At 34.8% G+C, this 144,179-nt stretch overlaps 5 protein-coding genes and 1 pseudogene across 12 annotated transcripts in view; 3 read left to right on the top strand and 3 right to left on the bottom strand.

Moving 5' to 3' along the window:
* Positions 1-44,733: 44,733 nt before the first annotated feature.
* On the bottom strand, positions 44,734-77,197 carry MMUT (methylmalonyl-CoA mutase). Of its 5 annotated transcripts, XM_016137799.2 has the most exons (14): positions 77,047-77,197; positions 76,828-76,871; positions 73,462-73,886; positions 72,084-72,451; positions 69,069-69,226; positions 66,844-67,015; positions 65,349-65,597; positions 62,658-62,769; positions 61,485-61,600; positions 59,664-59,779; positions 58,059-58,190; positions 54,239-54,386; positions 49,449-49,616; positions 44,734-45,033 (listed from the first exon to the last, which is right to left on the bottom strand). In XM_016137799.2, the coding sequence occupies exons 3-14, from the start codon at positions 73,844-73,846 to the stop codon at positions 44,905-44,907; spliced, it is 2,253 nt and encodes a 750-aa protein (XP_015993285.2). In that variant the 5' UTR covers positions 73,847-73,886; positions 76,828-76,871; positions 77,047-77,197; the 3' UTR covers positions 44,734-44,904. The 5 variants fall into 5 exon arrangements, with proteins under 5 accessions (XP_015993285.2, XP_015993244.2, XP_015993267.2 ...); XM_016137758.2 differs by lacking the exon at positions 76,828-76,871 and having other exon boundaries at positions 77,047-77,196; XM_016137781.2 differs by having other exon boundaries at positions 76,828-77,195.
* On the bottom strand, positions 56,004-56,119 carry LOC118604372 (annotated as a pseudogene).
* Positions 77,198-77,304: 107 nt separating the features above from the next.
* CENPQ (centromere protein Q) lies at positions 77,305-97,698 on the top strand. 3 transcript variants are annotated; one of them, XM_016137742.2, is made up of 9 exons: positions 77,305-77,387; positions 79,474-79,619; positions 80,337-80,388; positions 81,432-81,558; positions 82,100-82,168; positions 84,751-84,880; positions 90,243-90,362; positions 90,503-90,577; positions 96,384-97,698. In XM_016137742.2, the coding sequence occupies exons 2-9, from the start codon at positions 79,518-79,520 to the stop codon at positions 96,432-96,434; spliced, it is 726 nt and encodes a 241-aa protein (XP_015993228.2). In that variant the 5' UTR covers positions 77,305-77,387; positions 79,474-79,517; the 3' UTR covers positions 96,435-97,698. The 3 variants fall into 3 exon arrangements, with proteins under 3 accessions (XP_015993228.2, XP_015993221.2, XP_015993226.2); XM_016137735.2 differs by lacking the exon at positions 96,384-97,698 and adding an exon at positions 91,612-92,602; XM_016137740.2 differs by lacking the exon at positions 96,384-97,698 and adding an exon at positions 91,612-92,602 and having other exon boundaries at positions 90,243-90,353.
* On the top strand, positions 96,424-112,002 carry GLYATL3 (glycine-N-acyltransferase like 3). Of its 2 annotated transcripts, XM_016137717.2 has the most exons (6): positions 96,424-96,532; positions 99,957-100,201; positions 104,073-104,180; positions 104,565-104,691; positions 107,265-107,415; positions 110,495-112,002. In XM_016137717.2, the coding sequence occupies exons 2-6, from the start codon at positions 100,079-100,081 to the stop codon at positions 110,919-110,921; spliced, it is 936 nt and encodes a 311-aa protein (XP_015993203.2). In that variant the 5' UTR covers positions 96,424-96,532; positions 99,957-100,078; the 3' UTR covers positions 110,922-112,002. The 2 variants fall into 2 exon arrangements, with proteins under 2 accessions (XP_015993203.2, XP_015993205.2); XM_016137719.2 differs by lacking the exon at positions 96,424-96,532 and having other exon boundaries at positions 97,825-100,201; positions 107,265-107,388.
* A 15,073-nt stretch (positions 112,003-127,075) lies between these two features.
* On the top strand, positions 127,076-129,919 carry CUNH6orf141 (chromosome unknown C6orf141 homolog). The gene is given in 2 exon segments (XM_036218654.1): positions 127,076-128,051; positions 128,278-129,919. A coding segment is annotated over 1 exon segment (774 nt). The 5' UTR covers positions 127,076-127,148; the 3' UTR covers positions 127,923-128,051; positions 128,278-129,919.
* A 9,831-nt stretch (positions 129,920-139,750) lies between these two features.
* LOC107506886 (cytochrome P450 2K6-like) overlaps positions 139,751-144,179 on the bottom strand; it is a 13,132-nt gene continuing 8,703 nt past the window's right edge. Inside the window, exons 7-8 of the mRNA XM_016137811.2 lie at positions 143,043-143,184; positions 139,751-139,938 (exon numbers count right to left, since the gene is read on the bottom strand). Coding sequence (XP_015993297.2) covers positions 139,751-139,938; positions 143,043-143,184 — 330 coding nt within the window. The remainder of the gene's footprint in view (positions 139,939-143,042; positions 143,185-144,179) is intronic.

Below are 144,179 nucleotides of genomic sequence, written 5' to 3' on the forward strand. Positions count from 1 at the left end.
ACCCGATATTGTACTCAATATCTTTAAAATATAGTCACACCTTCAATTCTTCTAAACTAACTGAATACTTTCACATATTTAGGGAACAGTTTTGCATTCTTGACAAAGAATGATAAAACAAATTAAATAAAATTCAAATTTCAATGTCTACCAATAAAGTTTTATTGAAACAGCCATGCTCATTATTTATGCTTTGTCTATGGGTGCATTTGTATTACGACAGCAGAGCTGAGTACATGCAACAGAGACCATATGCGGTATTACTCATTACTTTTCTCAGCTGTTCAATGCAGAAATCACAATAACATATTTATAACTTGGCAGCTCTTCAAATGCTGTTCATATTATCATGTTAGGACTTTTTTTTAAATTTCCACTGCACACCCATCATGTAAAAACAAGAAAAGTGGACTTTGTGCTTTAAAGGCACAGTGAAGTGTTTTGTCATTGAATTAGGTCACCAAGCATTGTATTTATCATGCAATGGCACTATAGCAGTGCTAAAAGATTACAATATATGTTGATGTTACCAGATTAAGTACTAATCGCAATAGTGATTGCAACAGAAATGTGTTAAGAGACTTGTTTACAACTGTTAGCCTTTCTATGAGAAAGAATTGAAGATATTAGGAGAAATTTCAAATAGTCAATTTCTTAAAAAGGAAAATGGTTCTGAGTGCTCTTCCTTAGCTCTTGACAAATTAAGAAATATTACCTTATACTACTCAGAGGTTTATTCTGAGTTTAAAGTGACTGAAAAATTAACCTCTGTGAATAAAGTGGTTGGAACAACTACAGATGAGAATATTTTGAAGAAATTAAGAAAACACTAATTGGCCACAAGCTAAAGTATTGCTGCAGTTGATAGTAGTAAAAATAGGTTTGGAGCAGAAAAGTGTTTAGTTTGACAAATTTACAAAGCTTATATAAATATAAGATGTTTAAAGCTTGTGGTTGTTCATTGTATTTTTTCATCAACAAGTGTTCCACAGAAATATTTTAATTTGCCATGTTACTGAACTAGCAGTGTCAACTGTGAACTTCATTCACTTCTGTGAACTGAACCATCATCCGTTCTGTGAATTTTTGTCAGAAATAGAAGCTGAATATTCTAACTTGCCCCATTATACAATAATCTGATGGCTTGAAGTCTTATTGCAATTTTTTTAAAATTCAGGCCAAGAATTATTTTTTTCTAAATGAAAAGAACTACCCTCAACCTTCAGTATTGAAAACTGAATGGATTTGGAAACCAGTGTTTGCTGTAGATTTCATCATTTTTCTTTATGAATTCAACCTAAAATTTCAAAGTAAACGACATTTATATACACAATTTATTCTATAACAAAATCATTACAATAACAACTAAGGAATCACATGTAATGTCAAGTTACTTTATACATTTCCAATGTCGTAAAAATTTAAAACAGAAAGTGAGATCTCCGTTTCCATACAAAGTTGCAGTTGGCTTATTTTATGAGATCAAAATACAGTTCTAGCAATGTTTTAGGAACCTTTATGTAAGTGCAAAGAAAATATTCATATTTCAAAATATACTTTACTGTGCAATTGAGGAGCTTCCACCTAACCTTCAATTAGCAATGATTAATTTGCAATGAAATGGCATGCTAAAAGACAAATTCAAGAGAAGGATGTAATAGAAATACAAAAATGCCTTGCAAGCATTCAATGTACTCAATTAAAATCCCATGCTCATGTTTTTATATCAGTTTTCAGCAGTACCTATTTGTATAAAAAGACATTTTCAAAATGAAATATATAAAATCTTATTACAGTTCAGCATTAACAGATAAACATTTCCAATCAATTTTGATAACGAGGACTACTAACTTTGAACACCAATTAAGCAAAATGTTATCCGCCCAAAATAAAACAGTATGCTACTTTTCTCATTACTAGACCTATATTACAAAAAAAAATTATACTCAATTATTATATTTTTAATTTTGCTAATAAAAACAGTATGTAAAATTTTCTTTATTATTGTATAAATACTTATCTAATACCTTTGATTTAGCCTCTTGGCCTGCAAAGCCTAAAATATTTTACTATCTTGCCTTTTACAGAAAAAATTTGCCAACTCTTAGGCTAAATTAAAAAATTAACCAGTCCCTATATAGACTACATAGACTTTACTCATGCCTTCTTTTACACATTTGTTTAATCAATACACCTTGCTATGTCCTTCTTATCAGGGAGCTATCAACATGATGTCATCGATATATTTTATCATATGACAGAGGATGGGAAAGTTGCTCTAACCCTGAGGCAAGATGAAGGTATACTTCTATGCCAAAAAGGTGAAAGCAAACTGCTTATTAACTCTGATTAAAAATATATGTATATATATCCAGTAGATCAAGTTCCATAGACACCATTATAATATTTATTTGCTTCACCTAATATACCACAGCTGGACTACCATCTGCAATTACAGTCATCCCTTGATTAAGTTTATTATAATCCATTCTTCTCCTATAGGATCCATCTTCTGTCAATTTAGATAGGTGTGTAAAAGGATCTTCAGCCTTGTATACATCTTTTAAGACTTTGACATTTCTACTAATATCTCTAACTCCTCAAGAATTAGGTATTAACTTGGATTTATTATTTAGGTAATAATAAGAAATTTCCAGAGCTTCCATGTACCCTTTCTTACCATAAGACCCTTCACTAGTTGGTCATTTGGGGATTCAGTTCTGTCAGTTGCTGAATATATTTATTCCTCTTATTAATTCAAAAACTGGAAAAAAAAAAAGTTTTCCCAGACCTATAGGCTCACTGTGAGACATGGATTTGGGCCCAAACTCCTCTTGCCTAAATATTTTAATTTCCCCACTCTGACTGGTGGTACTCAATAACATCCTGAATCTGTTACTTCAGGAAAAACTGTTTTAAAATATCTTAAAAGGTCTTGGTATATCACTTTACTTAGTCTGCTACTACTTTAGTAAGTGAATGAAGGTTTATGGGAAGACAAGAGAAAGATTTGAAATACATATATGTAATGGGTCCTCCTTGAGGCATCTGGTCACTCTTCCATTAGAGAGATGAGGGTCTGTGAACTGGCTCTCATTTTAGTTTGAGGAGAGACCATAATTCAGTTGTGATGACTCATATCAGCTTAGAGTGCTTCTGTCTAGACAGATCAAGGTAGGAACTTTATGGACCATCCATCGTTTTCAGTTACAGATATTGCAAAATCAATTGACTATCTTGAAACGTCAGTGAAAGTCAAACCCTTCTGATTCCTTGGCTCATGCTCTTTTTGGTAACCACATCCTCCTAGTAATAATTAAGGGATCTTTTCTGTTTAAATAGTGGTGTTCATTTTATCGGCAGCATTTCATACTTTTTTCCCATTTTCAAGTTCAAGACAGCCACTAAAGAATTCTTCAGGAAAGGTAGTATTCTCCTTATCAATGTGGCTCTTGGTATTTTAGTTAAAGGGAAAGTCTTCTAAGTCTTCTCTTCCTAAACATTTGGATTTCTTCCTCTATGTTTCTGTAGGAACTTCGGACATCTCAAACTTCATTTAATACACGTCTCCCTTTAGTCCAGTTTTAGTTAACAAACCAAGCTTCCTTCATTTGCTCAAACTAGAGCAGTGTCTCTTTTAAGAGCCTCAGATTAATAAATCCAGCCTTATTTAAAATCTGTTCCCCTCTCCCTGTTATAGCATTCTCAGCATGCATTGCTTCATGAATCTTCCATATTTTAAAGTCTTAGAAATCTTTTCATGTGTAAATCTTTCCTCTAGAGTTTGAATTAACAATTGACCTTGTTCACTATAGGGCAATGTTGGAGGAGGTCATTAAGAGAACATGACTACTAGTTGACCCCTGAGCTGGACCCAAGCAATCAGAGGCTTCTCATCCCCGACCCTGTCCTTGGAATGTATATTCTGCCCACTTTTCCCACAGCCGAGCCATTTTCAAGATGCAGACGAGAGAGTAAATCACTTATTCAAATTATCTAGACTAAATTTGTGATTGAACCCAGTGAGGGCCTCTATATAAATTTTCAAGATTCTGGTGGGTGGGTGAGGAGACCTACATGTCCTGCAGCCACCCAAGACAAGCTTCACATGAAAGTTCTCATGCTTGCTTGTTAAAACTGCCACCTACCAGTCTGGAGCAGCTTGCCTCTCCTTCTGTCTCTCCTTGCCCTCCCAGGTGCAGTTTAATAACCAACAGACTCTAGTTATAGGAGGAGGCAATGAGGAGTGACAGGGATTGGAAATGAGAATTGGCATCTGCCTGCCAGATAACAAGCTCACATCAGTTTAATACACGGTCTTCAAGCAATGCAAACCAGGTCCTCAGACAGATGAAGGACAGCTTCTGCTGATATGGAAAGTTCTGTGAAATTTTAGAGTTTAAGGTACCCAGATATATCTGAGTCCTCCAAAATACCCCTTCCATATCTCAATGTCCCTTGCATCCAAAAAATCTTAACTTCCACGAGAGATAGGTTGAGACTAAAATTAATTTATGTTTAAATTAATCTATATTTAGGAAATGTTAAAAATCAGATTCTGCACCTGGAAATTACCTACGTAAACCCTATGGCAATAAGAGATGAGACTTTTTTATCGTCGCCATAGAAAATCTTTGATTATCATAATATTGCCTTGAGTAAAGAATTAAAATCCCTTTATAGCAATTTACAAAAGCTATCTTACTCCATAGTCTGTGTATAACATACCTATTATAATATGCTGTGGTAACCACCACTTGGTCTGTCTTTAATATTTTAAAGAAATTTATGTCATGCATTAATATATAATACTTTCATGGTAACCTGCTCCTCACTACCTTCAAATCCAACTAGATTAAACAATAAATTCCTAATAACCACCTTCAGGTCCGTTACTTATAATGTCCTCTGGTACCAGATTCTGTATTAGTTCACTCTAACAGTGAATACTCTGGGTGTTTTAAAAAGCAAAAAGTTCGATATAAGGAATTGAGTGTTTATAAAATTGTTGTGAGCATTAAAGAAGTTCTCTGTGGTATATTTTCAAAAATTCCTTCCAGGAAAATATCACAGAATCAGCTCCCTGAGGAGACACTTACTCTGTCACAATCAGGTAGCCTCTGACGCCAATTCTGCTTCAAGATTACACAATCTTGCTACAGTTGAACATTAGAAAACTACTTTTACAACCATTTATTCTCTGAATATTTTTGAAGTGTCTATGAAGGAAAGATGCTTCTGTGGAGGTCACTGAATAGCCAGAAAGCAAAAGAAATTATGAAATATGAAAATTATGAAATATGAAAAAAAGAATTATGAAATATGAGAATTATGAAATATGAAAATATGAAATCATGGTATGATAGGAACCAAAAACAATTTAGGAAATAGAAAATGAGAGAAGCCCTGAACACAAACTTTAGAAAATATTCTATTTTGTGAGGGAAAATTTTTATTCTGAGTATCTGGTTTACATGGCAGAAAATTGAGAATTGAGTGATAAACCATTAGGTGGGAATGCTTACACCTCTTAAATGAATATAATCACAGCAATTTACTTCATAGTTACATTTTACTTTTTCATAAACATTGCTAATAAAATTCTTAGATTAGATAAAATGGTAAGTAGAAAAAAAAACAGAAAATAGTGAAGACTTTTTATTTTGTTTGCCTCCTTCATAGGCATTTATCCAAGTTCTCAATTTTTTTCCACTAAGTAGAAAATAAATACATAGACAAATATTACACTTAAAACCTGGACTCTAAAACCAAAGTAAAAAATTAATGTAACTAAATAATTCCAATAAAAAACAAACAAACATAGTAGTCAGAAAGTTTTAAAAGTCAAATAACTGAGATCAAATGGTATATTATGTTTTAAGTGGGGTTCTCCCATGACCAGACCCCATGACAAGAGTTTGAGCACAAATGGTTTGCCTTGTGAGGTGATCTGAGGAAGCACCAGAAAGAGAGAGGGAAAGTGAAACTGGAAAGAGAAGAGAACTAATCAAGGGGGTACTAATGAACCAGTTAACTGCTCTTGGCAGCAGAGCTTCGATTCTCTTAGGGGCCTCTGAGAAACGGTATAAACTCACCTTGGAATTATCCCACCCAGGGAAGCTGGCATACTTATCCTCCAACTCCCATCATCACTGATGGAGACTGATTGTCGGGCCATGACTGCCCAGAATTCCCAGCGTAAGTAGGCCAAGCACAGAGAAAAAACGCCTGCTGTGGAGTCACAGGTGCTTTGAGTAAGGAGTCTAGGAACTGCCCTAGCACCTGTTACTCGTGCGCGCGCGTGCGTGCGTGTGTGTGTGTGTGTGTGTGTGTGTGTGTGAATTATCTCAAGAGCTAGTTCAATCATTTATTTTCTTTTGATAACAGAGACTGTACCTCCAGCAAAAACTCTTAATTGTCTAGTTTGATGCTCTTAATTAAAAAAGACACAAATAAATTAAATAGCTATTGAGGGAGAGAGTAAGTGGTTAATTTTATTTGATTCTCTGTTCCTTAGAAAATTTGATTTTCTATGTCATTACCTAGAAAAAAATTTTCCAGTGTAAAAAAAATGCTATCCTCAAATATCAGTCTTTTCCTTTAGTTAAATATACTGCTTCTCAATATCGAGAAATGATTGTGAAAAAAAAAAAAGAAAGAAAGCTGTGGATTTAGATTGCTTATTAAGCACAAAGTAAATCAAAATTAACCTAATATGTCTTTTTCTTCTGCCTTTATCTCCTGCTGCACTTTATGTCTACTATTCCATTGTACTTTTAAATACCACTTCGCTGAACAACAACAAAATAACTCTAATGACTTTGTTTAAAAATGACTATCAACATCGTAATCTACTGCTACAATGTCTGTCAGGGCACATATAAAATTTTTCCGCTTAATTAGTAATAAACAAATTTTAGAATTATTTCAGTTGAAACATTTGTCTCTAGATTTATTCGCAGTAGCAGTAGTAGTGTTAGTATTAGTATTAGTAAATAAGAATCAACAAAGCTGTCATTTTTGTATTAGAAAATGCCATGAAAAAAACTTCCATTTGACTTCTTTTATATTTTCATCTGTGGCAGAAGTAGATAATGGCAGCAAACAAATATTGAAGTTCTTTTCAAATTGGCTCCTTCCTAGAAAAGTCTTTTTTTTATGAAATTGATCAATCTGGAAAGATTGTCCTTTGTAGCTTTCCTCCAGGAAGAGCATGCCAGTGAAATTTAGCAAGGAATTAAGTCATAAAAAGCAAGTCATTTTATTTCTAGTGAAGCCAGAGATATCACTTTTGTGATTGAACTACAAGGGAATTACAATTGCCATTACCAACCTGAGTATTATGAGGTATGAAAAAAAAATACATTTCATCTGTTTTTAAAAACAGACATAAAATCATATATGGTAAAGATGATATCTCTGGTCCAATAAAAATTTCATTTACATGGCATTAATCATAAGGTGAGTTTTCAAAGTTAGTTAATACAATAATTTTCTTAGTAGTGAATTATTATTACATGTTCGGTTATTAATAAGGAAATAATTTGGCAACCTTGTCACTAAAAATGATTCCATTCATAAAAAACGAGTACCCAGAGAGATTTTTGTGCATACTCTAATTCCACATTATAAACAAAGAATTAATTACTCTAGAGAAATATATTACTCACTTTTTCATGTTTAAGTAGACAATGGCATAAGTCAACAAATCTAGCAATGGCAGGCATAGTTTGTGGAAGAAAATAAAATAGCAGTGAAAACCCATTTTATTAGAACCACTGTTGGCCTACCTAATATCCACCCTCCCCTTCATTCTTACTTAAACACTTTGTATGTACTGATAATTTGCCAGCTAAAAATCAATATTTTGCAGCCTTTCTTCGTGCAGTGATGGCCACATGACACATTTCTGGTCACTGAGATATAAGCTATATTCTGCTAGGAGTTTCTAGAAATGCTTTGCATTACTGAGATAAGCAATTCTCCTACTCTTTCTTTTTTCCTTTCTTTTTTATGCCTGGATGTGGTCTGGAACTGAAGCAGCCATCTTGAAACCATAAGTATGAGAACCATGTGCCAAGGATGATGGGTCATAAAGCTACAGGAAGACTGAGATTCGGGTGGTCTCATGGGGCTGCTCCCTCAGACCTGAACTACTTGTGTCAATAATTCTTATATGATGCAAAAAATAGCTAAGCCACTGTAGTCAGGTTTCTGTTATGTCATGCCAAATGCAACCTAGTCATTGATAACCATCCTCAGTGTAACTACTAAAAAAATTTTAGCAAATCTTTGAATGAGGACAGCTACTCATGTGGGCATTTATCATGGGTCTTCATTTATCATGGAAGAAAACTCTCTACATAAGAAAATTATGACCTTCTGAAATGGTCTTCTTTGATTTTTTTCAGAATGTTATAGAATCCATTATTCAATAAAGTGGGATAAGTTAATGTAAAATGAAAATGTCTCTCAGCAGATGCCTAAGGTTCATTTGCTACAGAACCAGAGAAAAGAGACATCCTGATGAAGCATCTTTAATGGTCATGGCTTACATTCCTTCCGTTTAACTTCATAAAATGCTTCTTCAGCAAATCATGTTCCTCTTTCTTCAGACACATGTGACTACCATCTCAGAAGCTCTGGAAGTCTATCTTAACATGAAAAATACACATGTTTCTCAGAAGTCCAAGGAATGCTGGCCATAGGCAATGGCGGCTAAAGGGCAAGTAGCTCAACTCTCAGATCGATCTGTTATGATCTCTATATCTCAGGCTGGTTGGAATCAATAATTTTTACTATTTTGCAACAACCTCCTTTAAGTGTCATTTAAAACTTCCCCTGTTTATTTTGCCAACTCTGCAAAATTGATGTTTACAAACAATATTATAATTCATAAGTAAAAAGCTAATATTTATAAGTAGGCACATCTCTTTTAAACAGTTTGACAAGCCTTACCAAAATCTGAGATTCATAGCCATAATCAATCTAATAATCAAACATATTTGTTATTTGTTAACTCGGCATAAAATAATTAATACAAATAAAATAATGAACATCTTAGGAAATATTTATTTTATCTATGGGACCTTTGCTTTGATCCTTCTAAAGGAAGAAACCATACAGTTTAAACAAAGTTCTCAGCCAGTTCCACAGGGAGCTTTGTATTTGGAGACCTTCGAAGTTTTCCTAAATTGAAGTGAGAAATGAGGCTTTACCACCACATCCACTGGTAACTGGATGTGGGCTGCTCCCCACCACCTCCTGCCCCGAAAGTGAAACTGTCCCTGAGTGTGTCAGTTCCCACCAATGAGGGTAGTTCTGAAAGAGGGAAGCAGTTGTGATCCGTCAGCAGCCAACACTACTGGTGGCTGGGGGAATGAGCATTTTAACTGAAGGAAGACAGCCCACCTCAGAAATCCTTCTCATCAACATTTATTGGAGACATAGCTTTTATCATATTCTGTGCCCATAATATATATGTTTCACACCCAAACATCCTTGTTGTCAATTTTCTAATTTTTTTCTTTCCATGTTCTTGGATCATTTGACCAACACTAGTCTCTACCCTTGAATCACTGCACATCTATAGCTCAGGTCCTCTTACTTAAAATGACCAAAGTCACAACCCAAAGTGTTAGCCATTGAAAGGATTATTTTCACTGCTTTTAGGACCAATCCTGCTAAGAGACTATATAGATATAAATAAACATTAGTCCTTACTTTTCCACAGTTATAGATGGAGGAAGAAATGGCAAAGCAGTAGAAAGTAGTACAATCTGTGAATCTGAATCACCTGCTTTTACTTCTCTACCTTTGGAATTTGCTCAGATCCAATTCCATTATATTATATCCATTTTACACTGGAATACTCCTGTGCATGTTGAGCCACATAGGTCTGTCAAACATAATCTCTAGTTCGATATGGACTTAATCATTTGACTATGTATCAAGTCAGGAGCTGCTTTTCAATTGGTGGGAGTGCATGAGAAAGAAAGAGAGGTTGAGAGTTACTTGAAACTTATAGGAGATGATAGTAATAATTGATATAAAACAACATAAATAGTGAAAGAAGACATTGGCTAAATAAGGCAAGTATTGTTTTGCAAGTTCGGGAATGAGGTTACTTTTAAAGGAGTCTTCATGAATCTTTGGCAGAAGACCAGGTCCTCTTTGGAAAGTCCCTACTTTTAAAAGGCCACACAGAGAATGAAGAAGGAGGGAGAGGCAGCTGTATAGGGAATCAGAACAATCACTCAACTGTGATTAGCCACAGAGCAGAGGCAAAAAGGGAAAAAGTAAAAAAAAAAAAAAAAAAAAAAAAAAAAGCCCTTTTCTATCTAATGTTTATTGAGTTATATGCTAGCCCAGTGTTGGGTGACCTAAATACTCTATATCATCTAATGAACACAACATACTAGTTTTACTTAATCGCCCAGCAATCACCAATAAATGACAGAAGAATTTGAAACACAGACCTGCTAACTCTGAAGTTTACTTTGCTCTTACCAGGTGGCTCACTCGATCAATTTGGCTGATTTCACAACTTCACTTGGGGCAGAAATGCATTCAATTATCAAAGACATTCTGTAAGAATTCTTATTATCATGCAGTTGCCTTGGCAAACTTGGACTGTCATAATTTTAAGAGAGACTTGGAGAGCTCGTTGAAGTAGGTACACTCTTAGTTAGAAAAAATTAAATAGTATTCTTTGCTTTCTCTAGTTGAAATTTGCAAGGCTCCTTGACTTGAAGAGCATAGAGGCATGAGCCAGAAAAATTGTTCACAGAGATTAGTAACTTCGGTTGTTCTTCTTCTCACTCATGGCCTTTAGATATGTCAACATAGGTCAACTATAAAGTTTGGATTAGGTTTGGAAACAATAGAGAGGAATTCTTCCAGGCCGAGGAAACATTTTTGTATTGAAAATATTTTCTTTCTAATTACTCTACAAAAACTATCCTACTTTTAAGTGTTAAGATGTCAGTCAAGTCATAAAGTAAACCACTGTCATTTGAAACTTATTGAATTACATTTCTGTAAAACAAAAAGGATTGGAATTATTTTTTGAAATGTCATCAGTTTCATAGAATTTTACTGAAAGGGTAATTAATTCTTTTTCACAATTAATATGTCGGATCTTATACAGAGTCCATAATAAATATCACTGAAGTGTTTAATTCATTATCATGCATGAAAATTAATGAAAATACAAGAAATCCCTTGCTACATGTTCTATTTTCCTTCTATTATATTGACTGATTGTGATGCACAGCTGACCCTCAAGAGTATTAAAAATTCACTGCCTCCTAAGGTGTCAGAGGACAAAATTCTGAACACCATACGATGCCATCTCAATCCTGAACAAGGAATTTTCATATTTATGGGTCTAGCAGCCTATTCAGAGACCAGGCTCACCTTCTACATATGTTAGGTTGGATAGACAGGCAACTGGAATGATTTGGAAAACCAAGAACATTGGGGCCAAATATCTTTCCTCTGGAGATCTTTACATTAGCGAGCTCAAACTGGTGTACTCGGGGTCAAATCTGTGTTTTTTTTGGCTGTCACAGTGTTTCAATTTGAATTTGAATCCCTTTATGTAGGCTGAGCCCCCTCCATTTTTATACATTACCTATCACTTCTTATTGTCTTATATATATCCTGATTTAAACAGTGGTACTACCTACTGCACTCTAAGAGCAATTAATTTTATGCAGAAGATACTTCAGATTTCAGGAACTCATTCTCAAAACTTCAAAGATTAATGATATCTAGTTTTGGCAAGTGTACAGAAAAACAGCTCCCTTTCTACATTTTAGCTAAGAGAAAATGTTTTGGGAGAGGAATGCAAATTTTTAAACTTTGCACCATAAATCCAAGGAATTTTTTTCTAATGAAATACATAGGTACAAAAACTTACGTGCAAGAATGTGTTTGGGTGCACTGTTCAAAGTAGCAAAATCTTGGAAACAATCTGGATGTGTATTTATAGGAGAATGTTTATAGAAATTATAATATAGTCATTATATATGTTTGTATATACCATACAACATATATGTCACATATATGAACATAATACATACATGAAATAGATGACTGTATGTACTATATGTGCTGGGAAGGAAAGCTGTCAAGGTACACTGTTAAGTAAAAAAAGCGAGTTGCAATTGAATGTGTATAGGAAGAACATATTTTGTAGAAAATAAAAGTAAAACTTTATGTACATATGTATAAAATTTATGAAAAAAAAATTCATAAAAATTTAACAATGATTACCTTTGGTAAGGTGATATAGTGATTTTCCAAATTTTAGTGTATATAATTCTAAATTGCTTGAATCGCTTATAATTAGAAAATTTTCATAAACCATTTGTATTATAACAATAAAGATAATTGAGGGGTCCTCAGTTAAAAGAAAGTCCTCGGAGGAATACATTACTCATTAACCACCAATTCTCAACATGCTTCTCAGCCCACTCTATTTGATCTCTCTATTTGAAACATTCTTGAATTGTTGCCCCATGCCTACCTCCCATCTAGTTATTATCTGCTAATTCTTCAGATTTCTCTCAAATAAAAATCTTTTCATGAAACACCTCTCTAGCCATCTCAGTCATATACTCCCAAAGAAATCATGTTCCCCCATAGTTGTTACCATGGTTTATAAATATATTTTCATTTGGGAAATTATGTTTTATAATTATCTCCTCAACTAGATCGTGAACTTCACCAGGTCAAAGACCTTTTCTACTTGGTTCATCATTATATCTCTAACACCAAGAACAATGTCAAGTATATGGTAGAAACAAAAAATACTTTTGAATAAATTAATCATGAATGAATTTATCATTTAGCTATTGTTATCTGAAAGCTTATAATAAATCTGATTTTAAAAGTCATTCATAAAATGAATGAGCAGAAAATCAGATTTTGAAAAAAAGGATAGAAAGATAGCCTAACAATTTCAACTAGTTTTAAATTTCACAGGCCTTGATAAACTAACCCTTACAGATATTTAAAATTATCTCTGTGTATAGAGATTTGGCATTAACTTATTGATTCAATTTATTCATTAATACCATTCGTTAAGCTTTCAGTCTTTTCAGACAGAGACAATTATTCAGGCAGTCTTAGATTCTTTGTAGTGTTTCCTCTTTAGTTCATAATCAACTATCTAAGAAGAAAAAAATTCTATTTTTGTTTTCTCAGCTTTTGAAACCACTAATTCCGATGCTTATAAGCCTTATTTACATTCTCATCTTGTTAGGTTTTTCCAATAATAACTCTATTCAATCCAAAGGTGTTTTAATCAGCACATCTCTGATTTTAATTTATTAATTTCATCCTTTTTAAAGCTGTTTATTTCAAGATTTTATTTATCTATTTTCAAACTGACATTTTATTGCTTTTTTCTTGGTCTCATTCTATTTGAGGTTTTAAAATGGTTGTGTCATTAGATAATAGCTAAATTCTTACTGATTGTTCTGTTTAATCTTAGAAAATCTAGTACCATTTTATAATAACTACATCTTATGTCACTCAGGGCAGGTCAATGCATTAATTTAAGGTAAGGTCCCCAGGTTCTTTTGAGGCAGAATCTCCTACTTACACCCACCTCCTAAGTAGGACTCGCCCATATATCTGAAATGTCGAATAGCTTTCTTTATTAAATATAATGTAGCTCAAGGGCCTTGTTTACAGAAAATTAGTTTATGCCCAATGCTCTGAGTTGCACCACTCTCTTTAATTTGTTAAGAACATGGAAAATGATAAATATTCATTTTCTATTATTATGTAGGTAAATTCTTTGCTAATAATAATCTTTTCTTTGACAGGCTGCTAAATTGATTATGATGGTAACTCATAATTGCAAAGCTCTTTATGATTGCAAAATACTTTTATATCTTACTTGTGTCATAACTTTTTACCTCTGATTCTAGTTTGGTAATTCAACTACATAAAATAATCAAGTAACGAGGGACTCCTATATTTAAGCTTTATACCAACTCTTCAGAGTTAGCAAGAATGAGATGTAGTCTCTTCCTCTTGTAAACCCTTAGAAACTTGATATTGATGCATTGGAAACAAAGAGAAATTGTTATTGAAATATAGGATACTACAACTTAGTGTAATGAAGCAAAACTGTAATATTAATATTCAGTGTCAAAAGTGATCAAGATGAACAGATTTACGTTTGGCTGGAATTAATGGTAAAGGTGAAAAAAAATTAAATTCTGACTGCCTTGTCTTATGGTTGCAATCTCAGCCATCTTCTTGAATTACGTTTGTGATTGCTATACTTAATTCTTGTCTAATATTCTGCTTCCACTTGAACGTACTCCCTAGCTCAGATCATGATATTAATTCTTAGTATTTACCTTTAATATCTAAATCCTAACTTTCTCATTTGTCTCTTAATGTTCGATGTGTGATGTATATAATGATATAGCACAAGGTTGAGAAGCCTCCAATATTTTTCCAGACAATAATCACTCATTTATCAACACTTTTGCTGGGCCAGTCCAATGTGCAATCCAGACACAGTCAATTAGAAATTGTTTTCATCTATTAAGAAATATATTAGAATCTTAAAATATATTCAAATTTCCTTGGTAAACTTTCTGTCAGTCTTTAGTATGTAAAGGAAACTAATATTATCCTCTATCAGGTCATAATCTATCAAAATATCAGATTAACCAGTTTACTAGATGTGTGGTAAATAAAAATCCAAATTAAAATATCTAACTTTGATGATGAAGGAAGAATGAATTTGAAGGTATAAAAAGGTAAAACTTTATGTGACAGAAAGATAAAATATACCATATACCAACATTGGAAATACACTAATAGAAAAATTATTGAGTGGCAGCCACAAGATTGTCAGAAGGTTGATAAAATTGCTTTTCTTATGGAACAACAGGAATTCTCACTCATTGCTGGTGGGACTGTAACATAAACTGTAATATTTCTACATGCACATTTCAATCCCAAGAACAGCCATAAAACAGGAGATAAATAGATAACAAGGTATAGTTAAAAAGTCAATGTAGAAATAAATAGAAAAATCATAAATATTCCACGATAATCCAGAATAAAAGAAGAAAGAAGTAAAAAACCAGATATGACAAAGAGAAAACAAATAGCAGTATGGTAAATTTAAAACCAGCTGTATAAGTAATTTCACTCAATTTAAAAGACATAAACTCTCCAAATAAAAGAGAGATATTATCAGACTGGAAAAAAAAAGCTAGAACAAATCAAATTTTGTTTAAAAGATATGTACTTTAAGTGTAAAGAAAGAAGTCAATTTAAAAAAAAAGGAGAAAAATGCATATCATATAAATATCAAACATAAAAATGCTGTAGGGTCTATATATCAGGCAATGTAGACTTTAAGAGAAGAAATATTATCAGATATAAAGGGTAATATTTCATAATAATAAAAAGTCATTTCATTGACGATACATAACTATTCTAAATCAATATATATCTAATAATGGAGGTTTAAAAACATAAAATAATAACTACAAAACTAAAGAAAGAAACAAAAAATACAAATTATAATTAGCAATTTTAACACCTCAATTTGTAATTGATAGAACAAGTAGATACAAAATAGGAAAGATTAAAAAACAATGTGACCAAATGATTCTAATTGAAATTTATAGAATGCCACATCTAATAACTGCAGAATGTATATTATTTTTAAGAGCTCATGAAACAGTCATCAGAATTATTATAAACTGGGCTTTAAAAAAACCAATAAATTTCAAAGTATTAAATTCATTACCTAATATGCTTTGTAACCACAATAAGTTCAAATTATATATTAATAATAAAAATATATCCATACAATTCTAAGTCACTATAAATGATTCAAAGAAAATAATCACGGTAGAAATTTTTAAATAATTCAAAATAAGTGATAATGAAAACACAACATATCAAATTTTCTGGGATACAGCTACAGAAGTACCTAGAGAGAAAGTAAGTCTTAAATGCTTATATTAGAAAAAAAATAATTAAAAATTAGTTTTATAACTTTTCATCTTATGAATGTAAACAAAGAGAAAATTAACACAAAGTTGAAGAAAAGTAATAATTGAAAAAATAATAGAGGAAAAAATAATAAAATTTAATTTGTTTCTTTGAAAAGACAATAAAATTTTTAGCCCCTCTGGCTTGAAATAAGAAAGACAAAGTATAACCTATCAATATTACGAATGAAAGAAGAAACATTGCTATACATGTATGTATGTATACACTACTATGTATGTGTATATATGTATATATATATGTGCGTGAGTGTATATGCGTGAGTATATATATATATATATATACACACACACATACACACACACACATATGCACTCACACATATATATCCTAGGAAAGGTAAAAAATAACAAGGAATTATTATTTAAAAACATGCCAAATTTAACAAACTACCAGTAATATTTATTCACTGAAAGATCCAAACTGACTAAGTGTATAGTATACAACAAATAGAAAAATGCTAACAATCCTCTGTCAGAGAAATTGAGTATGTAAATAAACACCTTCCCACAAAAACACTTCCAGCCCAGATATTTCACTGGTGAATTCTATCAAACATCTGGAAAAAACGATTTCAATCCTGAACAAGCACTTACAAAAATAGAGGAGAAAAAAATATTTCCAAACTCATTTTGTGAAGCCAGAATAATCCTGATACCAAACTTTAAGTGGATATTACAAGAAAAAAAAAAAAGAACAGCAATAGATCTCATAACAAAATATTAGTAGTAATCTCCAATAACATTTATTTAAATCATAACTAAATAGGGTTAACTTCAAGAAGTTAGAGCTGGTTTATATTTGAAAATCAATCTATGTAAATTATCATGTAACAGAACAAAGTATAAAATACTACTTTTATCTCAATAGATGTGAAAAAAAAGGTTTTTGGTCATATTCAAACCATTCATAATTGGAAAAAAATTTCAAAAAAACGGGAATAGAAAAGAGATTTCTCAACTTGACAAAAATAATCCTCAAATAACCTATAGCTAACATCATACTAAACGTAGAAATATTGAAGTAATTCTCTCTAGCATTAGGCATAAGACACGGATATCTATTTTCTTCACTTTTATTCAATAATATGTTGAAGACCCAATTTACATTTTTTTCTTTTATGTTTCTAAGTTTTTGTGTTCATTCTAATAATAAATGTTTCCTTAATGTATGATCACAGCTTTGTGTGCTTTCTTCTACAAGTTTGCTAATTTGGGATTTTACCTTAGGTTTATGATGTATTTGGGTAATTTTTTGTATGGTGTATGATATGGATTGAGTTAAGCTTTTCATTTGTTTGTTTTTATTCTATTTTATTTTATTTTTACATATGGATGTACAATTATTCCAGCATGATTTGTATGAATGGTTATTCTTTCTCCATTGAACTGTCTTGAATTTTTGTCAATAATTAATTGACCCTATATGTGTCAGTCTATTTCTTTATCCTGTTTTCCTGATGCATGGTAAAGAGATAATTTTGTTAACACCACTGATTTATGAAATCATTTTGCTAAAACCACATTTTATTAAATAACGTAGCATTATACTAAATCTTGAAATACAGAAATATGAGTCTTTTGAGTGTTTTCCCCCTGGAATTGTTTTGATTTTTCTAGGTCCTACACTTCTCATAATAAATTTTACAATCAGCTTAAAGATTTCTAGTAGAAATCCTTCTAGGATTTTTATTTCCAATTTTTATGTCTTTAATCTCTCTTTTGTCTTTTTTTTCTTATTGAATTAATTAAGACCTTTAACACATTATCGAATAAACGTGGTGAAAGTACTGGTCTTATTTCTGACTCTACAGAGAATTATTTCAATATTTTTACGTGGAGTATGACATTAGCTGTAAGTTATTTGCAGACTTAAAAAAAATCAGAGAAATCAACTTCTTTAATTAATGATATCATAAAAGTCAAACATAATACCCCAGAGACACTCCTAATGACATAACTTTTAATTATTAAGAAACTCCACAAAACCTGTGAGACTGCATTTGCATCCATGATGTTTGTTAATGCACTGCAACAAGGGGCCTCTCTCTTGTGATTCATTAGTTCTTTCACCACTGCTGAACCTCCTCTGATTGCTGTTTTATTCATGTACCACTGGGATGCAATGCTGCCAAGTGTAAGAGGATGTCAAAGGAAAGAAACAAGGCTCTGCCCCTAAAACTCGCCTGGGCCTTCATTAAAAAATGTGGAGACCAGCCCTAATAAATTATTATAGGAGCACCAAGTTGGACAGGCCCTGATGTCACCTAAGGGCATCTCTCACCGGGACAGTAATCTCTTCTACAACTTTCTCAAGTGCTAGTGGTTCAGCTCTCACCTGGATACAGTAATGAGGGAGAACATACTTGTTTGTGATCTACATATTTTCTAAACATATTTTAAATAATAGCTCATTATATATTTTATTTTATATTCCATTCATTTGCTTTACCTGCATGGAAATCGAAGAGGCTTCAAGTACTTTCCTTGTTCACTATTTCTGGTCTTCAAAGGCCCTTAGAGTTATGTACCATACAATAGAATATTCTCTTTGACATCAAAAGCTTTCATCTGTCAATCAGCATTTTCAACCAAAATATACTGAACCCCCTCTGTGTTAAGCACAGTCAGAGGAAAAAAAAAAGGAAATTAAAGGATCAGATTCTGGCTATCAAAGAAGCTCCTAATCCAAACACAGACAAGCCTAGAAGGCTCCTTCATCAATAAGATAATGGCAAGCAAAGGGAATCCCAAAAGAAAACAGATGGAATTGGAGAAAGGAAGATCCTCTATCTCTCACTATTAGATAGAGAAAGAATGGTTGCATTTACTAATAAAAATAAAAATGACGTGACAATAGGTTACTTAAGGAAAAAGGAATAACTTGAAGCAACAGTTTGTCAAATACTTGAACAGTTCTATAAAAATAATTGAGAAAATAAAAGATTAAAAAGTAAACTATTCGAATTTAGTGTCTGAAATGTCTGTTAATCAAAGCCAGAGAGGAGAATTATCTTCCCTTATCCCTTAATTCCACTTTCCCCAAGTCTTTTTTGTTTCCCTTCCTTCTCTCCCTCCTCCCTCCCTCTCTCTCTTCCTTCCTTCCTTCCTTCCTTCCTTCCTTCCTTCCTTCCTTCCTTCCTTCCTTCCTTCCTTCCTTCCTCCCTCCCTCCCTCCCTCCCTTCCTTTTTTTTTTTATTGTGGTAAGAACATTTAACATGAGATCCAACCACTTAACAAATACAGTATTGTTAACTACAGTCACTACATTATATAAAACATCTCTAGAATTTAATCATCTGCATAACTGAAACTTTATATCCATTGAACGACAGCCTGGGTCATATGAATAAACCTGGCATCTCAGATCTTGCTAGTGGGTTTCCTACCTATCATTTTTTAGCAGAATTTAAGCTAAACAGCAAAGAGAGAAGAGCCCCAATGGAAAAGGGAACCCTAATCCTTTGTCCCCACGGGCTCCATCTGCCTTGACCTTCAAGAGAAGCACTCCCTGAAGCTTCTAAGAAAGCAGCACCAGAAACATGCAGCTCCAGCAAAGACGTCTGCACAGAACTACGCACCCTCTCTCCAGTTCACTCTCAGCGGGAATCAGAGTGACTTTGCTGAAACTAGACACAAGAAGTGGGAACTGAGGTATCTAAAATGTAAATATATATAAATAATGCTTGTAACTAAATAATACACCCAAAAGATATGAAAATAATTTTCTTCACAGGAGTCTAAATTCTCAAGAATCCAAATTAGATTAGAGAATCTAATCTCTCTGGACATGTTATTATTATTAATTTTCTCTGTAAAAATCTTTTTTTGTGTGGACTATGAAAAAGAAAACTTCAGTCCTATTTCTGAGTGCATTAGTTTAGAATATAAGCCAGTGGAGTCAGTTAATGAGACTTTTTAAAACTGTAGGTTAAAAAGGTTACATGTCCTTTTCACCGTGTTTTGTTTTAAGGGCTGTAGTGCTAAAGAATGTAGGGGTTGGAGGGACAAAGAACAACTTTGTCCTATACTTAGTTTTTTTCTGGCAAGGGTCCAGCAACACAGCAGATGTTAAAAGTAACATTTAGAGTTCTGAGAACCAAACCCGATGACACACTGCTGCCACAATGTGCCACACAGAGATCCTGGCCAGAACTACCTCTGCAAGCAGAACACTGAATTCCCCCTGGAAGCCTTGAAAAAGGAAAGAATCGCTGAAGTAGGGGATGAAAATAACCAAAATTCAGCATTTAGGCCAAAAAAAAAAAGGTTATTTTAAAACTGTAAGGCCAGCGCACCGGAAAAAGTGGCGCCACACCGCTGCACCAATGACAGAGCCCCACGCTACGCTTTTGCCTTTTTTGGTCACCCTTCTGAATCACCCGCTGCCCCTTCCTGGACGCGACCCTTAAAACCCTGCCCGGAGCCCGCCCGGGCGCAACTCCTCTGGCCCCTTTCCTCAGGACCAGTGAACCTCGCCCGGACCGCTTGCCTTTCAATAAAGGACGCCTGTTATTCCTGTCAGACTCTGTCTGCTGGGCGGCCGAACCTTACAAAAACTAAAGCTCTGGAAAGCAAGTCATGGTCCATTGTTGAGGGAAAATCAAGGTGACAGATTGCAGTATTTAATTCTTTCTTTATTTATTTTTTTACAAATATATGATATATAGGTATGGATATAATATATTTATGTAAATATAGCACACAAAAGAAAAACACCTGAAAATAAATTTCACAAGATGTTGACAGTGCTTAGAGTGAAGTATGACTTTCTTTTGCCTCTTTTTAATACTTGTGGATAGTCCGATGACCCTTCACAAGTGTATAAAGGCTTGTGTTGTATATATAGCTCCGTTACACACTTAACATTATACTGCCATCTCTCTTCTTCAGTAATCTCTGAGTGACTTGAGGCTAGGAACAGGGTCTTATATTTCTGCATACCCAATTTCAAAACAGAGGAGGCGGGGAGAGAGAGATATATAATTAATTGTATATACTTATCAAACTTAATGATTATGACAACTCTGTAATCACTACCATCCCCATTTTTATAAATGAGAAATTGAAGCTTAGTGATATTAAACAGCTAATGATTAAGTGGTGCTAGGGCTAAGATTCAAGTGGATATTTATCTGAACCTTGACTAATGTTAGTGTTAAAATTTGATGTCTGTTAAATAGAAGAGAGGAAGGAAAAAGAGTAAGCCATGTAGACCTGGGAAAAGTTTAAAGCTATAATGTAAATGAAATGAATAGAATGTACAATAAAATATATAGTAGTAAGCTATCTTTTAAAATATGTTTAGAAAATATGTAGATCACAAACAAGTATGTTCTCCCTCATTGTTATATCCAGGTGAGAGCTGAACCACTAGCACTTGAGAAAGTTGTAGAAGAGATTACTGTCCTGGGGAGAGATGCCCTTAGGTGACATCAGGGCCTGTCCAACTTGGTGCTCCTATAATAATTTATTAGGGCTGGTCTCCACATTTTTTAATGAAGGCCCAGGCGAGTTTTAGGGGCAGAGCCTTGTTTCTTTCCTTTGACATCCTCTTACACTTGGCAGCATTGCATCCCAGTGGTACATGAATAAAACAGCAATCAGAGGAGGTTCAGCAGTGGTGAAAGAACTAATGAATCACAAGAGAGAGGCCCCTTGTTGCAGTGCATTAACAAACATCATGGATGCAAATGCAGTCTCACAGGTTTTGTGGAGTTTCTTAATAATTAAAAGTTATGTCATTAGGAATATCGCTAGGGCATTATACTTGACTTTTATGATGTTTCTAATTAAAGAAGATATACCATAGGTAAATGCTAGGGTAGACTAAGAAAAAGGCTCAGGTTATCCAACGTGCAGTAGGTATACTGATGGAGACACACATGTGTGCTATAGGTGCACTAGGAAATGGTCCCTAACTCAGGCTATTGAGTAATTAAAGGGCTTCCTGAATAGCTACTTGAGCTGAAATCAAGATATGAAGATGTTAATAAGACAAAAAGCCGGAGTCTGAGTGAAGTAGAATAGGAAAGGATATGCCAGACATATGTGGTAATACGAACAAAAGGTAAACAGTAAGAAAGTACAGTCAGGACCTATGAATAGTTCTAAGTTGCCAGATTGTAATTATGAAACAGATATAGGGCTATAGAGTTAATCCAGGGACAGATCATAGATGAGAATATTGGCACGTGAAAGAGGTTTTCCTTGAGGAGTTACTGAAGGATTTAAAGCACTCAAGTGGTATTATCTAACCTAAATTTTAAACGAATCCCTTTGGGGTCACATGGAGACTGCATGTATAGGCTAAGAGCTTCAGATAAAGTAGGAAGTTTGAGAATGAGAATTATTTTTAAAGAAATAACTCACAAAAAGAACTCGCAACGAGGGCCAAGGGAACAGGCTTAGAAATATCAAGAGAAACTACAGTGTTATGACTGTCAAAAAAGTAGAATATTGTTTTGAAAAGTCAAAAGAGATCAACAGTAACAAATGAAACAGAGCAATTCAACAAGGCAATTACCGAAAAATGTCAAATAGAATTCTAACCAGGAAATCAGTAATGTCTTTAATAAAAGCAGTTTCATTTGAACAGTAAGGGCTGAGGCAGAGTGCCATGAGTTGTGTTGTGGACAAGGGACGAGGAAGAACTGGTGACAGAGGATGGATAAGACTGAGAGAAGTTTGTGTAAGGTAAAAACTCTTGGATGACAGAGAATGAATCTGTTAGCAGGGGTGTAAATAGAGGTGAGTAAAACAAGCCAAAACAGAGGGAAAGTTTGAAGATACAGAAAAGAGAAGAAATGTCTTAAAAGGTGATGTCTTAAAAGATAGAAGAGGTGACACAAGTAAAAGGATTGAACCGATGTCAAAGACAACTTTGATTTGTCTGTATTGTTCACTCTTCATAGAACAAAATTTGAGGCTTACACAGGGAAATTTTGTTAGCAATTCCAAAGAACATCTGGAAGATCAACCTCTTACCATTAGCACAGCACATCTTTCTCTGAATATGCATCTTCATAGTAAAATGTTCTCTCCAAATTTAGTACACATGCATGCCCTCTTCTCTGGATCTTTGTGGACACTCAGAATACCTGTGTAGTCATCTCCTGTATTAAGACAGGACATGCTGTCAGCAAGTCTTATGACAAAAGGGAATGTCAGGTTTCCCCTCTTCAAGGGTAGTGTTAGATAGAACGGTCTATTCTTGTTGAATTAGAATTGATTTTCTTGAAACTATTACTCTCAAGTCATAGCATTTTTTAATTGTGTAAGTTGAAAAATCACTTTATTTGGTGAGTTTTGTAAAAGGAGCACTCTTTCTAACATCTTCTGTTAACTGAAAATTTTGCTACTTGTTTATATCTCATTCATTTTGTGTTTAGATCTGAATATTTTTCTCATTAACAGAAAACTTTGATGAGGGATATCCAATTCATCATAGTAATGAAAGAGTACTGTTATTACTAAAATATTGTTTCTTAAGCTAGTAGATCCATATATCATGTTGCACTCATCCCCTAGCTTTAAAAAAGAAAATGGTTGCTTCCTTTGCACTATTCCACCCCACTGGATACCTCACACCTTCACTCAGGTACAGGATAAGACTCGTGCTAAAGACAGAACCATGGATATACAGAATACAAATGGGTCTAAATCATATATAATGAAATGGCCATTTTATGTTCAAACATTTTCTCCACAGATGCCCCAGCCTATCACTGCTCTGCCGGGAGCCCAGTGCTCTGAATACTGTTACATCCTTCTTAGGAAGACAATCTAACCATTCCTCACTTTGCTATGACCCAGGGTCCATCCATGGGAAGACATTGGGGGAGGCTGACGATTTTGGATTCTTCACTCCTAAGAAGTCTAGTAATAAGTAATGTTCACATATCTTAACTTTGGGGATATCTGTAGACTCATTCGAGATTTTTTTTCTGTATTTCAGAAACTGTGCTCAAGGGTTTACATATATTACTGCATTCAATCCTCACAACATGTCTATGACATATTTGTTATCAGTCTCCTTTTGCAGAAAAATAAACCTAATTTTTATCCAAGTATCTATACCAGTTAGTGGCAAAGGAAAACCAAGGAGTCCAAATGGCCAGCTAAAGGGAGAGCCAAACATAAAACTCAAGTCCCTAACTTAGTAATGCCATTATAGTAAGCAAACAGTGGGCTCAAATATCCAATCCCTTGATAGACTTACAAATTTAAAATCTCCAAAGAACATCCTTGGCATAGATTGAAACTGACATTTTCAATCCTGAGGATGAACTGTCTTTCTTCTCTGGAGACTGAATGCTCTGAAGTGTGAAAATGATCAGCCACCGAGTCTGTCTGGTAAACCTGAACGATTATGCCAAAAAACTGCACTATCCCAGGGTTTCACTAATAAATACCCATGCCTACCCCGCTGAAAGTATATATTCTTTTCCTTTTTAGGGTTTCACTTCCAAAATGTTTTCCATCACCTCAGGGATGCTTACATGTATGACCTGGAGAATACATGTGCCCCCGCAGCTTTGACTGTAGCTTACGGTGACTTCCCTCTAAGACTCCTGTGTGTGTGTGTTTCCTCATAGAGTCAGCACTGCAGTCTCTCTGCACCAGTATCAGCTGTTGCTCTGCTTATCTTCTCAGGACCTGGCCGTCTCCATAGCAATAGTCTTTGGCTCTTGCTCCCTGTTCCGTTTCTACCTCTCCAGTTTCATCTCTCTATCTCTAGCTCTATATTTTCTACCACAGTGAATTTCATAGCAGAGCTTGTTGAGTCTTTACTAAATTAGTCTCGCCATTCGTCTTTTCTCTTGTGGGTTAGGAGAGGTCATACACAAAGCACTTCTTGGTGTTAGTGTTCTAGCACATTCTCACCAGTCTCTACAGCAGCATGTGCTGCACGTGCCGGGCATTCTTTTCACGTATAGAGACTTTTACAGTGATTTTTTTTCTCATTTTCCTCATAATTTATCCTCTGTTATGGCTGAATTTGAAGCCTGTATCATTTAGGAATCTTTCCAGTGCAAACGAATGAATGTATATGACAGCCTTAAGCAGACAAACAAAAAGTGTGGTTCATTTGCTAATGTCTGACATCTGACTTTACGCACTAGCTTGATTTCAAAAGACATCTCCAGAATCTACCACTTTCTCTTTCCTTGGATTTGGCTCCACTTTAGGGTTTTACCTTTTGTAACCACTCCTCTCCAACAACTCTAGGCCCTCTACCTTATAACTGCAGCAGTTCTAAGCTTCCCTTAATATCAGAGTTTCTCATTCTCATCATTTCAAATAAAATGCCTGCAATCTTCTCTAATTGAACTTTTTAAAATTACTTAGTCATCTGTAATCAATCAGTGTGACTATGGAGAGGGCTATCTCGATGTGTTTAAACCAATCAGAATCTCTTCTTGAAACTACAAGTCTGAGCACCAACGTTGAGAGTGGAGGTTTTTCTGGGGTGTTATTACCAAGAAGTATGTGGAAAATAAATGCTGGACAACAAAGTATCCACTATAGGATTCTAACTGTCTGTAGGAATAATTGTACATGTCAAACCTCTCCTTACATTCAACCCAGTTACCATTCTTTTTTAGTAATTCTAATGCAAAACTAAGATGTGAACCTTGTTCACCTTGTAGTTATTCCTGATATCTGTATATATGATTCAGTCAGAGATCAGTTAAATTCCTATATCCCTGATACCAACATTATTCTAGGCTATTTCCATTAAATGCTTATGTAAAGTTTGCAGGATCTATTAATGATGAGATATCTTTCTATTTTGTAGCCAATACTTTAAAGTTTGTTAAAGACAGGCAGGCATGTCTGGCCTAGAAAGAAATGAGGTCCAGCAACTTGTTTATACATGTGTTCCCTGGACATCACCACCTCATCAATCAAACTAATACTTCCAGGGAAACAGGACATTATGTCCAGAGCATTTAAATAGTGCTCATTGTCAGTCCTCCCACTCTCATTCTTGGTACCATAAAATCCTTTACCTAAAGTGACAAATTGGCATGGGTAAATTGTACAGTTATTTTACTGAATATTTCAATTGCTCATCAAAATTCTAGGTCAAATCTAAGGAATTTCATCTATTTATAAGATCTATGCATGATGTCTAAACATGGCATTTGCTCACCTCAGCCTGTTCACATTTCACTTGTACTCACTAGCTTCAATTCATAAAAGAGATCTCACTAAGACTAAACTAGTACGAAGTGTACCGTTACATTACCAACAAGTGGGTCCAGGTAACACATGCATCTGAATCCAGTATCAAAGAAACCATATGTCCTGCTCAATTTATCAAATTGCATATCACACAACACCTGTAATTCTATTCACATAAATCTCAAGTTCAACCAACATTGGAGATCTTGTACAATTACAAGGAAGACAAAATGGTACGGTAGAAAGTAGGTTTTTATATCAGACAGACCTGATTCTTCTGAATACTAAGTCTGAACTTTACATGCTGGGGTTGGAATGTTTTTCAATTTCTCTTAATATCAGTCCTCAACTACAGAAAGGCAATTATTAAAAAAAAAACATACCTCTTTAACCTATAGTCATGCTACCCTGAGCAAGTCCAATCCTGTCTAATCTCAGAAGCTAAGCAGGGTGGGAGACCACCTAGGAAGACCAGGTGCTGTAGGCATAAAAAATGAAAAAAATAAGTAATTGTAAGCTGGCAAGGTCCTTGCAATCTATGAGGTCAATCAAGGGTTGCCTTGCCTAAAAACGAACAAACAAACAAAAACATACCTCTTTAATTGGTTGTAAATATTAAATGATGTAATACATAAAACGGACCTGGTAGATGCTCAATGAATGTTAGTTCCCTTGCAGTCCCTTCAAATAGGTACTTGATGTCCTCAACATCAACAGTGATAAGTTTATGTTGATAGTCTGTATTCTTGATATGATGTGATAAAAATGATACTTTACTTCTGTAGTGTTCCTCCCAAAAACATATAACCCCAAGGCAATCATGAGAATAACATCAGACAAATCCCAATTGTGGGACATTCTTTAAAATATCCGAAGCATATCAAAAACAAGGAAAGTCTGAGAAATGTCGCAGTGAAGAGGGACTTAAGGAGACCTGATAAATAATGTAATATGGTATCCAAATGGGATCCCAGAGAAGAAGAAAAGGACATTCGGTAAAAACTAATGAAATATGAATAAAATATAGATTTTAGTTAACAATTATGTTTCCAATTGGTTCATTAATTATTACAAATGTATCACAGTAAGGTAAGGTGTTAACAGGAAATATGGAAACCTTTTGTATTATCAACTCAATTTTTCTATAAATAAAACTGTTCTAAAGTAAACACTTCTATTTAAACTATACATTTAAATAAGATACATCTAATTTTGAAACAGATGTTAAACAGTTTCTCTGAAGCAACATTTCTCTACCTGTATCTTCCTTCTTCTTTTCTCTCTCTTCTCCCAAATTTAATTGCTAGGACTGTGGCATCTTAGAAGCCTAAGGCTAAGATAAGAGTTTCCCGAGGCCCATTGAGAAGGATCCACAAAGGGATGGCATGCCAAGTTCATACATAAGAAGCATGGTATTCATTAGGGGGAATCAATTCCTGGAAAAGTTCTAATTAGCTACCATACCATATGCTGAGTACTACACTGGGTGCTTGACATACATTATCTTTTTATATTTGTTCTCACAAAAATCATATTGATAGAGATACTCATTGCAGTTTGTAGATGAGACTTAGTTGATCGTGATCCCACAACTCACAGGAATTAGAATTAAGCTCCACATCCCAAATCCCCTGGTTCTGACCACTCCGACGGCCTCCCAAAGGCCACAGTAAGATGATTGATTTGCCTTTAAGTCCTTTTCACTTCCATTTTTTTGTACAACGCCTTCTCTCTAGGGCAACAACATCTGATGCTCACAAAGCCATCCAGCTATGCCTCTTCCTTTCTCCAGAAAGAAAAATGAGAGCAAGGGAGTGGAAAAGGTGTGAGGGAAATGGGAAGGGAGAAACAGAGCTAAGATTTGTTGAACAGCTACTATATACTTAGTACCAACATACTTAGTAGGTACTGTACCCATTTTAATTAACTAAGCCCTCACAATATCCTTAGAAGAACATGATTTTCATTTTTAGTCTCATGGTTACTCAGTGCTTTTACCTCAGATGTCATGAAAGGAAAAGTTCTTCCTTTTGTAGCACTCTTCACTCTTGCCAGACTCCTGCTTCACCTTGCTCTGGTCTCCCTGATTGTCATATACCACTGGACAGTTTTCAAGTTCCCAATGTGTCAAGGGAATTTCCTTTGTCTCCTTTTGTCTTCCCCTCTGCCCTAAGCTTCAGAAAGTACTATCGTTTCTGCTCTTTTCCCAGTCTTTGTCCAGCTAACTTTTTCTCAATCATGAATCTTCACTTACACGTCACTTTGACAGAGAAGCCCTTCCCAACATCTCATATTAAAAAAGGCCACTATTATCCCTATTAACAGTAGTCTGTTTTCTTTAGCTGAAGTTAACATATGTATTATAACTATGTATGCAATGATGGGCTTATGCATTCAATTTCTGTCCCTAATCTGGACTGTAAACTCTATGAAGATACAGTCTGTGACTATATTTTTCACATGTGCCTAAAACAATGCCTGGTACTTTGTATGGCTCGATAAGTATTTATTGAATATAGTTTTTAAATAATAAATGAGAATAAAAATAAAGGATTTTTTTTTCCTTTCTGAAAGATTCCTTTACTTTTTTCAAAGTATACATCACTGTGTACTTTATATTGAAGTTATTTATGAACATACATTATTTTCTTAACTAGACCTTAAGCTCTAAAGAGTAAAAGTTCTATAATTTTCCTGTGTATCCTCTATTCTACACACATACACCAAGAAAATTCTATGTGGTAGATGCCAAATAATGATGTCTTAAATAAATGAGGAGGGAAAGTGTTTCAAAGTAGGTAGAGAAAAGGTGGCTCTGATTTCACACGCTGTCTTTTCTTGGAATATTTGAACTTTTAAAGAGCATTACTGAAAAGCTATGTCTGAAATCCACAAACTGGCTCTGAATTATGGTATTAGAATCATGATAAACCAATAGGGTTTCACAGAGTTCAGAAACCACCTTTCACTTTGTTCAAATCCCATTCCATAAATAGGCTCCAATTTTTGGCTGAAAAGTGAAGTTGGCTATGTTTGCAAAAATGATAAATGATCTTAAAAGTATTTTCACAGTCTCCCACCTCCTTATTCTTCTCTTCAGAATGTGATGATGCTCATAAATCCCACTATTTGTCCCCAGAGGGTGTCTTGATCAACATCTCTCAGCTGCCACTAGCAGCTTCCTGGCTCAGTCATGACCTCGTTCCCCTGTTCCACCCTGATGACGAAATCCTTGTCTGATGTCCCTCCAGCAAGATTCAGAAGCATTTCCTCTGTCAAACAAACATTTGTCTGATCATTTTAATTTCCAAGAAAAAAAAAATCAGGATTTAATTTAAAATGTAAGAACACGTTTATCTCGCATTCCTCTATAATCAGAGAATGAGCTCATTCACTCTGAATAGCACACTGGGAGATGAGCTGGATGTTAAGTAACATCATCTGTCACAAAAAGATTAATGTGTCCAATTATCAGTGATGGCTTGCCCTCGGTTGAGTGTAAACTGAAGGGTAATGGAGGAGAGCTCCTTAGTTCCAGGGCTGGTGGTTTTGTGACCTAACCTCTAAAGCAAATTCTGCTCAGCACAGTATGAAATAGCCTACTCTGTTCCTAGTGCTCTGTGGAGCTTAAGATAATCATGGAGCTTAAGGTAATCAATTCACAAGCATTTATTCAGCACCTAGATTTGGGATTTCTCACTGTGCTACAAGAGCTCTGGTTTGGCGCTTTCCTCTCTCTGATTCATCCAATCCCATGCTGGGGCTCGTGGGGTCCCCACACTTGCTTTGCCAGCAGACCTGAGTATGTGTATTGAGAAAGCAAAGATGGTGTAAAGGGAGAGAATTAATACAGAAGTATTAATAGGACTTCTGATAGTCTTGATATGGGTGTTATCATGTTCACCAAGAATTAGGCAATGGCTTTAGAAGAAAGGAGAGAGAGAGGATCTTTAGTACTTGAAATATATTCGTTGTACCAAAAATCACCCCCACATGCTACCATTGGCATCTGTACTTTAAGTAGTAAACCTCTCCCCAGGCCTCCATGGTTAGCCCAGAGGCACTGAAGAGGCTGCGCATCAAAGTAAAAATGCAAAACGGGTTATGATTCAATTCCCCTTATGAAATAAAATGAACCTGCCCTTTCATGGTATTATACTGTATGCTTATAAATACTAAATATTAATATAAATATATAACACGAAATAATGACTTTAAAAATGTGAATGTTTGTATTGATTGCTATAACGAACCCTGTTTTTTGACTGCTTTGTATGCAAACATTTTTCTATGTGAGGGGAATCTCAAAGTAGAGATGGGGCTTTCATCTTTACAACCTAAAAAACTATTAAAGGTTGTCTTTCCCAGACCCCTAACAGCTAGGGCATGGCTGTCAGGCATGGTATCAATTGAGAATTTGAGCCTCTGAATCTTGAGAGATTAAAACAAAAAATTTCAGAGAAAATTTAGACCTTCGTGAAATACTAGCAAATAGAATCTACAACACATTAAAAGAATTGTGCACCATGACCAAATAGTTTAACATCTGAAAATCAATCCATGTAACTAAAGATAACAATAATAATAATTTTACAAAGTATATATTATTAATCTTATTTTTATATGTTAAAAAAAAACTAAAGTTAAAGAGGTGACACGATTGCCTAGGACAGGGCAGACTATGGGATGGAAATCCAGATACGTCGAACACAGGTCCTAGGCAATTTCTACTGTATTAAACTGCTTTCTTGATTTTCTGTCCTCAAAACACAGAAAGCATGTTTGCTTGCCTCTGTCTAAGGAGGAAGAATTGAGGTCAAGTAGACATCACACTAAACAGTATAAAAGCTCAACAGTTGCTCACAAATTACTTACGTCCGGTTGAAGGAATGGGAAGCAGTCATTAACAGTTCCGTTTTCCAAAAATATTTAACATTATAAAATAACATAATACTAGTTGAAATTTTAGGATAAACACTGTCAGAAACAAATCCATTTGTGTTATATGCATACATGGATGTGTGTGTCTGTCGTGTGTGTGTGTATCAGAAAGAAGTTATGTAAAATGCTAATCATTAACAACAGAAAGATAAGGAAGAAAAAGAGGATAAATCTTGAGGAGAAATAGGGGTAGTAGGAGACAGGCAATTACAAAGAAAATCAGTATTTCTAGTCTTGGCCATTTAGGAAAAATCCGGGCCAGGGGAAATCCTACTGTACTACACTCACCAAAGCCTATTTCTCTCTCTCTCTCTCTCTCTCTCTCTCATTTTTTTTTTTGTTTAATTAAATTTATTGGGATAACATTGATTAATACAATTATAAAATTTTCAGGTGTACATTATAATGTCACATCTGTATATTCTGTTGTGTGTTTACCACCCAAAGTCCAGTTTCCTTTAGGTACCATATATTTCATCCCCTTATCCACTTCACCCTACACCCACCCCCCTATATTTGACCTCCTTTAATCGCCTACCTACCCCTTCCTCCCCCACCCCTACCCTCTGGTAACCACTAGTCTATAGTCCATTCTCAAGTTCCTGAGATAAAACCACAACTTTCCTTTCCTCCTTAAAAATTCCTATCCCTCCTTAATTGCTTGCGGCTCTCACTGCTTTTCCAAATATACTAGTAGTACAGCCATATCTTTCTGAATACTGACCTCTCCTGGCCATCTCTGGTATTACAACTCTTTTGACCTTGGCACACTTAAAATTCACTGTTACAGATGAGCTGAAATGACCAGAGGTGCCTAAGAGGCTAACACTGCTTGAGACCCACTGCCAACAATCCTAGATCCCCTTGATGTCGTCTTGCCGTTATACAAATTCAAGTTCACGATGGGCGGGCACTCCTAAGAGCTCTCTAACCACCCAAACCTGGGCCCTGGATATTTCTCTGCTGTGGTCACTTTTAGATTCAGGCAGTTTTTGTGGACTGGGTTTCCATCACTAATTTGAATTTTCTCATCTGCATTCGCTGGTTTCACACCCTTTTATTCACACCTGTGTCCTCCCTCTAACTAATTGAACAGTATGACTCACTATGATAATTATGAGACTCCACACTAGATGATAAAAAAAAAAAACTGAAATTGACGGTGATATCAATTATGAGAGAAAGAAGGCTGGGCCCTTGGACATCTGAAATTCCATCTGTCACTTTGGGGAACTTTCAATGGAAGAGGATCTGTTCAAATACAAGAAAGGAGGCTCCAGAGGTCTCCAGTGATGGCTGAAAACAGAGACTTCAATTTGGTCAGTTCCTATGGACAATCACTATACTACTAAGCAATTTCATGGGTCATAAACTATTGTAGCCACTAATGACCAACTAGCGCTCCTGCCAGTGATGCAACCAGCCCATTACAATCACTCGATAAGGGCATTTGTCAGTCATTGAAGCAAAATTTTCTCTTCATGCTGAGAGTTAATTGCTAGCTAGGATAGAATTAGAAAGCAAAGCTTTAACAACAAAGATTATTCAACTGGTAAAATGTATTCGATGCAATTTCTATTACGGTTATAGCCCAATAAACAATTTTAGATGGATTGCTTTAGGTGACACAGGTTTTCAATAATAGCCTTGGGATTTTCCAAGGGCAGTCTCCTTAGAAAGCATACACACAATTTTGAGTGTTTTGGAACATATTTGTGGTCAGTCGTTCTAAATTCAAATTAATATATAACCTACTAAATTACACAAATTTGATACACTAACCCCAGGAATGAGAAAGAGGACAAGAAAGAAGTAAAGAAGAATCGAGCAGTTACCACAACGAAGCATGTGGGGGAGTCATTTAAGAAAGAGGCTGCAAAACTGCATTTCCAGTCTGCAGAGCTACAGTTGGAAGCACTGTCCTGAATTATAGTTTTAATTTACATTGAATCTTTGTATTTTGTCTACCGCATGTGTGCTTTTAATTTAAGTCTAGTTTATTTTAGGCCTTGGGCCTGTAGAGTCCCACTAATGACATGATCATATAATCTGTATGGTCTGTTTTCCTGAGGCGCAATTTCTTGGCTTTTGCAAGGAGTCTAAGAACATGAATACCCATTTCACAGAAATATACAGTGAAGATAAATATAATTATAATCAAACAAGAACCTAAACTTGGTCTTGACACTGTGAAGGATACAATAGGGATATATATTAGTATTAGTTAGGATTTATTGGGTGCAAGGAACAGAATATGCAGCTAAAACCAGTTTAACTGATAAAAACAGTTATTTTCCTCCATAACCAAAGTTCTGGAGGCAAGGCAGTTCCAGGGTTTATGTAAAATCAGAGATCCATGTTACTTAAAGCTTTCCGCTCTGCCACCCTTGGATTACTGGCTCTCATGTTTGGCTCTCTTCTTTGTAGTAGCAAGATAGCCATCTCAGCTCCCAGCAGTCACAGCAAGGCAGATAATATGGGATTTTATTTTTGTGCATTTTTTGAAATCTAGGAGTTAAATATTTCCCAGAAACCATAGAGCCAGTTTCCATTCAAGTTTCATTGGCTAGAACTGGGCCCACTGCCCAAGTCCTAGTTGCTAGAGATTTGGCAAAGAGAATATTTAGGCATTTTCAGCCAAGAAAGCATGAAGGAACTTGTAGGAAACAGATAGCTGGCACATAAGCAATCGACACAACCTGTCACACAGTCTAAGGTACATTTCACAAACAAAGAGCTTACAATTGACTATTAATAACATCATTTGGTATGATGATTGCCAGTTCACAAAGCACTTCACTTAATCATTATATTGCCTTGCAAAATAGGTTAAATCACTCTTTCAATATTTAATGAGGAAAGTGACTCAGTATGGAAAAAGACTAGTAATATAGCACAAATTAAGCCTCCTTCAACTTTGTAAGTCTAGTAGTATACAGACTTAGAAATCAGGGGTATCAATTAGAAATGGAATGAAGACATTAAGACTGGAGACTGAGTCAGAGAAACCAGGCACTACATAACCAGATCACTACTGAAAATTAACTCATGGTCAAGGAAAAGAGAAACATTAGCAAACAAGAAAAGCTCAGCATCCAACAAATGGATAAATTCTAAGACAGGAACCATGAATGCAAAATCAGCTGAGAAGTTTAATTCCACAGTATTTACTGGACACCTACATACTCTCTGTTTAGACTGTGGAGAAAATCAATGTGAATTAGGTTTAGTGTCTCTTTGCTAACAGCAAAGTCAAACAAAACCAATTAGTAAATGCTCTAATAGAATATGAAGCTCAATATTCCATGAATACATGGGGAGTGATGGAAAAATATAGGCAGATTTTAGAGTGGAGGCAGGATCTTTGCTTAACATTGAAAAAAGGATAGAGATTCAGAGAAAACGTACTACGGATGAAGGCAACACTTATTTGCAAAGAGATATAACAAGAGGGACTGGAGTTTATGAAAGGATAGAAAGGAGAATCTAACAGAACAGGTAGAATGTTTGGATAGGTGGAAACTAATGATCAAGAGAGGATGGGGAATGGCATTTTCTGTGTGCCTTCATAAACATTAATAAATTTTTTGAAATTAAGTGACCTTTGGCTGAGGGGAGTGATTTCATGAAACAAAACATACAAAAGAGACAGCCAAATAGAAATGGGACATTTAAATATACCTGATTCTGTTGCCCCTGAGAGTTGATGCCAAAGTGTTGGACTCTGCAGGGCTGCAGGCAGTTCTGCTCTGCAGGATTCTGTCAATCTCCTTAAACAATGAGCCTCTCCCCTTGTGTTTAGCCTCTGCAAGATGCCTCCGATTTTAAAGCTCTGATCTCTCTTAGAAAATCAAAACTCCAGAACAAACTCAAAATATCATGAGTAAATTATCTTGGTGTTTGGGGAAATCCTTCTTGATCAAATATCTGGAACACTAGACTCCCTTCCTTTTGTCAGTCTTGTTGCTTTATTGATTGTCTCTATAAGGCAGGAAGTAAAAGCTACAACACTCCAAAAGACAAAGAGACCAAAGTGCATTACCAAAACAACCCTTTTTGTTTCCAACTCAAGGTAAAATTAAGGAATAATCATATTACTTGTGCTGGTTTTTCAGGCTTTCATAAGTGAGGTTTCTCTTGTACTTCAAAGTACTTGGAGAGACTACCAATCTTAGGAGAGGTGGACATAGATAAAGCCATCTGAGAGAAATCTCCAAGCATATCACCTGATTACTGCTCACCTGAAGCAAGGCCACCTCGCTTCCTCTTTAATGACCAAGATGAATGACCATGCTGCCATAGCAGTATAGCTTTTCTCTTCAAATTTAGAGCACTGAGAGGGAACTTCTATTCTTTAATAGAACGATGAGTATTAATATTCAAATGTTAATCAAAAGAAGAGTTGTTTCATAATCATAGTTCTGAAACGTCATGGAGAATTAAGAAGAATGGGGTACCATTCACACTGATACAAGACATATTAAATTTTTATAAAAGACGATTCAAAGAACCACACATGTAGAATTTTCCTATTTATACAAAAACAGTGTAAAAACATACACAAATTATACACATATATTTTATAGTGGATATACCTGCAGAGTGAGATGAAGGATTTTCACATTTTCTCCACCTACTTTCATATTGTTTGCATTTGATATAGTGTGTCTGTCACTTGTGTTACATGAGAGAAAAATTTTGTATCTGTATGTAAATGGTGACACGGCAGGGCCGATCCTCAAGGGCCATATTCAGAGTCTGGCTTGTCTGAATACAGATAGGAGAGTTTGAACTGAAAGATTAGGGAGAGGATGAAAGGAAAATAGGTAGAATTTCCTAGGATAAACAAAAGACACTGAGGTGACTTCTGGCTGCCGTGCAGAGGCCATTGACAATTTGTCCTGCTTCACACTGTTAGCATAATAAAGGCAGCTGGGGGCTCATTCATTGCTTCACCACAACTTGCCTGTGAAACTTTCAGGAAGTTACTTCACCCTTCTAAGTGACAGTTTTCTTATCTGTTAGAAAAGGAGAGGGGAAAGAATCAACTATGGGAAGATGTCGCATGCCTTGGTAAAATGGAATTCGAGGGAATTGTGCTTGTCCATTTCAGTTCCTTGGCGCCATCTGCTGTTGTAGTACCCGGTTCACAGCTCCCTGAATAAACAACTAAATTTTCCTGTATTCTAAAGATATTCAGAGTATCCTGGGCCTTCTTCACTGTATTTCATTCAATTCCTATATCTTCTGGACTATCCCTTTGTTGGAGGAGGTTTATAAGGGGACTTGGCCGTGAGTTGCCCCTCAAACCAGATCTGGGCAATCAAAGGCTCCTATCCCCTCCCAAACGTGGAATGTACGTTCTGCCCACTGTTCCCACAGCCAGAGTCGTTTCAAGGGCTTAGCCTTGGGAGAGTAAGACATTGTTGAGACCAGTCAGTATACATGACCGAACACATATAAACTTTGTATAAACTTAAGATTCCGGCAGGCTGGTATGAAGATCTACATGTCTTGCAGCTGCCCAAGACAAGCTTTATATGTAAGTTCTCTTGCTCATTAAAACTGCCACCACCAATCTGGACTGATCTGCCTCTTTCTTCCATCTCTCCTTGCCGTCCACATATGGGGTCGATTCCAGATTTCACCTGCGAAGCCCTCGAGCTTTCAAATCAACATTGTCTGATCTTCAAATAAAAAGAATAAATCCAGATTTGTGGTCATGTGAATGATGCCATACACATGGTATTTCAGAAAACATTTCAAGGAACAATCCTCCAAGTATCATTTAGTATCTTACCCAACAGTGATAACTGATTGCATGTAAAGGTGAAAATTGTTGCTGCGATGTGTGTAGTTGATGGAGACTAGAGGCGGCCTCCTCAGTAGTTAATAAAAGGCCATCTGGAGACACCCTTCAACACTGATGTTACATTTCATTTTTTAATGCACTCGAGAGTACATGGAAAATTAGCTTTTGTGAAAGCTAGCAAAGTGGCATGTCTGTTGTCTTTCCTCGGGACTTTGTCATTTATATTTATGATATTGTTTCTAAACTGACAAGGTGACTCAAATCAAATCCATTTGCAGAGCTTACTTTGGAGGTGCTGCTGTAGATTTCTATATATCACAAATCCACACCTTGGAAACAGATTAAATAAATAACATACTTTGTGTACTAGTGTCTTCCGATATCTTTAATAGTCAAGGTAAAATAAAAAATCTGATTTTTTTTCCTTCCAGTCTTAACTGAATGAAAAATTTTATTCATTGCCTTATTGGATAAACCACATATTTTTTTCTCTCCCTTAGGGAATTAAAACCAAAATTTTTCAGTGCTTACTGTGACTCACACATTCACATAAAAACATTCAAAGAAGATATTAAAGTATTAAGTAAACTGAGGCTCAGCAGGACAAATAGATAACTTGCACAGAATCCAACATCTGGCAAGAGGCTGAAATAGAACTAGACGTGGGTCACTCTAATGTTCAAGTTCTTGCTCTTTTCACAGCTCAATATGTTCACTGAAATTGAGATGAGATGCTAAGTCCTAGGTGCACAACTATAAAAGCCTAGATTGGAAACTCGATCCAGTGAACAGAAAGCAGGAAAGAGAAATGTATTTGCAAATTGGAATCTGAATCTTAGAATAGAAAATCTTATACCGATCCATACCCATAATTAAGTTATTTCCACATCGCCTACACATCTTTAATACCATTTTACGGACCCTCAGCAAAGATATAAAGTAAAAAATGTTTCCTTTTAGTCCACTACCCCGCCCCTACACACACACAAGGTACATACACAAACAAATACACATATACACATCTGTTAAAAATACTTGTTATTTAATGAAAATAAAGAATCTGACGGCAGAATTGTGTCTATACAGAGGAAATGTACGTGTAGCATTCCTTAGCACACTATTTTCTTTCCGCTCTTGTTTCTATGGAGAGCACAGTTGTCATCATTCTCTTCAGGAAATGTCCTATGATATATATGTTGTGCTCTCCTTGTTTTCAAACCAAATTTGGGTTCGGTAAAGCTATATTTTTATTGGGAATTAAGAGTGGGATAGTAGGACAAATGAAAGTATAAACTATACACAGGCGATTAAAAAAACTTTGCTGCCAACTTCACACTGTTCTGAAAAACCCATTGCAAGAATGTGTCTCAATCTTCTCTTCTGCTCTGCTCCTTCTCCCAGTTCTATTACACAAATACCCTTTCTACACCCTTAGCTCCTTTATAAGGTCTCCCGGATCAAAATGTATATGTGTAAAAAGAATCTATAAGCATTGTCAATACCTCTCCCAGAGTTATTTACAGTTTACTATCATTTCTAACTGGAATAAAGATGCAGTCTACTGTTGAAGGAACTAAGCATCCAGGAAAGTATACTTTGGGGCAGCATCTTTGACATCATACTCATTGATTATTGCTCATTGATTATTACTCCTCTTGGTCTACAAATTTATTGTCCAACTGAATAGAGACTTTGATGAGTCAGAACATTTGTGTGAATAACATGCTATTTTCTATCAAGTAAATCATGGTAATTCCAATTGACTACAACTTCAGAAAAAAAGATCGAGGAATGATATTTTGCAGAACCATTTTAACGCCACTGCAGAATGATTCATACTAACCAATTGGATAACAATGAAATGTTTAAAGAATCTTAGCTGGATTCTTAGCAAATGGAATTCTAAAATTATCTCAAATGTCATCTACAACCAGGTTTGGCATTTTGGAGGACAGAAACTTCACTTTGAATCTTGAGAAAAAAAAAATCCTTTCCTGCCCCTGTTTTTTTTTTTTTTTTTTTTTTTGATTGATGATCAAAATAAATCCTCTAATCCTCCAGTCAAAAAGCCTTGTTTCGGGGGAGAAATGTCTCTTCTTTTGGGTGAGTGATCAAATTCTCTCACTCAAGAGCCAGTAAACACAGCTTGTCTTAATGTTTTGGCCTGTTGCAGACACTACCTCGTTATATGACTGATGCTGTGGATTCAAGTACAGTAGGTCCTTAAATAAAATCGTCTCCTTCAGTGTTATTTCATTACAATGTTGATGAGGAAAAAAAATTGACTCCCCGCTGGGGCCACTGTCCATGGGAGTTTGTATATTCTTCCCATGTCTTTCTCTAGTTACTCTGGTCTCCTCCCACATTCCACAGATGTGTGTGTTAGGTGACTCGGCATGTCTAAAATGTCCCAGACTGAGTGTGGGTATGTGAGTGTGAGTGGCCCTGTGATGGATGGGTATCCTGCCCAGGGTGTCCAGCCTTGTGTACCGAGCTGCCAGGATGGGCTCTAGCCACCTACAACCCTGAACTTGAATAAGCAGGTCGGAAAATAATTACCTTGTTTTTATTAATCTTTCTTAAATGTATATATATCTCACATTTATTTTAATGTTTCATATTAGAGGTGTTCAGAGTATTTATTTAGAAGTTTGGTGATGTTTTCATGACCAGAAATATGTCGTAGAAACTTAACTCTTGTTTATATCAATTAGCCATGGTAAAATTGGTTTCATTATGCATTGCTTTGTTTAAAGTTACAGTTTCCAAGGACTTTTTGATGTCAAGTGAGGTCTTGAGATCATAGCACATATGAAGCCCATATCTGAAAAGTTTGTTTTTCCCCCAACGATGGAATGATTTCCCAGTGATTCAGTGCCCAATAACACATATTTAGTACTATGACCCTGGGTTTGAGTGTGGGATTTATAAAATAGACTGAAAGTAAGGGATCTATTCTGAGCTAAAGTACATTTTTACACACAATCATACAGGATTTCATAGCGAATGGGCCATCAGCCACAATTTGAGAAATATCTAATACCCATTGGCCAACCCTAGGCAGAAAAGAAATGCAAAATGTCTCCCTGTGCCTGCTTCTATGGCACTTGAGAAAGCTATTATCCATCACAAAGGCCTTAGTTATAGAAAGGATGTGAGAAAAAAGTCTTGTATCTCAAATTTTTAAAAAGTATAGAATTTTGGGCTACTTCAATATACAAATATCTTCTACTTGAAATCAGAGAGCTATCTGAAAAAAAATTGATTTTTAAGAAAAAATTCACAATATGTTAAATAATAAAATACATATCCTGTATTTCAACTTTATTATGAATTTCATGCTCCCCCCACATCAACTGTTCCCATTTCCCTGATGCTCTGTTCCCTCAGACCTCTGTTACACACACTTATGCCTCTACCCACTTCAATTCCCTCCTTCTTTTGGGCTCTGGTTGTTGCCTCCACTTTGTAGCTTTCATTTCTCCCACAGGAGAAACTTAGCAACTCCTTTTGTGTTCTCACAGCACTATGGGAAAACCTTCTTTACAACATATAGTCAGTCTTATGAGTTCATCTTCTGCAAATTGGCTACCAGCTCTTTAAGAAGAACCACGTCATATGCATATATTATTTTTATTTCCAAGGGCTAGCAGTGAGGCTAGCATAAAGTATAATAATTACTCTAGAAAAATATTTATTCTTTTTTTACTATATGTTTCATGGTTCAAAGCAGGTTATATGTATTATTTCATTTAATCTTTAAAACAATCATTGTATGTGGGCTCTATCATTATCCCTCCTTTAAGATGAAAAATTGCAACACAAAGTATGCAGAACTACAACAGTGTATAACTACAAAGTAAATAGCTCCCCCTGGAGTTGGGCACTGTATGACCTGTGCACAATTAGCAATAGGCCTCTCAGTCAATGTTTTTAAAATAAATTTAAATGTTCGATTCAATATTAGTCCTTTAGCAGATATATCTGCAATTTTACAGGTCTTGATGCTTTAAACCAAAGAACATGTTAGAGGCAAAAAGGGCCATCTGCCTAATGTCCTTCAAAATTTACCGTCTAGATAACCATTTATTCTGACAGAATACTGTCATTAACATTGCTCTGATGACCACATGGTCTAATTAGAATGACAAAACTAAAGGGGACAATGGGACACACGGAAATCAAGTAAATACAGTCTAGAAAACCAGAGATGATGATCTCTGTTACTCTACTCTTCTACTCCTCTAAAAAGCTCTAGCCTAGGCTTTCCATTCACAGAAAAAATTGAACAACAAAACGTCTTTCTGCTATAGACATATGCAATGCTTATTTGACTCATTTAAAATAAGTCAGTGTGAATTAGGGATGGATTTACTAAATAAAATTCAATAACAATCTCATATTCAAGGTCGTATTCTAGCTTCACTGCTAATGAACTAATCATTTTAACTTAAATGCAGCAGTTTGTGAACAATTACCAACATTTAATTTTACTGACCAGAGATCACAAAGGGTGACATTAGACGCTTCTAAGCAGATTATTAAAGAGATGTGCTTTTTATGAGAGCATTTATAGCACCTCCAGGTCTCTAGGATGGGCATCATTTCAAATATTGTTTCAAGGATATAGAAGAATCCCGGACTTAGGGAGACACCTACAGGTAGAATAGAAAAATATAAAATGAGAATCTGAGAACTAGAAAAATAGTATCATTGTTTAATAAGAAAAATCAAAATGATGTTCCTTTAAAAATGTTTATGAATGCTCAGAGCACTTTTCATAAAGATAAACACATATTAGATAATACCTTAAAAACAAACATATATGGATATATATATAGATTTTTAAAATTTTTTTTTCTCCCACCTTTAGGCTACTTAGAAAATCAGTTTGTCTAATGGTCTAACGGATGATCCATAATTCTTTGGAAATGGGTCAGGATTTACCTTTTAGTAGAAATAATGTTAGTTATCATCATAATCATCGTCATCATCAATATCATCATTTTTACTATCTAACAAATAGCAATAGTATACTTAGATATTCATTACTTTATACGTTTTTTCTTCATTTAAAATAAAGTATCCCTGGTAAAATGAACAATCCTACATAGATATTTATGCCTTAACATAAATGGCTTTATTAGGTCTCTTTTTAATTTTTTAAAAAGGTTTTTAGTATGAAGTGGATAGGAATTTAAAGATACTACCGGAGGGTAGTGGTGACATATGGCATATGGTGGATACATAGATCCAGAGGTCTTTAACAACCCATCTTGTCTCTCCTCTTCATTACAAAAATCCCTCTTCCCTGAAATGGAAATCAAAGGAAGGAGAATTCATTGTATTTTCTTTTGGTTACTTTCTCACTCCTTATTTCCATTCAGGATTTGCTCTGAAAGAATTCTTCTTCAAATCTCTCCCTCACATCCTATAATACTATTATATTTATATAACACTTAAATTTCCATTAGGTTGCACAGAAAGGATGTTGATGTCTTCAGGGTACCCTAAAGACTTCATGCTAGTATACGTCCAAAGCCAGAAAAGCTTCTGCAGCATTAGTGTTGATCCCCACACATACCAAAAAAAGAAAAAAAAAAATCACTAGAAAACAGATACTATAATTTTACCCTTTCCTGCTTTTAACATTATTCCAGTGTATCTAGTCATTAAATCACTGTATGTTAAAAAATGTCCATAAAAGAACAACCAAAATCGGTGAGGGGACATAGCAGATTCCACATAGCAAATACCTAAAAATCAAGAGCCCATTTTTTTTTTTAAAAGATAAAGCCAGATTCTGTCAATTCAATCTTCTAAAATAAGATATCTTCTCCATTGTTGCCATCTCTGAGTAGCACCTAAGCAGCTTAGTGTCGATAACTTAGAATTCCTCTATTACATTTTTCTAAGTCTCTTAACTCTTATCCACAGTCTTGCCCCCGTTAATAAGCATCTTCCACACAGTTGCTGTGCTGAAACATGAATCTTATCAGATTATTTCAGTTAAAACCTTGATACGATCCCCTATATCTTCAGGATAAAATCCAAATCTCTTAACTGTACAAGCCTCCATACATGATCTGGCCCATCTACATTCCCAGTTTCATGCCTTCTCATTCTTTTTCAGTAAAAATCATAGTAACGATTAATGTTTATAAAACACGTAGCATGTCAGGACTGTTCTAAGTACTTTCTTATTGTGGTAAAATTTACATAACAAAATTTATCTTATAAACCATTTTCGAGTATATATTTCTGTGGCCTTAAGTATAGTCACAATGCTGTACAACCATCGCCACCATTCATCTCTGGAACTTTTTCATCTTCCCCAGCTGAAACTCTAAACCCATTAAACACTAATTCTTCATTCCCTTCTCTCCCCAGGACCTGACAACCACTTTTCTACTTTCTAAATTCGACTATTCTATTACCTCCAAGTGAAATCATATGATGTTTGTTCTTGTTTGACTGGATTATTTTACTTTAATGTCTTCAAGGTTCATCTACGGTATTTCATGTGTCAGAATTTCCCTCCTTTTTAAGGCTGAATAGTATTCTACTCTAAGTATATACATTTTATTTATCCATTCATCTGTCAATGGACCTTGGGTTGCTTCTACTTTTTGGCTATTGTGAATAATGCTACTATGAATATGGGTATACAAATATCTGTTCGAGTCCTGCTTTCAATTGTTCCGAATACATACATGTCTAGGACATTTGGTAATTGTTTTTTTAAAAAGTCATATCATTTTCCACGGTAGCAGCATTATGTACAGCAGTGTATTCCAGTAATGTATAAGGATCCTGTGATAGATAATTTTATGTGTCAACCTGACTGACCAGAGTGTCCAAATTAAATATTATTTCTGGATGTGTCTATTAGGATGTTTCTGGATGAGATTAGCATTTGAATTAGTGGACTTAGTAGATTGTCCTCCCCAATGTGAGTGAGCATCATCCAATCTGTTGAGAGCCTGAATAGAACAAAGACAGAGGAAGGAAAAATTCAACCTTTTTTTCTAGCCTAATTGAGCTGGAATATCTCATATTATTTTCTCCAGCCATTAGGCTGAGATTTATACTATGGGCTCCCCTGGTTCTCAGGTCTTCCTCTTGGATTGAATTATATCACTGCCTTTTCTAGATACATATACCATAGCTCTTCTACACTCCCAACTTACATCATCATTCTAAAGGAAGCCATATTAACAACCAAAACACTCTCATTTTATGGAAGAGTCATAAATATCTACTCTCTGGGGTCTTGAGCCAATCCTAGCAATAACAAGATCACATGTTCGTGCTTGGAAAGAAAGTGAGTCAGACCTGAAATTTTCTGCCATTTCCCTCCTGTTCCACCCGTGGGTTCTGATTTAATATTCTAACTGAGGTAATTCTAATAGAGTTTGTCTGAGAACCACAACCACAATATATTTCCCTACATAAATACTCTCACACTATTTTTTTCCAAGATGCATGTAATTATTTTATTCGTATGTCGATATGAATAAAATGGATATTGGTCAAGTCAATATAATGCTAAATTGAAAATGAGGCTAGTCAGATTTTTTAAGGTAAATTTTAATCCTTAAAATAAAAAGTAAATAGATTTATAAGTAATATTTCAAATAAAAATCATGATTTTTAAAAAGAATATCTTTGTCTAAAGTTTCTGGTAAAGTACTGAATATGTGTTATAGAGCATTTTAAGGATAATTTTTTAAGTGAAACTGCACATACACACTTATAACATGACAACATTCTTGTAAGTCAAGTACTTTAATGTAAAGCTTTCAGGAAAGAATTATCAGGTGTTGAATTAAACTGAAAATATCTTCTTTGGTCATTACTGAAAGAAAATTTGAGAAAAAAATCTATAACAAAAACAGGATGTTACATAGATTGCTGCTTCTTTTCCAAACACTTCTCAATATCATTAAGCACTTGAACAGCAGCCTTTGGAATTCGAGTCCCAGGGCCAAATATATTGGAAACACCAACTTCAAGAAGAAATTCATAATCCTGTTGAAAGAATTTGTTTAAATTAATAGAAATGATAATATTTCTAATTTCAAGGAAATGAAACAAAAGGATAATGCATGCTTTTCTTTGTTCTTTGTCCCGAATACTGCAAACTTTCTGAACTGATACACTATTCTCATTTGGGGCTGAAAAATTCTTTCTTTATTGGGACTGCTACTAATAGCCATTAGCATTACCCTCATACTCCAAGTCATCAAAAGAACAAAACACATTTTTCCCATTTTCCAAATAACCCAGTGTTTTGCTTGTGGTGAAAGCAGTATGGTCTACTGCTTGAGAAATTCTGAGCCCTAAACTATAATTTCCTCTCATTTAACTTTTCACTACTTGTCATTATTTGTGTTAAATTTAGCATCGCATTATAGCTTTGAGTTTACAAGACATTTCCTCCAAGGTATTTTGTCTGTAGCTAGTGAATGGTGGTACTTTGAATATGGTTTCATGATAAAATTAAATTTTTTTATAATGAAGATTAGCTCATTTTTTAAAAATTCTCTGTTGTTGATGCTGCTATTTGTCAAGTTTATTTTAAATGCGGTCAAAGTGTGAGTAAAAATATTCCCAGGACACAAATACAATTCCAGGCTTTAGGCTGTTTTGACACTGGAATATTTGTAGCAATAATATTGAGTCTAGAACATGCTTTAAAGCTCTGATCCTCAACCACTAGGGTAATTATATATTCCAGGACATTCTGCTTTATGCTTACTGTTGCAGCACTCATTTTTTCTCAGGAGCCTTTTTTTTTTTGAATGAGGTATAACTGATATATAACATTATATTAGTTTTAGGTGTATAATATGATATTATGTTATATATTTATGTTAAATATTTACATACACAGCAAAATGATCACCACAGTATGTACAGCTAACATCCATCACCATACAGAGTTATAAAATTGTTAGAAACTTTAAAGATTTGTTCTCTTAATAACTTTCAAATATGCAATACAGTATTAGTGGTGATGTCATACATTACATCTCTATGACTTATTTATAACTGGAAGTTTATAACTGGAAGTTTATATCTTTGACTCCCTTCACCCATTTCACCCACACTCCACCTCTGGAAACCACCAAGCTGTTTTTCTACATATAAGTAAAATCATATGGTGTTTGTCTTTGCCTTACTTATTTCGTTTAGCATAACACCCTCAAGGTCCATTCATATTGTTGCAAATAGCAAGATTTCGTTCTTTTTTATGGCTGAATAATATTCCAGTGTGTGTGTGTGCATGCGTGCTTGTGCATGCGTGTGTGTGTGTGTGTATCACATTTTCTTTATTCATTTATCCATCGATCGTCATTTAAGTTGTTTCCATGTCTTGGCTAGTGTTCGTAATACTGTAGTGAGTACAGAGGTGCATGGTTTTGTTTTCTTCAGATAAATGCCCAGAAATAAAATTACTGAATTATATGAAAGTTCTATTTTTAATTTTTGAGGAACCTCCATACTGTTTCCACAGTACCTTTATCAATTTACATTCCCACTAACAGTATACAAGGGTTTCCTTTTCTCCACATCTTTTCTAACACTTAATACTTCTTGTGTTTTTTGTTTGTTTGTTTGTTTGATAATAGCCCTCTAACAGGTATGAGGTGATATCTCATTGTGGTTTTGATTTGCATTTGGCTGACGATTAGTGATTTGTGATGTTGAGCACCTTTTCATGTACCTGTTGGCCATCTGTATGTTTTCTTTGAAAAATTATTTAGTGCCTCCACCCATTTTTTAATAAGTTTTTTTATTGTTGTTGTTGTTGTTGTTTTGTACCACTTTTTAATAGCACTTATTTTCATTCTCAAAAGTGATCACATTTGGATAAATTACATGGTCATGCTAGTTAACTCCAACTACTTCTTTTCTGTATCTATTATTTCTTTGTACTATTCTTGTAATATTATAATTCTGCAAAGGCACTTAACACATCTTATTGAACTTTGCTTCTTTTAGCCTATGAACTTTTAAGGACAGAGATTATGTCGAATCATCTTTATACCCTTAATGCTTGACACATAAAGGTACTCAAAATATGTCACTGTTCTTAAGCAGGTGCTATAGATCCAAATGTTCATAAGAAAGCTAGATGAAATGTATAATTACAATTACCTCAAAATTGGGGATGGGCAAATTGATAGGCTATCTTTTTCTACTTTCCTAATAATGCTGTATACCATTTTTTTCTGACATCTGAGTTATGGATTTAGAATAGAAGACTCAACTGGGAGAGGACTGTGAAATGTTGCAACTGGAGGACAGGTTCTTGACTTACCTAGGCCTTACATAAGCCTTGTAAAATATATTTTAAAAAGTGGAAAAAATGTTAAAAACAAATGAATCTGAGTAAACAGAATACAAATGATCTTTGTACTATTTTCATTTTGTACCTTATCTATTAGTTTGAAATTATCTCTATATGAAAAGTTATTATTGTAAAATATCCTCCACTGAGCTGGGCCAGGGATATTATATTGCCTGCTTCACAATGGAAGCAGACATCATGAGGCCACTAACCTTTCCTAAAATACTTGGAGGCCACTGCTGTTAAGAAGAATAGAAGACCCTGATGGCAGTTACACATACTGGTGAGAACAAACTACATTTATTTATTTGGGCTGCAGGACTGTAAGCTCCACAAGGGCAATGGCTAAATCTATTTGATTAACCACCATATATTAGTGCTATCTAATTTAAAATCTAAGCGTCTTTCAAACTAATAATAACATTTTATATATGTACTACAAACCTATAATGAGACAAATGCATGGCTGTTGACATCTATAATTATATTTAAAGGATACTCATATTAACACTCAAGTGTGTCATTACAGAAAATGATCCTAAGTCTTTAAATTCATGGGGAAAACGGTATGGCAAACATCTACAGATGTTCCAAGTAATTTAAACATTCGGAGGGTTAAAATAACTTGTATTTCTTAAAAATGTCAACTTACTTACAAAAAAAGCCTGTGTTTTTTTCTCAACTCGTATTTCAATTCCACTATTTCGTGTTGCCTAATTATTTTGATTTTGAAATTTTGATATCATGCCCAAGAGCTTCAATATTATAGACTCTAAAATTGCAATATAGATAAAAGTATTCTATAGATAGACAGCAGTAAAAAATAAAAGCCCTTTATACATTCCCTAATAGTAAACAATATTTATGGGGGAAAAGAAGTATATTAATAAAAGTAGTTTAATGTTGACTATTCCATCTTTAAGAACTGTGTTGTTAGAAAGAATAAATAATAGTTTGCTAGCCCACATTATTACCAGTCTTACAACCTCATACATATGTATTTTTTCATTTTGTTAGGAGTATATAAAGTTACTATTGTATATTCTGAGTTGTAACGGAGGGGGTAAAAACTGTACACCTGGACACAAGATCACATTTCACTGATAGATTCCTGCTATAAATGATTTATAGATAGTATAAATCATTTACTTAGAACAATCTCATATACAGTCTTTCTAATTCAATAGTTTTTCCATTCTCAGTAAAAAAGAAAACAATATAATTGAAAATGGGATTGGAAATAGACCTAATTTATGTCTTAACTAATTTTTTTAACTGCTAGGTAAGGTAATAAATGGAAGGAGTCCCCTATCCCATTAGTAAATTGACCGTTAACTGGCATCCATTTCTCCTCTCCTAAGAGGATCCAAAGTTTTATTCAAGAATCCACCTCTTCCCCACTCAGCCAATAATTTTCAGGACAGGCTAATTCCATTTATGACTGATTTAGAATATTTTTGGCTCTAAGAAAACTATACCCCAATCAAATTAGGTTTCATAAAAAGGGATTTTATTGGACTATATAACTGATATAGCTCTGAGTTAGACAACATTTAAGGATGGAAACATAGAGGAAATGCACAGAGGAGCTACTCTAAAAAAACAGAAGCAAATGCTACTGATTAGCTAACTAAAGGGCTCACTTTATTATAAGGAAAAAGAGTGCTCACTATACTCTGTCTAGGGGCTGATATATGCACAGTGTGTTTACGATTCTCTATTTCAGCTGTTAGATTTTATTACTTTTGTCCTGTTTCTTCATCATCACTATTTGTTGTATATGCTGAAAGCAAATCTCCATCTAGGTTCTAGTTAGCAAGGAGGTGATTCTCTCATAGAAGCTTTGGAAATCGTTAAATTAAATTATTCGGAATGAATTATAATGTAACTTGAACAGAAAACAACATTGCATATGTTTGGATTTTGTAGAATTTACTTAGTAAAATCACCAGGAAATAACTTGGCACAAAATCTAGAAAAAAAATGTACCTTAAGTAAAAGTGTACAGCAAATTAAAGAACTACATATAAGCTACTGTTATTCAGGATTCCTATCATAGTACTAGAAAAATACAGGAGATGAAAAATACCTGTGGTGGTATTACTCCTCCACACATGACGAGAATATCTGGCCGTCCAAGGGAGTTAAGCTGTTTGATGAGCTCAGGAACTAGGGTCTTATGCCCAGCAGCAAGTGTGCTCACACCCACAGCATGCACGTCTGCATCCACAGCCTGCTGGGCCACTTCTAGGGGAGTCTAAACAATTAGACAATAGAAACGATCATCATTTATGCTAAAAACTAAGTGCTGTCTACTTATCATTCCAAGATTTTCCTCATTAAAAACCCTGAAGTGAATATAACTTCATATTTCATCATTCTCAAATCATAAATACTAGCGCTGTATTTGCTTCTAGCACTAGAATTCATCAATTAGATTTAAGTTACAACAAAATATAGTTCCCTCCAAAAATCTTTACAATAAAGAATATAAGCAAAATATATTATCTCCTCATTGTAATTTTTTAAATTTAAATTCTCAAATTTATTGTTTTCAGGATAGGTTCATTCCAGTTATGAAAGAGAAACTGAAGAAAGTCTGATTTTCTAAGATCCTTTTATCTTAGAAAAAGCTGTTGAAAAAACAATCTAAAACTTGTTTTACAACTAGATAGGTACAGATGAATAATGTCTTCCATGAAGGACACCAAAATGTTATTGTTTAAAACTAATGAGGTACAACTAATGACTGATATCCATGTGTGTAGTAGGCTCCAGTAAGTACTCACACGTAATACATGTGCTTTGCCTCATTTACATCTGGTCTTGGAGTATGTATTATTGTCAGAATAATTGGCATTGATGGTAAAATAGTAACCTTTTCATGGACCACAGCATTCTTTCCAGCATAACTGCACTTAAAGGCATGTTGATTGACATGTGACAATGAGTCAGCACCTGTCCCATGGAAGAGTTGCTGCTCATTTGTTGTATACCTATTCTTAGAATTCACGATTCTTTTTTTTTTTTTTTTTTTTTTTTTGTCCAGTAGCCCTTTCAGTGACATGGATTCTATATCCTCTCAATCAGTCTCAAGGTGGCCTCTTCTGTATGTCCCCAGTTGTATGACTTTAATTTAGCCAGACTTCAGGCAACTCCCAATAATGCTGTTCCATAGTTTAGTTATACCTTTGATGTGGTTGTGAGAGAAAGCAAGCACAGTGTTTACCTACTCCATCTTGACCAGAAACCTATAATTTTTAAAAAATACATGTCTTAATTATTAACATTTCCTGAGTTGTTGTGCTGTACAAACAAAATGTTATAGTATCTATGAAGATGTCAAAGACGAAATATATAGTGTAAAGTGAAAAAGTGAATCTTAGGTATTAACAGAGAATGGGAAAGAGTGATGTCCACAAGATGGCGGATAGGAAACTCCAGGACTTATTCTTCCAAGGAGACACTAAATTAACAGAAATATATGGACCAAAATAATGTTGTGAGAAATCTAGAAAATAATTAAATAACTATAGCAACCACATGAGTGCATAAATAAGGGACAGTGTCAAAGAGGATGTGTTTCTCATTTATTAACTAGATTTAACCAGTTTGGGATATAGAATCATAAAGGATATTTTCCAATATTCAACTATTGGTTGAGTTACCCGACAAAATCATATCCACTTTCTGCAATGAGTTTGAAACATTGCTTTGATAACTTACATGTATTTAAATCATTTCATATAATGATGCCTTCAAATTTCTCATTGTGAAGAAAATGTAAATTGAGAAATTTGGGAAGGATAAGGTCACCTCAGAAATCACTGCACAATTAATTATAAGTACAAAAAAATTATCAAAATCTGTGAATTTTCTGTGTGACAAGATATTTAGGCTCATAATTTTAGTGTGGAAACAAAAGATTCTGTACTTTAGTAATGAAGCCATATTTAAAAAGATCTCTCTAGGTAAGTCACATAATATATAGGTAAAATCTGTGAAAAATACAAACATAAAATTAAAACCTTTAAAGAAAATGTGCATAGTCTTGCCATTGATTGTTTAAATTTAATTGATTTAAGCATGATCTGTCATTCATATCATTCATGCTACCAAAATTGATTAGGTTAAAATTCCATTTTAACAATTCAGTTCCATGCAACCTGTATTTTATGTTGAAAATTTTAAAACTTCAAATCTAACTTTGATTAGTCATCAGAGAATTGCAGGATTGTAACTTCGAACACAGATAAGTTTTTTTAAATAACAGTATTATGTTAACAAAGTTGTGGTACTAAAGGAAAATTATGTTTTTATACATAGAATGTAATGAGGAAATGAACTTTCAGTTTTTAAAAAATTATTTTAGGTGCCAATGGCCGAGAACAAGTTTTTAAAATTACTTTTATTTTATGAAAAAATATTTCCAAAAAGGTAACTACTAAATATTGGAAATGCATTATATTTGATCACTATTTAAAACAAAAAACAAGTAAAATGGTAGAACATAAGCAAAAAAATATAAAAGTATTCAACTTAAATAATGAAAGCAATCTAAATATATACATTAATTTAATCCAAAATATATTTGAGGTTTTGAATAAAACCTACCGTAAATGTATGACTCTAAACATATTTTATAAATTTACCTACCAACACAGTTCAAAGACATATCTCCAGAAGTTTGGGCTAACTTTACAGTAACAATTCCTTCTAAACTCTCTAGAGTAATACTCAAAAATTCAAAAAGGGAAAACTTTTATGGAAGATTCTACAGAGGCTGGGCCTCTTCAGAAAAGTTTACTTCTTCACTGGTAAAAATGAAATGAATACTCTTTTAGTCTTTATCTTAGTTAATGTCGCTGCATTATATAATAATAATACCTCCCTTTCCTTGAGACTTCTTCCTTAGTTTTTATGCCACTACTCATCTGTTGTGAGAAATGCCTGCAGTCCTGGCGGGATGCCTGGTGCTTGGAGCAACAAGGACATCAGAAGCAAATGTGGACTTGCACACAAGGACACATTGCAGGGAGGGCACACACGCCTGACCTATTCTGGGACTTCTTGCTCTAGGGACAAGGATGGGAAAAAGATACCTGAGAAGAAATAGCTGAAAACATGGTCGTGGCCTTGAGGCTGAAGTCTGGGAATTGGTTGTAGTTTGCAATTGCTAACCTGATAGTAACTAATGATTTGCAAAGCCAGCTTTGTGAGAGAGAATAAAAAGCCATGGAAACGGGGGTGGAGGATGCTAGCATTGCCATTCCTTGCCATTCCTCGTCTCCCTTCTCCACATTAGTAAAAGCATTTCCAGACTCCAACTCTTCTTCCTAACCGTCTCCACAACACTCATCCCATTTCCTTTAGCTCCTTTGCCACTTCCTTCTACTCTATTTCCTTTTAATGTTCAAGTTCTTATCTCATTATATATACTCTTAATAGAAAATTAGATCCATTTTCATGGTTTTAAGTAACATTTTTATACTAATAAGTCGTAAAATCTTGTTTATAATTGAGACCCCTCCTTGCTCTAGACATGTATATCTAACTCGCATGCTCATGTGCATTTGAATGTTCCACAAGCTTGTTCTCTTAAGCCTGCCCGCATATCTACAAACATCTCCTTTATTAAACTTTCTTCAAAACCCTAGCTGACTTTTTGTTTCTGCGAATACCCTCATACTGCCTTAGTTAAGGCCTTTGTTGTTTCTCACTCTAATTACTGAACTGGACGCCTTGCACCTAGTCAAGGCTTCTCTCAATCCACTTCGGAAAGTGATTTTATTAGAAAATGAGTTTTCTGAAGTAAAAATTTGATTGTGTCACTCTATCTAAACACATTTGAGATTAAGTTCAAACTCCTTACAATTGCATATAACCCTATTCTTTATAATCTACACACCATCCTAAGTACTATATTCTAATTTTACCGAACCTCTTGCAGTTACCTGAAGGCATCATGTCATCTCATAGCTCTGTACCCCTGCACCTCTGCTCAAGCCAACCCTTCTGCTTAGCATGCCCTTCTCTGCTTTGTTCTCCCAGTGACTGAAAGGCATAGCTGAAACATAAGTTCTCAGGATACTTGTATAAAGCCTTTGTTCCAACTTTAATTATAGTAATTATTATCATGCTGTGATTACTGGTAAGTAAATCTCCGTTAGGAGCTTCTAACCTCCCTGAAGACAAAAATTCTATCTTATTCAACTTAGAACCTAGCATCTGGTAGATGATCACTAAATATATAATGGATAACCTTTTAATATAAAAGTTATTAATTACAAGGTACTCCTCTGCCATTTTTTTTTTGAGGGGGGAGGTGGAAGATGATTAATGTCTCCATACTCTACAGAGAATTTCAGCTTCATTTACTTCCAACAAATTATTTTCCTGCAAGGTCTAATATTCTGTGGTTAAATAAAATACTACTAGAGAGTTAAAAAAGAGAAAATCTAATTATAAAGCAAGCTCACACTGATGCCTGATTTCCCTTTCAAAACACTTTCCAGAAATTTGATGTGTGCTATCTTTCCCACAAAATATTAGTCAAATCTTAATAAGTAGCACGATAAAATCTTTGAAATAAATCTTTACAGTTTCAGGAGCCTAATAAAAATTTTAGTTCAGAATTAACAATGATTTTTACAATCTGAGTAACAAGTACATTAACATGAGTTATAGTTTATTCCTATTTCTGTCCTAATTAATTAAGTTATATACATTAAAAAATAAATTGGGGATTTTTTTTTTAATTCAAGTTCTTCTTTTACAACTTTAAAACATCATCATGGGTCTATTATCTTTTTATGACTTTTCCTAAATGAAAGTGATTTATGACACACTTTTGAAATCACTTCCAACAATTCTCATTACCTGAAAAAGAGGACCTATGTCTACATCAAAACCAAGATCAGCAAATCCTGTAGCAATAACTTTTGCTCCTCTGTCATGTCCATCTTGTCCCATTTTTGCCACAAGAAGACGAGGTCTGCGACCTTCACGTTCCATGAATTTATGAACCCTGAACAACATTTAAAATACAAGAAGTTATATATTAATTGCCCAAAGTTAAGATATAAAAACTATAATTTATTCACAGCAAATCGAGTTTAGTGCCTGCTTTGGCAGCACATATATGAAAAAAAACCTTTCAGGTTTATTTAAAAAGACCTAATTTTTATATCAAATTTTCTTAACATCTCTATTTTACATTGCAAACTCCATGAAAGCCTGAATATATTTACCATCTCCCCCTTAAAGGAAAATCTGAAAGATGGCACAGCATATAAACCCATAACACTGAGAGTATCACAGTGGAGAAAGATGAGAAAATGACAGCTTTTCACCTTCTTAAGCCAGTCTCCAGAGTACCATATGCAGAAATATTTAAGTATAAAAGAAAAGTGCCTTTTATAGTTATTTATACATATGACCCACTAGTAGTCTTTTTAAAATTTATTTTAAATAGTTTCAAGTATACAGTACATTGGTTAGATATCTATATATTTCATAAAAAGATTCCCTAATTTCTCCCTCCCTCCCCTGACTATATTAATACTAACTGCATTCCCTTTACCATGCTCCCCATCCCCGTGACCATTAATCAAGTACTAATTTGTACTTGTTTAACCCTTCACACCATTTTCTCAGCCCCTCAATCCTCCCTACCCTGTGTCCATCACCACTATATTTGTAAGTCTGGTTTTGATTAGTTTGTTCTTTTTATTCTTTAGATTCCAGATATGAATGAAATCATATAGTGTTTATCTTATTCTGTCTGACTTAAATACCTTCTAGGTCAATCAAAGCAATATCTTTTTCCATCCCCTTCCTTTTCATATGTAGGGGTCTTGTTTTCTTATCCTTTCACCCACTCTATCTTTTGGTTGGAGCACTTAATTCTTTTCCATTTAAGGTACTTATTGATAGGAATGTAGTTGTTAACATTCTTTATTCCTGTTTTTGATACATGTTTTTCCTTCTTAAAGAAGTCCCTCCAGTTCCTGTAATACTGGCTTGGTGGCGATAAATTCCTTTAGCTTATTTTTGTCTGGGAAGCTCTTTATCTGTCCTTCAACTCCAAGAGATAGCTTTCCTGGATAAAGTAATCTTGATTGTAGATCCTGGGTCTTCACCACGTTGCCCGTTGAATATTTTGTGTCAAGTCCTTCTGTCCTGCAGTTTCTTTTGAGAAATCAGCTGCCAGTCTTATGGATGTTCCCTTGAGGTAACTATCAGCTTTTCTCTTGCTGCTTTTAAGATTTCTTTTTTCTTTGTATGTAACTTTTGCCATTTTAATTACAATGTGTCTTGGTGTGGAGCTCTTTAGAACCCTGATTTTTTTAATTCTCTGAGCTTCCTGGGGTTGTATTACTATTTCCTTCACTAGGTTAGGAAAGTTTTCCATCATTATTTCTTTAAACAGCTGGTCAATATCTTGTTTTCTTTCAGGTATGCTGATGAGATAGATATTTGAACTTTTAATAGTGTCCTATGTGCTCCTTAAATTATTTTTATAGTCTTGGCATCTTTTTTCTTGTCATTCTGTTTGAGTGTCTTTGGCTTTCCCATCCTCTAGATGGGTCATTTGATCCTCTTTTTTCTTTTATTGTTATATACATTTTTTTATTATTATTTATGCCTACAGCACCTGGTCTTCCTAGGTGGTCTCCCACCCAAGTACTAACCAGGCCTGACCCTGCTTAGTTTCCGAGGTCTGATATCGGGCTTGTTCAGGGTGGCATGGCCACAGACCATGGACCATGGTTCCACTGGGGCGCGAATCCAGGACCTTCTGTGTGTAAAGCTGATGTGCTAACCGCTACACTATAGAACCATGTCCCATTTGATCCTCTTCTTTATTCACTTTGTTTATTCCATTTAATATACTTCTCATTAGACTGGTTCCCTTTTATAATTTCCATTTCCATTTTTATGTTTATCTCTTTGTTAAAGCTCTCACTCAATTTATCTACACTTCCCAAAAGTTCACTGAGCATCTTTATAACCAGTGTTTTGAACTCTGCATCTGCTAGAATACTTGACTCCATTATTTCTGGATCTCTATTCTGTTCTCTCATATGATTTTTGCTTCTTTCTCTTCCCATTTTGTCTGCCTTTCTGTGTCTGTTTCTATGTACTAAGCAAAGCTCTTAAGTCTCTCGGTCTTATTAGTGTGGATTTGTGAAGTAGGTGTCCAGTGGCACAGTCCTAAGAGGGGTTCAGCTGCAGGCCAAATTTAGCCCAAGCTTCTGCCCCTGGGGGGCCACCTGTTAAGATTCAGCAAGCAATCCACAGATGCTGCGCTTATAGTTGCCTCAAAAGGCCACACCAGAAACTAAGGCCAGCTGCTTCCAGTGTGAGTCTAGGCACTGCTCAGCAAGGAGCACTTGACTCACTAAGGATAAACCTGGATGTGGCTTGGGTGGGACTGCAAGTTGGGAGAGGTGGGGTTTCAGGGAATCCTCTGGGCAGAGCGACCTCTGTTATCCAGTTTGATTACCTCAGGGCTATGGCAGTGCTGTGTCTGTGCACTGGGAGAGGGGAAGGGTCAACAGAGAACAATGGACACTGCTGGCACTTCTGTACAGAGCAAGTCTTGCCGTGGCCCTCACTCCAACAATGTCTCCCTGTCAGTCCCTGTTGCCCCTGCACACAGCCGAATGGGCACTGGTGCTCAGAGCGAGCAGGTCCATCACTGCAAAAATCCACTCACGAACGCAGCCCCTTTAAGAGGCATCTGCCGCTGCCACGGCCTCTGTCTCAGCCACTGGAGACCGCGCAATCCTGTGCCCCGCAATCCTCACCCCGTCCTACCTTCTGCCGTTCAGGGTGATTTCTCGGATTTCTCTCTAGTTATATAAGCTTGTTCCTCTAGATCCCAGGTGATTTTTCCTTTCTCTCTAGTTATATAAGCTTGTTCCTCTAGATCCCAGGTGATTTTTCCTTGCTCGTTGCTCCTTGTTTCCATCACAACTTTGATTTGGTTGACAGAGGGATGAACAGAGCATCTGCCATTTATGCCATTTTTTCCCTTCATTAGCTGTTTTGAACTGTCCATATCTCACTTATCCTTCACAAATGTGAACTCCCCCAAGCTGACTGAAATGTGTCTTGTAACAACGTATAATCAAAATACTTGCATACTTAAATCAATAAATTTATACCTCACATGAAATTAGTGGTAAATTTATTACACAGTTTGAGAAAACCAATCAGAAGGAAGCTACTTCTTACACTTGAGAAGCATGATTAATTTATATTAATTTATATTTCCAAATCATGTTTGACAGTGTTATTATTGTCAGGTCATTGAAGACTGATTTCAATTTATGCATATAGATGGCAACCAAATATTTACTTTCAAATAGAAATATTAATATTTTTGTAATTATGTGAGCATTTAATATAAATAAACAAGAAAATATGAAAATGTACTGGAGTAAAAAGAATGACATTTAAGTACCAGGAGGAGATGAAGCAATATCAGAGTTGTTATTTAGACAAATATTTGTTTGAAATGAGAAAAGGAGATTATGGTGAAAATTCTAAATATTATTTTAGTAAAACTACAGGCTAACAAGAAAGTCAATTCAAATACTTTCTAAGATGTATGTGCAAAAATTAAGCCCACAGTAGATACATGGGGATTATAGTAACAGAAAAGATGACATTCTGGTTTAAGAAATCTCACCTCTTGATAGCAAATGATATCTCTTTACTTTCTCCAAATTCCTGGCGATAGGCTCCACTCACCATACGATCATTAGCTTTATGTTCACCAAATACCTTTTTCATGGCATCTGTGATTTCTCCAACTGTACACCTAAAATATTACATGGCAGTTCTAGTAACATCATTATTTGAGATAAAAATATTTACTTACCTTGATATTCAATCTAATTAGACACTTTAAGTAAAAACTAGGCTGTCAAAAATCTAAATAAGTGTTTTTTACTGCATTCACGAAAGCATCTTTCCTCGGAATATTTATAGAAATTATTTTAGATGGCTTTTCAAAATTTGTCAAAAGAAAAAAAAAACTATATAAGCATCTAAAGGTTACTTAATAATCCAGCACAATGACATAAATGGACAAAGAGCAAGATTCCCACTGATAGTTTTTGCTAAAATGTAAATATTTTAGCATATTCCATCTATTTGATTAATTCAATCAACATGTACTGAGTACCTAATATTGGGTGAGATACAATAATATATAAAACTGAAAAAAAAAAAAGGTACCTGCTCTTATAGAACTTATCATCTAGTCAGAGGATACAAACTATAAATAATATACAAGCAAACAAATTAATAAGATAATTTTATATGGCAATAAGTACTATGAAGACACTAAAATAAGAAAATGGAGTGGGGTAGCTGGGAAAGCTATTTTAAGGATGCTGAAGATATGAAGATATGATTTTTACACTAAGACTTAAATGATAAGAAGGAGAATATGAGGGGGAAGAGTATGTGAAAAAGGAACCACTAAATGTAAAGGCTCTGAGAGGTCGTAAAACATGTTTTGTATCTAAAAAAAGAAAGAAAGACATTGGGGACACAGCATAATAGGTCAGAGGTAGGCAAGTCATATCCATCATGGACTTGCAGGCTATGGTAAGATTAGGTTTTCATTTAAAAGGCATGGGAGAACATTGGAGGATTTTAAGCAGATGAGTCATGGTACCTAAGAAATTAAAACTGAAAAAAAACCAACTCACATACTATTTACCCATTAAACACTTTAAAAAACATATTGAAAAGTTCATTATTTTAAGCAATAAATACTAAAAGCAAAAATAATTTATTTAGTGACACATCATATATTGAGGGAAATGTTTCTATGGGTCACTCGCTTTTCTGTAAGGCAAAACAGTGATGGCCCTTGATTCTGGACTATGTCTTCGAAGATGTCTATATAGTGAATAGCCTTGAAAGACAGACATATAATCTACCTCTGGACAAAGGGCAAGTTTGCTTACTGTCCAACATAATGTCTCCCTATTCTTGAAACCACATCAAACTTCAACTTGCAAATCAGTGACATGGATTCATTACAGTAGTGTCAAATATCCTGAACCTTAGGGAAACAAACAAGTATTAATATATTCCATTCAAAATATATGTATATTTGAAATGCACAGATGTTTAAGAAAAACAAGACTTCATTTCATTTCTAATATTTTCTTTTAGAATAACATGGTTTATAGGACCAACCTTTTATTTTAATACACTCCGAAAAGCTAAACTGGTCAACTTCTACTCTCTGGAAGTCTCCAGACTCAAATATCCTCACCTTGCACGAGCTGCATCCACTGCAAGTGCCAGAATGTTCCCATCTCCACTGGCAGCACATTCAGTAAGTGCAACAAGGCACCGTTCAGCCAAAGTTTGGTCCCTGCTAGATTTGACCTTAGGGAAAAGTCAAGGAAAGGGACAATTTAAGTGAACAGAGAATAAAACAGAGATAAGGAAATTAGACCCTGATATATATTGTATAGAAATCGTTCCATAATTCTAACCTCAAAAACAGAAGAAAAATAAAAGAACAGAAGGGAATATATATCCTAGTTCTGATATTCCTTTAATTTACTCACACATTCCATATACATTTAAGGACTTCCTAAAATACTAAACTTTGTATAATCCTGATAAATCAAAAATGAACAAGACAATTATAATCATGCTTTTCTAATGTAGCAAAGCACTGAAAACTAGTGGCTCTTTTATATTAAGAACTTAAAAGGCGCACTAAAGATTATAGTGACATGGAAGAAAATAAAACAATTTAGAGAATAGTTTAGTTACATTTTAAGTTTCCCTTAGCTAATTAATAACCTTTTAGTAATACTATCTATGCATATTGTTATTGTTTGTATTTAAAGATAATTCCAGGGTGGAGGTTGGGGTGGAGAAACAGAGAGACAGAGAGACAAAGACCATGAGAAATATTGCTAAAAAGAAAGGCAATGAAAAGCATGTCAAAAACTTTTACTCTCAGGTCCTAGCTCTGCTCTCCTCTGCCAACAACCTGTCTAAACAAAGTTATGTAAAATCCATTTTTTTTTTTACAAGTTTTCACCACCTGTAAAAGTTCAAATATATTGCTCAAGATGTCACTAGAATTATGTAGCATCTATAAGCAGAAGTGGACCAGAAAATTTATATGAAGAGCAAGGAAAAATCCAACTCCATCATTAAATTTCTCTCTCTTGCCGGAAATATGGTTTATCACCATTTATTGTAAATGGAACTCCTCAAGCTTGAAGGTATAGAGTTAATAAAAGCCTTAAGTATAAAAGAGAAAAGGGTTTCCCAAATATAATAAATATTGAGGCTTTTGTGAAGGTGAAAGAGAAAATATCAGTAAACATCTGCCATAACTCTGACCAAAAAAAAAGACAATAGTTATACATTCAATAACTGGACAAAGTCTATCAGATTTTTTAAAAAAACATTTGAACTGGGTTGGGGTAGGAGGCAGTTTCTATCTTAACCAATCACAGGGAAAATCCATTAAAGAATTTCAAGTTTCCTGCCTTAGAAATAGGAGCAATTACAAAAGCCAGAGATTAAGAGACCAAGGTAGCTTCATAAAATAGAAATGTATAGGTAACAACAGTATGAATTAATGTTTTATCTAGTTTTGTTATTTCATATACTTTAGATCACCTAAGTGAATTAGTGGAAATAAAAAGGAAAGACAGCATTTTAGTTTTCACCAAAATAAATATAGTTCATTATAAACTGTAGCGTACAAAGCACTACCAAATATATTTTAATTAAATAAAAAACAAAAAAAAAAACAAAAAAACACAAGGCGACTGATTCATAGTTGTATCAGAAACCATGGTCTAGTGGCAATAAATTGCCATGAGAAGCCCTGGGTTCAAATACTGACTCTGAACTTTATTTTGTTTTTAACTTTCAATAAGTTACATAATCATCTAAGCCTCAGTTCTAATCTGTAAGTTTTTCAATCTCCCTTATCTTTAGTTTCCTTATCTTTAAAATGTAGGGAAATAATACCCACCTTATGAGGTTGTTGTTAAGGATTAAGCAGGACAATATAAGGGTTTAGCCAGTACTAGGAATATAGAATGATAGCTATTATTACCTTCTTAAGTTTTTCAATCTGCTTGTTACGCACTGAAGTATTATCAATCATCATAACATCCACAGGTTCTTCTTGTTCCAACTGGTACTTATTTACTCCAACAATTACTTCAGAACCTATTAATTTCCCAGAGGAAAATAATATGTAGATTCAATTCACAAACAATTGCCTAAGAGTAATAATCTGATCATCATGTATTTTCCTTGTAAGTTTAATATTTTTAAGTAATATTCTTAACTCTTAATAAAACTTCAGTATAGATCAGCAAATCCCAGTATAGGATGGGGATGAGAGGAGAAAGAACAGGTATATATCAGAATCTCTAAGGGCAGATTTTTATTATTCTCCTAAACAATATGCTTTCCCAAAGTTTTTGATGAACTCTATTCTAACACCTGTACAAAATCAAAACACTAATAGCAGCTCCCATCTAAGATTTATAAGGTAGCGAATTAACACCTAATAGGTTTTCTAATATTTTCTTGAATTTTCTGTGGCCAATCGCTTTTAAACAAAAAATATTTTAAAATCTATATATGATAAACCAAAATTACAAAGATATTTCCTTAACATAATAAAGTGTACTTTGCCTCAAACTTCTAGATTGTTTATCAAAAGACATTCTACCAACCTTTACCCAGATTATATGCCTTCTTACTTCCTTCAAAAAACTTATCACAATCTATAATTATTTCTATTTACTTTTTACTTATTCGTTTCCTGTCTTTCTTAGTAAAACATAAGCTCTATGGGTGGAGAAACCATGCCTGTCTTATTTACAGTTATATGCCCAGTCACAGTATGATGTCTCAAATTCCTAAGACTAAAAAAACATTGACTAATCAAACAAATGAGTACAATGACCAATAATCATGTCTTCTTCAAAATGCTGAAGATACTCACTGACACACAGGTACATATGCACCATGGGCATACCTCCATACAAACTTTGTATTCTTAGTACTTGTGCTTGCCCATGTGCAATCATGTATACAAAAAATTCAAACACGGAGACGGATAGATAGAAAAATAGATTTAGATGAAAAACATTTTACCCAATTTCATTTTTCCATTATTTCTGTTTTTTTTAACTATGTATGTTATCATCAAACAGAAATTAATATTTATTTTAAATACTGTAATTCATATATAAACTTTCCAATTCTATCTTACCAGAATCTATTCTAGCTTGTCTTCGGGCAGCACATTCTTCAATTCGAAGTTTAGGTATTCCCTCTGCTACAGCTTTCGCCATTCCACCCATTTCTTCAATTTCATTAATGAGCTAATAAGAAAAACAGATTAATAAAATGAGAAGCGAATATAAATATATTTTTATAAACTATTCAACTTTGTTATGTTACATAATTACCAATATTAAATTATTTTAGTGGTATACTTAAAGATTCGAAAAAAAATTAACATCAAGAGCATTAATTAAAAATTCTGTAGTTAATAATACTGTTTTATATATTTGAAAGTTGCTAAGGAGATCTTAAAAGTTCTTACACAAAAATTTTTTTAACTATGTGTGGTGATGGATGTTAACTAAACTTATTCTGGAACTACTTCACAACATATACATTTATCAAATCATTATGTTGTACATCTAAAATGAATACAATGTTATATGTCAATTATATCTTAATTTTAAAAAAAGAAAGACGTTCTCTGTTTAAAGCTGCTTGAAAAGACAATAGAAAAAACTAACAAGTATATTCTGGAAAATAAAACCTCTTACATACGTCTTGGGAGAAAACTAAAGATAACATCAATTCTCTAATCTTTATTTTTAGTTACATAAATAAAATTTTCATAATTACATAAATAAACTCTTTAAAAAATAGATTTCAAAATGCAATTTTACTTTTCATTTGAGCAGCCGGAACCATCTAAGCTTTCAATAACAGCCTTCTATATAAATGAATTGGTGGAAAATAGATTGTGGAATAGTACATGACTTAGTAGAAAGGAGCAATGTCAAATTTGCTTTCCTCTGAAGAATTTAAGAAAGAGGAATCTGTATTGGATTCAAAAGAAGTCAAAGGTAAGATAGGAAGCTAAAAAGAGGGGGGACTATGTAAGAATTTGCAACTACCACTCTCCAATTTTGTCAGGAGAAGCAAAATTTACCGTCTGTAGAAAATGAACAAGAGAGGCAATGCACTATCAAACACCACGTTCAGAGAGAAGCAATGGTAAGATGTCTTACTGAAATAAAAACCCGCATTCTGAATAATAAAACTAAAGACAAAAGGCACACAGAGTAAACAAATAATACAGAATGTGAAAAAAACTTCAAAAGTAAAAAATCCTCAGAAAAATTACAAGACATTCTATATTAATAAAATAAAGTAGTATGACATACAAGAGGGAAATTAGAAAACAAAAATAAGCTCTTGGGAATAAAAATACGATATATGAATTTTAAAGTATTCAAAATTGTTTTAAATTTTTAATTTTATATTTAATTTAAATTTTAAATTGACAGCTCTCCAAAATAATACAAGTCAATTTCCCAGTGCTATAAGAACATGAAAAAGGGAAAGATGAAAAAGGCCCACCAAAGGTCCAGTACAATGGAGGACCTATACACACAAAAAGGTACATCAACACGAAAATAAGAGATCCTGAAATCTCCAGAGAGACAGATTCTGAGTGAGAATGACATCGGATTTCTGAACAGAAATACTGGAAGCTAGAATAAAAAGCTAGAATGAAAAATAGATCAATGCTTAGAAATGTGCTTATAAACTCCCAAATGAAAATAATTTCAAACTCAGACCATCAGTCAAATACAAGAGTAGAACAAAGACATTTTCAAACATCTAAAGTTTCACATAATTACTCTCTCATGCACCATTTTTAGGAAGTTCCAATGAGATGTGATTAAATAAGGAGGGATAAATCAACAGAGATAGTCAGGATTCAGGATACAGATTTAACACAGCAGAGGGTAAAAGGAATTCCCTGAATAACAGAAAAGCACTGTAATGCAGCAATGGTCTAGAGAGAAATCATTCTAAATCAAATGAAAACATTAGTGGACTTCAGGAAAAACTGATATTGAGATATAATTACGTTGGTAGTATGGGATGAGGGGAAAGGGGATACGAATCAGCTAAAATACTAAACTACCAGACTAGCAAAGCAATAGATAATGTCTAAAATTGATAAAGTTAAAGCAGTATATACATTTCAGTTGACCATTGAGTGAAGCAGAAGTTAGGAACACCAACCCCGTGCAGATGAAAATCCATGTATACTTGATTCCCCCAAAACTTAACTACAGCCATGCTTCAGTATCCGTGCAGGGCCAGGTATCATTCCTAGACCCCCCACAGATACTAAAATCCACTGAGATTCAAGTTCCTTATCTAAAATGGCCTAGAACAATCAATACATGCAGTCGGCTCTCTGCATCCTCGAATTCCCAGCTGAGGATGCAAAACCCAGGGATGTGGAAGGCCAACCGAATATTTATTGAAAAAAATCACGTGTAAGTGTTCCTATACAGTTCAAACCCGTGTTGTTTAAGGGTCAACTGTAATTCTAAAATGTGGAGATAAAAACAAAAGATGTAGCTAATTCAAGGAAGCTGGAAAAAAGTAAGTGGATCACAGAGGACTGCCGTTTTTTAAGCCTTTTAATACTGGTTGTCTTTTTAACTCTAAACAAAATAACACGAATGGACATGTATTTTAAATTAAGTTTCAGTATCAAATACTAGAAAGCCAAATCTAAAATTCCCCTTTTCTCTCATTTTATTAATCTATAAATAATTTGATTTATAAATCAAAATATCTATAAATCTTTACAAACCTGTAAATCTTAAAAGCAAAGTTTTAAAGGGAAGAAACTAACCTTCAAGGCAGCATCGTAAACATCATTTGTGAGAGATTCCATCATATATGAACCTCCCCAAGGATCAGCCACTTTAGGAATCCCAGATTCTTCTTGAATGATGATTTGTGTGTTCCTGGCAATTCGAGCACTTTTTACGGTTGGCAAACCCAAGGCTTCATCAAAAGAATTTGTGTGCAATGACTGAGTCCCTCCAAACACTGCCGCCATCGCTTCTATTGTGGTACGAATAATGTTATTGTAAGGATCCTAAAGTGGTTGATGGGGGGAAAAAAAGGCAGCAGTTAATATATATAATAGCTATCAAGAAAGATATGATTAAATAGTGGCTACTGCATACTTTCTTTGCTGATGTCTATATTAAGCTTCAGAATATCAAATAAATTTAGACAAATGAGTAAATGAACCAGACTTAGAATTAAGAGTCAAAGTGTCTAGTCTATGCTTAGGCACTAAAATATTGCTTCTTTAATCCCTGAAACAAGAAACATTTATTATTTTTACTTTCGTATTGCTTAAATACTGTTCTCTAAGCATATCATGAATGTATACCTTGTCTACTTAGATCATAACATCCATTTCATAATCAACTCTCTCCTAATTATTTTGTATACCTTGAAGTACCTATCACAAGGATGTACACAAAACAAGCACTCAAAAATTGATTTATTAATAAATTAATAATAAAACAGATGAACAATGGACTGAGATAGGAAATCTAGGTTCTAGTTTACTGTGTTCCTAATTGTGATTTGGGCAAGTCATTGGACCTTTCTGAACATCAATTTCCTTAGCTGTAAAAATGAGGCGGTTAAGACAAATACAATTATTAAAGTTCCCTTCAACCCTAAAATCTATACTTCTCCATTTATAAGAACATACTTACATTTAATATGGAGTACGTCGGTTTTTATTCACCTTTAAATATATAAAGCAATCTTACTTTAAAGTTGTAAATTATTTTTAAATGTATCAAAATAATTTAATATAGAAAGAAAATGCATATTAAAAAGGATCACCATACCATTTTTAATAGAATGAAATTAAAACAAGTTACCCAAGTAATGATAGTTTTCTAACGGTCTGTTTCCAGGCATGCTTATTTAAACACATAACTATAATAAAAAATGTATGTATAAAATCAAATTTAATTAGGCAGCTTTATGTTATGAATTTTAACTCTTAAAATTATTTAAGATAATATTCATTAAATTATGATTTGTACTTTTTCCTCATCACATTCTTTTTCACTTTTGAAAAAGTAAAAGCATTACTTGTAAGCTGACTTAAATGATTTTATATTGTTAACCACTAGAGAGAACCAATTTTATTCATTTGTTATATGTAAAAACAAATATGAATTATACTTCAGAATAATTATGATTTTCAAATATTAGCAGATAGGTTCTTAAATTTTATTTCCCGATTTTGCCATGTTGCTTAGAAAAAAATATATGACATCATTAAAATTCTTCACTTTAAATTATATACAAACCTGCTCAGTAAGTGACCATCCTGAAGTCTGACAATGTGCTCTTAAAAGAAAGGATTTAGAGTTTTTAGGCTGAAAGATTTTCTCTATTAAGTGAGCCCACAGTCTTCTCCCAGCTCTCATTTTTGCTATTTCCATATAGAAGTTCATCCCAATTCCCCAGAAGAAAGACAACCTAAAATAGTAATGTTAAGTCCAGAATTTGATTATACTTAATATAAATTGGAAAATAAAACTAATTATATCCCATATTAAAAACAATGTCAGATATTAATTTCAAACAACTTAAATTAAAATCAAGCTCCTCCTTAGCGCAGTAGGCAGTGCATCAGTCTCATTAATTAAAATCAAGCACATATACTTTAGTAACTTTAAACCTAACATATAAGAGTACAGTTTTATGCATATAGAAGAAATAGCTGTGATTATTGGCTTCAGTTAAGAGTTATTCGCTTTACAATTGATTTTCTTTAGGAAAGAAGCTCTTCTTGTATCCTTAAAAAAGTGTTCACTTCCTAAAAACATATGTATATATGTTTTAATATATACATTTCACATATGTGTTTGTATATATATATTTTAAGAATATATCATATATGTGCATGTGTGTGTGTGTATATGTATATATAATTTTAAGAATACTCAAAGGCGGGGATCACCTATGAAGGAATTAAAACCATAAACTTGCTTTATTTGGATAGCAATAAAGCTTTTTTTTAAAAAAAGAATGACTTTATTTGATCTAGACATATATTTTTCTAATTGTTGCCAACGCATTACTCCCTTTTACCTTATATCCTGTATACATTTAGGTTACTTGCCTGAGTCTAAATCACAAAAGTTGTGAAACCCTATATAAAAGAAGGTGAGCCTTAAGTAAAAAAACTAAAACTTAATAAAAATTCTTGATATACAATTGGTAGAAGTTCTTAATGCAACGGTTCTAAAATATTTTGGTCTCAGGATGTCTTTAAATCTTTAAAATTACTAAAGAAAAACTTTTCCTTTGGATAATATCTACCAATATTTTATATATTAATTCATTAAGAAATAACAATAAATCTACATGTTAACATAATATTTTTATGAAAAATAATACTTTTCTAAAACAAAAAGTCAAAGAAATTACTAAAATTTCTTTAATACTAAAACTTACTAAAAGAAAATGACTAAAGAAAACTTTCATTTGGATAATATATATCAATATTTTATATAGTATTCATTTAGAAATAATAAATCTACATGTTAACATAAGTAACATTTCTATGAAAAATGATACTTTTCTAAAACAAAAAATTATAATAAGAGTCACTGTTTTAGATTTTTGCAAATCTCTTTACTGTGTGGCCTAAGGGAATATATATGCTTCTGCATTCAATGTTAAAACACTGCATGTCATATAGTCTCTGGAAAACCACTGTACACTCTTGAGAGAATGAGAGCGAAAAATCATAATATAATCATGAAAACTGTCTTGACCTCTAAGACCCAGTAAAGGGTTTTAGTCACTTCCAGGAATCCTTGGACCACAATTTTGAGAACTCTTGTTATTCCTGGTACAAGGAGCATTTACTGGTATGTTAACTCCGAGTACAGAAGCCACGTTTTTCACATGCTGTATTCCTAGCATATAAGATAGTGCTTGGTCCAGAAAAAAGCTTAGTAAGTAAGTGATTGCTCATCAGACTGATTTTTGACCCCTGAATTTAAATACTTCACAAACTTTATTTAAGTTTTTTTCAGGTTTTTCATACAACTTTATCAACAGGCTGTTTTGAAACAAAAATGTTTTTAATAGCACTTGCATTCTAAAGCACTTATAAATGGAGCAGGAAAAAAATAATAAAATGTAATAGATGACTTCTGTATTTAAAATGAATAAATTAAAATAAAAGCAAATTTGTCTTAAACATTATGTTTACATTTTAATATTATTTGCCAAAATGTGCCAGTTAATTGTGTTCTCTGAGACAACTTTTAGCAGGAGACGTGATTCCTCTTATTTACCAAGAACTATGTTCAAATTTAATTCTGATTTTTAATTATAAACAATTGATTTATTCCCCCATCACTCAGATAAAACATAATAGAATCTTATTATGTTTTAATGTCATACATAACATTTATGTATACAAATTCATTTTATCAACATATTTTGCTATACACTCATAAAATGGTCCTATGCCTTTTCTTAATGTTGAGACAATATTTGAGTTTAATTTACTCACCTTGGTGCAAATTCATCAATTGTCAGGCCAGCTTGGAGCCCAGTTCTACAGTATTCCAATCCATCTGCTATAGTATAGGCCAGTTCCAGAATGGCATCAGCTCCTGCTTCCTGCATGTGATATCCACTAATTGAAATTGAATTAAATTTTGGCATGTGCTATATAAAATAAAAACAAACAAAAAAACACAGTGAATAAAAATACGAAAAGATTCTATTAAGCCTATTTTCTAAAAGACAGTATTATTTTTACATGATATTCAACTCAGATATACTAAGTAGCTTATAATATTACGTGAAAATACTTAATGCCTACTTTATTATATTTAATTCACTTTCCAATTTAAATGACTGATTCAATGAACCATCATAAGGACTGAACCTGTTTTATTTTTCTAGACAAAGGAATTTGCACCAACCATCCTTTAGCATGAAAAGTTTACTTTGAAATTATCCGGCTGAGGTCAGAAATGTAATCTTTATCCTGAGAACTGAATGAAGACAGCTTTAATTCAAAATCAATGACTTTGACCTCATGAGAGGTTCTAAGGCCTCATAACTTTGGGCTAATATGCTTAAGATATATAAATTTAATTATTATGTATTAGTTATTATCTATTTGAATGAAGTCATTGAACATGAATAAGTATACATGAGGGAAGTAAAAAGGAAAATGACTCAATTCTTGGTACTGTATATTGAAAGAAAACAGGATAAAACACATGGCTTAAAAATCAAAGATTTCAGTTGATTTACTATGACATTTAAAGCTAAACATATTTCAGACAGGTTTTCTACCATAACCACTAAAAAATAGCATTTCCACTATCCTCCTAAAATTTCATGTCAGGTAAAGCATATATCACACATATTCTGCAGAGCCAAAGAATTATTATCCTTCCCCAAAATTAACCACATAAATAATAAAAAATAAATGACAGAAACTCAACACAGTGGTTAAGAACACGGACTCTGGAGTCAGAGTGCTCAAATTCCAGCTGTCAAGTTAACTAGCTATGAGATTGTAGGCAAGTTTCTTAACCTTGCTATCACTAGGTTTCCTAAAGTATAAAATATAGATAATAATGGTACCTTCCTCATGGAGTTATAGGAGTAAATGAAACAATTCATCTAAACCACTTAGTATTATGCTAGTACACAGTAAAAACAAAAATAAAAACAAAATAAAAGTTGTTGTTAGCATATGATATGAATTATCTGTATTTTACTTTGCAAATATTTTATTTACAGCTAACCAAAAGCTCTTTAAAAATGTTTTGTTGCAAAAGTGATATGGGGAGTGAGTTACACGGAACGGAGATATTACTTGAGTATATTTGGAGTTTACATATAAAAAACAAGGAAACCAACAACTGCTTCTTTATCAAACTCTTAGTAAAGTTCTTTAAGAATAATAGAAATACTGGAATACTGAAATATCATTCAGCTTTAAAAAGGAAGGAAATTCTGACGCATGCTACAACATGGATTTTTCTGTTTTGTTTTGGCGTGTGTATAGTTTTAGTTTTTAGTTTTTGATCTTTAATGTACTAATCTTATGGTCTGTCATTACCTGTAGAATCTGGACACTAGACATTTACTGTTTTTTCTTTATCATTAAAGTTTGTATTCTCTGATAATTGTGATAATCAGGGAGGGCTCATAATTTATACTTTATTTCTCTTTGGAGTTCAGATTGAGTTGTGAATAGACACTGGTATAGAAAGGTGGAAATCAAAATATTAGCTTTATTTTTGCTAAACACTGAATTAGAAGATATCACTAATATCTGCAACCACAACGAGGTCCCTAATAGTTCACCCCTGAATTAGGTACATCTTTCCTAATCAGAGTTGTGGGAAAATAAGGGTCTTATAGTGTTCTTATAATAACAGCAGTCTCTCTGCAGGGACATGTAGAGCTTTATTTTCCTCTGAGTAATTCATGTGTATTTCCCCAGTCATTCACACTTTGCTTCTTGCTGGAAATACTCTCCCTCTTACCAACTCTAAAGTTAGACCATTATTACATAGTAAAGGGCAAATCTCTCTTCCACTTTCGGACCTTTATCTCTTTCACCTTTTATAATTGCTATTATCTCGGAACTCTTACAAGCATTGCCTACTCTCTTCATTTGATAGTTAGCCTTTACACTTTGCAATTTTATTTTCATAGATTTTGTCCGCCCATATGAATTGTATAGAATTGTACATTTCTATCACCTTTTTGATTTCAAGAACATATGCACAGAAGAAATGCATTGAACAGCATATGACAAGCACACATATACAAATAGCAGTAGCTTAAACTAAATAGGAGGCAGTTCTCTAACATGTAAAAGAAATTGTAAGGTGGGCTGTCAGGGACTTGGTTGTATGGAACCACCACTGTCATCGGAGTTCCAGTATCCTTTCATTTTGCATTTTCTCTCTTGTTAGTGCCAGCTCATGGTTAAGGAGGTTGATAGGCCAGGTGTGTTTGTGTGAGGAAAGGGACCCAGCTTCTTATATAAAGTAGATATAAAATTTCTACTTTATATCTCAATGGACATACACAGTGGTGAGAGAAGTAGGTTTGGCTCATTGGCACTCTGAATTTATGGTTCAGGTGTTACATGAGGAGAGTGCAAATGGTTATTGAATAGATAGTAGCAGTTTGTGCTGTTATGTATTTGGAGATTTCACCTTCTAAAAGATCTTATCAAAATTGCTTTATATAGTCTTTAGTATAAGTAATAAAAGTGCCAGTTTCAGATAAAGAGAAAACAGTAAATGTCTAGTGTCCAGATTCTACAGGTAATGACAGACCATAAAATTAGTACATTAAAGATCAAAAACTACAAACTAAAACTAAACACACACAAAAACAAAACAAAACAAACAAAAAAATCCACACCCTGACTTTATACTACAACTGTTACGACTCAGTTAACAAATTCAAATTAGGTCATGAGATTTTACAAAATTCCCCACATTAAGAGACCTACAGAAAAACTTATAATAACCACAAAGTATACCTTTGCTGTATATTGGAAGATGTCAGCAATAATTTTCATGGATGGCTCTGGAGGAAAAATATAAGTATTTCTAACCATAAACTCCTTTAGAATGTCATTTTGAATTGTACCCGTAAGTTTCTCTTTAGGTACACCTTGCTCTTCTCCAGTCACTATAAAGTTTGCAAGAACTGGAATAACTGCTCCATTCATGGTCATAGAAACTGACATTTTTTCTAAAGGAATTCCATCAAAAAGAATTTTGGTATCTTCAACAGTGTCGATAGCAACTCCGGCCATTCCAACATCACCACGAACTCGAGGGTTGTCTGAATCGTAGCCACGATGTGTTGCCAGATCAAAGGCAACTGATAATCCCTGCTGACCAGCTAAATGTATAAAGAAAAAAATAATGTAGGATTAAAGAGTCTGGCAGATAAATAAACTTATTTATCTATCACTAGTAAAAGTGTTGATTCATCTAATCATAGTATACTTTTATAACAAAAATATTTTTTTGCTCATACATGTCAAAACAAATTTAACTACTTTATTTCCTGAGAGTCAGTTGTTTCCCGTATGCTAAAATATACAAATAGAGTTCCACAACTCGCTATAAGGATAAAAGGAACAAAACCAAACATTTCACTTATCTCAAGTCCATCTGAGGATTTCTTTTTAATCTTTAACCATTTTTGATAGAAACATTTTAAAGATTCATGTAAAGATCCGACTGTTTATATACAGTTAACATATTTTAGTATTTATACGCTTGTATACTTATTTTTTTTCTTTTATTTAATACAGTTACTAAAGGATGTCTTGGCTATTCAAATATTCTGGGAAACTATAAAAATCATGTGAAAAACTAAAATATTCTACACTAAATATAAATTCAGTCCTTCATGGCCAGTACAAACTTAAAGAACTTCGAGTTTAGTATTCAACGAATATGATTTAATATAGATCAGAAAGAAAAAGTATGATTTTCAGAGAATGAATGCCAGATTACACTGAATATATTTGTGCCATATTATTATTTATGACTTTCTTTGGGCATCATTTAAACCATTTTCTCCTCCGATTCCTATTCTAATAATGTTAAAAGTTTCTCAAAGGCTAAGCCAATGTCTCTTTACTTCATACAGCTTCACTTTACCTAATTTCTTTTACACGATGTACACGTCTTTCCTTTCAAGAATTCAGTATGTTATTCTGGCTCACCTATCTTTTGACCTTGAAAATTGAAAAACATTCCTTTTATTCAGAGTATAATCTAAACTACAAAATTATAAAATGACTATTACCTGCATAGAGATTAAGCAGCCTCCCCTCAGAAAAAGCCAAAATTAGAAAGGGTGTTTGATTATAAAAATTATATCTCATATTAAAATCTCACCCTTAATATTGTCCTTATAGAACCTATTGCTCTCTTCCACAGTACTAAAGCCAGCATATTGGCGGATGGTCCAGGGCCTAAAGGTGTACATGGTGGGATATGGTCCACGTGTGAATGGCTCCACTCCTGGAAGTTCTTCAGGCAAACCCTTGGTATCCCTGCTGGAATATAAGGGCTTTATGGAGATTCCTTCTGGGGTGTGCCATATTAGGTCTTCTGGATTTTTGCCTTTCAGCTGCTTTTTAGCAAGGGCAGCCCATTCCGGGTGAAGGGGTTGTTGCTGGTGTAGAAGTCGCTGCCATAAAACCCTGGAGGTTGATGACTCTTTTAGCTGCTTCAAGTGATGAGGTGAAAGCAAAAAAAGCCGATTCTTAGCCCTCAACATGATGGAGAATGGAAAACATCCAAAAGAAACAAAAACTGACCTAGAAAAAGAAGCACAGTTTATTTATTTACAAGAGAGAGGTAAAATGGGAACTATTGGTGAGAAAAGAGAAGGAAGAGGGTATAATAGTATGATTTCATCTCTTCTCCTTTCCTGCTTCCTGTACCTGATATTTTATAACTTTGGCCCCTGTTCTCCACTACTACTATTATTCTATTCTTCTCCTTCAATAGCCTCTTAGTTGGCCATTCTTAGTCCCCTCTAATATATTCCACATACTGATATCAATACAACTCTGGTGTCACACTTCTCTTAAGATTTTTCAAAGGCTCTGCATCATGTAGAGGATATAATATATAGACTCCTAATTGATTTTTTTCCATTCAAAAAGTTTTCATTTAAAACTTACTTTATGAAAGGCATCAGGCTGGGCGCTGGAGAAAAAAGTGGTAAATAAGACATTCAACCCCTCTATGACCTGATCCCTGCTTATTTCTTAGACTCATCTTTGTCTTTGTCTTCCACATATTCTGTATTCTAGAAATACCAAATTACCCACAATTCCCTGCAGATGTCAAAATTCTGTGACCTGCTCTTGCTCTTTCACCTGCCTAGAATGTCTTTGGTTAATTCGGCTAAGGCATCATCTTCAATATGCAGGGCTTTCTATGGGCCAGGCACTGCTCTACGGACTTTATATAGAGAGTAACAATTTTAATTTTCACAACAAAACTAAGAAAAAGTTACAATTATTATCCCCATTTACAGTCTAGGAAACTGAGACACAAAAGAGCCAATATCGGAACATAGGCAGTCCCATTTCAAAATCCTTGCATTTAATATACATACTCACAGCCTCTCCCTGAATCCACAAGCTGGGCTGAATGGCCTCTATAATCTACAGTATTCAGTTTCCCCGTTTATACATCTATAATCTCCCACCTGACAACATATTAGAATACTGTTTTATGCTTATGTAAAAAACATTTAAGATATGTTTAATATTTATATAAAATAAATGTATGTAACATCATATATACATCTCTCTATATATTACATATCTTCTAAGCTAGTCTATACACTGCTCTGACATTAGAGCTGTATATTCCCTATAACTAGCACAGAGTCCTATACTAGGTGTCTAAGCCTGATTATTTCCGATTTCATCATTTTACATATGTAGAAATTATGGTCCAGAGAAATAAAGAAATAAAGTAGTTTGATTAAAATGCCACACATCAAAGCAATAAACTGTTCATGTGAATTACTATTTGTTAGAACCTAGTATTTTAAAAGATTTGAGATGTAAATTTTATTAATATATTTATCATGCCATATTGTTTAATAGTAGGTAAGTCAACAAGTAATGTGAGCTTTAAATTCTATTTTCCATACATTTCAATTTAGTAAAGCTTAAAAAAAATAAGAATACCCAACTTTTGTTAGCAGGTTGTGAAAAGACATAAACCACTTGTGGGAGTAACTGTTTTGACCACTTTTGAAAACAAATTGGCAATATTTACAAAAAGTCTCAGAAACAATTGAGCCTTTCCAATGAAGAACATCACTCCTAAGAAAGTTACTACATAAAATAAACGTTCCCTATAGTTTTAGTTCTAATAAATAAGACTTAGAAACATCATCAACGATGTAAGATAACTAAGTAAATTCAGTATATACAAATGATAGAATTTTATGTAGCTATTAAAATGTTTTTTAAAAATAATCTAATGTTAGAAGTCAGAAGAATGGTTACTTATGGTCACTAATAGGGAAAGGGAGCAAAAGAGGAGCTTTTCGGGTGATCTTGATCTGAATGCTGATTATGTAGATGCATTAAGTTTGTGGAAATTTGTCAAACTGTATAAGTATGATATCTGCATTTATTTGAAAGTATATTATACTTAAGTCAAAATTTAAAATGTTATGTGTAGTTTCTTTAAAAAAAAGGGAGATAGGTTCAAAAAGCATTAAGAGAAAGAATCAGGATAAAAAATTGTAAATACAATATGTTCAACTAGGTAAAAAATACATAGAGTAAAGTCTAAATGGAAATACAACAAAAACAATTCCCATTATTTTTTTAAAGCTAATATGATTTTTACTGATGACAGTGTCCTTGTCATCCATCCTCTTACAAGCCATACACTACATGTACTAGTTTAAAAGGTGGGTAAGAAAAACAACTGAATTAAATGAACTATTAGTGTAATAACGATATAAAAGGTAATTTGAAAACTGCCTGAAACAATATTGTAGACAGGAAATATCACATCTATTTCACACAAAATACTCATGAGGCATTCTTAGTCCTGAATAAATGATTTGAAAGAGCTCTACCTAAGTGACTTCCTGAAAACCATATGGCAAATTGGTAAAGGCTGGAAATAAACACCATTTTTAGATAACTCAACTACTGATGGCAACAGGTCTTTTAAACTTCTCAAAAGATCCATCAAGAGGCTTCAAGCATCCAAAGAATAATCATACAAAGCAAATAACTTTTCAAGTTTTGACTGTTTACATGTAGCTCACATTAATATTCAAGAACTAGCCACTTCCAACGTTCAATTTGGGTTGGAGATGACAACATAGAGCATGCAAATTAAATTTAATATTAGCATGAATAAGTGAGTAAACATAATATATTAGGAGAAAATCATCAAATGAATTAAAACTTTACACACACTATCCAGTTTCAAGCTTCTGAATGACTGCTCTCTAAATAAAACTGAGAACTAGTAATTTATAATTTTATGTCAATTTAGATCTGTCTTACTCCACCTTTCACCCTTACCTCCGCCAGTATACTGAAGTATCGTCGCCTCTTACAAAAAAAAAAAAAAAACCCTCACACAAACATGTGGCGTAAACGCACGCGTCTGGAATCTTACAAGAAGAGACTCCTGCCTAAAGGAATTTCAGGGAAAGTGGCAACCATGGCCCCTGAGGCGTTAAAAGCACCTTCTACCCAACAGTACCGCCAAACTCTCGAGGACTTCACTCGTCGGTGGAGAATCAGTACCTAAGAATAAGGTAAAGGAGAGCGGGATCCTGTCACAATAGGAAGGTAAGGAAGAAGGAAGTTGGGAGGATGGAAAGAACAGAGGCTCAGAGGACAAGGGTAAGGGGGAGAGAGGAGCCAGAAGAATAGAGGATTTGAAAGGCAGACGTTCTCCAAGGTGCACTACCCTACTCACTGGCCGGCCTGTCTTGGACCTCGATTTTGGGCGAGCGAGGCTAAAGTTCGGGATTCCAGCCCCTACCAGCTAGAGATCCACATAGCTGGGCCCGCTACAGAGCAAGTGTAAAGCCAGCTAGAGGGTCGGCGGGTGCGGGAGGGGGGCGTAGGCCGACAACGCCCTCCCTTCAGCCAATCACATCTCGCTCTCGTGGGCGCGCCTCTGATGACGTTGAGGTGACTGGCTGACCGCCCCTCGCGTTTCCGGTTTCTACCAGCCACTTCCGGATCTCCTCCGCTTTGATTGTTTGGGCGCGAATTCTTCTGAACGTGGCTCCGGGAGTTCAGGAGGAGTGTTTGGTGAGTAGTGAAAACGCTTAACCTGCCAGTCAGTCTAGGTTGGGGAACGAAGTTTGTGGCCAACACGTTTGTGACAACCTCTGTGGTTTGCATTTGAGGAGCGTGAATGCATTTTACATTCAGAAGGGAGGGAAATCGGAACAGGTCTGTCTTTGGTAGAGCCACGTATTAAAATATTTGATTTGCGAGGAAGGAGTGAAGTCACGCTTGGTTCTTCCCTCCTTTCCCCGAATCATCCTTGTCCTCGTCGTACCTCTTCAGCAGACAGTTGTGGGGCAAAGTGCAGCCTTAGAGATTAGTGTCTTTGTCTTTGAGGTTGCTGCAATCGGCAGCGCCTTTCCGGAGGCGTCACTTGTCAAGAGATAATCATTGTGTGTTTGTGCTCAACTCTTGTGCCCTTGTAGAGGTCTAGTTTGAGGTACTTGGTTTCCACGAGTTTCATTAAGCTAGTGAGGAAAACAAGACGGCGCAGGATGCCTCCCTGTTTCCTACACGGTAAAGAATAAATTCTTTACTGCAGTGTATAGTCAGGCCGCAAACCACCCCTCCAGTCATTTCCGTCCATTCCTGTCATACACGTTAAAAGTCTCGCCGAACTTTTCCTGTCCCTAAACATACCAGTTACTTTCAAGCCTGCCATCAGGTTTTTGCTGTTTTCTCGAGAATGCTTCACCCCCCGCCCCCAATCTGGCTCAGTGTTTCAAAATGTAATTCAAATATTTTTTTCTCTAAATACTGTATATTCCGCCCCCCACACACACACCATTGGATAGTCATTCACTCATTTGTCTAACATTTGTCATATTGTGTATAATCGTATGTAGTAATTGTTTTCATATCTGTTTACCCACTACTATTAGGCTGTGGTTTCCCGTGGATATAAAACAAGGCAAAATTTATTCCTTTTTGTATGCGCTTCAATTAGACCAATTGTGGTAGAAAAGTATGGCTTTTCTTTAGTGTTCTTACTATGTCCCCAATATTGTTTTAGGCACTTTATGTATTCTGTACAAAATTTTAGCTTTACAAAAGCCTTCGATGTTGATATTTTTAACAACCCATTTTACTATTGGGGAAAGTGAGCAAATTTATGTGTCCAAGGCTATATAGTTAAATAAATGGCAGGGCCAGGGTTTGGAACCTGGGCAGTTTATCTTCACCCCTGGCTCACTCTTGGCAGTGGTTTTCAACCCCAGTGATTGTACAGCAGAGAATATTGATAATGTCTGGAGATAGTCTGGAGAAAAGGTACTACCGATATCTAGTGGGTAGAGGCCAGGAATGCTGCTAACATCCTATAGTACACAGGACAGCTCCCACAACAAAGAATGATCCCAACCCAAATGTTAATAGTGATGAAGTTGAGAAACTTTTTGCATTATAGTTTATTGCTTCAAGTAGATATCAATGAAAACAGTGCTTCCTTTTAGCAGGAATGAGTTTGGTGTAAAGGACTATTAGATAGAGAAAAGGAGTTATTCTGAATTTTGTAACCGATATTCCCATCTGCACTCCTGTGCCTATTGTAGTTGGTTGGGAGGACAGAGGAATCTGTATATTTTGTGCTCTTGTTAAAATACACATAGCCCACAGAGTTATGGCTCAAATCCTTATGAATGAATTTTCCACATGAATTCGCACAACATAGATTCATGATATAATCCTAAAAATTATTTCCGTCTTTCTTCTTCATAAGTTGAATGATAAATCCATTTGGCTTCCAACAAGAAGACCTGAGTGATGTCTGTGAGATAACAGATATCATAGTTAATCTGTGACCAGAGTAGGACAATTCAACACTTTATATTTACATTTTCTTGGATTTAAACATAAAGATAATGTAATTGAATGAGGGAGTATAAAGTGCAAAAGCATTTTGAAAATGATTTTTTACAGCAATATAAATGGAAGAAATTTCTAGGAATGAAATTGGATATCCTTACTGTTATATGAGAACCATTGTTATTTGTTATATAACAATGTTTAAATGGTTTAAGAAGCTACTTTGGAACATTTATAGGTAATCTTTTTAACAAAATATTATGCAAGTACTAAGCATTTTTCTGTGTCCTTTTTATCTTTACAGATTTTTTTTTGAAGCACTGTTAAAATTGTTCTGTTTAGATCAAGATGTCTAGCAAAGCAAATTCTACCAAGAAAACATCTCAACAGTTAAAAAGAAATCAAAAAAGAAAAATCGGTCATGAGGAAATGGAGTTATCAGAAAAAGTGGTAATGAAAATATCTAGTTTATCATCTAGAACTCTATTACAAATATTGTCTATTCTATGTATAGCACTATGTGAAGACTAAAGGTCAGTTTTACTGCAGATTACAGTAATTTATATTGTTAAGTAGGAGCTGTTGCAACATAAAGTAAAAATTATTTACTTCAGTTCTGAAGATATTGATCAGAAGAGTGGGTCACAGGGCATTGCAAAGATGTTTAAATGGAATAAATTGTACAAATTCTATGGCATTTCTATGTTAAAAGATAAGAGAATCTGTCAGTTGGTGGAGGAGATTTTTGTTAACATAGAGGAAGATTAGTTTGGTAGAAATTAACTTCTTCCTACCATGATTTTGCCCATCTCTTATAAAAGAATAAATGAAATAACCAGAAGTTCTTTTTCTATGTTTTACTCTTGTTTTGCAGGTAAAATATGTAACACTATTTCACTGGCAATATGAATAATGATTTAAAACATTGTTTGATACCATGTGAAATTCTGTTATACATTATCATAGCTGTCCAGGAATTATTTTAGTATATCCTTTGCCTGTGATAAATACACGCCCTTTTTCTGTACAAGTGGCAATATACTTTACTATCTTAACCAGAAAAGTATATGACTAATCAACATACATGACAGACCTATTAGAGAAGCAATATTTTTTTTTTTATTGATGTTTAATGTTCTATGTATGTGCATGTGTTTTTCTCTCTAGGTTAGAAACACAGCAAAAAAAAAAAATCAACTAGAGTGCCTAACTTCTGAAGGTATTTCTTTTCTGTATCTTGTTTAATGTCTCTTTCACAAGCTTCTTGTATTTATGAAGAAATTATCAGCATCTTGTTTATGAGTTCTGCAAAAGCCAAAGATAGTAATAAGCAGCCGCAGTCTCATTTTTGCAAGCATAAGTAGTACTGATTAGTCAGTTATTTTGGTCAACTGAAATTTTACTTCAAACCTTTAGCAAAATACTATGTCAGGTTCTAAATCGATTGATAGAAACCAGAGAATCTCAAAGTGTCCCACAGTCTAAATTATTATTGATCTGTGATATATAGACACATCAACTGATTTCTCTTCAAAACAAATATTCTTCTGTTCTGTCATCACTTTATAGATTAGTTTGGAACCACTACCTAATTTTATTTAAATTAGTTTGGAATATTCCTCTTTACTTAAACATTACTTCTCCATGGAAGAATTCCCAACCTCTGACCCAAGACCAGGTTACATCCCCTGGTTTTATACATCCATATCCATAGTGCACAGTACTTTTGTTTTTGTAATTCTTTGCATTCTTATAATTATAATTATTTCCTTTCTCTCCAAAATAAATCTTAACGCCAGCCAATAGCATATCTCCTTTGTTTATCCCTTATTAGGAGAATAATTAACACTGACTATCTATTTCTATTTTGGTTAATCTCTTGTTCCAGTTTCCATAGAACATTTGCTAAAAAGAGTTTTCTAGTCTTAATTAAGCTTTTTAATTCAAGTCATTTCTGAGAACCAGACATTTATGTTGAATCCTAATAATTGTCGCTTGGTTCTTCATTTAAAATTGTTTTGAGTTTGTATCTGTAATATCAGTTAATGTGATTTTAGTTAACCATACATAGCATATTTATACTTAACACCTGACATGTTATGGCTGTGCAATAAAAAGGATATTAAAGTTTATTCAGCTTTATAATATTTTTGGATCTCATAATTTCATTAGTTTTTTTTTTTAGATAAATTTATGCTTCAATCACTTTTTAAGTAAAAACATACAAACTGCTAGATTGACCAGGTTCTCTTCTTTCATCAGAGACAGGACAGACAAAGGATACTAGTCTAAAACAGGTTAAGATAGCTTCCAGCAAGAGAAAAACCTGGCAGCCTCTTTCAAAGAATAGCAGAGAGTATTTGCAAACTATGATGGAAACAGTAATAATGTGAGTATGAAATTTTTCTCTTTCATTTTTTTTTAATTTCTACTTAAGTATATCTATAGACAGTATTCTTTTAAAAGCTGTTATCTATTTTATGGTGATAGGGTATTTTTCTCTTTCAGAAGATATATTTACTATATTTTAATGATAGTAGCTTTAGCAAAAAAGTATATGTGACCTGATTTTCTATCTAAAACTTTTAACCTATTCTCTCAATAAGGACACTTTAGGAAGAAGTTGAGTTCAGATTGACGCTGTATATGGAAGTTACTATGCTACAGGGGGTACAAAGAAAATAAGACATGATTCTTTCATATGAAGAAGCTGAAATACATCAGAAGAGTCAGGCATATAAATTAACTACAACAATGTAATATGATAAAAAGAACTTTGATTATACTTCTGCTAGAAATGCATTTAATATCAAAGAAAAGATTCAGCCTGGCTAGTAATGAGAGGCACTTGAGAGAAATCAGAAAAAGTAAACAGATTATATTAATTGTGTTACATACTAATATTGATTCAATCTTTGTTTCTTTTCTAGAGCAATTTTGAGTAACAGTGGTAGAGAAAATGAACAAATTCAATATCAACTCAACTGCCTGAAGAAAAGGTAATATAGTTATGCAATACGGCACGGTTAAAACATGTTTAGTAAAAGTCTAAGCTGTTCCTATAGTGCCAGAACAGACATGGAATATACAAATTTTTTATTTTGGTTGTTTGTTGTTGCGCTTATTGTTTTAAGAAGAGGAACAATTTGGGAATATATATTCTACCCTAAACTGCTGCTGCATGTGATTCTGAATTTCAAGAGAATTTATAAAAAAGAATCTGAAAATGACAAAACACCTACTTATCCACAATTCACTTTTCTGTATTGGGATTTGAAAAATATTTTGTCAACTTTAACTCCATTCAACATCATTTTGAACAATATAAAGTTAAGAGTTTGCCACTCTTATCTGATATTTATCCTATTGCTGTGTTTTTCCTTCACTTTGTATTATATTACATTATCTGAACAAGCAACAAGTATAATTTTCCAGGATATCACTGCTCTTCACCTTGTGGTAAGCCACAAATGGAGGTTTATTTTCATGTGTTCTTAAGTCATACCACTGCCAGTAATTTTTAGTGACTACTTTTTTCTAGTATTTACACAGCTTTTTCTTTTCATGGAAGAACGTTCTGCATCTTAGTTACAGGTTTGCCTGGAAATGTTTGTCATGTACTACGTTATTCTTAGGAAGGCTGAAAAGAAATTCTGCTTACTTTAAGTATAATTCTCCAGGATGGTAGCAAAATAGACTCTATTAATAAATTTTTCTGTAGCAATATTTCTCAAAGTATATTCAGAACATTTATTTTTAAATATACTCTGAATAAAAGTGATATATAGTGAATTATATTTGGTACATTAGCATATCAAAAGTCCTGCAGTAAGTAAATCTATTTCATTTTGCTTAATCTAGCATCTCCTAAATTCGAGTTTACCACAGGAACTCTTTATTTTATATATTAGTTTTATCTCTGCTTCGGTCTGCATTTTGGCTTTATTTTTTTTGACAGATTGTCCTGACTAGATTAGAACTATAGACATAGACAAGTTCCCTATTTATCTTTTTAGCCTTGTGAAGAAAGAGGAGAAAGAAAATGCTTATCCTCTTAGCTTCATTTAGAAAATCCTGGGAAACGTACTTTTGATTGCCCTAGCTTAGGTGATGCACCTATCTTTGGACTGATTTTTGGAAAGAGCTGTTACGATTGATATAGACTGGGTCATATGTCTATCCCCATGGTCAGACAAACAGAGTTGCTAATCAGACAAAATGGTTAGCTACTACAGTTTCTAGGGGAACATATTTTGGGAAAGTTGTCCCATAGAAACAGTGTTATAATGATTAGGTGTTATTGATATAGTAGGGTACATTCATGTTACACTTTTAGTTTAATTAGATTTTGCAAGAATTCTAGAAATCTAACCACTATTTAGAACATTTATAACAGTGGATAATTCTTCCACAAATTGACTTAATACACTTTTGGAAGAAAATTCATAAATGGAAACTTTAAGTTGAGAAATCAAAAACGTCTCCCTCTTGGGAAGACTTATACAGACAGGTTTTTATGCTTAAATGTGATGCACTAATGATGACAATCTGGATAACTGAAGTTTATCCTAATAGATTAATGAAAATTATGATTGATGTTTATACTGCCTACTTTTTTCTTTATAAAAACTAGTATTTTGAATAAGAGCCCAGGAAGAGAAGTCTTGGGTTCCACTATTGTTCAAATTAAGTAGTAAGATTTTTTAGAACCCCCAAATTTTCTTATTAGATAGAAGCAACCAAATTTAGATTTTCCTCCTTGATTCTTCATAAGGAATTCAAGAATCAAATCTAGGAAAGCTATATTGCTCTCTGCTGGAAGTGAGGGTAATGATAATTCAGTGTCTGTTGGCAAGCTAATCAACCTAAGTTGAAGAAAGATTTTTTTAACTTTAATATTGAATATTCATTTTGATAGTATTTTAGAATGAAGCACTTTAATCTTAGTGTTTTATTTGCCTTAAAGTCAACAGGACTCTGTTTTCTTTAAAATCGTTAAGTTAGAGTAATCGATGTAGAAGGTCTCTTTTATTGATTCCATTCTTTAAAATAACAGAGATTTAGAGTACAGGTTCATAGTTAAGACTTAGAGAGTAGTTAGTACTCTCTCTCTAGAGAGTAGTACTCCCTCTCTCTCTAGAGAGTAGTACTCTAGTAGTACTCCAAAACCCAATAATTCAAGATAAATGATAGATTTATGTGCTGGAATAGTCTATTTAACACATTTAGAAGACGCAATGAAATTTTGATTTTAAAATGTATATAAATAATTGTTAAATGTGTAAAATAGAATTTTTTTTTTTTTTTTTTTTTTTTTTTTTTTTTTTTTTTTATGAAGCAGCCTAAGTTCTCCATCATTTTAGGTAAATCTTATAAAAGGTTAAATAAGGTTAAATGGTGATTTGTCAGAGCTTTTCTGGGGAGACTTACTGCTAAGGTTAACTACTATTAATAAAAGAATATTATAGCCCTTGGGATTATGAGGTTAAAATAAAGATGACAACAGTATTTCAAAACAAAACAAAATACTTGTGGTATCCAAAAAATAAGCAAATAATTACATTTTTATTCTTTCCTTAAGATTGCTACAACTGTGTGAAACCCTAAAAGTCCCTCCCAAAAAGCTGAAAGATTTAACTAGTGTGTCAAGTCTGCTGAAAACAGAAAGGGCAAAGCACAGAGCTAATGAAGAAGGTCTGACATTATTGCAGGTATGAAATTTGAACAGGGAGTCCATAATTAAGGGGAAGGGGAAGAAACCAAAAAGTTTTCTACATTATCATAATATTCTGATGATAAATACTAGATCCTGAACCTGGTTTTTCATTAAAATCTTTTATTTTTTTTTTAATCAAGGCAAAAACTGCCTAAACTTTGGTCCTCTAAAATTAAAAGTATTTCTAGTATATTAATGATTAAGTAGCAATTTTATTTTTTTAGCAGACTATGTAACTTAACTATCTTAGTATTTTTGGTTATCAAATTGGAGAAAGTCATTATTAAATGCTATAGAATTTCAAAACATTAGTTTTTTAATACTTTATTGTCAGGAACACAGTCATTGTCATTATTGTTATTGTTATACCTAACATTTATACCACGAGGACTTTCTTTGTTCTAGGCACTGTTCTGAGCACTTATAGTTATAACCCTTAATCCTCACAGCTTAAAGAGGTCTGTACTCTATTATCCTCATTTTACAAATGTGAAAAAGAGACATACGAACATTTTTAGCTGAACCTTACTACAGACCGCTTAAAGTTATAATATGAACCTAGTCCATCTGACATCAGGACATAATTCTTAATCATTATCTTATAGAAGCTAATGACATCTCCCATTAGCTTCATGATTAACTTTATCTTTTTAATTAATGGACATTTGAATGATCAAGAAAGCGACCTTAGGGGCTTATGAAATAATTAAGACAGATGGGACTATATATCTCTTAGCCATTTCCAAGTTCTTTGTAGATATGGTGCTTAGGTCTTTATTAGCAATTCAGTAAATACAAGGTGGCAGTAGTTTATGCAAGGAATGTATCCCCAAGTAATTCTAATAATTCTAAATTCACAAATAATTTATTTCAGTTTTTCCATATAATTGAGGTAACATTGGAAGGATCTGAGTAGTAATCTACATATACTGTATATTAATAGGATATATTTTTTAGTTTGCCCCACTTTATAATGTGAGATTATATTTATTTTTCAGCCCAATGTTACTACTTTTCAAGGATATATTTAGTACTGGCATTAGTTCTAATACTTAGTGAACAGTTAAATGACATTAATTTGTTTTTTTTATTTCAGTTAATTGAAGTATAATTGACAAAATTGTAAGATATTTAAAGTGTGCAGCTTGGTGATTTGATAATATGTATGCATCGTGAAAAAATTTCCCCCTGTAGTTAATTAATATATCCAACACCTCACATTATATATCTTTTTTGGGGGGGTAGGGGGAGGAGGTAAGATCATTTAATTCCTTTTTTAGCACATTTCAATTACACAATACAGTGTTATCAGCTTAAATTACCATGTTTTACATTAGATTGTCAGACCTTATCATCTTATAGCTGAAAGTTTGTATCCTTTTGACATCCTCTTCCTATTTCCCCCACCTCTCAGCCCCTGGCAATCACTTTCCTACTCTGTTTCTATGAGTTTGACCTTTTTTAAGGTTATTTTTAAAGGCTTTAAAGTATAATAATGGTAAATGTTGTCTTAACATTTAATATTTCCATAAATCACTTAAAAGCTCTCAGAGAATAAATGATAGTGTGAGTTGTATAATACTGGGAGGCATTTCTGTTTTACAGCTATAATTGGACCTCCATGTGCCAAAAGCCTAATTAACAGTTAAATGGAAAACACTTTTTCTTGCTCAACACTTACGACACCAAATGTATGGGTTTTCCATACCAGCTAGGTGTTCTCCAATTTAATTCAAATCTGACACTATCTGGAGTTAGCACAGACCCCGCAGTTTAGAGGCTCAGTCTCATAAGACTGCCTCCCACTTCAATTCTTAGTTGCAAGTCTGAGCCTCTCTACATCTAACTGACCAAGTATAAATCAGAGGTTCCTGTGACCCCCTCCAAGGTTCAATTTGCTAGAACAGCTTACAGAACTTAGGAAAGCACTTTACTATTACCTATTTATTATAAAGGACTCAACTTAGGAACAGCCAAAAGGAAGAGATGTATAGGGCAAGGTATATGGGAAGGGGTTCAGAGTTTCCATGTCTCTTCTAGTGTAACATCCTTTCAGCACCTTAATGTAATCACCAACGTGGAAGATCTCCAAACCTTGTTATTGAGAGTTTTTATGGAAGCTTTATCACAAAGGCATAATTGATTATTAACTAAATCTCCAGCCTCTCTCCCCTTCTCAGAGATCAAAGAGTAGGACTGAAAGTTCAAAACCCCTAATCATGGTTTCCTCTGACAACCAGCCTTCATCCCTGAGCTATTCATTATCATAAAGTCAGGTATAGTTGAAAGAGACTTATGAATAACAAAAGGTGCTCCTCTTACCCAAATCACTCAGAAAATTACAAGGGTTTTGGAAACTCTGAAAGGAACTAGGACAAAAATATAACAAAATATGCTCTTATTCCCTCAATCACTCAGGAAGTTGCAAGGATTTTAGAAGCTCTGTGCCTGAAACAGGGAATGAAGACCAAATATATATTTATCTCACAACAATCTATGATTTGTTTGACAGTCAGTTGCTCAATGAAAGTACTCTTGGCATCTTGGGCATAGTATAGTAGTTCATTTCTATAAGAGAGTCTTTGAACTAGGAGTTTATAGAATTTGTCTGTATCCATTAGTTTTCTCCTGCATGCCATACTTAGAATCACTGCTTTTTCCTACTGCAGCCTAGTTATTGCTGGTGGTGACTTTCCAAAACTTGTGTCAGCTATCAGTAACAGAGCTGTGTTCAACAAGTTTCTAGAGCTCTCACTCAGTGATGGTGGATGCTAGGGAAAAGGCAGTAGTGAACAGTCTCTGAGAGATTCTGAAAAGATGGAATAGGAACCTGAGACACAGTTTTTTAATCTCTCTGGATCGCATCATGAAAACAACCATAGAAGTTCACAGAGTTAGCATAAGAAAATATAAGAAAAGGAACAGAAAATAACATTCCTATAGACAACAAAAGCATGCCAAAAATATGTATTCACAAAACAAATGAACACTAACCTGATTTCTTAAGTGAACTGAAAAAAAAATCAGAAAAACAATGGATGGTATGGAAAATATCATAAATCAATATTAGAAATACCTTAGTCCTCAGGTTCTGAGGAATACAGTATCAATAAATTCTTGGAAACTGTAACTTTAGCAATATGATATATAACAAAGCCAATTTTACTGTGGGCTAATTGATATAAACAAGAGTTATTTTTCTACAGCATATTTCTGATCACAAAAATATCACCAAAATTCTAAATAAAGACCCAAAACAATTCTAAGTCATTGGAATAAATATGAGCTGTACATATATTTAAGAATGATTGATAAAAACAGGTGAGATAATTATTTTCCAACTTACATATTTCAGTTCAGAGTCTCAGGTGCCTTGAGCCTATCCCAGCAGCTCAGAGCAAAAGGCAGGACCCTGGACAGGACACCCTTCCGTCACCAAGTGCAGTCAAACGCATCCACACTTAGTCTGGGACAATGTAGACACACAGGTCACCTTACATATACATCTTTGGGATATAGGAGAAAATTGGAGTACTCAGAAGACTCACACAGACGTGGGGAGAATGTGCAAACTCTACACAGGAGGTAGCCCCAGTCAGGAATCGATATTTTTTTTTTCATCAATGCTATAATGAAATAACATTTAATGAACTAATATTATTCAAGGACCTGCTGTACTAAAAAATGAAGTTACAGAATTCAGGAAAGAATTAGCATAAAAACCTTTCATATATTTAGACTAAATTAGGAGTACTAAAGCAAACACAAGATATAATGCTTACAATAAATAGTAAAGTAAGGAGAAAATTTTAAAAATCAAAAAGTATATTTTTTAAAGGTATCGAGAAAAATTCACAAATACATGAATATGGTAGGAATACCCAAAGAAAATAGCCAAAGCAGTGGAAGAAAATTAATTTTAAAAGTTAATGAAAAAATTTAGTCCTTATTATATTAACTCTTCATTCAGTGCAATTACTCATTCCCTTCTATATGGGTTGAATAGGAGCCTTTAAAAAGATATATCTAAATCCTAAACCATGGAATCTGTGAATATTACCTTATTGATAAAGAGAATCTTCCCAGGTTGAATTTAACTTCAGGATATGCAGATAAAATCATCCTGGATTACCTTGGGTGGGCCCTAAATCTAATGACAAGTGTCCTCAAGAGATAGAAGTATCCTTATAAGAGACACATTGACATGAAAGAAAAGGCCACATGAAAACAAATGCGGAAATTGGAGTAATGAGCTACAAGAAATGCTGACAGCCATCAGAAGCTGGAAGATGCAAGAAAGGATTCTCCCCTAGAGCCTTCAGAGGGAACATTGCCCTTACTAATACTTTAATTTTAAACATGTGCTTTCCAGAACTGTAAGAGGATAGATAAATTTCTGTTGTTTTAAGCCACCAAATTTGTAGTAATTTGTTATGGTACTCATGGAAGTTAATACGTGTGGTTTACATTGTATTCGACAGCAGTCTCTAAATCTGACAACCAAAATAGGAAATTAAAGCTAAGGAACAGGTTAAAATGCTATAGCCACTTTTGAAGACAGTTTGGAGGTTTCTTACAAAAATAAGCATATCTTTTGCCACACAATCCAGTGATCATGCTTCTTGGTATTTACCCAAAGAAGTTAAAAATTTATGTCCACAAAGTATACTACACATGAATCTCTGTAGCAGCATTATTCACAATTGCCAAAACTTGGGGGCGGGGGGGGGCGGGGACAAGATATGCTTAACTTGGAAAAAAACAAGATGTTCTTAAGTAGGTGAATGGATAAACTAACTCATCTAGACAATGGAATATTATTCAGCATTAAAAAGAAATGAACAATCAAGACCTGAAAAGACACTGAGGAAACTTAAATGCGTATTATTAAGTGAAATAAGCCAACGGAGAAGGCTACATACTGTATGATCACAACTATATGACAGACTGGAAAGGGCAGAACTGTGGAGACAATACAAAGATCAGTGATTGTCAGGGGTGTGTAGTGAGGGTAGAGATGAATAGGCAGAACACAGTGGGTTTTGGGGCGCGCTGCTAGATTAACTTGGGTCTTCCAGAATCTGATATTAGCAGCTTTGCTAAATTTTTGAGGAAACATTTTTATACATGGGTGTATCTCCTTCCAGGGATATTCAATTTCCTTATAATGCATTACTACTTTGGTAAATTAGTTTCTAGGAAGTCTGTTTTTTGAAAGAAGAGTGAAAATATATTTGCCAGTTTCTTTAAGCAGTGTTTCAATATGAGGTGTTTAAAAATATGTATATGTATATATCTTTAGGTTTCATTTAATAAAATATTTAATTTAAAACATTAATATTCTCTTTCTGACTCAGGAAGAAATAGATAAAATAGTAGAAACCACAGAGTCAATGACTGGGAGTATTCAGACCCTAAAAAACAAAATTCGGATTCTGACAAGTGAGGTGGAAGAAGAGGAGGAGAAGGTAAAACAGGTAATTGTTTAATAATGTATATTGCTAGACTCTGGGTGTAATTTCTAATGCTTGAATTCTACGAAGACAACTTTTGGGTGTACAAAGATGAAAGAAATCAGTCTTTGGAAATAATCTGTAGCTTTCTTTTTTTAATTTAGATGTTTAAAATAGATAGTGGAGTACTCTCTCTTCCAGAACTTTCTCAGAAGAGTCTCAAAGCACCCACACTTCAGGTAAGTACCAATTGGCTATTGACTGTATCACCAGTTATGAATTACATATATAAAACCATTCTATCCTGTTTCTTTTTTTAAAATGAAATTTATGAAATAAACTTAACAACATTATTTTTCTCACTCGACACTATAGTACGAACATCTTTCTTTGTCAGTTCATGTAGCTCTGTCTTGTTCTTGTCAATAGCTGTGTAATATTCCATTGTATGGGTGAACCAAAATATAGTTTGTGAATTACTGATGGAAATCATTTGAGCAATTACAAGTAATGCTGAGTAAACCCTTGTATATACGTTTTTACAGATTTCTGTAGTCATAGCTATAGGACAGATTTCTGGAAGTAAATTCTGACAGTTGCTTTTGTTTGTGTTTATAACAATGGCATATAACTTCATAAAATAGTATTATGTCTTATTTGTAGTAGGCTCTACACTGATAATTTATCTTTTTACAAAGGACCCAAGTAGATATTGTAAATGTCTATAGTGGTAGAAAGTCTTTATGTTTTCTCAAAAAGTAATTTGAAATTTTCCTGTTTATAGTTTACCCAGGATGTAAGGAACGGGAATGGGCAGAGGGAAAACAGAATAATATAGATTTGAAAAAAGAACAACAATGAGTCGATGGTTATTGAAGTTGAGTAATTGGTACATGAGATTTATTGTATCTTTCTCTCTAAATAACATCATTTGATCTTTTTTCAGAGAAAGGGTTAAAAACATAGGCAAAGATGGTCAAAAGATACAAAATTCCAGTTGGAATATAAATAAGTCAGGGAGTTGCAATGTACAGCATGGTGACTATAGTTAATAATACTGTATTATTGAAAGTTGCTAAGTAAATCTTAGGAATTCCCATCACAAGAAAATTTGTGATAATGTGTGGTAATGGATGTTAACTGAACTTATTGTGGTCATCATTTCACAGTATATACAAATATTGAATCATGTTACACACCTAAAACTAATGTCATATGCCAATTATATATAAATAAAAAACATTTTTAAGTAATTATACTATTGTACCCACAGAAAGAAATTTTGGCACAAATTCCAAACCAGAACCCTCTTCTGAAGGACTTGGATGTTCTCCATAATTCATCCCAGATGAAGAACATGTTAACTTTTATCGAAGAAGCCTATGAGAGACTCGATGCCTCTTAAAGAGTGTTTTTTAGAGTATCCCGTAGTAATTTATAAATTTATAAGTTTGTAAAACTGTTAGCCTTTGATGATATTGTGACAGCTGAGGCTTCTTTAGGATTTATTATTTTCCAATATGCAGTTTAAAATTAGCCTCTAAATCTACCATTAACATATAATGTAGTCCTGAAAACACTGTGTTTAGCAGTTGCCAAGTCTAGGAACTCACATTTACATTGTTACATTTCCCATTATTTGCCTGAAGCCATAAAATAAGAACAACCACAGTCTCATGATTTATAATGGCTGAATAGAGCTCATTTATTGGTTAGTGCAGAGGAAATTTGACACAATAACTTAATATATGGAAAGTGTTTATAGGGCCTAGTTCATAAAACTAGTTCATAAATGTTTTCTATTGTTATGATTCTTTAGCTGATGACTTGCATTTTCTGTCTGGTCATTTGGAACTTGAGAAATCCCCAATGCCTTTACTATTTTTATATAATTCCCTAGACTTTGTGATGTAATTAAGGTTTACCAGATATCTTTACCTTTGGAGGAAGCATGAACATTTTCTTCGCTTGAGTTAGTGGATCGATGTTGAATACTTGTTTTGCCCTGTCATCAAAGCATACTTTTATTTCATAAAATTATTTAAAAAGTACATAAGCACATTTATTCCCTTAAAAGAAAATTCAAACAGAACCCTTTCTAGACCTTCCCTCATTGTGATGATGATTTGTATATATATACATGTGAATTAACTGTCATTGAAATATATCAAAAATCATTTCTAACCAACTATAGCATGTTATCTGGATTGCTTTTATGTATTTGTAAAATAAATACCTGCCATTATTTTTTTTTGTCTCCCTAAGAATATCTTTCCAGTTAATTTAGAAGGTGCCATAATTCTGTCATTATCTTCCAGGCAGAGAGGGAGACCAGACATCATGAGGGAACCCTGATCAGCTCAGTAAAAAGGTCAAAAGCAGTAACCTCTTAGGAAATAATGGTCAAGAAGGACATTAATGGATTTAGAGAGAAAGTATTCAAGAAAGAAAACTTGTAAGGTAGCATATAAAGAAAACATTTTTGTATATTTTGAACTGCCTACTACACACCAAATAAAGCAACTAAAAGTAAAAGATTTTACAAAATGTCTTAAAACTTAAAAACTCTTCACTTGGAAACTCAAAGCTTCATGTTTTTAGAGTTGACTAATAGAACCCTGATTTTGGTCATTTATCATGGCATTTATAGTGGCTTTTAATGGGGAGAAAGGAGAGACATAAAAGTCTGCTCTTTTCCCTCAGAATATCTGTTTTAACATTATTGAACATGAACTGAAATTTTCACTTACCTTTATTGGTGAGTGATAGTTCTTCATCATGTATGAACTGGTCATACTATCCATTCGTAGATTTGAAAAGTATGTGATCTAATTTGGAGAGATCAACAGTATCTTCTGGCATGTTGCAGGCAATTCAAAACATACACAATATATTTTTTTAAGGCTAACTTTCGGTATACTCTTCATGAATAACAGTTAATTACAGTCCCAAATAAAATTAAAATTCAACTGCACATGGTCCTAGTAATTCAAATGGCCATCTTCCCTACCCATCTTCCATACCCATCTAAGTTCTCACATGCATAGGCCATGTTAACTATGATACAACTCCTCTCCTGTGAGGAGAGGATAAATGCCAATGCCAGAAACTTTAAATTCTAAAAGTACACATTTTGGAATGGAAGATACATAGTATTAAAATGTAGCATGTGAAAAAGAGCATTTCAGATAAAATGCAGAAAAATATTATTCAATAAATGGTCTTGAGAAAATGCTAACCCACACCAGAGATGGGGGTGGAGAGGCAGCAGTTAATATTCCTGCTTAATTCCAAAACATTCCAAATAAAGTTAAATATAAAATAGAAATTTAAAATATCAGTAACAAATACCAAGAGGAAAGTGGTCAATTCTCAAACATATATAAATGGTTAAAAAGTATTTGGAAGATGATCAACCTTATATTAATCACTTAAAGGCAAATCAAAACAAAATGTTTTCATCTATCACATTAAAAAGATTGGAAAAGGCTAAAGGGGGAAGTTGCTTAATTCAGGATAATGCTACCAAAGGAAGGAAGGTAAATTGGCATAATTTATATGTATGGCAGAGTTTGAGGAGAGGCAGCCTGTACAGATATGTTGCAGAACCTTGTTATACTCTCGGTCATTTATAATTCGTACTTTATGAGTCCTTCCATTTTCCCTAACTCTCCGCTGGGCATATGTTTAACAAACAGGTTTTGTTTAAATATGAGACACCTGCACTGGAACCTAAAATTAAGGGATTTATTTTCTTTTATTTGGTTGGATAGAATTTCCAGGTATTGTCTATTTACCAAAAATAAATGCAGGTGCACCTTCAAAATTAGTATTTGGATCATTCAGGTTGGCTTAGTTTCCAAACATAAGTCTTCTTAATCCTCTCATGTTTCATTCATTATTAAGAAATATTCAGCTTTGAGGAAACAGATGAGGAAAGAAAGCAAACTCAGAAATTTGAATTTCCCACTTGGACTTTATCATGTCTAAAGTGACTGAGCCCTTTTTATGTTATAACCAGCTTTTGTTTAAAGTTGCTGCTGTTGAATGTAGTTCTTCACTACTAAATCACTATGGAACCACTTTCTCTTGGCTTAGGTATTCGCTCTCCTCATTAAAGTGACCTCTGCTGTTAATCAAGGCTATGAAATTGCCGTAGCAGTCATTTCTAAAGATTGGTTATAATTATTAAAATTTGACAAAGAGGAAAAGGAAGAAGGGATGTTTTCCAGAGTCAATGAAACTAGACTACTTTTTAAAATTTAAATTGTTCTTTTTTTTTTTTAACTAATAGAAACAAATGTGCGTTTGCCAATTTAGCCCTCTTTTATACCCCCAAGGAGGTCCTTAAAATTAAAATTGGCTTTCAAGTGGGACAACAGGGCTATATAACAATAACAATGATAAAAAAGGTTGACATTTAATGATGTGTGCTATATGCCAGACACTATTCTAAGCCCATTACATGTATGCATATATTTATGCCAGTGTTTAATTCCAATAACAGTATGGGCCTTAAACCCCATAATGGTCACTATTATCCCCATCCTGCCGGTGAAGAACCTGAGTCATAGAGGGGCTAAATAACTGTCTTGAGATCACTCAAATAGTAAGTGATAGAACTTGGAAGCAAAAACGATTGTAATTTTGACCTCTTAGCTGATGAACTACAAACAGAAGAGGCTACTGAAGCTGATGAGAAATCCTATAACAATGTACAAATCCATCTATTTTTCTAGGTATAATGACATGGATTTATTCACTTGGGTTTTATAGAATAAAATCTCTAAATTTATATTAGTACTTCTTTTTCTCCTTTTTATTTTTCCTTTTAATTTTAGAGTTAGAAGTTCAGTTTAGCTTGATGGACATATTTCAAATTTAATTATCGTCACCAATACAGTTTCCCTGGAAAAATAATATCCTTTGCATATTATTGGTTACTAGGCAAAAAACAACTGTTTTAATTAGTCCTGATGTTTTAGAGAGCAAAGAACTTTGAAAAAAGAATAGAAGTTTCTGTTTTGGATATACTTGGAAACAGGATATAGTCTAAATCTGGAAAAATATTTCTTTGTCTCTCAGAGTCCATAAATAACTTGACCCTAACTTTTGACATTTTTTCTGATATTGTACTTCATGTCTAAAATAGATTTTGTTCTACAAATAATAGCTTATGTTCACTTTTTAATTGATTTTCCTCAGCATTTAGAAAAGACTAGATTTACATAAGATCCTTAGGACATACGCACGTATATGATGCCTTCAGTAACATCTTTAAAAAAAAAAAAAAAAAAAAAAGCTATGAATGTACCAGGATCAAGAACACTCTTATTTTGACATCCAGTAATTGTCATCTAATACAATTTCTCCAGTAACTTTCAACTACCAATTATCTTGCAGTACTTAAACAAGCATCTTCAAGACTGCCCTAACCTACCCCTCATTTGATCCTGACTTTGTGAGAGGTAACAGTGGTAAATAGTATCCTCCCATATGACTACATTCAAAACAAAGCACTTGCCGTTCATTGCCTTCTGAGACATTTACAGTTTATCATCTGAAAGTTCACTGAGTTGTGTGCTGAGATGCCCATATAAATATTTGTTTGGTGCTTAAATTGCAGCCATTTGAGAGAGGAGTAAACTGAATGACTTTTACTTAAAAGAATGGGAGAAAAAAATAAAATTTTCAAAAATACTTTCAATTTCACAAGCATCTTCTTTAGAGATGACTCTATTTCAGCCTTGAAAGTTTAGGGCAGCAAAATCATTTTCTTCAGAATAAATAAAAATATGAGGGGTCAGTATCTGTATGATTTTATAGTACCCCGTTTGCCTGGGTCCCATTCCTTTTTATGTTTTTCTATGAGATCCTGACAGATAGGTTTGTGACTAGAAAATGTCCGTCTCTAAATGAAGATCAGTTTTACTGGATTTATGCCACAAGACTAGATGTGATGGAAAAGAACAGACGGAGTGAAAATACTTGCACTGTACATGTGATAAATTTAACCTGACATCATAAACTCCTCCCTTTCTACAGGTGTGCACACTTTTTTTTTTTTTCATCCCTCCTCTTTCCACTAAGGATTAATTAGGGAAGTAGGCTTGAAGAATAAACTCACCGTTTATAGAGAAAGCTGCTGCACTAAAACAGAGTGAAACCTCAGTTTCAGGCCTAGTCAACACCAGGTAAGCATTTATCCATTAAAATAATAAATTTCAAATCATTGATTATAATGACAAGGAGAAATAGAAAAAATAGAGGGATAAATTTCACATTACATAGTAAGAATAAATTTAAATAGAGGAAAAGATATTTCCTCTTTTTTGGTGTTTTTGTTTAACTCAAATATTGATCTAGGGAAAATAAGTATTATGAAATATAAAATTTTTGCATTGTAATATGGATACAGCTAGGGGAACAAATAAGAGGAATCTTTCTAAGCAAAAAAAGCCATCTGAATAATATTTACTAGCATCGGATCGCAATGCTTTAAAAAAAAAAAAAACTTCTTTCCTCATTAACAAACATCCACAATTATATTGCAAATAATGTATTACACCATAAAAAAAATTTATTTATAATATTTAAAAGTCTAGCAGAGGGTTATCATGCTTTCATTGTCTAGTTAATATTAAAATATTTTAGATGCTTACTGTGTGCTGATGGATACTTGCCCCAAAGAAATTTCAGTTTCTAAAAGTTGCATGAACATGATAATTTTTCTCAACAAAGACTTCAGTTATTGAGTCCGTTGTTAATAACAGTTTGGCCAGAGGATCAACAAACCTTTACCTTCTAATTCTAGAACACATTAATTGTGAGGAATTTATAATTGAGTGGTAAATATATGGTAATCTAATCTTGTAGCCTTCAGTGTTAATAGTTGTCAATATGACTTTCTAATATAATTCAAAAATATGTGGAAAATATTTTCTGCATCCAAGAATTCCTGCAGCCTGTTTTGTAGCCTTTAAAGATGATCTTTGTATTTAATAAAAAAAGAAGTATCCTTATGAAATTCATCACTGTTTACTGAAAGGATATTTTTCTAATGTTCATTAATTATAGTATTCGCTCTCTATGAATCCCTGGGAGAAATGTCTCTGAATTGAATGTCACAGAAATTTTTACCCAGAGTAATTTGTGAGCTCCAAGAGCTGCTTAGTCTAGAAAGATATATTGAAGCCAGTTCAAGTAGGGTTTTGAATATTTAGAAGTTAGAAAACTGGCCTTTATTTAGAGATGGTATAAGTGAAGAGTCAAGCAAATACTAGAGTGTAAGGATAATTCTGTCAGCACACTGAATCGTGTAACTTTGTTTCTCTTTGTATTAACTGATAGAAAGCTTAAAGTAAAAAAAAAGAGAGAGAGCTCTCATCAATTCTCACTGTTCATAGACCTTATATTCAGAGAACTCTGCCTTAGCAAATTCTGAACTGTTGCTCCTATGGAAAGTATATGGTTAGATTCCTACAAGCCTCTGGTCACATTTTTATGAGCAGATCAACACACAACCTTGTTTCACATGTATGTATTTCTGTTTAAAGAAACATTATTTAATATATATTATTGGTTTATTATCACTGAACTCACAGTCAAGAACATTGTAATTCATGCCTGAAGGAAGCTTATCTAACGCATACATTTTCTCTGTAAGGCATATTACAGCCGTTTTGCACTGAGGAACACTAACCAGCACTTAGGCACTATCCTTGGGTGCCATTTTTAATAATGAAATTATCAGCAAAAATCAAAAACCACAAAAGAAGTGGCACTAATAGACTGCATAAACAACTTGTTTATAGTACCTGAGTTGAAACAAGAAGTCAGCTTTTTCAACTTAAGCTGAAACGTTGGTATTGGGAGACTCAAATTTTTCACTCCTCTATGTGTCTCCACAAATGATTGCGAAAGCACTTCTAGTATTAATTTTGGGGGCTACAAATATATTTTAGCAAATAGGTGAATTTATAAATGTGGAATCTATGAATAAAGAGGACCAACTCTACATGTAGGACTGTACTCCATACACTTTGCCTTACTCTTGACTCCATATTACTTTTGTACCTTTATTTTTACCCTTGCCCAAATTTTAATTTAAACTTAATTTATTTTTATATATTGTTGTCTGTGTTTAGAGGTGGTTTTCAATCCTTTGGGGAACAAACTGGCAATAAATAAGTAAATCATCAAGTACTTAGAAATCCTACTCTGCACTATCCGCTTTGCTATGATTAGAACATAAAAGGATCTCTAGACATTAAATCTAATAAGAGAGACATGAATAGCTTCCCTTTGAAATAATTTAATTTCATTTTCTTGCAAAAGACTGAATTTGAATAAATGAATATGTTTAACATGAGAATCTCTTAAGAAGTTAAAATTTTATTTAGAGATAACATGAGTGAGTGAAAAGTCAAGCAGACTCAAGGATGAAGTGTTGATAGCTACACTTCTTTCTCTGTTCAGCCTGAACTCTGGAAACTTGATCTTTTCAAAGTTTCTAGCATGGCCCAGACTGTGAGTTCGAGGGTCCAGAAGCCTGATTTTCTGATGTCGCTGTGGCCCTTAGTTCTCTTCTGACTCCTATAGAGAATACAAATACCTTAGGTGTGCCACACAGTGGACTGGAACCCATACCACCCGATCATAAGAAACATGCCTCTTAGAAATTCAAACTCATGTAAACTTTATGATAGGGTTTAAAGTGGATTTTAAGTAAATCACAATCGAACACTCTGAGTATCTTATAGCTACAGGGATGCCACATAGGAAAATCAAGTAGCTTTCTCTGTCTGGAAAATGTGTTGTAAAGGAATAATCCACCACCATCCCAGAAGCACTAGGATCTCGTGTCTAGCTGAGTTATCTTTGCCATCTAGTACCTGGCTTCGAAGAGTAGGTAGATAAGCTCTACTACATTGAATATAGAATTATATGTTTGTTTGTTTTTTTCTTTAATTTAGTCAACACATGATTGGACTGTTGGGAAAAAAAAATTCTTGGGAACAAAAAGCAAGGGAGATAGAGCCCCAAAATCTAGAAAATATAATTGCATCAGAATGGATAAATTTAGATAAGTTATATTTAGGCCTTTTTTGTTTCTTAATTTTTATCTGTCTGAAATGAGCCTCGGCCTTCACTCACATCTGATTCAGCTTCGATCTATGTGTTTCTCCGCAAGTTGTTCCTCATAACCACCCAACACCTGACCCACTCACGTCTTTCTCTCATCATTGTCCTAGATTGTGAAAAATGTTTCCCTACTTAACTCTAAGACTCTTACTCTGAGTTTCATATCATCCATTCAACAACTACTTAGTATGCCCTTTCCTATGTACCAGTTCCTGTGGTAGGTGCTACGGATACAGTCCAGCACAAGGCAGACATGGGCCCTTCCTTTATGCAGTTCACAGTCTAGTTGAGACAGACATAAATCAAAGAGAACACGAATAAATATAAAATTACAACTGCTATCATGTCCTGAAGGAAGAGTTTAGGGTACAATGAATGTGTATAATAGCAAGATGTAATCCAGTAGAGATACATCTTTCTAGGATTAGGTCGCTAAACACTCCGTTTCTGTGTGTTCTTATTTACCCATCCCAGTGCCTCCCTGTCTTCCTTCTTCCCTATTGAGAGGGAGAAATGGCATTTGGAATTGTACCCAGTGAAAACGAGACTTCAGTGATGTTCATAGGTAGAGTCAGATATTAACAGGCAAAAGGTAAATGTATAACTTCAAGTTTTTAATTAAGTATAGAATTACAGAGAAGATGCCGGTGCTAAACTGTTTTTCCAAATTATGGACCCTGGAAAAACTGTTGAAAAGTCACTTTCCTGAATCACTCAAGGTAAAAAGTTTTATTTCTTTATTTTATTAATTTGTGAAATAATGTGGCTGTTTTTCTGATGATAAGACTCTCTCAGAATACTTGTTAAACACACAGCTTCCCAGTCCCCACCTGCTGCAGACTGATTCAACGGACTGTGGATATGGCGCAGATAATTATATTTTTGACAATCACTCTACACGACTCCTAGGAAAATTTGGATAATGCTGGTCTAGATTATTTCTAGGGTAAATTTTAGTTTTATTTATTTATTTATTTTTTAATGGCAGAAGGGTGGCATTGCTGGTAAAAAAAAAAAAATGTGTGTGTGTGTGTGTGTGTATCTCTTAGATACACAATGACACTGAAAGTTAAGGTTTGTCATAAATTTTTTCTGTTTATTTCAAAATCTTTTTTTTGAAATTTTTTCAATGGCTTTGTTGATTATCAAGTTTAAATCTGTCGAAGTCTTCTAAAGTCCAAGAGCACTTGTAGATAACAGAGTTGCTGTGGAAGATGACATTAACCAAAGATTTTTAACTAAAAATAAGATCAGAAATATTTTAAGCACTTGGAAAAGAAAAAGTACAGAATGCAAGAAAATTATATTTGAAGGTTGAGTTTCTTGAGCAAGAGATAGCCCAACAACAATGGTTTTCAAATGCGAGAAGCATGCTAATAACCTAGAATATATATAATGAAATCATGGTTTCTGAAAATAGAGACCAGGGACCTGTATTTTTAACAAAGACCTTGGATAATCCTTATTTACACTAAAATTGACCTAGAGAATGTCCTAGTGCACTGTACTAGACTGATCAAATTTAGTCATCTTGCCTTATACTAATTGTGCTTAAACTATATGTGGTGGGGAAAATTGAAGTATTAATTTGAGATTAAAAAAAGTAGCAAATGGACAATTTGACCCAAATTTTTCCGTTTTGAATGCTGACACTGAGGTAAATAAGTGGAATGAGTCAATATTGCAATAACTTTGTACAATGACAGATGGTTACTAGACTTCTCATGATCATTTTATAAGATATATAAATGCCAAATCACTATTTTATACACCTGAAGCTAATGCAATTTTGTATGTCAACTATAGTTTAATTAAAAAGTTTTATATACCGAAAAATAAAAATAAATAGAATGAGATGATCAACTATATTTTTTTGACATGTTTGACTGACTCTTTTGCCAGAGAGAACAAAAAACATCTGGTGACCTTTTCAGGGTCATGAAAGATGTTATAATTATCAAGACAAATGATGGAGCCTTAAGTTATTATATTTGCACTGTATTTAGTATACAGAGAATTTAAATATTTTGTACTTCCAACAACTTTGTAAGATGTTTATTAACTCATTTTATAAATGAATAACTGTTGTTCAAAGAAGATAGTACAGCAAATAAAGATGTAGAGTCAAATCTCAGTTCCTTTGATTTCATATTTTGTGATTTCCTTTGATTTGTATTTGTTTTCCACAGCAATCTAGCTACCAGATGGGTAGGGTAAATGAACTTTGTTTGTTTGTTTGTTTGTTTTTTTACTCCTGCAGTGCTTGGATTTTGCCCATGATAATTCTCAATAAACTTGGGAGCTTTATCCATTACTTATTTCTTATCTGTTTAAATCTTATTTTAAAAAGCTTCTGAATTCAGATTAGTTGACTAGATCTGAACAGAATGTACAGATTTTTTTTTTTTTTAATTTTTATGCTATCTCATTTGGGAGTCATCAAAACTAATGTTACTATCTCTGTAACACCAATACCTTTGAATAGACAGATATGTATATTATACTTTTACAGATGATGTTACTAAGTCAGTTCTCCATCTCTAAATGCTAAAGTTCAGATTTAAATCCAGATTATCAGATTCCAAATTGACTGTTCTTTTGAAATGTTTGCCTCTGATAGCACCATTTGAAGTAAGAACTTAAAAATGAGACATGTAGGCACAAATTAAGGTCTTCCTTATATAATTCTCTCTTTAATAGCTGCTTAGGTTGGTACTCCCCATTTCCCATTTTCCATACACTGAGTCTCTTTATCCCTGGATCCATTTATCCTTCTTTGGTTATTGCATCATTATGTAATGCCTGGCTTTAGTTCTTTGGCCATACTTTGAAAATACTCTTTCGGTTATACTATGTCCTTTAGAGTAAAAAAAGATAAAGAAAATATAGTTTTATTGTTCACTTTTCTTCCATTCTTTGAAGTTATGGCTATGCATTTTATAATCTCACTTTAGGGTTAAAGTAATTAAATATCTCTCCAAATTTCCTCCACAAACTCTAACTGCTCATTCCTCTAGCCTCTTTAATTTCTCCCTAGCTACTTCCTATCTCCTCTCAACACTCATCCTTTGAATGGACAGCTATTGGAAAGGTTTGTTTGTTTTCAGCCAATGCCAAATCTTTCGGTTGGTTCTAAATCTTTGACAAGTTATTTTTTTTTCTTTCAGAATCTGAATATTGGAAAGAGTTTTTTCCTTCTAAACATACCAGTCGTATTTAAGCTCCATTTTTTAATAAGGATATGTGGTTTCCTGGTATGAAACCACTTATTTATTACTCCATAGTAAATGTAAGATAAGCCACCTCAGAATTTAATGATTAACAGAACAAGTCAGATTAAACAACGACCAACAGAACAGGCCATGACTCTTACAGTTTACTTTAGTTCTTGAATTTTCACTAAGTGTAGTCCAAATTACACATTGTTATCAGCCAGACTAAACTGGGAAAGATACCTTCTATGAGAGGATTTGAGTGAGGTCCCAGATTGGGTAAAATAGAAGAGAGCTAGAAAATGTTCTAGGCATTGAGGGGAGTTGACTTGAATTAAGATAGTGATAAAGGAGGTAAAATGTATGTTCCAATGTTCCCATAAAGTTTTCTCATTGAAGTTTAACACATACTAGAAAGCGCACATAACATACTTACACAGCTTAATGAATTTTCACAAAGTAAATATCTGTGTAACCTCCACTCCAATTAAGAAAAAACATCAGAGGCTACTCGTCCCTGCACCACCACCAATCAATACCTTTCCCTGCTCCCCAAAGGTAACCACTATCCTGACTTCTAAAGCTATAATTTAGTTTTACATGTTCTTGAATATAATATTAACTAGATCACACAATAAATATCTTTTTGTATGTAGCTTCTTTTGCTCAACATTATGTTGCTGTTTTGTAATCCAGAATCTGAATACTCTACAATTTTGTTTATTTTTTCCACCTCGGATAGAGATTTAGATTGTGTCCTGTTTTTATCTATTATGAAAATGCAGCCATGAACGTGTGCTGGAGCTCATTACCACCACAACTTTCTCTTCTCTGGAAGCACATACATAACATATAAGGGTTGTTTTTTAGGAAATTTTTGATTCATAGAGGAGAAAAAAATATGAAGGGCTACGGAACAGAATTCTAATATTACTTCAGTATTGTTTAGCCGAAAAGCATTTGATCAGCTTTGTCAGGCTCCATGGATATCACAGTGAATGAGACATAAGTACAATCCTTGGGAAATATGTATAGAGCCTTGCTCCATCAAATCTGAACTGCAGAAATTCAAGGAGGTGCTTTTGGCCTTTTTGGGGGTCCAAGCACCCATCCAGTAAGCATATCGATTTAGTACCTCCCATTGTTATACTATAAAAAAAATAAGTTTAGGGAGCGTTTTCTTAGGCTATCATAGACTTTTTGCCAGTTTTCATGTGCACTAATAAAATAAGAGAGAAGTTTGTATGTGTGTATGTTGTGTATATATTTATAACTTCCCCTCCTGTGGCCATAATTCTACATTAGAACAAGTGATAGGGCAATATACAACTGAAACAGCTGGTAATGAGATTGGCTTGTCTCCGGGTTCTCTGATCAGGTTTATGGAGCAGTAATGAACATAAATCGTGGAAATCCCTTTCAAAAAGAAGTGATATTGGATTCATGGCCCGACTTCAAAGCTGTTATCACTCGGCGGCAGAAAGAGGTACAGCTTTGAAAGGCAAAAATATAAGAGCTGGCATCAACTTGAAAGAAAAGATAGGTAAAGGGGATATTATAACCATAATAGCCATATACTTTAGATTGACAACCTACATATTTTACCATTAGCTTCTTACAAATATGTGAAAGAAATGTCTTTAAACCTCCCTAAAACTAGAAGAAATAATCAAGCGAAAGCTCCAAATGTCTCTTCTTTCCTTCACAACAGTATATTGCCACATTCCCACTTAGCCATTGTTTATAGGTGGCTAATTTTGCCACCATTAGTCAATAATCTAGATGCACAGCTAATAGTATCTAATCTATGTAGGATTTGAATGATCTAGTAGATATATTTCTGGTTTTATGATTGTATCTTCTGTCCTAGGCTGAGACGGATAACCTGGACCATTATACTAATGCTTATGCTGTATTCTACAAGGATGTCAGGGCTTACCAAGGGCTTTTGGAAGAACGTGATGTCATCAACTGGGACCAAGTTTTTCAAATACAAGGTGAGGTCAAGTGCAAGACACAAGGCACATACATCACATAGATATGACATTTCACATATATGATGTGCATACACATAGATATGCAAATATATATCAATACATTTTGTATATTTACAATTTATACATTATGGTTTTGTAATAACACTTATTTTTTTACTCCTAATGAGGAGGCAGAGGCCATTTAAATGGGGCTGCTCTTAAGTGACTTTTTTTTTCTACTGTTACTGTAATATGGATGTCAGTGAGTATCACAGAATATTTTTCCTTATTATTCTTAACACTTTGCTATTACAATCTTTTTAAATAACTCTAATTTAAGTCCAAGCCAGTAGGTGAGCTTTTCTTCTTTCTGGAGCAAATAATTCTAGAAAGAGATAATGAATTGATATGCATAGGATATTCTGAAATGATTTTATAAAGAAAGAGCTCCTAGGAGATAATTGCATGGCCATCAATGCTAGTGGCAGAACTGTTGGCCAAGATAGAAGCCCATTAAGAGTTTCCGATGGTTTGGACGGACATTTTCAGCTTCAGTTTCTCACTTACTCTTTCAGTCTTTCATAATGATTAGAGGTGAACACAGGTAATGAAATTATTGTTTATAACTGTTATAGTGAAGTGAGCCCCTTAACCATTTGACAAGAAGGCAGGGATTCCCATGTTAGAAATATGAAATCTGGTCATTTTTTTTCAACCACAAATAGCTGAAGTCCTCTCACAAGGAAAAGTTTCTGTCCGTCTTCAGACAATGACTAATGCATATTCATAATCTAAAGACTCAAGATGTATAAAATTCATTCACAAATGCTCAAAGATACCTTAGAGAGGAAATTCTAAACTATCTCTCACTTTTACAGATTTACCCATTATGCTGGTTAGGAGTGAGATGTGGTTCTACTGCTTGCTTAGCCAATTTAGAAAAGTTTTCTCTCCAGTATTACTTTAATATGGAAATGGTTATACCTCTTCCTTGATATGAAAAATCACGGCAGTAGTTGGATGGATATTGGTGCTATAGGTCTGCTATCTTCAAATCACCTGAATTTGAAATTATGGAGAAAGACCATCCCCATAATTACCAGTATTTTTTTTTTTCAGAAGGCTGAGCTGGTAGCCATGAGTCAGTTATAGTCATTTAAATTGACTCAATCATCCTTCCTGAAGGCTTGGTGGTAACTGACGTGAATTAGTAGTACCTAACATAGCTGGAGTAGTAAAAGCTCCTCGTTTAGCATGTAAGTCAATGCAGGCATTAATTACTTGTGGCTTCTGAAGTGGTCTGACTACAGGCTCCTGTGGCAGTAACTATAATCTCCTAGGAATATTGAATAGCTTCTAAGAGGTCACCAGTATCTTTATTATTCTTAATCAGAGCACCTAAAAGGGAGTTGTTTCCATAACATCCTCAAGTCATGCACAAATCCAAAAGCCTACCTACTGCCATATAAATGTTCAGTCTTTTATCTTTTACCACAGCACAGGCTCTAGTCAGGGCTGCTAGTGGGGCCACCTGGATAGGGCAAGCATCAAGATGGTGGAGCTACTTCAGCACTGGGTGTTCAGAGCAACAGCACACGCTGCACAGTGATGCCTTTGCCATTTTTAATCTAAGGGCCATCTGTAAACAATATGGAATCAGGGTTAATCCACTAACCTACTCAAAGGAGGCATTCCTTGTGTCTGCCATATGAGGGCAAGAAATGAAAAGGTATGTGGCTACTGAGACAGGTCAGGCTCTTTCACTCACTATTGGTTACATGGATGAGAGGAGAGCTTATCTATGTGAGTACTAACGTAAATGTTTTAGAAGCCTGTTCATTGGTAACTGTGGTCCAAAAAAATGTCCTGAATCTGCTTTTGTCTTTGGCTAGTTCTTCCTTTCTAAGGAGGTAGGGCGGACAAAGGCAGAGCAATACAAGGAGTTTCCTTTCTTCTATGAGAAAGGAGAAAGTCATTTGTTACAAGTGATAACCTATTCAATGGGTAGAAGAACATGATCAACAACACTGTGGGGAGATAATCAGCAAAATCCAGACTATAGAAACTCTATTTAGCAAACAACTGGGTTATTTAACAAATAAATTGAAAAAAATTTTTAAAGGGGATTTGGAGATTAAAAGAAAACCTGCAGATAAAAGGCTTACAAGACAAAAAATAGGTAAAATCAAACTATAGTGTTTAAGGATGCACACTTGGATAATAAAGCTGTCGAAAAAAAGGAAGTTATTATTATAAAAATAATAATAGTGGTTATTTTTAGAGGAAGAGGGAATTGTGTTTGGGAGACTGGTAAATGGAAGGTGGCCAATAAATTTCTATTTTGTGTGGCTTTAGTGGCACATAGTTAAAACTACGCATTTGTTTATGCAGTTTTCTGTATCTGTTACATCTTATAATATTAAAAATATTTTTTTAAAATGTTAATTTGACTTTTAGAAAGAATTGTTTCAGTCTAATTTAGGGGAAAAAAAATCTATGTTAATGATACTTAGCATAAAAATACTGCCACAAATTTTCTTTTTGTATATTTAAATGAAATGTCCACATTTTTCATTATGTCTTACTGTATACAGGGCTGCAAAGTGAGTTATACGCTGTGTCCAAAGCTGTTGCCGCCTCAAAGCAGTTGGATGTAAAGCTAACCTCCTCCAAGGCCGTTTGTTTTTCTGGTCCAACCCTGACAGACACCAGGTCCATGTATGCAAATCAAATTTCTGCATTTAGGTTAGGACTTAAAGCTATAAAAATACAAAGAGCAGTACCTGGAGTACTTATTATTATTATTAAGGAATATTCCTTATTATTAAGGAATAGTTAGGTGCCTTGAATTTGGGCCATTGAGTCTAAATTTACATCTGTATGTGTTTATGTGTCTGTATGTTTACTCTTCCCTTTTCCTTTCTGTCATGCTTGACTGCTCACAATTTTTTACAAAATTAAATCAGTGTCTTTGTCCATAGTAGTAAATGAACGCAGAAGTCCTGTTTTTTTTTTTTCACAGTATACACAGATAAATCATTCCTTGGTATCATCCTTCCCTAAATAATTCTAAACAAGATCTGTTATTTGAGCATACGGTTGATTTTGTTGTTGTTGTTTTTTTTCTTGTTTTTATTATTATTATTTTTGTTGTTGTTCATTGTTTCAGGGACGAGGGTATCCAACTGCCAGGCACTAAATGTTTTAAATACATTTCCTCTTGAATCCTTTCCACAACCCTGTAAAGTAGTAGTATTACCATTCTCTTTTTGAATAGAGTTGGAGTAACACAGAAGTAAATTATAGAGCCAGGAAATAAATCCCAAGAATCTGATTCCAGAATCCAATCCTTTAAAACATTAGTTGGTTCACACCTACATTCTCTTTTTCTTACTTTGGAGCCCGTGCTTTGTCATTTACTTGCTACCTTCCCTTCTGCATAATCTGTCTGAGCCTCGATCAATTTATTCTTTAAAATTCATCTATATCTTTCTTACATATTTTTTGCAAGCAAATGAAACATGATAACCTGAAAAATACCCACTCCGATGAATGTTAGTTTTCTTCACTTCTATGGAATACATCAAAGGAATTATTGAGCAAAACAAGACTAAACCTAAAGAAGAAGGGACTCTTTAAGTTACATAAAGAAACTGAACTTTATTTTTGTTTCTTTTCAGTTATGAAAATTTTCAAACACACACAAAGACTGAGAGACTGGCATAATGAACCTCCCATCGATATATGGGTTATCTTGTTTCATCTATATCCCTATCTCTTTCCATCCCCTGGGTTATTCTGAAGGAAATATACCAGACATGATCCCATTCTTAAACATTTTAATATATTTTTCTCCAAAAGATAAGAATTCTTTTAAAAAAAAATACTAACATGTCTGTGGCAGAGGTCCCTGAGACCACTCACAGGCTCAATGATTGGCTAGTCGGATGCAGAGGCCTTAACATACAATCACGACTATGATTTATTATAATAAAAGGATATAAATCAAAACCAAAACCAGCGAAGAAAGAGCTACATTGACAAAATCCAGAGGAAACCAGGCACAAGCTTCCCAGAGTCCTCTGCCAGTGAAGTCATACAAGACATACTTAATTTCCCTAGCAATGAGTTGTGACAACATGTGTTAGGATTTTTAATTGGGAGCACCCTCTGCCTAGCACATACCAATGTCTGAGACTTCCAGAAGGAAAGCAGGTGTTTAGTATAAACTGCATGGGTTGTACAAACAGGAATAGGAAACTACTCATATCAGTTCTCGAAATGGCAGGAACCCTCCAGAAATTCAAATTGCCAGACACCAGCTAAGGGTCAACATGGCAAACAAACTTTTTGAAAGATGGTGGCCTCAAAACTGCTGTGTAAACTATTCTGCCACCACCCTTTATACTTTATTTCCTTAAAGGACAGTAATCAGTCAGTAGTCACATTTCCCAAATTATCATAATATTTTTGGCAGTTTATTTGTTTTGAATAAGGACCTAATGAAGTTTACACATTGCAGTTGATTAATATCTCTTAAGATTCCTTTGACATACAGGTTCCCTTTTCATGCTTTATATTTCTACATTACTTTTTTTGTTAAAACAAACAAACAGACAGACAAAAAACAGGCTATTTGTCCTTTAGAGTTTTAGAGTTTCCCACAGTCTGTTTACTGTCACATTCCTGAGATGTTATTTAAATTTTTCCTCTATCCCCAGTCGGGCCTTTTAAAATCAGTTTTGACTTAAATTGCTCCCTTTTTCATAGAAGTTAAACAATTTGTCTTTAACAAAGTCATTATCCAGTTTTTCACACTGTTTTGGATACCTGGCCCTTCAGATACAAGGTTATAGTCTTTAGTACAACTACTCCTGAAATGCTTGCCTTAGCAGTGTTTTTATTTGCACTGACATTTCTGCCTGAGGTTTTTTTGCCTTTGTATTGAATTTCATTTTCAAAAATTAAAAATTCTATCAGCCAGTTATTGATTGTATTTGTTTATATTTTACCCCTGCTTAATGGTTAGGTGATTGTCCCAGTGCCAGAGCCAAAGGTATGCCTGGAATGTGAGCTAATCCTGCAGAACCACTAATGAAAACACAAACTTGTGCTTTGTAAAGATCATAACTAGAATGACATTAACAATCCCTGGGGATGGTCTTACCACATTGATAACTTCAAAAACAAAAGCAAATTCTGAAGCATAACCAGCCCTTTCAACCAAGTGATCCATCTCAGTTCTTAGAAATTGCACCAGTTCCTATCTTAATGCCATGGTCTTTTAGAACTTTTTCCCAACCTTTTAGGGGAAGGTATAGAAGAACTGGCATTTTTCAAACATCTATATATGCCTAGAATGTTACACAATTTGTATTTTTTTTTCTGGTCATGAATGCATAAAGGTAGATGTTCTATTCTAAAACGTTTGTTTGTTTGTTTGTTTGTTTTTTAACCAAGGAAAAAGGGACACCAAAATATGGAGTTTTTCAAGGGCTCAGAGAGTGTCAACAGACTTAGGACTTAATATGAAGTCTAAGAATTGCTTTACTTGCCTTAATCTATACTGAGGACAATGACAAATGGTCATAAAATCAGAAGGAAAGACTTAAATTAGAAATAATGAATATTTTATCCTATCAGAAATGAAACCCTGAAAGATGTTCATAAGTGGGAAGAGATGCATTCTAATTTATTGAAAATGTCTTGGTATTTGTTAGGCACTATCTCTGAAATAGTTTTTCAGTTTGAATCATTGTAAAAAGAGTAGTTTGTAGGCACGCTATCCTGAGTTCATGCTTCTTCTCATATCATTTTCTTCTAGAATGAGTTCTTCCTGGGAACTAACTTACCTGAGTGTTGGTGATGCTGACCTGCTCAACCGAACTTGGTCGCGGGGCGGCAATGAACGGTGTCTCCGGTACATCGCCAACCTCATCTCCTGCTTCCCTAGTGTGTGTGTCCGTGACAACAAGGGAAACCCAGTCTCTTGGTGTATCACAGACCAGTTTGCCACCATGTGCCACAGCTACACCATGCCAGAGTATCGCAGAAAAGGTTATAGCCGGCTGGTAATCCTCACACTGGCTGAGAAGTTGCAAAGCCGGGGATTCCCCATCCAGGGCAACGTCTTTGATGACAACGTAGCATCAATAAGCCTCCTGAAGGGTGTACATGTCAAGTTCTTGCCTTGTCGGTTTCATAGGCTTATTCTCACCCCTGCAGCTTTCTCTAGAGAAGTTCCCCTCTAGCTCAGTGACACTTCAGGAGTTTTCTCTTTCCCTGAACGTACACATACTTCTTAGCTGCCAGTGAGGAAAAAAATTCAAACGGATCAGGAGAATCTTGAGTTGTTGAAAAGTGCCTGGAAGAACACATGCAAGGTCAGCCTGAGAAGCCTTAACTCTCCATGTCAGGTTTCTGCAGTAAATAACTGTAGGAGGCAGGGATCGCTGCAGCTGAGAAAGAGGGTAAATATCCTCTTTTGAGATCTACTGCAGGAAAAAGATTCTAAAACCTTAGTAGCAGAAATGACTCCGTGAGAACAAATGATTGAACACAGGAGCCTGTTGCTACCACTTTATTATCACTCCTTGGGCTTCTGCTGTGTATTCTCACAACCACACCAGTTCCCCACTATCATAAATAACAGTCCCCATTGTGCCCACACTGCCTTCCCCTGACCCCTACTTGCCTTTGATTACTGGCTTTTCACTTCTGCCTATGACTTCAGCCTACAGTTTTTCCCTGGGAATGTTCAAATGCAGTTGTTCTCACATTGTGGTGCACTTCAGAATCACCTGAAGGGCAGATTGCAACACTGATGGCTGAGCCTCTCCCCCACAGACCCTCCTTCAGTAAGCCTGGGTGAGGGCCTGGGATTTGCATTTCTACCAAATTCCCACTACTCAGTTGCCTTGGATGGAGGGATGAAGATACTGCTGTTTAAAATGCTAGCAACAGATGATGTCAGCTTAGAATCTTACCTATCACCTATTCCAGGCTCTTTGTTTATAATTTACTTTCTCATAAGAAACTAATATACATGTGATATGCGGATGCACATATACATATATACACACACATACATATACTTTCATATAGTCTATATGTATGTAAACTCATAGAATTTTGATAAAGATATTAACCTTTAATTCTCTTATTACATATGAAGAATTTGAGGACCAAAGAAAATAAATGACTTCAAGGTTGCACAGATAATCAGTGCTAGAGGCTAAACCAGGATGTCATTTTGATTTCAGTCTATTTTTTTCACTAAATCATATATCCTTTTTATAAATGAAATTAAAAATGCTTAAATAATTAAATCAATATTCATTAGTCTTTTATCCTTGTCAGTACTTTTTTTTTTAAATTTGGCTTTCAACTGGGTGGGTGTGTGTGTGTGTGTGTGTGTGTCTTTCAAGGACAGTAAAGGAAAAGATAAACAGCCACAAGCTGTGTTCTTCCATTGGCAATAAAAGCAGGCACAAACACAATGGTTGGATTTGTCTAGTCTGGATAAAGTTGACTTAGACATATAGAAAATATTAATTTTTTATGCTATAGAGTTCACAAAACCCTACCTGCAAAGATAAAGGGAAATCCAAATTTTAGGTGTTTATTCTGAGAAAAGTAAACTAATTAGCTGAAGGAGAACATTTTAATAAAAAAAAAAAAAAAGAAAAAAGAAAAGACTCCTTGGGAGTGAATATACGCTTAGGTCATCCTAAGCCACAGGTTACCTGGAAACTTCTCCATGGTGGTGCAAGAGGGATAAGCACCAAGTACCCAGAGTCCACAAAGCCCTTGGGAGAATATGGTCTAGTTTCTGTCCCAGGGATGCTCATTAGCTTTTGCATTAATTAAGCTTGGGTTACTCCTGCCCGGTATATGGCAGTAATATAATACCTTATTTTTTTTTCCCTAATAATAATATGCCTACCGTTTGTTTAAAGTTTAACTATGTGCTAACTGCGTCAAATAGCGATATATTACTTAATCCTTGTGAAGGAGAAGGTATTGTCTTATTGTGGGAATTCTAGCTCAGAGGTATTATGACTCACCAAAAGTTATGCAGGTTTTAAGTGGCTGAGTCATGATTGAAAACTGGATTTGTCAGATTCTGAAGCCTATACTGTCTGTAATTATGCTAATTGGTCGCTTAAGCAGTTTGGAACTCTTTGGGGGCAATTATTCCTTCTTGTCTGTATTTTTCACCTCCACACCCACGCCAACAATGGACTCTGTATTTTGAAAGAGTTTTTTGCCCAACATCAGATCTGGGGCAATTGGGAGCAGAGGAAATTGTTTGTTCAGTTTGAGAATGTCAAGTTGTTGAAACAGAAGTAATGAGATCAATTTGGATATTTCAGTCTCAGAGACGAGTCACATGTAAATGGTAACAGAAGCTATACGTTTGGCTGAGACTGTCTACTACTAGACCTTGAGTACATCAGAAAGGTCGAGTGAGGGGAATAGGAGGAGGAGGCACCAGAAGAGAGGCGGAAAGGCAGATAACTGTCACAGAAGAGAAAGGAGAAAAGAAGACCAGGGATGGTAGGTGGTATCAAATTACACTGTCAAATATGTTACAACTCCAGAGAGGAGACTATCTAATAAAACACATATGCATTTATTTAAGCCATTATGCTTTTAGGAATTTATCCTGAATATTCCCCCATAAATATAAAACAAATATTTGCACAGAGTTAACCATTCTGATATTATTTGTAATAACAAGCTTTGGGAAACAACCTGAATTCCCAACCTTAAATGTCTAGTTGAATGAATTATGATACATCCACACAATGAAATACTTATAGTAGTAAAGAAGTTCTCTGATATAATTTAGAGTAATTTCCATGATATATTTTTAAGTAAAAAAAAGAAGCTAGATAACAAGAGATTGTAAGAAAGAATGAGAAAAGTAGTATCTATTAACATAGACCTCTGCTTATGTCTGGAAACAGAAACACAAGAAAGTTAAACCAGAAATTAATTTTTTTAATTTAAAAAGTTTAATTACAGTTGACATGTAATACATTAATTTCAGGTGTACACATAGTGATGAGACATTTATATAGATTACAAAGTAATCATCCCAATAAATCTAGTACCCATCTGACAACATACATAGTTATTACTACATTGTTATTACTATTATTAGTAATAGTATTACTATTATTAACTACATTTCCTATTTTCTTCTTTACATTCCTGTGACTTTTTATAACTGGAAATTTGTACTTCTTAACTCCTTCACCTTTTTTACCCAGCCCCCACAACCCATCTCCCATCTGGCAAATGTGAGTTTATTCTCTGGATCTATGTTTGTTTCTATTGTTTTTTTTTTTTTTCATTTATTTTGTTTTTTTAGATTCCATGTGAAATCAAATACCATATGAAGTCATATGGTATTTGTCTTTCTCTGTCTGACTTATTCCACGTAACATAATATCATCTAGGTCTACCCATATTGTGGCAAAATGGCAAGATTTTGTTCTTTTCTATGGCTGAGAAATTGTGCATTGCGTAGACAATTCTTTATTCATTTGTCTATTGATGGACACTTAGGTTGCTTCCATATCTTGGCTATCAGTGTGATTATAAATAGGAGCAATCACTATTGAAAACTGTATGAAGGTTCTTCAAAAAATTAAAAATAGACTCAGCAATTCCATTTCTGGATATTTAGCCAAAAAAATTCAAAACACCAATTTGAAAAGATAAATGCACTTTTATGTTTAGTGAAACATTATTTACAACAGCCAAGAAGAAACCAATTTTTTTTTAAGTGACCTATAAGTAGTGGAAATAAGAATGGGGATAAAACTTCTCTGAACATATCTCATTTATACAGTGTTGACTTTTGAACAATGTATGAACCTAGGATTTAAAAAATATTTTTTCCTTATCTCTGTTGACCAAAAAGGCCCACAAGTAACACACCCAATGAACATTTATAATATTCAGATCTTCATTTGTAAATAGCTTTTGAGGAAAATATGAATCTTCGAGAAAAGACTGATTCCAGGTCTGTGGAAGGGATAGAATGTCCTGGGCAGGAAAATAAAAAATGTGGTTATGTCGAAAGGAAACAAAACTTGTGTAACAAATCTCCTTCTTTCCAAATTTTGTATCAAGTATAACAGTATCAAAAATAACAATAATGCTTGTGGATTATAACACATAGATTTTTAAAAATCCTCGAGTTCACAATGATATGAAAATGAGGGAGGGGAGGACATAGTGTGGCAAGTGAAAGTCCTTTTTTAAAGAAGAATCACTGCTAAGGAATGCAAAAAGAATGAGAAAATTGCTATTTTGCGATATCCAATTTAATAATGATTCAGGCAAGTATTATCAATGGATGATAAAATCAATGAATAAATGGCTGTTGGAAAACAGGATAATGACATATATCAAATTTTCACCCCACACTTTACTTATTAATTGTAATGGGTAAACTATACCTTTATAATGGAGATGTCTAGTGGTCACCATCTTAACCAAGTGATCAAACTTAGCATGAGCAATAGTGAAACAACCTATGGCTATGTGCCTTCTGATATAATACAGTGAGAAGTACAATATATCGCCCATGTAAAATTCTTACCCAAACTGTTTAACCTGAATCTAATCATAAGGAAACAATCAGAAAAATTCAAATTTGGAACATTCTGTCAGACAGTTGGCCTGAACTCTTCAAAAAAGTCAATGTCGTGGGAAAAAAAGAAACGATACGAGTGCTTCATTCTAGATTATAAGAGACTAATGAGATTTAACTAAATGAAACTCATGAACATTTATTGAATTCTGGATTGAGGAATAAAAACCTAAAATGTACGTTTTGGGTTCCTAGTGAAGATATGTATATATTATAGTGGTGTGTGTGTGTGTGTATGTGTGTGTGTGTGTATAAATATATATAGAGAGATAGATCAAATATAATAAAATATTAATATTAGTGAATCTAGGTGAAGGGTACAGCCGCTGTTTATTATACTAGCTTTAATTTTAATTTTTTAATTTTTATACTATTTTTAAACTATTTTTGCTTGAATCAAAACAAAACTAACAGTAAAAACTTGCAAATTTACAGGCAGCCTAAATTGTGTGCAAATGACAAATATAAGTCAGTACAAATTTAATGTAAAAGATAATATTTTAAAATTATTAATTTTCACTTTTCTTTGACTAAGGATTTCTTCTTTATCTTTTCATTAGTAACTTCAAAACTAATAATTATTAATAAATATTAAAGTGCTATGTTTTACTCTTCTCAAAAACTTTAAAACTAGACATAGGAGACAATTTAGGTCAGCAATAGATGATGGAAACCTGAGCTTTGAAAAATGCAGAAGTTGAAACGAGAAGGTCTCAAGGAAGAAAGAAAGAGAAACCAGGAATCCAAAGTTAAAAAAGAAAAAAACTGAAAGATAAATATAGTATGAATACACTATTGATTCAATAATGGTGTCAGGCACTGTTCCACGTATTGGGGATAGCGGTGATAGTTACATTGCGGTGAAGAAAATAGACAAAATCTATGCCTTCATTCATTCATTCATTCATTATGTGGCAGACACTGTTCTAGGGGCTTTACATATTTTAACTCCATCTTAAACTCTATGAGATTGGTACTATTTTTACCCCAGTTTTCCGATGAGTAAACTAAGGCGAAAAAAAAAAAAAAAAGGGAAAGTATGCTGCCCAAAGTTGTGCAGCTAATGTACGGTAGGAGTAGAAATTAAATCCAGGGGGTTTGGCTCTTCCACTCACACTTTTAAATTCTGCAGTATATTACGTTAGAAAGTAAGAAAGGAACTAAATAAAAGAAAAAAGAAGAAAGAGGAGTAGGAGAAAGTACAGAGAAAAGGTAAAAAACACAAAGTGTAGTTAGAGGGAAAGATAGCTATCAGGAATATTAAACTGAAGGAGAGATGAATTCCATAAATGTCTTAATGATTTTATGGTATTGAAAATAAGAAAATAACATAAGATTGTCCTTCATATAAAAGTTGAGAAAGAGAGGGATGTAGAGATAGGCGATGAGGTTACTAATGACTAACTCAACCTATTGTACCATTTGGCCAAGTCTTGCCCTTGAGGAGTGAATTATGAAGTATGTGTGAGAGATAAAGAGGGATCATTACTAACAGTTTCTTTGAGTTCATGTACATTCCAGATCAACTTGTTTGCAAACTTGCTAAACAAGAGACTCAGTATTTTCCGCCCACTCTATTACAATGTCATAGGACATTGTAACTGCTCAATACTTTAGGAATAAAGTCTCTCTGAAGTAAAATGTTATTGAGGATTTCTACAGTTGTCATACCCTTAACCTGATCCCATGTACATTGATTAGTATAATGTAATGGGAAGAAAAAATGCCTTGCCCTTAAAAATTTTTTTATTATATCCTAATTGACATTGAGGATTAAGATGTGACCTTTATTTTACTAAACTAAGTGATTATTTTATTTAGCACATTTAATAAATATTAATTCATGTTGAGTCGAAGTGGTGCAAGAAAAGGCGAATCCCCCCAGGGGTGACTCAAGTTCCACATGGAGGGAGGGGCCTTGACTCCCCACAGGAAAGAATTCAAGTGTGAGACAGAGTTAGAGACAGAAAGTTTATTAGAGAAGGACAGAGCATGAACTCCACTCAGGTCCAGAGAAATGAGCCCTGGGTGTTCTGAAGAATTTAGTTTTATATCTGTTTTTCCTTTCCGGGTGTGAGTATGCAGCATTAAACATGGGGAAGCAGTAGTTACTAATCTCAGCAGGAATCTTTCTATATGTTCCTAGTTCCTCCTGGCCCTATGCTGATCAGCCAGTTTCCTTGTCTAGCAGCATGTAACAGGCTCTGAATACAACCTGGTTTAATATTTAGTAAATTTGTATGGTTCTCATACCTCTTTCTTATATCAAAAGATATTGAACTTCTGTTTATGCTCAGGATGGACATAGGGTAAAGAACATTGGTTCTTTATCATCATCATTAAATGCTGACTCAATCACTAATGATGCAATTTCCTTTTTAGTAAGTTGCTTATTCATATTCAATGAGAGAGATCAGTCTTATGTTCGGATCTCTGACAGGAGAGGATAATGATAAATATACTTTAAAACTTTGGATAATGCAGGCAGCTCACAATGAATTACAATGTTAAAAACTCATTTAAGCAGCTATTACTCAGAGTGCTATATGAATTATTCCATGCAGTTGTGGGGACAGAAAAAATATTTTTTCTCCCATCTTTCTAAGTTCTTCAGACCGGCATAATAATAAAATTAATAGGAGACAGATTAATAGGAGAACATGTCCAAACATATTATATATGTAGATAGTGGAGCACAATAAGAATAGGAGGCTCCAGGACACACTGAGCAGTTGAGGCTTATATATATGCCATTATAGGATAAGGAGAGGAAGGCAGGGGCCTAGGATTTCAAAGAGAAAGTAGACAAGTCACAGGTAGATGAGAAAGAGCAAACATGTGGTAGACAAATTTTTACTGGGCCACCCAGAAACAATGGGACACAGAGGGGAGTCCAACAAATAGGCTTTGTTATATTTTTCCCTGTCTACCACATATATTCATATATGCTAAGGTGAATATGTTAACATGAATAGATAAGGTGAATAGGTCTCTTCCCTTAAGAAGGTATTTCTTTAGACAGGTAAAGGGAAGAGTCAAATTTTCTTTGAGGCTTTTGTTTCTTAAACATAGCCAGTTTAAATTACTCAATGTCCCAAAAGGCGTATTTGCGGGTGATAAACTCTGGTCTCCCTCACAGTTAATTAGCAAACCTAGAATTCTTTGTCTTTTCACCCTAATTTCAAAATGCTCAACCAATATCATTTAATAGTTTCCGCCTCTCTATGAAGTGAAAAGACAACATGTTTATCTTTTTTATTTTTTTAAATTAAGCTTATGGAGTAACATTGGTTAATACAATGATATAATTTTCAGGTGTACATTATCATTTGACATCTGTATATTTTATTGTGTGTTTACCACTCAAAGTCCAGTTTCCTTCGGCTACTATATATTTAATCCCCTTTACCCACTTCTCCCTCTTTCTACCCCCCTATATTTGACCTCCTTTACCCTGTCTACCTCCCTCCTTCTCCCCCATCCCCTACCCTCTGGTAACCACTAGTCCATTGTCCATGTCTATGAGTCTGTTTGTTTGTCCCGTTCCTTTGTTGCTTTTAGATTTATATCACACATATAAGTGATGTCATTTTCAACTTTTTCTGTCTGGTTTATTTCACTTAGCATGATTATCTTGAGGTCCATTCATGTTGTTGCAAATGGCAGTATTTCAGCTCTTCTTATGGCTGAAGAATATTCCATTATATATATCACAGCTTCTTTAGCCAATAATCTATCATAGGACACTTCAGTTGCTTCCATGTCCTGGCCACCATGAATAATGCTGCTATGAACATCAGTGTGCTAATTTCTTTACGGATATGAGTTTTCAAGTCTTTGGGGTAAATACCCAAGAATGACATGTTTAAATGTTTCATTAGAAAACAACTAGTGTCAGGGCTACATATTAAGTAAACTTAAGCCTCTTTTTTCTCTCTCCCAAAAACACACAAATTGGTCATTCAAAATTTAAGACAAAGATCTCATTTTATAAAATTTACCTCAGACTCCATTTTATCTCAGACCACTGGACTAAGCAAGCTGCTTGATACTCACAAAATTGCCACACTCTCACTCTTCCTGTTTCCCACCTCCAAGCCCTCTGACTGTCCCACAATTTATAAATACCAACATTTGCTCCTCTATCTCAAGATTATGAGTCTGGTTCTCATTTCCTAGCTCTAGCCCTCAACTTCTGCACCTTTCCCTCAAAAACATCTTCTTAACAACACCCTGACTTCTTTTTGGGAATATTTCCTCTCCCTATTGTACAGTTTTGTTAGGTGGTAATTCCAGCTGTTTGCTTTTCTGTCACAGTAGCCAAGGGAGTCACCAAAGACTTTTTTTACTATCTCTTTCCTTTCACCATCCTGTATTGTCAAGGAGTAAATGGGTTGCATAAACTCAAGCAGTTGTATATTTCTAAGTGGGAATTTGACTCCTAAATGACACAAGGAAAAATGAGAGAGTTAATGTTCATTGAACCCAGCAGTAGAATCAGTTCCTATTATACCAACTTCCTATCGCTCTGCGGCAGCTTTGATTTCTACCCATTTCAAAGTTTGGCACTTGTCTATGGCCATACTAGCCTGGACAAACCTGATCCCATCTGATCTTAGAAGCAGGGTGGGGCCTGGTTAGTGCTTGGATGGGAGACCAGGTGCTGTAAGCATAAAAAATAAAAAAGTAAGAGATTGTTAACTGACCAGGTCCTTGTAATCTATGAGGTCAACCAAAGGTTTCCTCGCCAAAAAATTAAAATAAAATAAAGTCTGGTACTCCTGCTTTCTCAACAAATCTGTGTACTCCTGATATCCTTACAATAAAGCCTATTTTCCTTAAATTAGTTAGAGCTGGTATATTAATCAGTGCAGGTTGCCATAACAAAATACCATAGTCTGAAAGGCTTTAATAACAGAAATTTATTTTCTCACAGTTCTGGAGGTTGGAAATCCGAGATCAGGGAGCCCGCATAGTTGGGGTCCAGCTAGAGTTCACTTCCTGACTTGCAGATGGCTGCCTACTTACTATGCCCTCTCTTCATCTTGGAATAAGGCCATACTCCTTTCCCATTAGGGCCCCACCTTTATGACTTCATATAATCTTAATTACCTCCTAAAGACACTATCTCCTGATACAGTCATATTGTAAGTTAGGGATTCAATGTATGAGTTTTGAGAATGACACAATTCAGTTAATAGAAGTTGGTATCTACAGCTTCCAATTCAAGTATCCAAGTGAATACAGATAGAATCTCACTTATTCCATAAAGCCTAAACTACTCTAGTTCTCACACATTTTCTTCCCTTAACTAGATTCCTTTACTTTAATTTCTTTTTACTAATTGTGGTGCCTAGTATATACCTTAGTCTTAATTTTTCTTTCCTTAGTGTCATAGCCTTAAAGATAATCTAAGTCAGTGGTTCTCTTACCTGGTGGTATGTTAGAATCATTGGGAAGTTATTTCTAACTTTGTCAGTGCTCCCAACTGCCCCCCATGCTAATTGAAGAAAATCTTTTAGAATGGAACAGATATCACTATTTTCTTTAACACTCCCCAGGGGATTCCAATGTGCAATCAAGTTTGAAAAGTAATGAGGTAGTTCAAATTCATTCAAGTGGAAAATTTGGTTGTTTCATGTCTTAGATTTATCCCCCTAACCTGATTATAAATCCCTAGAAACAGAAATTCCTGCAGGTACTTATTAAGAATAACATAGTTATTCATGATGGATGCATATTTAGCAAACAATGTAAGCTGCATTATCTAGTGACCCATTAATCATTTCTAACAGGTGGCTTAAAAAAATACCCCTGCCTACACTTCCCCTGCTCCCTAGTCAGATTTATTATTAGCAGGAGAGACCTGAGCTTCATGAACAGCCATCACTGAGAACCACCACTAACCTATTTTCTGATAAAACTGATGTGCGTGCGAGCACAACCTGTCATAATATGACAGACTCATTTATTTATAAAAATGAAAAGCATTATTTGAACAAATTTATTTATCAATAGAGCCAATAAGAGTAAGTGAGCCTGAGTCTTTGCTGAAAAAAAGACTACTGGCGGAATAGTTAATTCTGTTGCCAAACTCACCAACAGGCTTTTAATCTGCCAATGCACCAAGGATCTCCACAGAATAGTATCATGATAATTTTAGAACCAGATATAAAAATGCAAATTGTAGCCAATATGCTGAAATAGAAAAATTCTTCTTTATCACTCCATTTTCCACAATTCTCTACATCTCATAAGTTTTAAAAGTGAAATCTAATGTATTACTTTATTTGATCTATGTATTGATTCAGTAGATGTATTGATTCATTTCCTAATGCAGAGCCACCTCGAGCTGTTTGTAGCCTAACAACTACAAATCCATTCTGGCCACAGTTTTTCCTCTCACTCTTCACCCAACTCTTCCTCTACACCAACATTTATTCCTGTTTCATTTGGGGACATGACACTATATGCTTTCCAAATTGACAAAGTTTAAACCCCAGCGGCCAAAGACCAGCAGGAAAACATCTGCACTAAAAATTAAATTAGGTTTCTTTATCTTGCTTCAGCAAGTAAAAATATGCTCTGGAGAGATTATGAAACATTTCATTAGTGGAGTTGGGAGGGACTTCTCATAGGATTTAGACTTAAGCTAGATGATTTTGATGAAGCAGGAGCTAGTGCTTGATTAGATGTTATCAAGAGCTGGGGTAACTCAAAAGAAGGGTACCTTCATAATTTTTATTTAGGAAATGAGAGAATTAAAGCAGGAGTAGACTAGAGGTATCATTGGTAAGGCAGCCTTAGTCATTTGTGCTAACAGTGCATCTTTTTTACAACTTTGTAGTGGCCTTATCTCTGGTCACAGAGTATCTTTAACATGGACAATGTTTTATTCTGTGAGTGTTAATTGATGTTCATTTGGTACCAACATAGCCTGGCTGCCAATGGGGCTAGGGTTTTTATGTTTTTGTTTTTACTTTTCTACAAATATAAAACTGTTTACTACACCAGTTTTTTAAATCAAGAATTTTAGTTCTGATAGGAGAAGAAAGCTATAAAGTATAACTATGAGTATAAAATAAAGCCAGAGGCCTGCAAGTGGAAGGTACCTTCTAAAGGCAAACATTAGAATAACTGGGAATGATAGTATAGTATAAAAAAATTAAATAATTTAGGTGCAGAAAAAACTTTCAACAAAATCTAGCATCATTTTTCATAAAAACTCTCAGCAAAGTGGGAATAGAGAAAACATACCTCAACAATATAAAAGCCATATTTGAGAAACCTTCAGCTAACATCATACTCAACGGGGAAAGGCTAAAAGCGTTTTCTTTAAAATGAGGCACAGGAAAAAGATGCCCACTTTTACCACTGCCATTCAGCATAGTATTGGAAGTCTTAGCTGCAGCAATCAGACAAGAAAGAGAATTAAAACATCCAAATTAGAAAAGAAGAAGTAAAATTATCATTATTTGAAAATGACATAATACTGTATATAAAGAACCTTAAAGAGTTCACCAAAAAAACTGTTAGAATTGATTAATGAATTCAGTAAAGTAGCAGGATACAAAATCAATATTCAGAAGTCAGTTACACTTTTATATGTCAATGATAAACTATCAGAAAGAGAAATTAAGAACACAATTCCATTTACGATCACATCAAAAACAATAAAATACCTAGGAATCAAATTAACTGAGGAGGTAAAAGACCTGTTCTCAGAAAATTGTAAGTCATTAAAAAAAGAAATGGAAGATACAAATAAATAAATATTGTGCTCCTGGGTAGGAAGAATCAGGTAGTGTGATACCTATACTGCAAGACTACAGTAATCAAGACAGCATGGTACTGGCATAAAAACAGACACATCGATCAATGAAACAGAATAGAGAGCCCAGAAATAAATCTATGCCTATATGGTCATTTAATCTACGACAAAGAAAGCAAGACTATACAATGGGTTAAAGATAGTCTCTTCAACAAATGGTATTGGAAAAACTAGATAGATACATGCAAAAAAAAAAAATGAGACTGAACCACTTTTTCACATCATATACAAGAATAAACTCAAAATAAAGATTTAAATGTAAGACCTGAAACCATAAAACTTCTAGAAGAAAACATAGGCAGTCAACTATTAGTAATTTTTTTTTTCTGATATATCTCCTCGGGCAAGAGAAACAAAAGAAAAAATAAACAAATGGGACTACATCAAACTAAAAAGTTTTTGCATAGCAAAGGAAACTATCAACAAAACAAAAAGACAACCTACTGAATGGGAGAAGATATTAGCCAATAATACATGTCACAAGTGGTTAATATACAAAATTTATAAAGAACTCACACAACTCAACAGTAACAAAAACAAACAACCCATCCAAACCCAATTAAAAAATAAGCAGATGACCCGAATAGGTATTTCTCCAAAGAGGACATTCAGATGGCCGATAAACATATGAAAAGATGCCCTATGTCACTAATTGTCAGAGAACTGCAAAACTACAATGAGCTTTCACCTCACACCCATCAAATTAGCTATATAAATCAAAAAAATCAAAAAACGATAAATCAAATAAACAACAAATGTTGGTGAGGATATGGAGAAAGAGGAACTCTCATACATTGTTGGTGGGATTGCAAATTGTTACAGCCAATATGGAAAACAGTTTGGATTTTCTTCAAAAAATTAAAAATAGAATTACCTTTTGAACCAGCAATTGCACTTCTGGGAATTTATCCAAAGAAAACCAATACACTAGTTTGTAAAGATCTATGCACCCCTATGTTCATAGCAGTACTATTCACAGTAGCCAAGATATGGAAGCAACCTAATTGTCCATCTATATATGATTGAATAAAGAAGCTATGGTACATATATACAATGGAACATTACTGAACCATAAAAAAAAAATGAAATCTTACCATTTGCAATGACATGGATAAACCTGGAAGGTATTATGCTGAGTGAAACAGACAGAGAAAGATAAATACCAAATGATTTCACTTATACGCAGAATCTAAGGAACAAAAGAAAAGAAAAAACTAAATGAAAACAGACTCACGAATACAGAGAACAAATTGGTGATTGCCAGAGGGGAGGTGGGTTGGGGAACTGGGTGAAAAAGATGAAGTAGTACAGATTAGTAGTTACAAAATAGTCACAGGGATGTAGAATACAGCATAGGGACTACAGTCAATATTATTGTAAAGGCTATGTGTCCAGATGGGTGCTAGAGTAATCGGGAGATCATTTCATAAACTATATAAATATCTAGTCATTATGCTGTATATCTGAAACTAATATGTATGTATGTGTGTGTATATATATATATATATATATATATATATATATATATATATATATGTAAATTAACTTCTGAATCTAATGTGCAAAATAAGAGAGTCTGGTCCTTGGGTGACTGGGCTATCAATGACAGGCTTCTTTTGATTCTACCAGGGCACTGTGTTTGCCATCACTTTTTAGGCCCCAGGGATATAAAACGTTTTACTACCCCTCACTGGCCTTCATATTTGCAACTATAATAGGCGATTCAGACAGGAAGCAAACGGGTTCACGTTAGTACCTGTTATCAACCTTTTAGGTACTTGGAGATATTAAAACACAGCAGACACTACTATCCTGGGGGCAAACTACCTCCTTCTCTGGTTTATATTTTCAATTTTAGATTTTATCTCTTTGAAGTTTTATTTATTTAGCAGTTCCTCTTAATTTTTTAAAAAATATATTTATACACAACTTCTTGACACCTACAAACTCAGGTGCTATAAAATGGGTGAGTCTGTCTTATTTTTCAGCGAATCTGTTTTCTCCATTTCTAAATATTGAAATATTGAAAGCAATAAATCTTGTGATTTACATTAGGCTTCCCTCAGAATACAGACATTGTCATTGGAATTTCCCAAATATTCCTGCAAGGAAGGAAAATACAGTGTTCTTATTGCCACTTGAAAGCAGCAAAAAGGCCTAGTTTATCCATGCAGATTGTTGGTGATGTTTCTCAAAATATTGTCCATGGACCACTAGCATCAGAATTACTGAAGATCTTGCGCAAAAATACATATTCTAAGCCCTATCCCAAACCTATAAGAACAGAATCTGAGAGTGGAATAGAGCACCAATCTATAGGTGATTTTCATGTATATTAAAGTTTATTATTTCCTACTTTTGGACAGAGGATTTGATGTATGTTACTACATACAATGAAAACTCAAAACGGTATGCAATTTGGCTTGTTCTCCCAGATGTCCCCATCCCCCAGAACAGTGGCTGACATTTAGCACGAACTCAGTAATTACTGGTTAAGTAAATGAACAGAAAAGAAGAAGTAGGCTTAAAATATGAAGGTAATTTAAAATAGGAGCATTATAAAATGTTATAATCCTGGCTCCACCGTTTATCTGTGCTTGACCTTGAGCAAATACTTAACTTCCCTGTTCTTCAAAGTTCTTAAGGAGACTATAGTAATAGTATTACTTCCTTAGTTTGTGGTAAAGAATTAGTGAGTTTAAATAAGTAGAGTGCTTAGAACAATTCTTATCTAAAACACTCAAAAACTTTAGTGAGTTGTGACTTAGCAGTAACCAGCCCAAATTAGACATTAAATCAGGCAGCTCTGACCCAGGTTTTCTCGCACCTCCTGCACCTTTTTTATTGTATCAATTGGCTGACATCAGAAGGTCCTCTCTTTCCAAAATGCCTTCTTTCACCATACTACCTGCCCTGTCATACATGGGCAGGAATTTCTACCATTGCAGTCATTTTTCTAAAACACAGGAAAACAATGAGCATTTCCTAATAAAACAAGCACCTGTTACTAAGGATGGACTGGAAATCACAAACTAAGCTCCCTTTTTTCTTTTATTAGTTACCTTTCCCCATTAACCTCCAGCCAAGATGAGTGTGGCAGAGGGCCTGGCAATGAGCAGATGTCAAAAGCCTGCACAAATAGATATTTTAACCTCTGACGTTAAAGAGGGAGAATGGGGGGAGTGAAGGGGGAAATTTTTAAAAAGGACATGAACACAAAATTTTAATCCTGAATTAGTTGATTTAGCGTTTTGTTTTTTGTGTTTCTGTTTGATCAAAGGCACGGAGCCCCTTCCTGAGATCGGCATTGATTATAACCAAAATGGAGACAGGTGTGACCACTGTTGTGCGGATCGTGGCATTCCAAAGGAAGAGCAACAGACAAACCAAAAGCTTTTCCTCAAAGGTTTCAACTTTCCCAGTCTGATTCTTTGATCCATACATTCTATTATCTTGGTAGCACGGTGGGGGCGGATTCCGAGTGGACACAAACCCTTTTTCAGAAGAATTTGATTGTCAGATTTTTTTTTTTTTTTGACTTCCTTGTTCCTTCAGTTCGAGAACAGTCCGTGGGAAGACGTACTTTGCTGCGCGTTTCAAAGGTGAGCAATACGAGGGTGTTTTGAGCCTCAGCTCTGGAAAACAAGGAGGGTGGAAACTGGGATAGAGTTGAGAAGTAAGCGGACATAGAACTAGAAAATCGACAAAGGCAGCAAGGTTAGGGTCCAGGGTAAGAAGAGGAACAGCGACCCCGGGATGTCGGCCTTTTTGTCTTGAAATAGCTAGAAAACCTCAAGGTAGAGGCCGAAGAGGGTTTGGGGGAGAAGGAGATCAGCCGCAAATTCAGAATGCCTCTCAGGTGCTGGGGGGCGGGGCGTGGGGGGAGGGGTGTGCCGTGACCACACCCAGAGCTGCCTGTCCCGCGCTTTGGAAAGCTCAGCTGGAGTTTGCTGCGCGAACCTGTGAAAGGACCGACGAATGAAGGACCCTCCTACCAGGATGGGGGTCCCGGGTCCCCGCGGAGCTACGGATCCCGCGGACTTCCCTGACAGCCTGGGGCGCGGGGGGTTCTTTCCGCGTGTTGTGGGGCGCGGGGCTCCCCTGGCCGCGGACGCCCGGAATGCCGGGGCGGCGGGGGCGAGCGGAAGCCGGGGCGGTGCCCACGAGAACCGCCGGGCCGGGGAGAACCTGGGCTCTTTGTCCTGGGTCAGAGAGAAAGTGCTCTTTCTTCTTCACCCAGAGAGGGGGCTGGGGACTCAAGGGGACCCTGCGCGGGAAGAGGTGGCGGGTGAGGAAGACCTCCCCCAGGCTGGCGAAGATGACCTGGAACCCAATTGGCCTTCTCCTGTCTTCCCACGAGAAAAGCGGATCCCTGGCAGCCGTGTAGACTCTCCCTCTGGACCTCCGCCGCGGGACCCCGCAGCCTCACCCAAATCCGTGCTCGTGCGGGTCGTGGATTATCAGGTGACACAAGAAGTCCTGTGGACCGCGTGGACGAAGGGCTGCATGACCACACGGACGGAGGAGCGCTCCTTGACCGCGGTCACTTTTCTCACCAACAAGGAGTAAAGCAGGTTGTGGGGCGCAGGGACCCCTGGAGAATCCCGCGCTCTCTTGGCACGGAGAAAGGCAACCTGCGTCTACGCCGCGGAGAGACGATCTTTTCAGGTTCTCGAGGACCTTGATTCCCCCAGGAGATTAAACAGGAAGGAGGAGCCCGAGGTATATTCGGGGCTGGTGGATGAGCAATAATCCTCAAGAAAAGAAAATGTTCTTCCGGGAACCCCAACCTGCAACTAACCGACAGCAAGGACCTTTTTAAGAGGATGGCGCGGCGCTTCGGGATGGCAGATGATGGCACACAATACAGATTGAAGAATTGTAAGCAACATAATACCTCTATCATGGCTTAAATACTGTGAAGGTCTGGGGACTTAAGTCGTACAGAAGAGGGGAAGAAAAGGTATTTTGAATTTAGAAAAACGGGAGTTTTGAAATAAGAAAATCTGTTGTTATTTCTCGTTTTGCAATACCTCAAGTGATCTTTCTTTCTTTTTTTTTTTTTTTTTTTTTTTTTTTTTTTTTGCCTCCCCACTTTCTCTTTAAGACCTAAAAGCAAAAACGAAGTTTGAGGGCTGCTCTCTGTAAAGGAGGTGGGAGTAGATGGTGCGAAGTTTGTCTTAACATTTGAAAAAGCAAGTAAAAAGAAACGGGAAAGTTAAAGCAGCAAGTAAACAATTTTTTTTTTCTTTATACTCTCTTTTGATGTGCACGTTTTTCTGTTTTTTTTTTTTCACATTTAAGCATGTAAAAAAGAGGATCAAGGAAAAGAAAGTGGGGGAGGGGGACATAAAACAGCTTTAAAGGCAAAATCGCTTTAAAAGGGCTTTACCCCAAAGTGTCTAATTTAGTCTAGAAAAACGGTTTTAATGTAAATTTTTAAATTATTTTAATATTTAAAATACTGCAGATAAATCTTCTGATCCAAAGGTAGATAGAAATGTATAGTTTGCCACAAAAGGACTATATATCTTATTCTTGTCCATAGTTCTTTATTAATAAGATTTGGAGTCAGGACTGAATTAAAAATGCAACTTTCCTGATGCTGTTGAAAAGAAATTTCTCTTCATTTTTAGTTTATTTATTCCTCTTTTTAAATAAACACTGGCTTTATTAACCCTTTGGTAGCGTGGCCTGGTTTGAAAATATGTGAGGAGCAGAGCCCTCCCTCCAGAGATAAACTACTTGACTTTAGTACTGCTAAAAGGATAGTATTTGGTCACTGCAAGAAGTAATGGACCAGTGGGACTTTTGCTTTTGAGGAGTAAATTGTTGAACAGTGTGCCCACTGCTCCCTTCTTGTTCTCAGTTTAGAGTTTGAAATGCCCTCAAAATTATCATCTGATTCAGTTCTTGTCTCCTAGCAGACAAGATAGGTGAGATATATCTCTGTATTACTGATGAGCCAGCCTAGGTCTAGAGGTCATGTGGATTGTGTAAGTCACACAATGAGTAATGGCGTGTGCTTACTAAATAGACGAGAATATGGTCATCTCTTTCCTAAAGACTGAGAATGGCCTTTGGAGGGACTTCTAGAGAGTTAAAGTTGACTGAGGGCATCCTAGGTTTTCTGACTCATGTTTGTAAGAAGTACTAGAATTCCCTTGATGTCCCTGAATCCTGTGAGACCCGTTGGCTGGAGAGTTACCACTAACAGTTCTCAGGCCCATGAAACCCTCACTTGGGAGAGGAATTTAGGACCTGAGCTTATCTGTGTTCAAAACTATTTGGTAGGTAGAAAAGGTAATATAGGCCCCACAAAGTGAATTATCTTTTTTCTTCCAACAACCCTGCCCGACTCCTATATAAGGCTAAAATTCTTAGCAGACACATTTCAGATGTGACTTAATAAATTTGATTGTGAGTCATATGCCCATGGAATTGAGCATTGAATATAGTCAACAGGAAAAGCCTCTTTAACACAGATCAAAAATGATAGCATCATTTGGCTGCCTTCTCTATGGAGGCAACTCTAGAATTTAGCTTCTTGGATTCAAAACTGCTCTACCTCTTACTTACTGTGACTTTGGGCAAATTCTTGATCCCTGTGTGCCTCCGTGCCCTTATTTGTTAAATAGGAATAATAAATATTGTCGACCTCATTGGAAATTTTTTTCCAGGTTAAATGAAAAATACTTAGAACAATGCTTGGCGTTAAATAAATGCTCAAAGTTAGCAGTTATAATTATTATAAGTGTTATATTGTTTAGTTCACTTTCATCCTAAACAAGCTTTAGTCTTTTACTTAATAAAAAGCAGCTGAACACATACAACATAAGAAATCCTATAGAACTCAAACCAGTAGTTTTTACTGACTTTTCTGCATTGGTGAAAGATTTATTTCTAGCTTTTCCCCACACTTAATGGATCAGTAAATACATTTTTTAAATTCCTTAGAAGTGACCACCACATCATGTGCTAAAGATTTATCCTAAGGCTCCCAGGCCTAACATGCACCATGCTTGAATCTTTGAAGGGGTTTCACACACTATTTATTTTTTGTTGTCAAGGGAGAATACTTTCTCTAGGACCAGTTGGGTTAGTTTGTTTTCCCTCTGGGATTTTGAATCTGATGCACTGTTGTCTCAGAAAAGCAGAATGGGTGCATTTCATTTTCATTTTACGTCATTTCTTTTAAAATGTATTTTTTCAAGTCACCTTAACTCCTTTAATCCAAATAAGTTTGGGTTAATTTTATCTTCTTTAAGTAAAAATTATGTTCAAAGCACTTACTAACCTCCCAGTTAACTGCCTTCGACATGCTTATAGATTTCCTTTAGACAGATGTCTCCTTGTTAATGAAACATACTAAGTTTGAGATACTGTTCAATTTGCTTCACAGATTTTCCTGATCCAGGCAGAACATTGTCATGTGAGGAGTCTGAGGAATCGTTTTGCATTCACAGTATCTTGGGAGTGAATCCGTAGTGAAACTTGGGCATCTGCAATACTAAGATATCTCTGAGAATGGCTGGGTCTTGGCACTTTGGTCTCAACTCCACCTCACCAAAAAATGTGATCACCTAAAATTGTCTTAGGTGGACGAATCATGGCAAGGACTTCCGGAAGCCACCTGGCCACTCAAGTGATCATAAGGCAGATATCACAGTCACATATTTACCATGGATCAGTCAAGCATCAACCTCTCTGAAAACCTTTTCCACAGCCTTTGTCACTTTTGAGATTCATTACATTTGACTTGCTGCTTTTGTTGGTCATCACCAGCACTTGATCTGGCTTTCTGATGGAAGGAAGGAAGAAAAGGAAGGAAGGAAGGAAGGAAGGAAGGAAGGAAGGAAGGAGGGAAGGAGGGAAGGAAGGGAAAAAAAGCTTTCTATTAAAGGAAAAACATTCACTAAGAAAAATTTGAGGAAATATTTTTCTAGGGAAAGGAAAAATGGAATAAAAGAAAGCAAAATCCATAATTCCAAATCTCTTTTAATATTTGGTATGTTTCCAGACGGGTTTTATTTCTTCTATTTTTATGTATATATCCATACACTATAAACTGAGCATAAACTGTATATAAAATCTGAATATTGTCTTTATATATAAACTAATGTACACTGATGCTGCTCAAGGTGTAGTCTGAAAACCAGCAGCATGGGCATCTCCAAGAAAGTTGTTAGAAATGCAGAACATCAGATTCTACCCCAGATCTGCTAAATGAGAATTTGCGGCTTGACAAGATTCCTGGGTCATTCACATTAAACTTTGAGAAACATTGACATATGCTGTATATAGTTCTTTTTCCTACTTGGTCACTTACAAAAACTAAAACATTTGTAATTTTTGTATTCTTCATTAATTGTTTATAATGCCATGGAAATAATACTTTATAGAATTGTGAAAACATTTAGGGATTATGAAAGAGTGAAATCATTATTCTAAAGTTTTTTCTAATAAAACATTGATTGACTATCGGAGTTAAAACTAGTCATGTATGGCTTAAAGATGGAGGTACATACGTTCTGAGAAATGCCTTTATATGTTTTAATTTCTTTCATCTTATGCAAACATCATAGAGTGTGTGCACATAAACCTAGATGTATAGCCTACTATACATCTGAGGCTATATTGTAGGGAGCCATTTTGAGGCATGATGGAAGCCATTATGAGGCACTGAAGAAGTCATGTAGCTAAAAGCCATAGTATGGCTGATAAGTTTAAAACAATGGTTCTAGGAAACAGGACATTGCGTTACCTTGATAAGCCTCAGCAAATCACCTTTTAAGGTAATGGAATGTTATACTACAATGGAAACAAGAATGTGTATGATCTTATGTAATTGACATGCATTGTTTTAGATATGTATGGAGTGCTTTGCTATGGTAACGTGGTGATTGATTATGATATTCAAAAATATCATAAAAAGGCTATGCTAAATAAACTCGAGGCTGCTGCAGCTCTGACTGCACGCCCTCCCCGAAAGATCTTTTCTGTCATCTCTTTTTCCTTAGGCTTCACCCCCCTCTTTCAGGTGCTGTTTGATCTCAGCCGGCTGGCTCCAGCTGGCTCCGGCAAGTGGCGCCCAAACAGGGACCTGGAAGCTTGGGACAGAAAGTAAACGTTGTGGTGAAGACCACCACTGCAGGAGAAAGGGGGCCCTGAGTAAACTGTAAACCAAATAAACAGTTAAAGGTGAGTGCAGTGGAATGGTTCGGGAGTTTATAAATACAAAGAAGTAACAAAAGAAAAATGGGAAATGGAAATAGCCGGCAGCTTTTTGTACATATGCTTAAGAATGTGCTCCGTGCGCGAGGAGCTAAGGTAGGGCATCAATTGTGTAATTTAGAATTTATAGAAAAAGTTTGTCCCTGGTTCCCTGAGGAGGGAACAGTGAATTTAGAAACATGGAAAAAGGTAGGAGAAAAACTACAAGATAATTATGATGTCCACGGACCTGGCAAAGTGCCTGTAGATACTTTTAGCTTGTGGACTTTAATTAGAGATAGTCTAGATCCTAGGCATGAAAGGGAAAAAGCAAATGAAGACAGTCAGGCAACCGGGAAGGAAAATGAAACTAACCCTTCCGCGCCGCCAACATGCCTGAGTCTTTCTTTGAGTTTTTATTTTCTAGACATGGAAAGGAATCATTGGATCCGGGGGATGCAGAACAACTAGAGGAAGAAGCCACACAATATCATAATGAAGGAGATTGTATTCCCCTCGTGGCGGCAGTTGTCTCTGATAATAAAACTGAAGATCTAGAAAAATTTGTTCAGAAATTGCAAGGTGCAGTACAACAGTTAACTCTGCAACTGGGGAATCAGGAAAAAACACTTAAAATACCTAGTAGAGACCCCTATAGGATAGATCCTCCGCCTCCGTTTGAGGAGCCACAGCCAGTCATTGCTGTTGTTAACCAGTCTCTGGGGCCTAAATTTCTTTAGCCTTTACAAAGTACGTTACATCAGGCAATACAAAGAAGTGATGATACTTCCTACTGGAATTTATGGACTTTTACCTAAGGGAACAGTTGGATTGCTATTAGGGAGAAGTAGTACTACCATGAAAGGAATCTTAGTGCAGCCAGGAGTTATTGATGAGGACTATACAGGGGAAGTAAAAATAATGACTCACTCACCTGCAGGCCAACGCATAGCAAAGTTGCTGCTACTGCCCCAGGTACAAACTAGCAATGCCTCGAAAAGGAATCAGAGAGGAAATGCAGAATTCGGGTCATCAGATGTGTACTGGGTACAGGCCATAGGAGCTAAACACCCAGAAATTACTTTAACTATTAATGGAAAGAACTTTCGGGGATTGCTGGATACAGGGGCTGATATTTCAGTCTTCACTGTTGAACAATGGCCTGGCCCAAACAGCCTACTATGACACAATTATAAGGAATAGGTCAGAGCCAGAGCCCGGAACAAAGTAGCAATATTTTATCTTGGAAAGATGCAGAAGGTCATAACGGGACTTTTCAACCATATATTGTTCCAGGTCTGCCAGTTAATCCGTGGGGAAGGGATGTTATGAAAGAAATGGGAGTGTATTTGTACAGTCCATGTGAGTCTGTAACTCAGCAAATGTTTGGCCAGGGACTTTTACCTAATCAAGGATTAGGAACTAGGGGCCAAGGAAATACTTCTTCAATTCTCTGCTGAAGATTCGTGCAGAGATGCATGGTCTCAGACTCCAGGCTCAGGTTTGAGCTATAAACTAATTATACATCTCCCATTTAGCAGAGGCTGGTAGTCAAAGACGGGTAAGAATCCTTCAGGGCTGGGACCAACCTAAAACAGGGCATGATTGCAAGACTTTCATGTGCCAATAACGGGTAAGGCCCAGACCTGTGAAGGGTCGCCTAAGACAGGCACAGTCTATCTGCACCATAGCTGGAAAAGCATTGGCATTTTAAAAAATAAAGGGGGAGATGTCAGGAGCCATTTTGAGACATGATGGAAGCCATTATGAGGCACTGAAGAAGTCATGTAGCTAAAAGCCATAGTATGGCTGATGAGTTTAAAACAATGGTTCCGGGAAACAGGACGTTGAGTTACCTTGGTGAGCCTCAGAAAATCACCTTTTAAGGTAATGGAATGTTATACTACAATGGAAACAAGAATGTGTATGATCTTATGTAATTGACAAGCATTGTTTTAGATATGTATGGAGTGCTTTGCTATGGTAACATGGTGATTGATTATGGTATTCAAAAATATCATAAAAAGGCTATGCTAGATAAACTCGAGGCTGCTGCAGCTCTGACTGCACACCCTCCAGAAAGATCTTTTCTGTCATCTCTTTTTTCTTAGGCTTCACCTGCCTCTTTCAGGTGCTGTTCAATCTCAGCCGGCTGGCTCCAGCACTATATGACATACCTTGTTCTATTATGCGAAATCATACAGCATGTTACTCTGATGAACACTGTAGGCAGGTGTAACACTGTGGTATTTGTGTACCTAAATATAGAAAAGTTACAGTAATGATATGGTATAAAAGATAAATAATGGTATACTTGTAAGGGTGTTTATCAGGAATGGAGTTTCAGGACTGGAAGTTGCTCTGGGTGAGTCAGTGAGTGGTGAGTGAATGCGAAGGCCTGCGTCATTACCGTATGCTACTGTAGACTTTGTAAAGACTACACGACTACACTTAGGCTACACAAAATTTATCAAGAACAAGATTTATCAAGAACAAGAGAAAATGATGCAATCAAGAGGTGAGGTAAGCATGTAGAATGTAAGAGGCTGCTGCTGGCATATCAGTGTACTGTCTTATAGCAAACTTGTTATAAAAAGTATAGCACAGTAAATACATAAACCAGTAACAGTCATTTATCATCATTATGTACTGTACATAATTGTATATATTGTACTTATATACAGCTGGCAGTGCCAAAGGTTTGTTTACACAAGCATCACCACAGACACATGAGTGATGCTTTGTAGTATGACTTTAGGATGATTAGGAAATCACTAGATGATAGGAATTTTTCTGTTCCATTATAAACTTAGGGATCATCTGATATGTGGTCCTTCTTGACCGAATATCTTTAGCATCAAGTGACTATTTCAGAAATGTGGTTCTTTTATTATCTAAGAATGTGAAACAATACTTAAAAACACCTTGAGGGAAGAAGGGCAGGAAGTCATTAAAAGAAAGCACAGTTGCAACACTTCTGCAGGCTGAGTCAGGACTTGTCAGCCACTCACAATAAATCGCAAGGGGGCGGGCAAAAGGTGGAGCCTGAATTTGAATCAACTGGTTCAGGTAAAAAAAACAAAGGCTAAAGATCTGGGCATCTTTATAACTATAGTCCACTTTTCTCTTTAGTTAGGAAGAGCAAAAATCCTTATAACCTCTAGATAAAGAAAAACAGTCCAGTTTATTTTCCTTCCTGGGAAAGGAATTATAATCAGTTTTTTTGGGATTATACAGCCAATAGTTAACAAAACATAAGATTTGGTTATCTTCAAAGCAAGGAATTAACTTTGAATTCTAACTCAGATTTCTAAGTATAAGACAGAATGAATACTTCAAGGAGACTGCAGCTTTCACAGAAATAAGACAAACAGGATATTTATTCAGAGCTTGTTTATAGATAGGGAATCAGTCAGCATCACTTGCACTTGGCAAGAAAGCAAAGGCAGACAGGGAAGGGGAAAGCTTCATAGTAATTAAAATGACCTTCACATTATCCTCAGGTTGACTAAACTTTGGACGGATTCCTACATGATTGTAGGCTCTTGACCTCCCTTTTCTTACAGCATTTTCTTGAGAAAACTTGTGAGGTAAATTCTTTCTCTGCCTTTTGAGATATAAATATCGCAACTTCTTGTGAGTTTTACAACTAGGAATGTCTTAAGGTCCTGGAAGCCATCTCTTTGAAGTGTAATCAAGAAAGTCAGGACCCCTAACTGGTAGTCTGAGAGGATAGGAGCCCAATTTCATAAGCATCAGCAAACACAGACGGCTTAGTGACACTGATCAACCTCCCCAGTAATGTCGTCCGGTACTTTTCCACAAGCTCACCCCAATGCTTAAAACCTCTCCAACCTTCTGTTTCAAAGAATTTGAGTTTTATCTCTCCTTTATTGCAGTAGTCTTGAATAAGTCTTCCTTATCTGTTTAACTTTGGTACAATTTTTCTTTGACCATAGCGAAAAACGAAGACTTCACGTATGCTCTGTTTGGATGTTAGAGGCAGGCTATTAGAGGGACTTCTTTTATAATTGGTCTATGTCTTTCTCTGGTGGATCCAAATAGGGAAGCTGGCAGTCATTGACCAAGATCTGATCTTTCTAGGGTACTTGTGTTGTGGTGCATTAAAATCTGAGACTCATGGAACCAAATGAGATTAAATATGAGCCTTTATTAGCCGGCTAGCAACTGCCTCTCCCCACTAGAGGATCAGCCCCAAGCTTCCAGAGGAGGCAGCTTATAAAGCCTAAAACTACATCAAACAAGCAACCAGGCTTACAGAAGCAGAAGTTAGCCATTAGTATATCTTTGCACAGGACATCTCCTAGAACTACACCCTGGTTAAATGTTAAGCAGTTTATAGAAAGCAGAAGTTGGCTGTTATCATCTAGTACAAAGATATATTGGTTTTGGGGGACTCTTAAATCTTATAGCAAACAGGGCCTGGTAGACAGTTCTGTTATCTGCATCCTGGCGGTGATGTTGTTCATTTGTTTTTGTTTTTTTTTCCTTGGGAGCTGGTGCTTGAAGACATCACTCCCTGTCTTGTCTTTATGACTACCTTACTGGAGAATTTTCCACTTTTACACTTGCATCAGAGGCTATGGTTTGGTTTTCTAGGCTAGTTCCTCCAGAGGTTATAGGTCAGAGTTCTGTAACCTGATAAATAGTATCAACCTTATAGGATCTTTTTCTATGAGTAAGTAAAAATACAGTGCTTTACATACAATAAATATGCAAAATTAGCTATTATTATTGTTGTTATTGTTTAGTTCATCTTTCATCCAAACAAAGTTTTAGTCTTTCATTAAAGAAAAGAGAGAGAGCAGAAGACATACAACACAAGAAATATCAAACCTAAACCAGTGGTTTATACTAAGACTTGTGTCTTTTTTTTATGTCATTATATATGTAGTCTAGACAGTTATACATTCAGTCACTCATTAATTTTAGGACAATCTTGAAGACAGTTAGAAACTAGAAGAACCAGTTACAGAATTTATTCTCTCTTCTGCCTCTCTCCCTTTCTTCTTCCTTCTACCCTCTACACACACACACACACACACACACACACCACACACACACACACACAAAATCAGCTACATGCATTTATTTTGAAAGTCAGTTCCTTAGAGTCCAGAATCTTTTAAACTCAGTTGGAGTATACTCTGTGTCTTTAACCCCTGTATATTCTTTCATTTCGAGCATAGGTACAATATAAACAGTAACATAGCCATTGCAGTGATTAAGAAAAAGAACTTGAGTTACTTCAATTCTGACACTACATGTGACATTTTATATGTAAAATTAAAATAGGAAAACAGCAAAATGTAATATTTTTTGTTTGATAAATACAAGTTTAGTTCACACATGAACTATTTTAATGGATTTAAATAATATATTAACATGAAATTTATTTTTTATTTATTATTTTAAAACAGGAATGAATGAAGAAAATAAAACATTGCATGAGTGGTACAGTTTAGTAGTTGTTTTGTTTCTTTTGCACGCATTTTAGTCTTATCGAAGTTTACATGTTAATTACTTGATAATTATTTACATAATTATATCCGACTAAGGATCAAAGTTATTGTTTGTTTTATTTTATGATTATTACTGAACATTATTATTTTTTTCATATTGGTGTTAACAGTTATCTGTTTGGGGTGTCAGATTTACTAAGTACACCAATGCCAATACGTAGTTATAAAGGCAGAAAAATGGAGGACTGAATGTTTTGGAATTAAAACAGATTTCTTGATCTAATCAATGCCATTTCTATTATTCGCAATGTAAGAGAAAACAGTTCACTAATTAATTTTGATTTTGGATTTAGAATTAACTTTTATATGATTGAATAATAATTATATGCTAAGTGAACTTAGAAATGGAAGTACCTCTTGAATATGTTCAAACAATTAATTAAAATCAGCAAGTTCTATTTCTTTATCATTTGTGGTTTCATTTAGCTCAACTGGAAAGTCAGGGAACCTGAATATTCTCCATTTGACTTATTCTCAAAAGGTTTTGTGGAAAAAAGCTGAATTGGGAATGACTAAGAAGGCCTTAATAATTCTCTCAGCTTGACTAAACTTTAGACAGGCTTCTTTCCTGGCCTTCCTTAGAACGTTTACTTTAGTAAATTTTCTGTGGCAAATTCCTGCTCTGCCCCTTTGAGATGTAAATCTTTTAGAAATTATCTCACCACTTTTACAAACTAGGAGTATCTTTCTCAAGGACCTGGGAGCCATCCCATTGAAATGGAATGTAAGGAGGATAGCACTTATATCTCCCAGTTTCTGTGGAAGTTAGATAAGAGTCTAAATTCAGTGGACACTCATTAGCAAACACAAGTTGTCTAATGACAGAGAAAAACATTTGAAAATTAAGGAGTAGCTTCTATGTGCTGGACACATCCCATTGACCAGCCTCCCCACTAACATCCTCCAGTATTTCTCCTGCTTACCTCAGCACTTAAAAATCTGTTCCTCCTTTGTTTCAGTGGAGTTGAGTTCAGACTAAATGCTGGCTTCTTTCCCCTGTTGCAATAGTTTTAAATAATAGTTTTAAATAAAGTTTTCATTCACTGTTTAACTTTGTCCAATGCAATTTTTTGCTTTGACAGGAATCAGTAAGAGCAAGGGAGAAGCATTTCTATTAATGATATGGAGATAGATTTGATTTCATAAAGGCTAAAGACGTTTTGTCTCATGGGGACTGCTATGGTTTCTTTATTCTGCTGACCGGTCACTTGCATATGCCTTTACTGGGACTTCAGAGCACTGAACACAGGAATGTGAGGTCTTTATTTTCTGATTATGTCAGGAGCAGGAGCATTCACTTTCTGACCTCTGTAAGCTGGCTATCCTCACAAGCAACTATCTTGTTAACCACCCTGTTTTGATTATTCATAAAATGTCTTATGCTTAATTTGATTCTCACTTGAGTTGCATTTTCTTCATTACAGTTTTGAAGATGTTTATGAGCATCCTAGGACAAAGCATTATAGAGCCCCCCCACCGTCCCAACCAATTAACTGGTGATAGACATCTCATATGCCTTGGAGGAAACAGACAGTTCAGTTTGAAGGACAAAACCCTACAGCACTAAGTGAAGGTTCTGTTTGTCAGATGTTCTGTTCATTTGCTCTGTCTTGGAGAATGGCAGTAAGGAAGTTTTTACAACAGTGATTAGTACAGGAACTCAATCTGACATTACACGAGAACCCTCTACGATGATGTGGCTGACTACTTAAATAATGCTGAAGTGCTTGGCAGAATATCGTGGCTGGCAAAATGCAAAAAAGGGAAGTTGATGCTAAGGACCACAAGATAATACCAAAAATGGCCGCAGCTCACATGCAGAAACTAGCCCCGGAGCAGAGCACATATCTTCTGAGGCATTGTGAGAGAGACGAAGCCAATGTCTGCGGTTAGGTCCAGGTCCAGATGGGAGACTCCAGGGGGTGGCTGGAAAATGAACTTCTGCATGATGCTTGTGAAGAAAAGGAAAAGCTCCATCTTGGCCAGTGCCTCGCCAACACACATCCGGGGACCTGGACAGATGGATATGGAAGAAGGTTATAAGACACTTCAGCACAAAAATTTGAAAAACTGTCTAGACAAAGAGAAAAACTGTCCACATGTGATTTCTCCTATTGTAGAATATGTGAGTCGGTCACTTAACCTCTGAGCATCATGGGCTTCGTCTCCCAGTTTAAGTACTAGAAATGCAAAATTAAGTACTTATGCCAGCTCAACCTTATGAGTGCTCAAGACAGAGACAAGCAATTAAACAAACATTAACATTTTAGTGTGAAAATGTTATGACACGTAAAGTCAAGCGTGTCATGAGAACATGTAGAAAAGATACCTACTGTGACTTGGTGAGTTAGGGAGGGCTTATGTGGAAGAGGCCGTGATGCATTTGAGAGCTGAAAGAAATTTCGCTCTGGGAATGAGGTAGGGGTCTCAGACCTAAGGCCAGAAGGATGAGCAGAAACTAGGTCATACTGAAGCATTTTAAGAAGAGAGATTTGGTTAGTATTATTTTTGAAACATGAATTATTTGGGAAATGTCAAGATATCTGAAAAGTGGAGTAAGTTACAACAGAGGAAGGCAATCTCCTAGGTAGGTTTTTATTAAAACAACAGGGCACTTAGTGACTGTGTGTGTGTATGTGTGTGTGCGCGTGCACGCACATGTATTGTGAATGGCACATGTATTTTCAGCTTTAATTTAATGAGTCTCGTGGGTACATTATAGAGCATAGATAGTATATTTGGTTGAGTTAGAGTTTTATTAAAAGTTTCTGCTTCCAGTCTTTCAGAAGACCCAACTGATTTCTTTTCTTTTCCATTTCCAGAGTCGAAATCCTAAACTAGCAGCATTGCTTTACTGCCAGTAAAATATTGTAGATAGTCCACTTAGAATTGTTTGTTTGTTTGTTTGTTTGATTTGGAAGGTAACTCACAAATGTACTGAGTCACAGAAGACTTCAAAGCTCAGAAAAATATTAAAATGTAGATATTTTACAACACAGGGGAAGTAACATTTTGGTTTATATAGGATTTCAAGGGAACACATTAACTCTACAAATGGGAACATTTTCTCACTGTGCTTTATAACAAAACAGGATATTTTTAAGAGTGAAAGGTATTGAGATGCAAGATGCTGATATTGAGCTTGACTCTGAGACTATTGCTCTCAAGAGACTTACAGCCTAGTAGGTGAGTCTGACAATAAAATAGGTGATTATGTAGAGTGTCACAAGCTACATGATAGGATGTTGAGGGAACCCATGGAAAGAACACCTAATCCAGCTTTCTGGGTCAGATCTTCCCATCTGCTCAGGAAGAAATGCATAACTGAGTGGTGTCATCTAACTGGGTAATAAATAAAGCTACGTAGGGTGTGTTATCTACACTATGTTTAGGCCTTATTCAGTTTCATAGGAGCCTAGCTACCCAACAAGATAAAGCCTATATCATTTTACATTACTCTTAAGATTAAATAGGTGAAAACATAGTAAATGATCTGTTTTAAAAATAAATGCTGTATGCAAAATTAGTTAGGAGTCATCTTGGAGGCCAATTAAAGACCTTTTTTAGATCAAATAAGTCCTCCAGAGAATAAAATCTCAGTGCAGTAATAACTGATAAAGAATGAATTAGGATAAAAAGTGGCTTAGACACAAGTAGACAAACATGAATATTTGGAGAACTTTGGCACTCACAGCTGAGGACCAAAATTGATTTTGTAACCTTTTTTTCTTATGTGACAGTTTTGTGATGATCATATTTTAAGAACATTTCTATTTGTTTATAATAGTATAACTGTTCTTAGATTTCCTAAAGCAAACAAAAACAAAAATAAACAAAAACCCTCAGTATATTTAGAGATGTTTAGAATTCCTGAGGTAAGCAGGGCAAAATCCTTTGAGGATCGGCCACTCTGAAAAAATCTGAACTGTTTCTGCTCATCTCATCGTCCAAAGAAGCATCCAGGCCCAAGTGTCTGAAAAACCATGGATGGCCTGGACACATGTTGGTCATAAAAAAATAAAAGTAAGTGTTCATGGAGAAAGGGGATTGTTAAAAAAAAAAAAAAAAAAAAAAAAAAAACATAATTTCTTCTCTCTAAATATTAACGGCAGTAAGTTCAAGAACTGACAAAGGGATCTGAAAAAAACTTTATGTGTGATAACATATTTGATCCATCTTTTCGCTTGTAAAATGATATTTTGGAGTTAAATGTAGTTGATGTGCCTCCGGAAATCATTATTTATCTTTTCATGGCTTTTTCCACCCTCTAAAATATAAGGCAAGAAATTGTTGCAATAAATTGAGCTCATACTGTAAGTTACATGTAAATTATTTTTCATTACCTTTAACGCTGGTTTTAAGACAATATTACATTTTTTAATTTTAAAGTAGGAGTCATTAATACACGTATCTTTTTTTTTTCTTGTATATCATCCTGTGTGTATGTGTGTAAATATTTGGGAATGGATTATGCTTTGTATCTCTCTGTATCTCTCAGTTATGAGTAAGTTGAAGAAAATCTATCTTTTGGGTGGCTGTTGTGTACCTATAACTGAGTATCTGGAGTGAATGCTAAGCCATTATTTGTACTAGTGGAAAGGCCAAGATGATAGATGGTTTATAGTGTCATTAAGACTCTTTCCTAGCAATGGAGAATTCATTTCAGATTCTTTGGAATCCAGGCAGTTATAGCGTAAGTTCCTTTACTTCCTTGGATTTTTAAAATTGACTGTAGTGGAAAGATCTTTCCTTTCTCTCTCCCCCCACTCTCCACTCCTTCTCAGAAAAAAATCTTAAGAGAAACACTGGAATTTACATATATTAAAACAAAGTCAGAGTGAAGCGGACTTCCTCCCATCATTCTCAAATTCCTGAGGCTCTACCCTAACCTCAGCCAGAAGGGATCTTTAAGGATTACCTAAGAAAATATCTTTCCAATAATTACTGCCCTACAGCCCATTGAAAGCCAGGGGGAGGACAGAATCCCAGCTCTTTCCACTCTTCCATGTTTCTGAAGTTTAGTTCCACATGGAAAATATAAAACCTTAGCACTGTCCTAGACAAGCCAGATCTCTACAGCTTTTTCAAGCCACCGTTCTCAAGTAAGAAAACTTACCCGCTGAAAAGGGCATGAAAGCTTCTCTCCTGATAAACTTTCCAGTGGAGTCGAGGAAGTGCTCAGGATGAAATGTGTCTGGTTTTTCCCACTGTGTTGGATCACGAAGTACAGAGGTCAGCAAAGTGATGACCTCAGTGCCCTAGAAATAAAAAATCTTATTAATGACAGAGATTAAATTCCTTCCTAAAAAAGTGGTTCTTTATGATCTCGGTTAGCAATTTTTCAGAAGTAGTGTGTTGTAGAAGGAAATGGAAGTGGGTGGGGAGTGAAGAGGCAGCAGGCAGGCCTTGAGATTTAATGTGGAACATTCATTTACTCAACCAAATATTTTTTTTTCAGTAACTTAAAAAACATAAGCCTTGGACTAAGAACTGAAAGCAAATTCTTACTTAGTCATGTATTTGCTATATGATAACAGCCTGTTATTTAATGTTTGATAAATTCCAGTTTCTAAATTTGTATGATGGGAGTTAAATAGTCTTCTTTTGGTGACTATGAGCCTAACATGAAATGGCACATACGACGGAACCTGGTGTAGCTCCTGGAAGGTTTGGGGACTCCGTGAAGTATGCTCTTTTATCTGCAGGAACTACCAAACAAATTCTCAGAAATAAGCTTCCTCACTTTCACAGCTTGCCACATACTCTGAAACAATTTAGAGCCATCGAAGAAAATAATTTTAATTGTGATACAGGGAAGTGTATGCTGAAAACTAAAACTAAAATAATAATAAAAACAACAGCCTGCCTGAAAAGTAAGGACAATATTCATTACTTGACCTTAGAGTATCATAGCTTTCTCTTTGAGAATGATTTAGAATCCTATCATTGGGGTTAGCTGTTTTATCATGTGAATCCATATTGTTTTTGAGTCACGAAAAGCAATTAACTGCTTTAAAGTGTTTTGTTTTAAAAGATATTTATTTATTCTTTAAAATGTTTTGTTTAAATACACACACAGAGCTGAGCCTTATATTCCAATATTCTCCTCATAACGACCATGCTACATTATTTCCATTTCATGAAAGAGAAGACTGGGGCTCAGTGAAACTGAGGGACTTGACACCCGCCCCATAGCACCGCAGGTCAGTTAGATGCTGTATCACCGCAAAGTTCTTTCTAATATAGAGCCCTA

This window comes from Rousettus aegyptiacus, unplaced genomic scaffold (genome assembly GCF_014176215.1).
Source record: "Rousettus aegyptiacus isolate mRouAeg1 unplaced genomic scaffold, mRouAeg1.p scaffold_m13_p_1, whole genome shotgun sequence".
Taxonomy (NCBI): Eukaryota; Metazoa; Chordata; class Mammalia; order Chiroptera; family Pteropodidae; genus Rousettus; species Rousettus aegyptiacus.

Bases quoted from the DNA above. Each gene is read 5' to 3' on its own strand.
- MMUT (XM_016137750.2), bottom strand. The intron at 69,227-72,083 runs GTATACTTTGTG...TATTTTATATAG, and splicing joins TCTTCCAATATACAGCAAAG to CACATGCCAAAATTTAATTC. The intron at 58,191-59,663 runs GTGAGGATATTT...GTAATATTTTAG, and splicing joins GTGGATGCAGCTCGTGCAAG to GTGTACAGTTGGAGAAATCA.
- GLYATL3 (XM_016137717.2), top strand. From the start codon at position 100,079: ATGTATAACTTCAAGTTTTTAATTAAGTATAGAATTACAGAGAAGATG. The intron at 104,181-104,564 runs GTACAGCTTTGA...CTTCTGTCCTAG, and splicing joins TCACTCGGCGGCAGAAAGAG to GCTGAGACGGATAACCTGGA. The intron at 107,416-110,494 runs GTTAGGACTTAA...ATTTTCTTCTAG, and splicing joins AATCAAATTTCTGCATTTAG to AATGAGTTCTTCCTGGGAAC.
- CENPQ (XM_016137735.2), top strand. From the start codon at position 79,518: ATGTCTAGCAAAGCAAATTCTACCAAGAAAACATCTCAACAGTTAAAA. The intron at 82,169-84,750 runs GTAATATAGTTA...TCTTTCCTTAAG, and splicing joins CTCAACTGCCTGAAGAAAAG to ATTGCTACAACTGTGTGAAA. The intron at 90,578-91,611 runs GTAAGTACCAAT...TTGTACCCACAG, and splicing joins TCAAAGCACCCACACTTCAG to AAAGAAATTTTGGCACAAAT.